Here is a 144,179-nt window from a genome sequence, read left to right as displayed (position 1 = left end):
GGGGGTTTGAGTGGGGTGGGTAGCCCCCCGCTACGGGGTCCAGGGCAGCACCCCAGGGAAATTTTTTTTGGACCCTATATTAGGTGGGGAAAATCTCCCTATGGTTTTGTGCATGGTTTTCGCACATGGTTTTTGGTGCAATGGTTTTTTGTCCATGGTATTGGATGCTTCAACATGTATAAATATGTATTGTAACATTGAAATGAATCTAATGAAAAATCAAACTGGTAGTCCTAGTTTTGGGATCCAGGGGAAAATCTCTGTGTATATGTGTTTTATGCGTTATGCTCTTTCTATTGTTTATTTTCTATTTTTCATAATTCATATGCAGGTAGTTTATGTACGGGGTTAAAACCTACAACTTTGACACTATACTATGCCAAAAATATATATATATTTATGTAGGAGTGCAATAAACCCTGAGTAAAATAATAATCCCCCAATCACACTCATAGGCCTATACAAAATCGACTTGAAGAGTTGGTCGCTCACATGGGCCTTTCCTACATGCAATTGTACTACTCCAGTCACTTTCATGAGCCTCCTTCCATACGACTAGGGAAGAGCATGGCTTAAAACAAGGATCCAACCCTCAAACTTTCCACAGAACTTGATGGGAATGAAATGACTTGTAGACCATCCTTCCAAAGTCATCTTGACATCAGCAACCCAGTTGCATAACTTCAACAAGACATCACACACATCATCAACTAGACCTCCAGTACAAGTCTAATGCAGCTTCATATGAGGCCTTGTTACCTCATGACACCTCTCCTACATACCTACTGAGACTTATTATAGCAAGATACATCAACATGGTAGCCTTCAATAAGTATACAACAAAATTGAGACTTGATATATGGACTCATGAGTACATCACAGAAATAGGTGGCATCAATGGAAACACAAATAGGCCAACAAACTCCCCCTTTTCCAATAATGTCAACTCATAGATTTTGAAAATAAATATTAGATTTACATACAAGAATATGAACCTAATTACATACACAATTCACTCTCTCTCCCCCTTTGACATTAATGGTTAGGGGTTTTACATGGAGAGAAAAATTACATAACAATAATGTGATACATGGCCAAAAATAAAGTACTCCTTCTGAAAAGGTGTAACCAATACTCTGCCTGAGCTGCTAAATATTCTCCCCTTGAATATATATGAGACCACACCATCTTGAAGAAGAAACATACATGAATAAGCAAACCATCTTGAAATGAAGAAAAAATAAGCAAAAAATAGTTCATAATGCCTTGAATATCACACAACCAATGAATCACCATCCATTCTCCAAATGTTGCAGTTCAAAGTGCTCTTAATGGCATCCATATGAAAACAACAAACTCCATGAAAAAAGCCTCATTACCTTCAAAAAGGAACAACACTCATCTTCTCTCTAACATATTCAAATTTCTCTCAATCATCTATTACATAGCCAAGATACTTCTATTTTCTCATGCAACAACTGATTCTAGTGTCATCAAAAACATACATGTTGTTGTCACTTCTAATGGCCTTTGCTACTATCATTCCTGATTTTTAATTTATGATCTCACATTGCATAGATTTGAAAATCACCACATGCCCAGCACATCTTACTCACACTAAGGAGATTGTGCTTCAAACCATCAATATAAAGCACATTTTTATCTTTGGTCTTCTTGTCCAATCTAATTGTCCCTTTCCCTTTGATGGGAAATGTTGCATCATTTACAAAACTAACATTGTCTTCTTTATACTCTTTTAGCTGCAAGATTTTTCTCTTATCACCGATCACGTGCTTGGAGAAACCACTATCAATCAACCATTGCTTATGATGATCATGAGCTATCAAACCAAACTCACAATTTTCATCCTTTTTCTTCTGTCTTTTCTTAACTTTCTGCTGATTAGATTTCTATTGAGAGTGTTACATGAAGGAATTGGGAAGGATATGCATTCACTAGATTTTTTATCAAATTTATTGCATTTGAAACACTCTATCTCATTCATTAGTGGAGAAAAAGAATTATTTCCATTTACATGAAAAATATTTGGATCTTAAGAAACTCTTGATTAATCAAAATTTCTTCTACGAAACACCTTCAACCTACAATTTATGGCTTTGTGTTCAAAATTATTACATGCAAAACAATAACCATAAAATTAAGTAGGATATCTAACTTTTTGTTGCCATGATGGAGGAGTGAAATTTGAGGATCTTGCTTGCTTCACTTGCTAATTTTTTGTTGATTTCCTTTCAACTTCATTACATTGCATATTTTCTCTAGTTGCAACAATATTTGATTGATATTGTTTTCCTTTCAGTGCATCTCCATAGATGTTACTTGGTTGATCTTTGATGTTTTATATAGGAGGCTTGAAACCCAAAAAAATTTGTCCTTCAATTACCTTTGCATGTTGAGAATATTTTGCAAGATTTCAGATCCCTTGATAAATTTTTGATTTATAAGTACTTTAGTTTTTTTCTTTTGATAGATTGGCCCTTAATGTAACAATTTCTTCCTCAAGTTTGTGAAAATTATTTTTAGTTTCTTCTAGCTAATTAGTGAGAACATTCTCCTTCATTTTAGTTTCTTCCAATTATCTCTTTAAGAAGATGATATATTCCTTGCTAGTGGATGGAATGGGAGCTCCACCAACATTCTACTTCAAATGTTCATTTCCTTTCTCCAAATAGATCAGATTATTTTGTTGAACCACAATTTGTTGCAGCAAACTTTCCTTGAATTTCTCAAGCTCATCCAAGTGGATCTTCAAAGAATCAACAACCAAAGAGGGTTTATTACCCTTTAGTTTGCGTATTTCCCTTTTCAAATGCTTGCTTTTGTTTCTAGGTTTGTACAAATCATCAAGTTTAGAAATGATCTCACCTTCATAATCAATATATCCATCTTCTAGATTTGATTCATGTTTGGACTCAAGAGCCATAAGAACACGTTGATTGTGCTCTTCCTCTACTTCTGATGATGATTTCTCACTGCTTTCATCTGAAATATCACTCTCTTCTTTGGAGTAATAACTCTATCTCTTTTGAATTTTAGCTTTTCGAAATTTACTTCTATCCCTGCTCTTCATATCCTTTTCACTTCTTTTATGTGTACATTTTGTAGACAAATTTCCAACTTCTCCACATTCAAAACACTTAAAGAGGAATACATTTATACTTTCCAATACCTCTCTTCAATTTATTGGAAAACTAAAAAAATTATTCATCTAATTCAGTACTAGAGTATTCTTCCTCTTACTTGATTTTCTTTGGGACTTTCTTGAGATTTTTGGTAATATCCTTAACCTTCTTGGAGGCTTTGAATGTAGCTTCTCCAGATTCAAATTTCTCTTCAACCATGCACATCTCATACGTTGTAAGTATTCAAATAAATTGCTCCATAGTAAGACTGCTCAAATGAGTTATCTCCTCAATAGCAGAAACTTTTGGATTAAATCATGTTGGCAAAGACCTCAATATTTTATCAATAATGGTTTCATCTTGAAATTTTTCATCTATGCTCTTGATCAAATTTTTTATTGATTCAACTCTTCAAAAATGTTCAACAATAGTTCCATCTTCCTTCATTTTCAAGCTCTCAAACCTCATCCTATGGGTTTGAAGCTTTTCTTTATTCACCTTCTTGTCACCTTCATATCTATTCTCAAGTTTGTCCCAAACTTATTTGGCCGATTTACAATGTATGAATTTTATCAACTAACTCTCACTAAGTGCTACAATAATGGCATTTCTTGCTTTTACATTGTTTTTAAAAATCTTCTTTCCATCAGGGTCTAAAGGAAGAACATCAGGAACAATATATCTAGACACCACAATAGAGAAAACATCAACACCTAAACTCATGAGGTACCCTTCCATTCTCATCTTCCATAAGTTGTAATTTTCACCCTCAAAAATTCATACTTTCACATCATGGCCAACCATTTCCCCTTCTTGATTCTCCTTCCAGCGGTCAAGTTCTAGCAAAGGAGTCAGATCTGATACCAATTGTTAGACAAAATTAACACTTATAGGGCGGGGTGATTTAGCATTACGAAAATATAAAAAATAACTTCTCCAAATAAAAATTCTTTAGAAATTAGCTTCATAAATATATAACATAATAAAGCACATGAAAAACACGAATAATCATCACATATAAAAACTTATAGTTTAGGTGGAAAACCCCCCCTCTGTGGAAAAAAACCACTCAAATATTTAATGTTTCTTCTTATTATCTATTGCTTCAAAAAAAAATATCATTACATTACGACAGCTAGCACCTACTACCAATGGAGAAGCCACCCCTTAATAGAATGAGAAATGTTGTCCACAACCAACTTGGAGCACCCAATCCTACAATAGAAAAATACCATGGACTGAGATTGAAGTCCCCACACCAAGTAAAAAAAATTCTTCTCTAAAATGATATGATTCAGAAATGAGAATATTTTTGCATAAATAGAACATGCAACAAAAAGACAAAATCATGCACCCACAATCCACACTCCAATTAGGAGAACAATTATATCTGTACACACTCTCCAAACTAATTTTCAATCACTGCAAACTACTCTCAAATTCCATTGAATATTATTCTCTAAAGAATATTGCAATTCTGAGATTATGAACTCACTGCAAGACTCATTTGTTTTGAAGTTGCAACTCAAACACACTTTCTCACACACCCTTCTTCCAAGACAACAAATGAGCTTATTTCCATCTCATATTTGTAGAATATGGAGATGGTTAAGCCAATTAATTTTTTAGATGATGGATCTCACATAAAACCTTTCGACACTCTTCAAAAATCATTAATATTCGCACCTTGACCATATCAAACCACTAATTCCACTAGCCCTTTGATGATTTCAACTTTAAAAACATTCTAGAGGCCCCATGACTTATTTTGACCTTTTTCTTGAAAATTCCAACACTAGACATCACCAAAACCAAATTAATTTTAAGATGAGCATAAGAAAATTGGAGATAGACTCATAATATCTTGGTCACACGCACATTCCTAGACGAAATTGACTAGATGAGTTTTTCGCTCGCATGGTCCTATCCTCCATGCGAATGAACTTTTCCAGTCGCTTTGATGAGCCTCCTTCCATCCGAATCAGGAAGAGTGTGGCTTAAAACAATGATCCAACCCTCAAACTTTCCACAGAAATTCAGGGGAGTGAAATGACCTGTAAACCATCCTTCCAAACTCTTCTTGACATCAGCAACCCAACTACATAACTTTAAAAAGGCATCACACACATTATCAACTAGACCTTTAGTAGAAGTGTAGCTCAGCTTCAGATGAGGCCATGTTACCTCATGACAGCTCTCATACAAACCTACTAAGACTTATCATAGCATGTTACATCATAATGACAACCTTCAATAAGTATACAATAGACTCAAGACTTGGCATATATACTCATGAGTATATCACACAAGCATGTGACATCAATGGCAACACAAATAGGTCAACACCTTGATCCTAGCTCCAAGCTCAATTTCTCCCTACATGTTTTATATTCATCATTTTGGAGTTGGTGGTGTGTAGATGTTGAGTTTATGTGTGTAAGAGAAGGTTGCAAAGATTAATTATGCTTCAGACCTATTGGAGAGCATATATTCTTCAGTGAGTGAGTGTTAATGAAAAAAAATGGAGCAGCACTGAAGCATACTAAAGAATACATCAAATTTGATGGTGTGGGAGTAGAGATTGTTTAGAGAGATTTTGTATGTTACTGGATAGTTTTTTGTTGGTGACTCGTACATTTTTTTTTGCAGGAGATGCTGATGCATTTTCCACATAGCCATAATGTCTTATGATTTGAATTGTATTATGTATAATTTTATTGATGTGGGGGTTTTATAGCATTCAAATTTTATGTGACCACTATTTTCTTGTGTGGAGAGCATATGTTTGTGGTGCTTTTTTATTTGATGAGATTGTCTTTCTTCTAGAGGTTGTATTACAGAGATGAATCGAGTTGAGCAGAAATTCTTGGGATCCACTTTCAAAATAGACCAAATGAGGTCCACATAAAGGAGAGGATTAGTGACTTCATGGATGTGGAGAAGTGATTGTGAAATTTCAGTGAAAGGAACAGTTTCTCAATCAAGTGGTAGTTGGATAGTCCAATCGGAGTTGGGTGAGGATCGATTGATCATCGTGGCTTTCAACGAATGGTAGTCCGTAGATGCATGGAGAACTTAGTATTTCAAGCTTATCATTAGAATTGAGTCTCTAGGTTGATCAGAGTTAGTTGATTGTATATGAGGTCAATTCTCCATGATGATGGGAGTCAACTAATCTATCTAAAATAAATTATTTTCTTAATATAAGATTCAAAGCAGCACAATAGCAAAAAGGGTGATTTTTTTCCTGGTGAAGGGTTTTCCACTAGATATATTGTGTCTCATGTGTGGATGTGTTTTTGATGTGTTTATTATTGTTTCTCTCATGGTTATCTTGTTTAAAATGCTTATATGGTTTACATGCAAGAGATAATATAATGTGTTGTTGGTTAATATATGTGATTCAGTAGAGAAGTAAATAAAAGGAAATATTTGGTAATAAGTCACACTATTGATTCACCCATGCACACCCCCCCCCACCACCAAGTATTTCTCAAATGTTTCCAATAATTGGGACCTTATGTGGTTGAAAAATGTCATGATAATGGCTTAGTTCAGATTCAGACAATTGATAAAGATTAGATCCCACTTCTAGTGAATGGGTATAAGTCAAATTTATATAGGAATCCCCTCTCAAGGGTTGAGTTTAATTATTTAATAAGAAAAGAGTCGAATGTGATTTATAACATCAGAGCTTGCAATCCATTCAGCCTCCAATCAATAGAGGAAAAAGAGAAAAAAGGAAAAAAAATCAAGTGAAAACCTCCCTTGAGACACTTGAGGCAAACTCATTTGTTGAAACCCTCCTTGAGGTAGTCTGAGAGTTTGAGAAAAGAAATAGAAGCAATAAAAGATCCCCAAGTGAAAACCTCCCTTGAAGCATGTGATATCCCCTGAATTAATGTTTTATGTTATTAATTGTGCATAATTGTCTTTCTGTAGTGTTGTTTTAATAAACCTTAATTAACTTAGACTGCAACATTAATTATCAACCCAGGGTAGGTCTTGCTATTTCAATGGAGTTCACACTGTCTATGTCGATACACTCTAGCCAAGTAGAAGAAAATGTAGAAAACTATAAAAGATGTTGTTGATCTAAATTTCTAAATCAAACCATGCGTCTAGATATAAAAACACACTACAAAATTAAATCATAGCTCACAACTATTAAAGTAAGGGCGCGTCACACAAGAACTAACATCTACTCCAGCTGGTTACTACCACTCTTTTGATTAACTTAGTGTAACAGCATAAGATAAATAGAAATAGCAATGAATGTATTCCATGATTTCTACAGCAATAGCGAGAAACCATAAATCAATGAACTAAACTAGAATGTACACTACCTATATCAATGCAATCCCTGCCAAAGAGGAGGAACCTTCCTCCTCAACAGGGCATTGGAAGAACACAAAAGTGATTAATGAGTCAGTTGGAAAGTAGTAACAACATCACCGTGCAAATTGATATTAAAAGAAATTTAGAATTACAGAAACAGAGTAATGATACTCTTCTATATGTTGTCCCTTGGTACCTAAAATGTCGAGTCTTTTATAACTATTACAACCCGAAAATTAGAAACAAATCGATCATGAGAATCTCCCAACTCTGATGCTAATCAAAAATAAATAAGCTACAACCTATTGCTAAACAAATATACATCAGTTGCAGCTGCTAGAGTTTTGTTGCTTCAAAAATAAACAATCCCTACTACCTACAGCTATTATGTGGAATAGTACCCACATTTCCAGCTTCGGTGCAACAACATTAAGCAAATGGTGGTTGGAGATGGCATGGCATAATTGACGACAACACTATTGGTGTGATGGAGGATCAGCGTGAGGTGTAACAACATATAATGTTTAACAACAATCTGTAACAACAACCAATGTGTAACAGCAATCTGTAACACCAGCAACCTGCTATAGCACCTAGTGTGTAGCATCAACCTATAATAGCACTTGGGGTGTAAAAGTGAATTGTTCTACCCTTTCCCACAGTTAATCCTTGCTACCTATCTACTTCATAGCTTCGTTCTCATGAGCCAACACCTGAAAAGATGAAATTCCCAAAATACTTCTTCAATGCTCTCCTAGTTAGCCAAAAAAAGAAATAAAGCCTCGTATTATTCGGTAAAATATAGAAAAGTAACATGACAATAAAATGGATTAAAAAGGTAACAAAACAGGGAGTTTGGTCATATAAGGGCATAGGTCTGGAGAACAAAAACGTCAAAACAGGGGAAAGAATGTGCAGAAAATAGGTAAAAAACCACACACAACATATCCCCTTGACTGAAGCAACTGCATGTCCCCATGCAGAATCTCAGTTCCTTCCACTGTGCCCCTGGTGGAAATCTTTGAAATTGTAGGCACCAGTAGTATCATCGCCTGGAGCTCTAAATCCTTGATCGGCCATTAACGCACGTGGCCAAGCTTCCTCTTCATAATCACATAACTGATAATCGAGCTGATACTCCCCCAATGGCAACCATATCAAAGGGAATTTGAACATGAGGCCAATCTAGTACGCCCCAAGTGTCAGCACAATCTTAGCATATTCCAGCACCCGTGTAACAATAGCCACAAATTTCTTGTACCTAAAGGGGTCCCCTTCCTCTAACTAATGCTTGGCTCCTCATATTTGCAAACAAGTTGAGGTAGATCCTCATGATTCTTCTTCTGTAAATGGTCGATTGATCTCTGATTTCCAGAGTTCTCATTAACTATCTGAACTCTCACCGAAGTTCGTAAGCCATTCCTGGTTCAACCCTAACCCACAATGCCATATTTTCCTCGTTGGCCTCTACTATTTTCTTGGCTAGTTTCCACTCAATATGATTCCTCATAAATGAGAGGAATGCTCACGACTGCAAGTCTCCCATAAAAGGGAGGACACTCACCACCATCTCCGTGCTCACATATTCGCACATAATATTGTGCAAGAATAGCTCGCACAACAAACTCTAATCATCAAAATCATAGGAATGGAAAATTTCCAAAAAGGTGCAGGTTGAAGAACCCATATAAGACCCATCCTCATAAAATTCCCTTAACTGAAATAAGTAGTAACATTCCCAGAGGAACATAGGGTATGATGGGGACGACCGCCTACATGCTAGTAGGTTTAGAGAAAGGTCATGGAGTTTGGTCTTATTAAACATCAGGTTGAAGAGCTCTCGATGCAGCTAATACAACTGTTCATCCTTTTTCTTCATAATTTCTTTATGCCTCTGTGCCTCCTCTTCTCTTTCCCATTCTTCTTTTAGCCATTTTTCTCTCAGGGAATCCATCATTCTTTTATGCATCTTGAGTGGAATCACTCCCTCCTGTAGAGAGAGCATAATCTACTTCCACTTTTGTAGCTCTTCCAATAACAACAATTTCTTAGAATGTCATCCTTCATTAGGACCCTGCATTCTTCCACATGCACTATTAGTTGAGGGTGTAGCAGCCTCCTAAGGGCGAAACTGTCCCACCTCGACTACTGGTTCTTATGTAACAACAACTTTGTCCTTGGGTTTTATCACAATTTCTTTACCTTGCTAGTCAGCTTCCATTTTCACTGGTGGTTCCTATGTGGCAGCAGTGATATCCATAAGCTTCTCTTCATCAATTTCCTCTAGACCAACTTTGGTCTCTGCTATTGGTTCTTGTGTAACAGTAGCATTGACCGTCAGCTCATGGATATTATATTTCTCTTCCTACTCTAGGCTAATTTCCTCCTCCACTATTGGTTCTCATGAAACTGCAGTGTTAGCCAAGGGTTCCTGTGTATCCATTGCTTGATCAGCCTTTGTGGATTGTGTAGTCTCAGTTGTTGGTTCTTTTGTAGCCACAACGTCCTCGACAGGCTCTGGCATAACAAGTTACGAGATTTTAGTTTGAGTCCCCCTCGAGGTAATGTCTATTGCACAGACTTTGAATCCTACTTCCACCAACTTTTGAGCACAGGCTACGCATAGAGCGCCCATGATTTCTCCCCTTTTGTCCCTATCCATGACCTCTGCCAAAGTATTGAGCCCTGGGGCTCTTGGCTCTACTTTCCTACTACTAGTTGTTCGCTCAATTCTTTAATTTCATTTTTCTAAAATTTTAATTTTCGACAGCAAAGATTGGGTTTTGCTCTTACCAGGTGAAGGAGGTTTTTTTGGCTGAGCTTGCTCCTCATCATTCTAATAGAATGCTTCTTTGTTCTTTCTCGACATGGATGGGGACTCTAGGTGCCCGCTAACCCTCATTCTCTGCTTCAGCCTTCTGTCACAAATCAGTTTATCAACCAAATTCTTGCTGACCCTCACTATGGAGGACTGCGATTTCTCCTTTGTCATCTCTGGAGTTTCCCCAGTCATCTATATTTGCCTTTTGCGAGTGGTCCTAGGCCTTTTCCGCATGAACTCTTCCAAATTCTTGCCCCATCAACTCGAGGCATCCAACACAATGAGTTTAATAATTCCATGGTTAGTAACACACATTTCTGGATGTGCAGCTATTTTCAAAGCTGCGGCCATGTGCCGAATATTTCCTAGCAAGAAATAAGGAAGGTTGATCAGTTGTTCATGCTAGAGATGGTTTAGCAATGGAAAATGATAATTAAACACAATTTTTTCCCTTCCCTCACAAGTAATGTACTTAATGAGGAAGAGAGAAATATCCGCCCATGGCTAGGGGAGTGAAATTCTATCAATTCGCCTGCATTTCTTAACCAGTGACTCACTTTCCTACAAAAAATCCCCTTTCAGTGAGGGGTCATGATCCAGGTGGATATTGGTGGCCACCTGCCAAGTCCACCTGGACCCCCACCATTGTCTTTCTCAGCATTTTCAGTTTCCTTAATTGTAGCACAACTTACTATTTTTAGCAGTTTTTCGGGTCCTGAACTTCCGGAGCCGTTTTGAGGCCCTAAACGACGTTTTTTGGGAAATCTGGGGGCAACATGGGTCCATGGACCGATGTTGCCCTTCCCAAAGTGGTAGTGCTCGGATAGATCTTTCTAACGAGCTATTGTACGCGTCAAACAGAGATCATATGCCAAAGTTACGACCCCGGGAAGTTGATGTACCAATTTACCCAAACGGGGCCCACAGTTTGGCGTTTCATCTCCTAGGGTTAGGTTTTGGAATGTTAAGGGTTGTCCATTGTTTCTCAACAATAAATAGGCCTTCGAGCCTCATTGTAACACAGTTCAGAGGCATGTAGCCATCACATCTCTTCTCAGAGATAAGCTACCATCGCCCTAGCTAGTTTATTGCCATTTCTGTTTGTAAGCATATTTCAGTATTTTCCATTAATGAAATGAAGTATTATTTCCGCTGCATCTTTGTGTATATGGTTATCTCTGTAATTTGTTGCGTTCCTGTTTAAATCCGGATCAGTGGTATCAGAGCGGTCTGCTTTTTCTCTGTTTTTCTTTGCATGTCCCCAACAAGGTCGGGATATAAGGAGTTAGGGCTTGAACTGGTTGAACCTTTGCAAGACCAGCCTCGCAAATCCCGACGGCCTCCCATGGCGGACGAGAAGAAAGACGAGGGGGCAGGAGATCCCATCAAAATCTTGCTCGAAGAAGCGCTCGAGCGACAACGGAACGCGATGATGGACAGCTTTGCGCAGATCCTTCAGCGGCTACCCAGAAGCGGCGCATCGGCTTCCAGTAGCTCCTCTGGAAACGCCACACCCTTTAAGGTACAAGTTAATTTTGAAATCCCCATATTCGAGGGTCAGATAGACGCCGATGCCGTAGATAAATGGTTAAATCTGCTAGAGGGTTATTTTTCTGTTCATGAATTTTCGAGTCGGGAAAAGATTGTTTTTGCTCTTCTCAAAGCAGCCCCCCACGTCAAGGACTGGTGGGAAACCTACTGCGAGCAGAAGGATGAAAGTACTGGCTCACTATTTTCAGCCGCACCCACCTGGGATTCGTTCCGGGATGCCATCAAGGAGCAGTACTACCCTGTCGGAAGCTATGAGGATGAATACATAAAGTGGACCACGCTGCGGCAGGGAAGGGACCAAGACGTGCCGGAGTTCACCAATCTTTTCCATACCCTTCGCACAAAGTTGGGTATCAAGGATTCGGAGCAACATTTGATACTCAAATACCGTGGCTGCCTGCACAAGTACATCCAGGAAGAAATACAGTTCCTAAACATCCCCTCGCTCGGCGCAGCATACCGGTATGCCGTCAAGGTCGAGCAGAAGTTTAAACAAAAGAAGCGAGACTTTGGATCTGCGAATCCAAAGCAGGGGAAAGGTGCCCCTAAACCACAGAACAAAGGACAAAGCCAAGGCGGGACAGCCCAAGACAACCAGCCGAAGCTGCAAGCAAAGAGCAACGCCGCGAAGCCGAGAAAGGACACTGGAAAATGGTGCGAGTTCCATAAGAGCTCCACTCACAACACAAGTGAGTGTCGGGCCAAGCAGTCACTGGTGGCTGAGCTAAAGGTTTCAGAATCAGATGCATGTTCCGACTCTGAGTCAGAACCCGATAAGGGGTATGAAAAAGGGAAGCAGATCATTGATGCGGATCCCAGCGCCACTGTTGCTACCGCAAAGATCCAGAAAAATGAACCCGAAGATCCAGAGGAGGAGGAGCGTCTCTTCCACTCCCAGATGTGGGTAAAGGGCTCCCCGATACAGTTCATTGTTGATAGCGGGAGTCAAAAGAACCTCATTTCGGCAGAGGTCGTGAAGCGGTTGGGCTTACCGACCACAGCACATCCACAACCATACACCATTGGGTGGCTTCACCAAGGGCGAGATCTTCGCGTGAGCCAGCAGTGTCGCCTTCCATACAACATCAAGCCCTTCACGGATGAGGTATTGTGTGACATTGCTCCCCTTGAAGTTTGTGATGTATTACTAGGACAACCATACTTGTGGAAGCGACATGCTGTGTATGAATCAAGGCCCCGTGCTGTTATTATTACATTGGGAAATAAGTTGTTCAGGATACCAGAGGTAGCACCACCTGCCGCCATCTCTTTGATTACTGCAAAACAATGCAGTAAGATCATTTCCAAAACCAGGAAATTTGTTTTCCTGATGATACGCCCTCAAGGGAAGAAGAAGACAGTGGCCGCGGCCTCCAAACGGGGTCCCTCTGCACGGCAGCTACAGATGGACAAGATTGTGGAGGAGTACGAAGACATCTTCACCTCCCCGGCAGGGGTTCCTCTGCACTGTCAAGTCAAGCACTCCATCGATCTGACCCCAGGTGCGCCGCTACCCAATGGACCAATTTATCGGCGCTCCGTTCTGGAGAACAATGAAATCAAGAGGCAGATTCAGGAGCTCCTGCAGAAAGGTCACATCCGTCCGAGTTCTTCGCCCTGTGGGAGCCCGATAGTGTTGGTACAGAAGAAGGATGGGACGTGGAGACTCTGTATTGACTATCGGGCGCTGAACAAGATCACTGTCCGTAATAGGTACCCGATCCCGCGGATTGATGACCTCCTAGACCAACTAAAGGGGGCGAAATATTTCAGCAAGATCGATCTGAAGTCAGGATATCACCAGGTACCAATTGAACCCTCAGATGTGTGGAAGACTGCCTTCAAATCCAAGGAGGGCCTCTTCGAATGGTTGGTCATGCCTTTCGGATTGACGAATGCTCCTGCAACCTTTATGAGGCTAATGGATGACATCTTGCGGCCATTCACCAACTCCTTTGTAGTAGTATACTTGGATGACATTCTGATCTTCAGCCAGAGTTGGGAAGAGCACCTCCACCACATCCGACAGGTTCTCCAAACACTGCGGCAACACAAGCTATGTGCCAATTTGGAGAAATGCACTTTTGGCATGACCGAGGTTCAGTATCTGGGATACATCATTGATGAACAGGGGGTGCATGTCGATCCAGCCAAGGTCCAAGTCATTCGGGATTGGCCCTCTCCAACCACTCTAACAGAGCTCCGCAGCTTTCTAGGTCTTGCCAACTTCTACCGCAGGTTTGTGTTGGGATTTTCTCATATTTCTTGGCCCTTGAGTCAAGTCACCAAGGGCGGGGCGAAAGCAAAATTCTTTTGGTCTGAATCTCAACAGAAGGCATTCAGGGAGTTGAAGGATCGCCTCTGCACGGCACCAGTGCTCGCGTTACCAGATTTACAACAACCATTTGAGGTCGAGACAGATGCCTCTGACTATGCTATTGGGGCAGTCCTTACTCAACATGGACATCCAGTGGCATATCACAGTGAAACACTTTCAGACACAGTCCGGAAGTACCCCACTTATGATAAAGAGATGTATTCCATTGTACAGGCCTGCCGACAATGGAAGCATTACATTTTGGGGAAGGAAACGGTCATCCACACAGACCACCGACCTCTGCAGTTCATACAGACCCAAGGGAAATTGCAGAATGATCGCCATCAGAAGTGGTCTACATACCTGCAACAGTTTCACTTGAATATCAAGTATAAAAAGGGCAGCACCAATAATGTTGCAGATTGCCTCAGTCGACCACCGATCATGGCGCTAACCACCGTGCTCAACTCTTGCGGGCACGAGACTTCTGATTGGCCACTTCTCTACAAAAGCGACCCAGAATTCGGCCACACATACCAGACACTCTTGGAGGGTCGGCAGGTTGCAGATTTTCACCTCCAGGATGCCCTATTATGCCACCTCGGTCACCTTTGTGTTCCTTCAAGCGAGCGTGCCAAGATGATTTGGGAAGCACACTACAGTCGGGCTGCTGGGCATTTCGGGGTCGAGAAAACAGTGGCAGTACTGCAAAACTATTTCTATTGGCCGAATCTTCGACAGGATGTTGGGAAGTACATCCGATCATGTACTGCCTGTGCCATTGCCAAACCGACCATTAAGAAGCAAGGCCTCTATACCCCGTTGCCTACCCCTAGTCGACCTTGGGAATCCATCTCCATGGATTACATGTCAGGCCTTCCTTCCACTAAGCATGGAAATGACTGTGTTTTTGTGGTCGTCGACAGGTTCTCAAAGATGGCCATTATGATGGCCTGCAAGAAGAATATCACAGCAGAAGCCACTGCTAAACTCTTCTTTGAACGAGTGTGGGTGCACTTTGGGATCCCACAGTCTATCATCTCAGATCGGGACAGTCGGTTTCTCAGCACCTTTTGGTCCAGTCTCTGGTCAATGCTGGACACCAAACTCACGAAGTCCACAGCCTTCCATCCTCAAACTGATGGCCAGACAGAGGTTGTCAATAGGATGATTGTGCACATTCTGCGCATGTATAACTCAAAGCATCCACGCACATGGGACGAGAGCCTCCCCTACGTTCAGCACAGCTACAACCGAGCTCTTCACAGCTCCACTGGCCATAGCCCTTTTCAGGTGGGTTTGGGATTCCAGCCACTATGCCCCATTGATGTGGCCATGCCACTTGCAGCTACTCACATGAATTCAGCTCATGTCCAGTCCGAAACAGATAAGGCCACCAGCTTCATTGAGCGCATCCAACATATTCGCCAGCAGGTCCATGACATTCTTGAGAAATCAAATGCCAAGTACAAGCAGCGACATGATCAACATCGGGTGCCACACAAGTTTCAGGTGGGCGACAAAGTCTGGTTGCATTTGCAAAAGGAACGCCTTACTGGAGCCTATCGAAAATTGAGACCACTCCGATATGGTCCTTACACCATTACTAAGGCTATGGGAGACAATGCATTTGAGCTCAGCATTCCCCCATTCCTTGGCCTGCACCCAGTATTTAATGTGGACCGCCTTCGGCCATACTTTCCACCATTGCTAGACACATCCGACATTGCAGAACAGCTCAAACCCACAGAATTAAATCCAGATTGCATGGAACAAGCTGCAACTGATCGGATCATGGACACACAGATCAAGAACACTCGCCAACAGAATATCCAACTGTATCGAGTTGTCAAAGCGGGCCAACTCCTTCAGCAGGGCAAGTGGCTCACCAGGGAACAAGTTCAGCAGAAGTTTCCTCATCTCATGGAGGAGCTCAACGCAATGGGGACCATTGCTTCCTAAGGGGGGAGGAATGATCCAGGTGGATATTGGTGGCCACCTGCCAAGTCCACCTGGACCCCCACCATTGTCTTTCTCAGCATTTTCAGTTTCCTTAATTGTAGCACAACTTACTATTTTTAGCAGTTTTTCGGGTCCTGAACTTCCGGAGCCGTTTTGAGGCCCTAAACGACGTTTTTTGGGAAATATGGGGGCAACATGGGTCCATGGACCGATGTTGCCCTTCCCAAAGTGGTAGTGCTCGGATAGATCTTTCTAACGAGCTATTGTACGCGTCAAACAGAGATCATATGCCAAAGTTACGACCCCGGGAAGTTGATGTACCAATTTACCCAAACGGGGCCCACAGTTTGGCGTTTCATCTCCTAGGGTTAGGTTTTGGAATGTTAAGGGTTGTCCATTGTTTCTCAACAATAAATAGGCCTTCGAGCCTCATTGTAACACAGTTCAGAGGCATGTAGCCATCACATCTCTTCTCAGAGATAAGCTACCATCGCCCTAGCTAGTTTATTGCCATTTCTGTTTGTAAGCATATTTCAGTATTTTCCATTAATGAAATGAAGTATTATTTCCGCTGCATCTTTGTGTATATGGTTATCTCTGTAATTTGTTGCGTTCCTGTTTAAATCCGGATCAGGTCATTAACCTTCCTAGTAAACCATCTCTTCCCTTCTACTATAAATCATGTTACTCTGGCAATAACTTCTTCCATGACCTTCAGTTTCAACCCTCTGACTTACGTCTGGTTTCTCTCCAGATCCTTTGCAAATTCCATGGCTATACCATTGTCTGATCCTTCCAATCTCTAGAACAATTCGAACCAAATTGCATATTTGAAACGCTGGCATGCTTCATGGAAATCTTCCAGGGCTTGTGTGGACCTTGGCTCGTGCCGTATTGCTGCTCCTCCCATTGATTATACAATTCAGTGTTATTTCACCTGCTTATCCTTCCCTTCAACACACACTCTAGTTGTTTCAGCATGCTCTGCTATCTTCCTCCTCTCTGAACACTCTGAATGGGGATTCAGTGCTTCCAACAGGCGTAAATGGTAGGGTGGCAGGGTGGAACAAGTGAAGATTTTGGATTAGGATTTGGCACACATGGTTCATACTACACAATGAATTTTTCCTTAATGGTGAGTCATGGGGAGGTCTCGTCGATGGTACACTTACCCTTTTTGGTATGATTCAACATTAAGTAACAATAACTACCGGGTCACATGCCTTAATTGCTGGATTTTTCAAATAATTACAAATCATACGATGGTCATGTCACAATATCATTCGTTCCCCCGGAGCTTAATTATAACAGTTCTCCTCAGTTGTCAATAGTCATGTTAAGTTTCCATAATTACAAAATAAAACGAATTCAATATTACCTTTTTGATGACATACCTGGGTGACATGGGGCGAAGTGATGGGCGGTGCAACGTTGAATCATACTTGGGCAGCAAGACGCATGAACTTAATTCTGATGACGAGGATCATAGTCATGTTCTTGCTATTTATTACAATAAAATATCTCATTTTATTCCTAAAAGGTCGTCAGTTGTTACAGATGTAACAACTAAGACGACTGATATATATTAATTTAATATCTACAAAAAGATAAAAAAGAAAAGATCGTGTAACAACACTTATCGCATGATATACTTTGGAATAACAAATGTTGTTACAGAGGGTGTAAAAGCTGCCACCAGGTGGTTTTCAACTGCTACAAAAGTCTTTTTCTGCACCTAAGAAAGGTTTTCACAACCAGATTATTATTATTCTTACATTTCTTTTTTATTTTTTTTTTTTGAAAGTTGGAAGGTGTAACAACCGCCACCATCTGGTTTTCAGTTGTTACACCTACTGGAAAAAATATTTTTTTTGCAGCACAGGGTGTTAGGTCCCTATAATACTAGTGTAACCCCTTATTATTATTAGTACAACCCCCTTATTATATTGTTGTGCCCATGTAGTCCCCATATTGTTATTATTGTGCCCTTACATTATTATTGTTATGTCAGATTTGATTATATTATGACCCCTTGGACTCCTATATATAGAAAGGAGGTCTTGTCATTTGTATCATCTAAGAACTGTTCATTTGTGTAATGTAAAGGAGGTTTCCACCTCGAAGAGGCTTATTTCTAAGGTGTTGATCTATATTTTCTATCTTTTTGTGAACTGGTTCCATAACATTTGTTATCAGAGTTTTGGATTCTAGGGTTTCGCTGCTCCAAATAGGCCATCGTGGTATTTTCGCTATAATTTTTTTCTATGATGTTTCAAAAGCTAAAAAAGACCCATTTGAGAAGAAATATTTCTGAACCGCATGTCTAAATTTCAAATCTTTCCTCGCTATAGTTTCAGAGATATGACATGAGGAAGTTAGGGTTTTTGCAAGCTCCAGAATTTCATCTAAAACAGTTCATCGTGGTATTTTCGCTATAACCTTTTTGCTACAAAGTTTCAGAAGATAAAGAAAAAATCATTTGAAAAGAAATCATTATGAATGTCGGATCCAAATTTTAGATCTTGCCTCACTATATTCTCGGATATATGATCTGATAAAGTTAGGGTTTTTGTAAACTCCCAAATTAAATCCTAAACAGGGGACCTTGGGAAAATCGTCATAACTTTCTCCCTGAGCAAAAAATTGAAATTTTGTCAGAAGTTGCAAAAAGAAGATAGACTGTCGTTTTCCGTGCGTAGTTTTCAGATCCGAAGGTCGAAACAATGACACGTGGCACTTCATGCAAGTTTTCCCTACTAAAACATTATATAGTTAGTTCATCTTAGGAGATTGGGCGTAACTCTTTCTTGGAGAATCAAATTCTGATCAAACTTGCGGGGTTAGAAAGAGAACTTAGAGGGCTACTACAGGAGACAATCTCAAAATTTTGAGATCTGAAATTAGAAAGTTACAATCATTTCAAGATCGAGCTCCTGAAATCAAGAAAAGGCAATATGAGGAATTTCGATGGAAAGGATCCAGTAAATTGGATACTATTGATGGAGCAATATTTTGATCTACATGGTGTACAACTGTTACAAAAGGTATGTATTGCATCTTCATATTTAGAACTGGATCAATTTTTATGGTATAAAGGGCTTTTTTCTCATAAAAAACTTGTAACGTGGTCAATTTTCACAGAGGAAATGATAGCACATTATGAGGATACAAAGAGAAACACCTTCTTTAGAGAAACACCACAACAATTGGAAGACAAAGGAGAAAAAGGGATTTGTTACAAAGTGCAAAGCAAAATTATGGCAACAAGGAAGCCTACCCCTCACAACTATAAAGACTGAAGTGTTGTTTCTCTTAGGCTTCCACAACCTACAAGGGTTATACCACAACAATTGGAAGAAAAAAGAGAAAATGGGATTTCTTACAATTGTGATAACAAATACATTAAAGGTCATAAGTGTGCTGAGAAGAAATTATTTTACATTTATTTTGGAGAGGAGGAAGAAAAGGATCAAGAAACATCAAAAGAAGAGTATATACACGAGGAACCAACCCCAAAGAAAGAAGAAATGAATCCGACCATATCTTGTAAAGAATTGGAAAGAATTACCACTCGTAAAACTCTCAAGGTAGAAGGACATATCAAGAAGAAAAAGGTTCAAGAAGTGAAAAATCACATTGAGAAAGAAGAAATGAATGCAACCATATCTTGTAATGCATTGGATGGAATTACCACTCCTCAAACTATCAATATAGAAGGACATATCAAGAAGAAAAATGTTCAAGAATTGAAAGATCACATCGAATATCAAGAAATCAATCCGACCATATCTTGAAATGCATTGGAACAAATTACCACTACTCAAACAATCAAGATAGAAGGACATATCAAGAAGAAAAAGGTAAGGGTCTTAACTGATTCGAGTAGTACCCATAATTTTATTGATTGTAAGTTAGCCAAGGAATTGAATTGCTTCCTATATCCAGCATCGGAGTGTAGGGTGATGGTTGCAAGTGGAGGAACCATAAATTGCTTTGGAAAGTGCCATAATATCAAGCTATCCATGGGAGAATATGTACTGACTAGCCCTATTCTTTCCATTCCAATGGGTGGTGCTGATGTTTCACTAGGAGTCTAATGGCTACAATCTTTGGGTATGATAGATTTTAATTTTCAAGAACTTTTCTTGAAATTTTTTTGGGAAGTAAAGGAAGTTGAATTGAAGGGTATCAAAGGAAAACCTAGAAATGTAATCAACTCTAACATCATGAAAAAGCTTCTAAATAAAGAACATCGGGGTGTAATTGCACAATTATGTTCACTAGAGGATGCCACATCGAAATAATGTATTTCTCTAGATCTCCAAAATGTTTTGGACAATCATTCCAAGGTATTTGAGACTCCCAAAGGCCTCCCACCTATTCGTGATCATGATCATGGTATTCATTTGATTCCACGAAGTGTCCCTCCAAACATCAGGCCTTACATATATCCATATGCCCAAAGGAGTGGGAACTCATTCAAAAGTTGCAGAAGATCCTAGTTCAAACTGTATTGCGAGAACATGAAAAGGAAGGAAAAATCATATTGGAACCTGAAGAAGTTACAGAACCGAGAAATTGAAAGCTACAAAATAGATCAATTTCAGAGTATCTCATCAAGTGGAAGAACTTACCTGTTGAAGATTCCACATGTAAGGACAAGAATTTATACAGAAGCATCCAGAAGTACTCAAGCATTGGGGACAACACTTTTTGAAGGAGAGGGGCATGCTAGGTCCCTATACTACTAGTGTAACCCCTTATTGTTATTAGTACAACCCCCTTATTATATTGTTGTGCCCATGTGTTATCGAGAAAACTAGTGTCCATTCAGAGCTGCTAATCCCACTAAGACAAGTAGCTATCTTAGAAACAAACAAACTAAAGTTACTTGGGTTTTCCTTTATGAGAGATAGATGACAGAGAAGCAGAGAGTACCAACCTCAGTCTTTCACTGGTCTCCTTGCTTGTTTCCTCTCTCCCTTGATAGAGCTTTCGCAACTCCTTTCTCACTTGTCCTACTTCAAAGAACACCTGTAGATTCAAAGAAGCAAAATACCATCTGTTGTAGGGAAAAGTATCCAACACGGAATGACCCTATCCCACTCTAAGGGTGATAGTTCCTTAGCAACAGTCAAAGCAAAGCTATCTAAGATTACTTCTTTATGACATGCAAAACAGGAAAGAAAGAGATCCACTCACCGATGTCTTTCGCGAATGGCTGATCCAATCTTCTCTCCTTGCTGCTTGCTCCCAGCTCTTTGTCTTCTCACGGGCCCAGCTACACAAGATCCTGCAAACAAGACGAGAAAGGGAAACTACAAGAAGCATGCATTCATAATTGATTCAAGGATTAGCATAAATCAAATACGCAAGTAAGACAATACATCATTGAAACACATGCGAATAGAAGAACCTCAAATGCTTTATTAATGGAAGAAAGTAAGGTTCAGGTGGTGATACAACCATAAGAGGCCCAATCCAGCATCACCTTCCCAACGGAAAGAAATCTCCTCTTCACCTCCTTCAAGCAATCACCCAATAATACCAACTGTAAACCAACAGCAATTCTTTGCACAAAATTCCGGCCTCCAGATCCCATGGGATGAGATCCTTATATAGAGTTTTGGAGTGAAGATGAGTCAGCTTGATGTGTGACTAGTGTCCTCTTCAACTCCAGTTGTTCTTCAGTTCTTGAGTCCACTTGGAGATTCTACCTTCCACTTGGAGTTTTAGAACCTCTTACTCATCACTTAGGTGAATCTTTTGATCCAAGTGTCATTTTGGAAGCTTCCTGGGCACTGACACATTGAGGAAAGATTCCTCCACATGTCCAAACTCGCTCAGCGCAGGTAGCCTTTGTTGAAGTTGACATTCAGCGCAAGTACACCATGGAGCAGTTGACATTCAGCGCAGATGCTCAGTGGAGCAGTTGACATGATCCAGAATTGACCTGTTTTTGAGTGTTTTTTAGTGGAGAACTGATTTGAAGTGCTGTGGTTTGCTGACCTTGTTCCTCTAGGGGTAGGAACATCATGTTTAGGGACTTTGGATCCCTCATATTATTGACATTTCATGCTTCATGCTGTAAGGCACAAAAATGTCTATAACAGTTGCCCCCTAAAGTATGAGGTCGTTTATCGGGTGAAATGCTTTATCAGGAGGATCCGAAGTTCATTCAATCGCCGGGAGGTGACCTGAAATAAGATACAAATACAATACATTATTTTTCATACTGCTTTCATGATCTAGCTGAGGCGGGTATTTCCCATGCTCAGCTTTATAAATACATTTCCTATACATAGAACAGACGATCGTCTGATGGTAGACTGATAATTCTCTGTTGAAATTATCATCCTTTGAGTAGGATGATCATCTGCTGCACATGTCAATGTTTTTATTTCCTGAATATATATCGCAGCCCGGATGGATGAAACTAGATCCGGGGTCTTCAAATTCGTCCGATCCTTACTCTAAGTACAAGTCGATCCATGTGAGAATTTCTTGGAGTCGAACATGGAAAGACATCGCTTTATTACCAGTCAATAATGTAAACTGTTAACAAGCGCGAGAGGAATCACCGATAATGATGATGACCCTCAAGGTACTGCAGTACAATTCACGTGGCATGAATATAGGACTTGGCGTCGAACACCACGTAAAATCTCCTGGTCGAAGGTCATTGATGTATACCTGTCGCCGGAAGTGAGAAACTTGCCATTGAGGCATGCAAGCTTCAAAGTACTGGGGGGGTGTTCCTAGATCAACTTCTTGGATAATGAGCTGATGTCGACAAGAAGCGATCCATCAAAGGAGGGCCTTAATGAATCCCACATCAATGACACGGAACGGAGCTAATGATTGTGATGAAGGAGAAAACGATCTGTGAAATATGATTCAGGGTGGCGGTCATGAAAGGATGAAAGATGATGTATGGCAGTGGATGGGACACGGTTGATTTTTTCCTGAACGACATCTCTTGAACATTTAACGACACTGATGTGATGGATTGGTAGCATTACCCCAAATGTGGATGGTATGGCGAGACCATGGTGAAGGGACCGGTGAATGAAAACAACCCAACGCGATGTGGTACGGAGGCAAAAGTGTCATGTTCAAGAGCGACTTGCTACCATTAAGCTTTGAGGTTCTCCCAATTTTTCCCCAGTCATTTCTGACCAGTACCTCTTTATTTTTGTCAAGCTTGAGGAGGATAACATATGCTTGTTCTATAACCTGCCCTTCGGGCAAGCCCATCGCTATGTTTTAACGAGCCTAGCGATAGGGAAACTCGTTCTCGTCTAAAGACAAGTTTGTCGCTATTTAATATATTTAACGAGTCTAGCGACAAAGACAACTCGGTCCTTTTCATTTTTAGAGAGTCTAAAAAGGTACATAAAGTCAACTCCAAAGGTCCTTTTTCGTCATCTAATCCCTTAAGTCCGAAAAAGTATAAAACAATACAGAAGGGATGAATGTTCGATAGTTTTATCGAGCCGAACTAGACAAGCGCTCGATCTTTTTGTGCAATAATCCCTCAGGTCCAAAAAGATTAAAATCTAGAGGAGGGATAGCTCTCCCGGTCCTTTTAACGAGCTAGAAGGCCAAAACTCGGCAAACTTTTCATATTTTACGAGTCAGTGAAAAGAGCTCAAAGAAGACTCGTATTTTGAGGAACGAGTGATAAACAGGGATAGCAGCAGATTCCAGGTACAGGTTGGAATTTTCCAATCACGGCAATGTTACAAGGATGGCTAGGTGAAATCACTCTTCGCAGCTGCCCCTCAAAATAGGCAAACAATCAAGTGGAGGTGAATGATCGGCCAAATGAAAAGTGGAGGTGATGGTGCAAACACGACCAAGGCTTTTATGGCTGATGGATTTACGGTCTCAAATGGTCATTTACCGGTTCATTTTTTCTGGATGAGCTTGAACTCTGGGGGAAGCTTGCTCACAGGTGCATTTATTTTTTAATGAGCATGAACTCGTGCTAAAACTGCTCGATTTTGCGTTTATTTTTTAACGAGCATGAACCTTGCCAAAACTGCTCGTTTTTACCAGTCATAAGATAAGAAATGTCTCCTATGAGATAGCTATTTTTTATGGAGCTTTATCTCACGAACCTATGCTCCACATCCTCTCTTTATGCAAGTTTGGTTGCGACCAATCCTACGAGTTTAAAGGGTTAGACCTACAGGTTTAAAGGGAGGACCTAAAAATTTAAAAAATCAATAGTCGCCCTTGCTTGCATTCCAAGAGGTTTGCATGCCCCCAGGTATAAAGTACAATTTCAAGGTTGCCCCTACTTCTTCGTCAAAACATTTGTTTCAACGGGTGAGGCTTACCTCTTTCAGGTTATCCAAGGATTGTTCTAATAGCAGTTTAAACAGATCATTCCTTGGCGGTGTCTACCGAAGTAGACAAAGGTGAGATAGGCAGTGCCCCAAACACATAACTTTGACAAAAGAATCTTATTCCAGAACAACCCCACTTCCAGCTACACCTTCTTCTTCATGGATCCTTGGCACTTTGCCGGCTCTATCTTTTGAAGAGAAAGTATGGGACGGGGTACGGACTAGTCATATTCTCCCGCGGAAATTCTACCTTATACCCAGGGTTTTCTCTGCCCAAAGCAGACCAGGATGCATGCCCCCTGGGTTCCAGCCCTATTTTCCCGAATCACTCGCACTCATCAGGAAGAAGAACCGGGGTGGAGACCTTTCTTGATTGAATAGACCATTCAGGGTTGGTATGTGACTATTTGTGATGCGTGATCCCGGAAATGAAAGTTGGTCTACGAGCTTGACCATTCTTCCTTCGTGTGGAAAACACATTATTCGAAAGAGTGAGGAGACTATTGCTCTCATGCAATATATATAGTCTCGTCCAAGGAGTAGGTTATAATCCAAGGGTCCTCGGACGACCATCAAGTTCATTTTGACAGCCTTCCCTTTCAATGTAATAGGCACATTAGGGAGGATCCCTAATGGTCGACTGGTTCCTTTATCAAAACCCGAGAGATTTCTCATCTCAGGCAAAAGCGCCGGGGAACCCAGTGCTTTCCAAGCAATAGAGGAAAGGATACTCACAGATGCCCCTTCATCAATGATAGTTCCAGCCATTACCATTCTGTATATTTGGACTATAATTCTGAATGGTATACTGGCTGGTAACCGGGGTCTGCCTAGTTGGTTCCAATCGAAGGACACAACCAGGTTGCTTGGTGGTGGGACTGAATATACGGCCGGATATGATCCTGACGACGCTCCTTCCTGCGATAAAGGAGTGGGCGCATTGCCCTAATGCTCATCAGAATCGGTGTTGATGAAAAGAATCTGGATGGTGTCATCCTTATTCTCTTCGGTGAGGGTGTCAGCTGAAGATGAATCTTCAGTGACGGTGTCATTTGAAGATGAAACTTCTGAAGGGAGAACCGGGTCAACTGTCGTTTCGACCTTTGGACATTCGTCCGATCCGGATTCAGTAGGTTCATTTTCAGTGACTGACGCTTCAGCTGACCACTTGAGCGGGACAGCTATATTTTCAACCAACGAAGGACTTGGCGCAAGTTTTTGGTATCGAGGGGGAAGTCGTAACGGTGAAACTGGTTGATCTTCCAAAACTCTCTTTGCTTCGTCTAAAAAGGGACAACAGCGGAGGGTGTGATTGCCTTCACACAGTCTGCAGGGGGATCTTGCTCCCCCTCTTTGTCTAGAACCTTCACTTTTGCTGGTTGACGGTAAGCATTCAACCCGGCTGTCAGAGGTCGATGCTTCCGAACTGTGCAAACGAGGGGACCAGTCCCTTAGTATCCTGGGAATACCGGGACAATCTCGGTGGAAGTGGTCTCCTCTACATATGACACATGGCGATTTGGGCCCGGTCTGTGCTGTGTGTGGATTTTTGTTAGATGTCTTTTGCTTGCCCCCAGTCGCCTTTGGCTCCTTCTGCTTCTTTTCTTTCTTCTTCTTCTCCTTCTTCTCCTTGGGAGCTTGGCTTTTGCCGGCTCTACCTTGCGAAGAGGAAGGATTGGAGGAAGAGTTATGGGAAGTAGATGGCTGGAGGGCAGCTCTAGACTGATCTAACTGTTGACTCAACTGTTCAGGAACCGTGGTGTTCTGAACTACAGTGGTTGAGAGAAGCCAAACTGGCAGGCCAATTTTCAGCCCTGGAAGCGACAACGTGGCCATGTGGGGCGCACCAACTTCTCCCCAAGAGGAGAAAGGGCTAGGATTTCCATCATGTGGAATCCCTTGGTTGGTGTGTTCCATGTTCTCAACCTAAAGATCAACGCAGGAATAAGAGGTGATTATGTTCCGTTTAAAATGAATTTTATATGACGACGCTTTAGACACAACTTGCTTTTTCACTTTTTAAGAGTCGAGAAAAAGCTAAAGATGACTCTAGTCTCCTTCGATGTATTAACGAGCCTGAAGTGACAAATGCTCGGATGGACTTTTTCAGTTATAGAGTTTGAAAAAGGCCAAAAGAAAATACTCTGGAGTTCTAGGCAGAGGGTGTGCCAAACCTTTCGCAAAACCACAGAATACGTTTTACGGTACGAGTGGTCGATCTTCGTGAATGCTGTGTTCACTGCATTGCGATCAGTAGGGCGGCCGACACGGTTTCCTATGGATAAAGGCTTTATTCCTATAGGGGTCTCCCAATATATACGCGACGGTACGTGGGAGCACAAGTCCGTATTGATACTTATCGCTTCACTGTGGAGGAATCACCCAACCACTCAACGCTAAGATATCACGTTTAACGACGCTGGAACACATCTCTAGCTTAGACCTCTATGTGTTTCGTTATGTTTCAAAGCGTTGTTATGTAAATTCAATTCATTTTAGGTTGATCTTGCTTAGCAGTTTTCCTTTATGGATCACCACGTGATGTATGATACAACTCCTAAATGCAGTCTAAGAATGATAAGCAAGCTTTTTCAATTCTTTCAACTTATGAAAATCTTAACTACTGAGGGAAAAGAAAGACATCAACTTTTCACACAGATCATAGATCACACACTGATGCACTTTTCCTAAATCGACATGCAAACTGTCAAAATGCACATGCACAATGCAGGTATTTCTTTTCTTCTTCCTTAATGTTGATGTATTACAAAAAGAAAGTTGTTGTATAATTTCGAATTCAATTTCAGGTGAAAGTAAACAAGCTTTTGTCCAAAATCAAAAGAACACCTTAAGATCTACTTGTTTCAACACTAGAAATATTTAAATTCGAACCATATGACGAAAACAAATGCTCAATCAGCTATGAACAGCAAATAAACTAACTCTTAGGATCAAAACGACACTTTATCACAGGTCTAGATCTAAGAGGCCACAGCAAGACTAGTTCACTTTCGTTATGGGAAACTGTAAATGAAGTAAGAAATACAACAAGAACAATCACAGTTTCTTCATACAACCGAGGCGGAATGATGGTAAAGAAAAGTAGTTTCAGATGGGTATACAGGTTGATAACAGGCTGCAAAAACAATACTGAAAACTGGGCAACAGAAGGCAGGGAACCCCAGTTGCACAATGCAAAACTGGTTCAACGCAGTCTCTGCACTGTCAGTTTGACATTCAACGCAGGTAGTCCCTTCGTGACCTGCGTTGAAACGCAGAGAGCCTTCACTACAGTGGCGCTGAAGAGAAAACTCTCGTTTCTCTTAGGTTCCGGGTCACAGATTGCTCAAAAATCAACTGTTTTAGGCCAAATCAGAGGCTATCAATCAAGTATACACTAGAGGATGATTAAAGGAAGATGAACACTATCACAAAGAGCTATTAAGATTCCTTGTGGATTAGCTCTTCAAATCATAAACATGCCCAGAACTGAGCTAGAGTAGCTGCCCTCTACTTTGCATTCGAAGGATTCGAATGCAGTTCGATTCGGTACTCCCTTTGTTTAGGAAATGAATAGCAAGAAACACAAGCTACCAACAAGATACGATCCCCAGTGGAGTCGCCAGTCTGTTGGGGGGAAAAGTATCCAACACGGAATGACCCTATCCCACTCTAAGGGTGATAGTTCCTTAGCAACAGTCAAAGCAAAGCTATCTAAGATTACTTCTTTATGACATGCAAAAGAGGAAAGAAAGAGATCCACTCACCGATGTCTTTCGCGAATGGCTGATCCAATCTTCTCTCCTTGCTGCTTGCTCCCAGCTCTTTGTCTTCTCACGGGCCCAGCTACACAAGATCCTGCAAACAAGACGAGAAAGGGAAACTACAAGAAGCATGCATTCATAATTGATTCAAGGATTAGCATAAATCAAATACGCAAGTAAGACAATACATCATTGAAACACATGCGAATAGAAGAACCTCAAATGCTTTATTAATGGAAGAAAGTAAGGTTCAGGTGGTGATACAACCATAAGAGGCCCAATCCAGCATCACCTTCCCGACGGAAAGAAATCTCCTCTTCACCTCCTTCAAGCAATCACCCAATAATACCAACTGTAAACCAACAGCAATTCTTTGCACAAAATTCCGGCCTCCAGATCCCATGGGATGAGATCCTTATATAGAGTTTTGGAGTGAAGATGAGTCAGCTTGATGTGTGACTAGTGTCCTCTTCAACTCCAGTTGTTCTTCAGTTCTTGAGTCCACTTGGAGATTCTACCTTCCACTTGGAGTTTTAGAACCTCTTACTCATCACTTAGGCAAATCTTTTGATCCAAGTGTCATTTTGGAAGCTTCCTGGGCACTGACACATTGAGGAAAGATTCCTCCACATGTCCAAACTCGCTCAGCGCAGGTAGCCTTTGTTGAAGTTGACATTCAGTGCACGTACACCATGGAGCAGTTGACATTCAGCGCAGATGCTCAGTGGAGCAGTTGACATGATCCAGAATTGACCTGTTTTTGAGTGTTTTTCAGTGGAGAACTGATTTGAAGTGCTGTGGTTTGCTGACCTTGTTCCTCTAGGGGTAGGAACAACATGTTTAGGGACTTTGGATCCCTCATATTATTGACATTTCATGCTTCATGCTGTAAGGCACAAAAATGTCTATAACACCATCAAAGCATAGAGATTTATAACCATAAACAATGTAGCATCAGATGTACATTAACCATATAAATGCATATACAAATACAAGATTTAGTGATATACAAGCATATGGAGGAAAACTAACATAGATTTATTGATAGAAGTAGTGGAAGAGAGGATCACAACCAAGCTGTCCAATCCAGCATCATCCTCCTAGCATGAAAGCCCTCTTCACCTCATACAAAGCAAGATCACCCAACAATGTCTTCAAAGAGAAACCAACAACACTTCCTTGCAAATTACAAAATTCCATCCTTTGGATCTATAGGATGAGGGATCCATATATAGATGTTTGCAGGAGAGTGAGCCAGCTTTTGGGATTTTGATTAGTGTAATTTCACTGATAGTTCTTGGTTCCACTTGGAGATTTCATGATCTCTTACTCATCCCTGGGTGAATTCAGAGAGGCAAGTGTCATATGAGCGGTTTCTAGAAGATTCTTTGAGTTTCCACCTAGCAAACTGCTTCTGCCATTTGTCTGCTCTCACTCATCACACCCTATAGAAGGGCTTTCCAGTATGCATCGCACCCCCCGTGTGTAATAGGTGAGATGCATCGCACCCTATGCATGGAGCAGTCTATATGGTCTAGATTTGACTAGTTCTCAGTAGTTTTTCAGGGAGAACTTCTGGGAGATGATGTAATCAACTGACCTTGTTCCTTTAGGGTATGAAACAACACTTTTATGGGTTTAGAAGCCCTTGGTTTATGGACATATGTGATTGGGGTTGCAGTTCCCAAATATGTCTATAACAGTTGCCCCCTAAAGCATGAGGTCGTAAATCTTTTGATGTCAGGTGAAATGCTTTATAATGAGGATCTGAGGTTTTTCGAACTGGAAGGTGACCTGTAATAAGATACAATAGAATACATTATCTTAATATTTTCATGATCTAGCCAAGGCGGGCATCCCCATGCTCAGCTTTATAAATTCATTTTCATTTACATAAGACAGACAATCGTCCTTGTGGTAGACTAATGATTCTAGTAGAGCCATCATCCTTAAGTTTGGATGATTATCTGTGCAGCTGTGATTTAGATTTGATGTCTTTATTTTCCTGAATATATCGCAACCCGAATGGATGAAACTAGATCTGAGGTCTTCAAACTCATTCAATCTTCGCCTGAAGTACAATTCGATCCATGTGAAAAGATATTCTGGTGTCGAACATGGAAAGACATAGCCTTATTACCAGCCAATGATGTAAGCTATTAACAGGTGTGAGAGGAATCATTGATGATGATGATGACCCTCAAGGTACTGCAATACAATTTACGTGGTGTGAATACATGAGTTGATGTCGAACACCACCTAAAATCTTTTAGTTGAAGGCCATTGATGTAAACTAGTCGCCAGAAGTGAGAAACTTGCCATTGAGGCATGCAAGCTTCAAAGCACTGAAAGGGTTGTTCCTAAGTCAACTTCTTGGATAATGAGTTGATTTCGACAAGAAGTGACCCGTCGTAAGAGGGCCTTAATGAATCCCACATCTACGACATGGAATGGAGCAAATGATTTTTTGGAGGTGAAAATGATCTGATGATATAAGGTTCAGGGTGGCAGTCATGAAAAATGGAAAGTGAAGGTATTGCAGCGGATGAGGCGTTAGCTAGGTTGGTGAATTCTCTGAGCGACTTTTCTTGAATATATCGGCGACACTGAAATGGATTGGTAGCGTTAACCCCAAAGTGGATGTTGTGGTGGACCAATGGTGATATGACCGGTGAATGGAATAACCCAACTAGACTCAATCATGGTGACGGAGTGAAAGTGTCATGTTCAAGAGTGACCTACTACCAATGAAGCTATTCAAGTTTTCTTCCCTTTTTCTCCATTCATTGCTGACCAGTACCTCTTTATTTTTGTCAAGCTTGAGGAGGATAACATATGATTGTTCTATAATTTTCCCTTCGGACAAACTTCTCGCTATGTTTTAACGAGCCTAGTGACAGTGAAGCTCACTCTTGTCTGCATGGACAAGTTTTTCGCTATTCTTTTAACGAGTTTAACGACAAAGATAACTCGGTCATTTTCAATTTTAGAGAGTCTAAAAAGAGACGTAAAGGTAACTTCAGTGGTCCTTTTCCGTAATGTGATCCCTTAAGTCTAAAAAAGTGTACAATAATATGAAAGGGATGACTTTTCGATTCTTTTAACAAGCTGAACAAGACAAGCGCTTGATCTTTTTGTGTAATGATCCCTCAGGTCCAAAAAGATTAAAATCTAGAGGAGGGATGGCACTTCCGATCATTTTAACGAGCTGGAGAGGCCAATCGCTCGGCAATATTTTCATTTTTTAGGAGTCAGATGAAAAGAGCTTAAAGGAGACTTGTTTTTTGAGGAATGAGTGATATTTTCGGATAGCAGCTAGTTCCAGGTAAGGTTTGGAACTTTTCAATCACAGCAGTGTAAAGAAGGTGGCTAATAGAATCACTCGTTGTAGTTATTCCTCAAAAGGGTAAACAATCAAATGGAGGCGTATGATTGGCTAAAAAAGAGTGGAGGTGATGGTAAGAACACAACCAAGGTTCAAAAGCTGATAATTATGTGATCGCAATGGTTATTTACCAAAGGTGGGGTTCATTTTTTAATGAGCTTGAACTCTGGGGGAACATTTGCTCATTGCTAAGTTTATTTTTTAATGAGCTTGAACTTCACGTAAAACTACTCGTTGCTAGATTTATTTTTTTTAATGAGCTTGAACTTTGCATAAAACTGCTCGTTCCAGTCATATAATAAGGATGTCTCATCGGTAGGTTCATTTTTTAGGGAGCTTGCCCCCTTCAAAACTTTGGTCCGAAGCCTTTCGTTATGTAAGCTAGGAATGACCAACCTATGAATTTAAAGGTTTAAGAGCCTACAAACTAAGAAAATAAATGGTTGCTTTTCACTTGCATGCAAAAACGTTTTTATGCCCCCAAGTATAAAGTAGAATTTGTAGGTCACCATATGGAAGTTCTTGCATTAGCAAGATTGTTCCATCCACGTCGCAGAGCAGAATAGAGCAAAGCAAATCAGAGCAGAGTGGGGTCAAGCTGTACAGGATAGTGCATTTAATGGATGCATAGCAGCAACGGTCCGACGGATTGTAGATGAAGTTCTCCCTAGTTGAGAGGGAGTGTTAAAATTAGCAACTAGGGCCAAACTCCATGTGGATCACCTTATTTATGGCTTTTGATATTTTTCCTAGATTCCTCTCATCAAGAGGTGTAGGATTTATCTATAGATCATTTGATTCTAATATATATTTATGGAGATATGAATTTATTTTGATTATGGTCAAATTGTCAAGGTTGGACAGCAAACTTATGTAGGCTTAGAAGCCCAACAATCACGTCTATTCACACTCAATGTTTTCATATAAATACAAGGAGACTCCTCCTCATTTGGATAATTCATTCACTCATCTTCTCTCTCTCTCTCTCACGCATAAAAGGAGCCTTTCTCTCTCACACATGTGGCTGAAAGGAAGATGTCCTAGGGCAAGGAAGACACAAAAAGGACTCTAGGATAGAAGGTCATATCTTTGACCAACTTTGACCAAGCATTGACCATCCAGAAGTGTGGATTGGTGTGGTTGCCTCTCCTAGGAAGGCCACAATTTTTGGCACGAAAATTGAGGTGATATGACCTCTAGTTTAACCAATGTTGACTGCCCTAGTTTAGGGCTACAAATTTACTTCAGAAATCTACAAATGGACTGAACTTCTGGGGCTGTTTAAGGGTTGTTTCTTCAGGCTGTTCGAGGACAAGTTGACTGGAAATTGACCAAGTATTTTAGAGGTCAATTTCAACTAGTTTGACCAAGTTTGACTTTGTTGATCTAGGGTTTGCTGCTGCTGATATAAAATTACAGAATTTAGATCTTGTATTACTTATCTCTACTAAATTATTGAAGATAAAAGAAGATTTGATCAAAAGGTTTCCTCGTGTTGGGGTTTTTCCCTGGCTAGCCGCCTCATCTTGTGTATCTTGTCTTGGCTTGTTTTCTATTGATCATTTAATGTTCTATCTGCACTTTACTTAATGTATATGTGATTGCTAATCTGTGGATTATAAGAAGAAAAATAAGTGAACTGCTCTAGGCATAGAACATACCATAATTTAACACAAGTGGTGACAGCCACTCACTGTCAGATATTGGATAAATAAAATTAGCATTGAGGAGTTTTGTAGTTCTTGTTTCACCACTTCCTTTAGTGCAGGGTTCATGCAGTTTTGTGGCTGTCTGACTAGTTTGCAACCATCCTTTAAATAAATACGGTGAGTTAGGGTGGATCCCTTTCATATCCATATAATCCCATACAAATTCCTTTTTATACTTCTAGAACAGTTGTTGGCCCAGTTCAATAGTAAAATTGGGATAAACATTCAAAAACTTTCCAGATTCAATCTCAATTGGACTGCTAGCAATATTCGGATTGGTTCTTATTTTTTCAAAATCTATATCTTCCACCTCTTCCACCTCATTTGTATTTTTAACAAAAGCAACAGAAAGTGAATTACTAATCAAACCATCAATAACATCATCTTCTGTCTCATCTTTGAAATACTAGGCTTTCCCCAGAGTGACAAGTGGCAGGGAAAGATCTGACTCAGGCTCGAACTCATTCCACCAAGGATTGTACACATCCATATTTGGTTTTTTGGGATAAAGATTAAGGTTTTGTGTTTCCTGGACATCCGAGATCACCATGGATCCTCTCCTTTAGCCTATAAATGCATCTTCAATTGCCATCCAAGGTCTCCCTAGGATCAAAGGATGCCCCCCCCCAAATTGGATTTGGGCTGTAGGATAACGAAATCAGCCGGATATTTCTTAGAAGCTATCATAATCACTATATCTTCTAACATCCCCTCAGGTTTAACATGGGACCTGTCTACCAATTCCATCATAGTAGGAGCGTGTTTGAGTCCCTGTAGCTTGAGAGCGATAAAGAGATCTTTCCTCATTACATTAATGGCAGCCCCAAGATCAATCAATATATTGACTATGGGATGATCATTAATGTAGACAATGCCTGTAGGATTTCCTGGATCATTGTACTTAGTAAGTAGAGTCTGAGCATATATTAATTCAAATAAAATTCCCATCACATGTACGGTGGTAGGGTCTTTAGGCTTCCTCCCAAGCTTCTTGATGCACAATTCTCTCACTGTCTTGGCGTAGATGGGTAGTTCTTTAAGGGCTTGCAGCAGAGTAATTTGTACATACAAATTTTGCAACTCCTTAAGAAAATCAAATTCAGGTTGTGAAGCCATCCTAGGTTCGGCCAGTGTCTGAGGTTGTGGGGGGTCCTGCATTACAATAGTCAAATTTGATGTTACACATGTATGAGCCTTCCCCGAATTAGTTGTTACATATGTAACAGTTCTTCACGGGTCAGCTGTTATAGATGTAACAAATTCCTCTATATCAATTTTTGTAGGAATAGTAGCCACCTTAGAGCCTCCGACTTCTCCTCTGGATAGTTCACAGTCTTCCTCTGTAATGATAGGGGAGTGACTAGGGTTAATTATCGTGCCTGATCACAATTGTATTTCATTAATAAGGTAGGTCTCGAAGGTCATAGGAGCCTCTGTGCCTTGAGCTGCTTTATTTTTTAGGTTTGGGTTAGGTTTCATAGGTAGTTAGGGTTGTATAGGTGGTGGACGAGTAGGAGATTGGAAAGGAGGTAACTACAGCTATTGCTGCATGGGTGGTGCAGGTAGAGATGAATTCTAGACATTTCCTCTCCAGTTCTGGTTCCACAGATATGATTGGGATTGATATTGAATAGGAGGATATTGAGAGCGTTGGTTACAAGGTGAAGGAAACTGTGTTGAACGAGGGGCAGAATATTGCTAGGGATATTGTTGGTTATTATATGCATTGTTCCACGAATTGAAAGAGGAAACATCTTGAGACATACCTGGAGGTAGCGGTTACCATGGTTTCCTTGGTATAATGAAGTAAGAGGACTGCACCACTTTGCTTCATTCTCTGAGTACTACCTTTAGTCTAGGAAGCTCTAGACACTTCTTTGTCGAATGCTCCAGCTCGCAGATATTGCACAAGATGATGTTGTTCAATTCACATTCCATGTAAGGATGCTTCTTCTGACAAGTTGAACAGAACACGACTAGGGGTGTATCGGCTTCTGCTTATGTATTTTTGATCTGTGATGTTTTTATCTAGGCCAAGAGAGTACTGAGGATATCGGTCTTAAAATTTTTGAACAAATTTCCGATCTTTGCTCTAGTCACTCCTCTACCTGCAGATCTTTGTATGCGATTAGAGGCATCCTGAATTGTACTTCTTCCTTTAGACGATCCTCGAGAGCATTGTAGGCAGAGCTTTACAATTTCAGCGAATGGATCTTGTGATATATCCCCTTTTACTAATAGGTTCAGGGTGTCAAGGTAGTCATCCCTCATTCCTTTGATGAATATAATATTCAAGATTTCTGGATCTAAATCATTGTGTTTCGACCTCTGCAGATGTAGTGGAACCATTCCACATAATCTTCCAGGCTTTCTTCCTCCTTCTGTATCATTCTAAATATCTCTTCCCTTAAGTCCCTGGTCCTATAATAGTCCTAGTAATTTGACAAGAACATCTCCTTTATAGCATTCCATGTTGAAATGGAATCGGGACCTAATCCCATGAAGCATCTCAAGGCTTCTTCTTTTAAGGTAGCAGGAAATAACTTTAACTTCTAAGAATTTGTTGTATAATCATAACTTATGCATAGGACATCAAACTCAAATAGAAATCTATATGGATCTTCCACAGTCATCCCCTCGAAGGATGGTAAGGATGATAGAGGAATATTTTTCATGAGAGCTTCACCTCCAATATTACTGATTGGGAACTCAAAGATAGTGGTGGTGGTGTTTGTTTTAGCATTTTTATCATTGTTGTCTCCCATGATTGATTCCTCTAACCTTTTTTGTAGCAGACATTCTCTGGGCTGCATTTGTGATGGCCCTACAAACATGATTAGTGCCTCAAATACCCCTAGGGATAGCTGTTTCACCACACTACCGATAAATCAATAGTTGCTTTTCGGTCTCAGGTGTCCAATGTTCCCCCTCAATTTCCCCTTGCCCCGTGGTCCTCAAATTCTAGCTACTAACTTCCCTTTCTTGCTCATTAATCAAATCCTGGATCTTTTGGGTATGAGTGCTAGCCTTAGAATAATATGGTCCTGAGATGGAGGGATTGGAGGTTTCTTCTTTCGCTATGGGAGTAACATCCTTCTACACCCTTGCTTTCCTTGCATTCCTTTGAGAGCTCGACTGTTCATTTTCGGCCTTGGATATTTCTTGGATAAATGACTTCCTTCCCAAATCTTCACCCTTTGTTTCCTTTTTACGACCCATCATTCCTATGACTTATTAGAGTGGGGGTGATTTCAATATCACTGTAAGTCCTACAAGTGCACACATGGACCCTATGTGTATTAAATCACACTCTAAGTGTCTCAGTTTTTGACAGTGGTGAGCTTTCCCATGTATGTTAGAGCGAAGCGAAGGTTCTTACCTCTTGTCGTACGACTAAAGAGCTGAAGACACACTAAAAAAGGATCAAAATGTCCTAAGTATCCTAGTAGTCATAATGGTGAGCTCGCCCAGGTATGTTAGAGAGATGTGCAGCTTGTTACCTCTCATCTTATTGGCCATCAACTATGGACTAAGAGCACTCTATATCAAACAAACTACTTAGCTCACTGTATCGTCAACTTGCCATCCCTGAGAATGGCGTCAAAATTTAGTGTTGTTTTAATCAACCTTAATTGACTCAAAATGAAACATTAATTATCAACCCAGGGTAGGTCTTTCTATTTCAATGGAGTTCACACTCTCTATGTCGATGCAGTCCAGCCAAGAAGAAGAAAATGCAGAAAACTGTAAAAGATGTTGTTGATCTAAATTGTTGAATCAAACCATGTGTGTAGATATAAAAACACTCTATAGAATTAAATAACAACTCACAGCTATTAAAGTAAGGGTGCGCCACATAAGAACTAACATCTACTCCATCTGGTTACTACTACTCTGTTGATTAACTCAGTGTAACAGCATAAGATAAATAAAAACAACAGAAAATGTGATCCACGATTTGTATAGCAACAACGAGAAACCATAAATCAATGAACTAAACTAGAATGTACACTACCTATATCACTGCAATCCCTACCAAAGAGGAAGGCCCTTCCTCCTCAGCAGGGCGCAGGAAGAACATGAAAGTGATTAATGAATCAATCGGAAAGTAGTAACAACATCACCATGCTAATAAATATAAGAAATTCAAAATTACAGAAATAGAGTAACGATACTCTTCTATATGCTGCCGCTTGATATATAAAAAGTAGAGTATTTTATAATTATTACAACCCGAAAATTAGAAACAGACCAGTCATGAGAATCTCCTGATTCTCATGTTGATCAAAAATAAAGAAGTTACAACCTATTGCTGAATAAATAAACATTATTTTCTACTATTGTATTCTTGTTGCTTCAAAAATAAACAATCCCTACTGTCGACAGCTGTTATGCGGAATAATAGCCACATTTCAAGCTTCGATGCAACAACATTGAGCGAATGGTGGTTCGAGATGACACGGCATAATTAATGACAACACTGTTGCTGTGATGGTGGATCAACGAGAGGTGTAGCAGCATCCAATGTGTAACAACAATCTGTAGTAGCATCCAATGTATAACAACAAACTATAACAACAACAACATGTAACAACACCTAGTGTGTAACAACAACCTATAACAGCACTTAGGGTGTAACAACGAACCATTCTATCCTTTCTTGCAGTTAATCTTTGTTGCTTGTCTCATTCATAACTTCCCAAAATACTTCTTCAATGCTCTCCCAATTAGCCACAAAAAATGAATAAAGCCTCGTATTATTTGGTAAAATACAACAAAGTAACATAACAGTAAAATGGTTTAAAAAGGCAGGAAAACAGGGAGTTTGGTCATATAAGGGCACAAGCCTCGAGGACAGAAAGGTCAAAATAGGGGAAATAATGTGCATAAAATAGGTAAAAAACTACACCCAACACTTTCCTTTTTGGAATATTTTATGATTCAAAGATATTTGAAGAATTTAATTATCAGTATTATATTACTAATAGTGATTGATAGTAAATTTGTAATTATGATGTTATGTTTTATAAACAAATAAATCTAGAAAAAATAATTTCTGAGTGAATATGATTGAAAGAGATGAGGCTCAAATTTTTGGTGAAATTAATTACCCATCAATAAGTCCTATGCATCTAATCTAGATGATTAGATTTATTGAGGAAAATATGAAATTGGCCCATTAATTGTTTCCCTAAAAGACAAGAGGTTGTTTTTGTGAGTGGGAAATGGAAGCTCATTAATGAGATGATAACTAATTACAACTCAATGGTGAGGTGGAGGTAGTTCTAACCACCAAAAGAGTGGTAGATGGGTAATTCATAAAAATATTTCTATCTACTTCCTTTTGTCTCATTATGGAGAAAATAATAAAAAGAGACTAAAGAGAAGAAAATGTGAACGAAATGAGAGAGAAAATTTTTAGACCTGATATGCTCCGGGTGATACTAGATGGATGCAGTATTAAGGTTGGGAGGAGCCAAGTACTCATTTACTAAGTTTTCCAACCACTGGTTTTTTAAGTTAGTGTTCTTACCTATTGTGTTTGTTTCTTTGCAAAAGAAAATGGTTATATTTTCATTTGCAATTATTGTGAAGAAAAAGTGAAAGAAATAGTTAATTTCTATTTATAAATTAAGTGTTATAGAAAATATAATAAAATGTCTATGTTTTCCATTTACAATTTTTGTACATTGAAAAGGAAGAACATATTAGAGTTTTCGATTATAAATGATTTTTATGAGAAGGAAAAAGGACTGCTAATATTGGTATGTACAAATCTGTACCATGTAATGTAGCAAAGAGAAACTAAACAAAAAGTTGGAAGGAAATAATACCTTAGATAGTAGAATTATTTTCTTTAAGTGTTAGTTAAGAGTGAATTTACTGAAGTTAAATGGTATTTAAATAGTATTTTTGGTTATCTCTCTCTCTCTCCTCTCTCTATATATATATAAAATCAAAATGCAATAGATACTTACTTATAAGTTAATCATATAAACAATATAACAACCAGAAAAAACTAAAAAGTGTGAACAACCATCTACTTATAGTTAATTTGCAAAAACTACAATAATCAAAAGATTCTTCTAGAAGAAGATATTTGAGTTATATGCAAAGAAAAATATAATATTTATAAATATTTAAAGTACTTCAAAAAAAGTACATAGCAGAAGACTCATAGCTTGTACAAAACATAACAATAAAGGCTGTAAATAACCCTTAAGAAAGTTATAGATAAATGAACAAGAAAACTTTATTAGAATAAAAGCTTTAAGCCTTTGAATTTCTTCCAGCTTAGGAAGAATATATATAACATAACTAGAAAATACTATATAAGTATTAATCACTATATGTTTTAGAGTCAAATAACTTGGATATTCGATTTCAAACACATTAGTCGCGTCCTGGAGCAACAAGAGACTAAGGGATAAAAAACCTCTAACCTGCGAAAAATTGCAATCGAAAGTTCAGAAATGTTCATAGTAGAAGTCCAAGGATATGGAAACATGGAAGGAAAAATGGGAAACTTATCTCTATCAGATGTCAAAAATATACCTATGAAAAATCAAAGGTTAAATTCAGAGTGCTATACACAAAAGTATATGTAAAAGTAAGAGAAAAGATGGAGAAAACTATAGAAATTTGAACCATGTATAAGACTTTAAGTTTTCAGCGTATGAGGTAAGGAAAATATTAATCAATATAAATAAATCTTTGAAATATATATATATATATATATATATATATATATGTGTGTGTGTGTGTGTGTAAATATAAAAAACATTCGTCTTAAAATAATGTGAGGTATTCTACTCTCTCCAAAAGAAATAAAAGATGTTGTATTCACTGCAAAGGAACAAAAATCAAAGAAGAAATTTAATCGAGAAAAGTGTATTAAAAGAGAAGTATTTTAATACATCAATTCGACATTGAATCTGATCTGGAAATGAGATCTTAAATAATTATTAAGGTATTATAGACTCATGTGCATGGATTTGTCCTATGTTACTTTGTGCAATGGATCGATAAGATTGTGAAATACATAGAAAATGAAGCAATTAAAGAAACATAATAGACAACACAACAAGTTTAATATGAAGTTCATCCAAAACTCCCGGACTACGTCTCCTGGTCCAGCCTTCAGGGGTGGCCTCTCTATTATGTCTTCAGAAGCATAGTTTTAACAAAAGTGAGCTCAAATTGAGTCTCACACAACAGATACAAAATAGCAAGGCTTCACTTGGATCCCTCAAGTCTTTCTGAGTACACAGACTCTCCTCACTGACTCTCTATCTCTATTTGCTCTCTGTCTCAGCACTTCTTGCCTCTGTCTTTATCAGTTTGTGGCTTTAAAGCCAATCGGCATTGTCTGTTCGTTTCTCCTTCTCGAGCTCTCTGGCTTCCCGGCCTCTGTCCGCTCAGATCCCCCTCTGAGTGTTAGCAATCATTGCCAAATTCTTTCAGGGATGGTGGCCACCTATTCTGTAACGGAATGGGTCATTAGGCCTTTGAAATCCCCAGAAATAGCGTTCTTTGTGTTCACAGAGAAATACGCTAAAAACATAAGAAATTTGCCAAACTTTTGTTTATCGGATTTGAAATACTATAGATTCCACCTTATAACTCTTATCAGATCTGCCTTTATGACGCTTATCACATCTCCATTGTTGATCTGGAAGATCTAGATCCAACGGCTGTGGTTCATTTCAGGCGGACCATGCGTACGGGAGTTAACCACCCGAAAAGAGTGGTTTTCTCTCTCCATGGCTTGGACACGTGGGAGTCAATGTATGGGCTCGGGTGGAGCCCACCCAAAACCTCTTACTGCCTTCGGTCCTATTGAAATCTCGCTTGTATCATGATTTCCCTTTGTATTTAAAAATACACTAAAACTTTGAAAAATCCCGTAAAACAGCCCATATCAGACTTGAAATAATATATATTTTATTTCACAAACCCCTTTTGGGTCTCGTTTTCATCACCTCCATGCTTCCCTTCATATTTCATTTAATAAACAAAATACGTGAAATACATAGAAATCTGTGATTTGACGAATCTCAAATTTTATGGAATATTGTTTTATAGCTCAATTGGTTCCGGCTTTCGCATCACGTATATACATATATATATAGCCTCGCTCCTATGTGTAGCTCTGATGTGACATTGTGATGCGATTGATTGTAATCACATATCACACATACCTTCAGGAAGTTAGGTAAGCACTCCACTGTGGTTTGCCGATGCAATATTGCGATGCAACGTGGGCCATCGATCTGTGCACTTGATCAATGGTCCTCATTGACCCCGCTGATCACTGTCACATTTCCCATGTAGTAACCTTCGATAGCCTCTGCCTACCACCACCTATTGAAATTTTTTTATCGCATCTAGACCGTTGATCAGCCAGATCCGACGGCTCCTGTGCATCACTGTCCAAGCTGCCGATAGCTCTATTTTTGGTCATTTCTTCATGTTTTTGCCTCCTGATAGTGTAATCCGATATTTCTAAAACTTCTTCTTTTGCGATTGTTTTGATTTATGAAGACTTAGAGGGTTTCTTGGATCCCTTTTGGATCGTGCCTTCCCACTGAAAAATATTTTGGACCACCAAAAGTTGGTTTTCAAGCATCAATCAAGTGAGGATACAACTTCCTCACTTGTCCAATTTCCATCCATCGTGCACTGCTTGGTTTTGAACCTTTGAGTCCAATGCTGAGGTACTCAATATCCCCTCTGTGTGTAGTTCTTACCTTACTATCAAGAATTGTATCTTCTTGCAACTCATTGAGATATTCAAGCAACATATCATTAATAGAAAGCAACTAACTTTGCTCTTCGAGACCTTCAATCAATGAAGCTTCAAACAATCTCAAATTATCTACATTAACCACTGAATAGGTGTGGATGTAAGCTAGCAAATCAAGATGAAACGCTTTCTCACCAATTTTCTCAAGTATCTTGAAAGGCCCATACCTTATTGGCTTCAGCTTCATTCCTTCACCTTGCATTTTGTCTTTACTAATGTACAGCCAAACTTGATCACCAACTTGGAAGCTATGTTCAATTTGATGCTTATCATGCCTTGCCTTGTACTTGGCATGGCTTCTCTCCAGTTATTCCTACACTGCCTAGTGAATTTCTTAGATCTGTTCAATGAACTTAGTTTCTTTGTCCACATCATTGTTTCCATCAACTGTTATGTCTTTACTAAACACAAAATCCAAGGGAGACCTTGGTGTAAAACCAAAACAAGTCTCAAAAAGAGAACTTTGTGTATAAAATTGTTTAGCACGGATGTAAGCATGTTGCACATAACATAAATGTTCATCCCAAAGCGTGGGATGCTTGCTGCAATAGCCCCTGAGCAACTAGATCACTGTCCTATTGACCGCCTCTATGTGGCCATCTATTTGTGGATGAAAGGTTGTGCTCTTCTTTAGTATGGCGTCCATCAATTCCCACAGACTTGGCCAAAACTTCCCAACAAATCAGGAATCTCAGTCAGATATAATGGAAGTGGGTAACCCAAAATGAACCCATACATGCTGAAAGAACAACTTTTCTGTTTGTTCAACTCTAATCTGCTTACTACAAGGTATTAAAATACACATTTTCCTGAACCTGTCCACAATAACATATAAATAATCATGACCTTTTCTAGATTTTGGTAGTCCCCCAATAAAGTCCATGGAAAGACTTTCCCAGGGATGAGAAGGAACTAGAAGTGGAGTGTACAAGCCTAGTTTTCTATTGCTACGCTTGCTTTTAGCACACATGGTACACCCTTTAATATATCTAGAAACTATTTCATGCATTTCTTGGACAACAGATCCCCCGCGTAATGGTTTTGCAGCTTAAAGCCCACAATTTTGGGTACTTGTATTATAAAGGCTCCGCAAAGTGTGCAAAGTGTGAGTTGTAATGAGTAAAGTCAAAGGGTAGTCTACCCTAAGATATTGTAAATAAACCTAGAATTTGTCAGCCTACCCATCATGCGTGGACCATAGGAATGTATAAATAGAGCAAGGCTCTAGGTGTAGAAGGAAATTAAGTTAATATTAGATCTGAAGCGTATAGGTATCTGAAAGTAATATTGATCGAAGTCTGTAAGTCTAAGTCAATGGTCATAGTAGTAGAAGAGGCTCTACGGCTGAGTGCGCAGAGATCTAGTAGAGTTCGTAGCTATGTGCGCGGACCCCTGTAGCTGGGTGCGTAGGGTAGGAAGTGGATTGTAATCGGGAAAACCTTTAAAAAGATAAGTTGATTTCGGAATCTTGTGTATCTGTTTCTATATTCTGGTTTATGCATTTGTTATGGTTTATGATTGCATGTGTATATGTTTATGTTAATTGATAACTGAATGTATTGAACCTATTTAACTTAATTCAAGATCTATAACAATACTAAGCACAGAAAGTGGTAAAGAGAATTTGTGCTCGTCCTTCAAGCCACGCGAAGGTAGTTGCTTTGAATAGAAGGCTGGGCAATAATATCGCAGCGTGAGAGATCGATCCATAAACCTCCTAGACCTCATCAAGACATCCCTAGGGTGTGGAAACTTGGTTCGAGCACCCTCCCCTACTAACTCAGGTGAGACCTCAGTCCGCGCTCCGCAGACTGTTGCCGAAAGGGCCAGTAGTTCAATATTTGTTTGGCTAAAACATTTCTGAACCTAGGTTAGGCCCCATCAAACCAACAAATTGTTCCACTGCCGGGACCAGGATCTTCCTAAGGGATGTCTCATGTCAGAACACTTGAACCCTATGAAGAAGGAAATTGGAGATTGGTTGGATCAGAAGTTTCACGAGCTTGTGGTACAAGAAAACAAAACCCCGCAGATATCTGAAAAGAGGTGGCTGGATCGCTATGTATATACGGAAATCCACGAGATATTCTTTGCGTATTTCTCTTCAAAGTTATATGAGTCGATCGTGAGGCTAGAAAACAGCCAAGGAAGGTGCAAAATTGATCAACCCATAGTTTAGACTCCAGAGTTGGTGCACAGACTAGAAGCATCTGAAGATAAGATCGTGCAGGCTGTATACCATTGGCTGGATCGGGTCATAGGAGGGTTTATCACTGAATTTGCAATAGACAAAACTATCACCTATAGCGAAGCAGATAGATATTTTCTCAAGGGACAACGAGGTAAATACATCAAGTCTTTAAATACCTGGATTAAGATGTTGTTATGTGAAAAACAGCGATGTGAATACATTAATGAGTGGAACAACGTGGAGCGGAAAAGCCTACAAAGGGATCGAAGGGTCAAGAAACAGTCCTTTAATTTCACCTCCACGAGCAAGTGATGAAGAGCACACTTGGGTTTCTTCGAGGAGTGCGGTCAGTTCAATTAGGCAGCACATTCCACAGTTATAATCCCTACTAATGCCACCACTCTCGTCACCTTCTTCGCCTCTGACTTCGCCCACACCACCTCCACCAAACCAGCAATTTAGCATGGCAAGTGTGATCAAGTTACATGTATTCAGAGCAATAGGAAACAAAGACCCAGATCAATTTTGGTTCGTAGTAAGAGCAGTATGGGAAGCGAACGGGGGTATGGATGATAACATCGAGAAGGCCACATTGGTAAGTGCACTGCAGGATTGCGTGTTGACATGGTATATCAAACACTCAAATGATCACCCAAATGCCAGAATAGCAGAGATCTAGACTGCATTGAATAGAGTATTTAGCTGGGAAAAATTGGAAACACAATGGATCATCAGATTCAAGGAGATCGTGATGCTTCTAGGCAAAACCCCTTGGGATCTAGATCGGAGGTTGAAAAGTACAATCCGTGAGGCTAATATGACACTGACAGATGCGCAGCACCACACGTGGTTTGTGGCATCTTTGACACTACACCTGAGGATGAAACTATCACAACAGAAGCTCTCAACCCAGACAGAATCATTGGAAATGGTGATGACATTGCATGAGACGCCGATACATGACCCAGGGTTGGGAGTCCAACAAATCCACGCGCAGCTACAAAACCTATGCTTCGAAATGTAGAGTTTGAAACAGTATAGGGCACCCTAGCCGAAAGTGCGCGAAGAAGTGTGGTGCATAAAATGTAAAGGCCAGGGCCACGATAAGGATCACTGCCCCATATTTGCAAACTATTTGGCAGGAGGAGGACCGATGCCATTGAGGCGAGAGGCACAGGTGAGCCCAAGTGCAACACTAGCCTTCTGGTGTGTGATCTACCAGGTTGGAGGAAATCATGCTAGGGACAACTGTCACCTATTGCAAAAGTATAAGTAGACTCCACAACAACTATTATATAATTTATGTAGATTTGTAGGCCACGATGAGCGAAACTATCGGAGCTATGAATTACTGATGGATTGAATGCCTGCCTATAGGATGAAGATCGAAGAACAAGGTAAAGATCTAGCCGCATCCGTAGCACGCGTGGATTCCAAGGGCGCAGACAAGGACGAGGAGGAATGGGACCCGGACGAGGGCGTGGTCAGTTAATCTGCTACAATTATGTAGGGCCAGGGCACTACACGCGTGACTGTACAAATTTGACCGGAACATGTTGTATGTATTTCTATCATTTTGACCATGAAGCAGTAGATTTCCAAACGTTGATCACACAAATACGCGAGAAAGGGGTACTACAGCTTCCTCTGACACAAAATATCCAAATCATGAGGTTAGAACCATGCGAAGAAGACTCTAATGTGAACATGGCACTCATAAGTGGCACGACTACAAGGGACGATAAGGGAAAGCAACCCGCGGGCGACACTTGGGTTCGCAAGACTCCTACAAAGAACCTGAGTGTGACATGGAGTGCGCAAAGGATGCATTTATGGAAGCTAAGAAGAGATTCATGGAGGTCTCTACCTCAAGTAGTAAGGATCAACCAGAACCGGGAATAGATCCATCTATGCTTACTACCTTTTTAGAGACATGCATGAAGTTGCTACGAGACAATAAGGCAGTTAAAGGACTCCAAGAGTTGATCACTAGGTGCACAGGATCAGGGGAACCGCGCGTAGTTCGAAAGATGGGGAAGCATGCTTTACGTACTGGGAGGGAAATGTGGTTGACAACGCAAATTGGCGAATATGAGATGGATCAGGTAGTCCTTGACCTGGGTTTGGATGCAAACGTGTTACCAAAGCAGACTTGGGAACGCATGGGCAGGCCCGCGTTATAGTGGTCTCCTATTCAATTACAGATGACAAACTAATAAAAGATCATGCCCATGGGAAGATTGCAAGGGGTAGCAGTGGATATAGAAGGAGTGAGCACGCAAAATGACTTTGAGGTAATAGAGATTGTGGATGATAGTAACCCTTACCCTGCATTGTTAGGGATAGACTGGGCCATGAATATGAATGGAGTCATCAACCTGAAGAAGTGAAAAACGATTTTTGAGAAAAAGTCCTTACAGGTAGTAGTTCCGTTCGATCCGGCTGAAGGGGTGCGCTACACAGAACCTGTGCACGAAGATGACAGCGACGATGAGCTAGATTGCATCTATCAGATAACAGTGCAAGACCAAGATCGCGTGAGCCCGACTAAAGATGGAAGAATCTCATGGGAGCATGACAGTTCATGTACTTCAGATTCAGACGAAGAAATAGAATGCTGGCAAAATTGGTTGCACAAAGTAACAACACTAAGTTGCAACATGATGCTTAGGTCGCTACGATGTGTAAGGTCCGAAGCAAGGTAAATGCCAACATATAAGCAGGAAACAGGGGTGGATGAATTCTTAGACAAATTTGAATGGTCGGTACCAAAACAGCAGAGGTGCGGTGCGATGGAATGGGCGTTGAGCGCAACACCCGCACAATGGTGGCAGGCACACTAGAAAAATATTTGGAACTAGCATGAATGCAGAAGACAGATGCATGCATGGTTTGGACATCCCCAGCATCAGCTAGGGAAAAATAGCTTGCACGCCCACCTGCGTCGATGGGTACAAACGAGTGCTAGGCAAGCACAGCATAGGCTAAGGATAAAAAATCAGAACCTAATGCAGCAGTAGGAAAAGCAACGCACTCTGCAAATACCCCGCGACAAAGCATTCAGAAAAATATGTGGAATAATGGATAATGTTTACTAGGCGGGACGAGTGGACTGGGACCTGTGCGTACCAATAGTTCGATGGGCCGATAGGACCATAAGCAAAAACCGGATCACAACAGTAGCCAGAAGAAAGGAAACCATGGAGGCAAACGAGAGGCCCTAGACTACAGTAGGGACAGAACAAGAAAGGAAACCAGGGAGGCAGAGGAGAGGCCCCAGGCTGTAGTAGGGACAGAATGTGTGGACCTGGGTAGAGGAATTGGGTAGTTGCAAGAAGACCTTAGGCAAGGGAGCATAAGACTTCATGAACTTGATGACGAGTGGGCACGGATAAGGAAGAGAAGTACGATACTGGAGGAAGAAATTAGCGAACTGAAAAACAAAGTTGTGCAAACAAGACGCACGAAACTAAGCATGCTAGGATTAAGGCTAGCCAACCCTACTACTACATTAGAAGGAGTTGCGACCCTACTATCATGGCTGCAACTGCATCTTACTACACGAGGGAGCATACCACGCAAAGAAAAATGCGACACACTACTGATGTAGGGATAGTTGAAGGGTGCCCGCAGTCCGGGCTAGCAAGGAAATCGAAGCCTCACACCAGGAGTGCGACCACCTGACTATTTGTAGTAAACACAGTCTCAACACTTAAAGCAGTTGAAAGAAGGCATGGGACTCTAAACAAGTCTGTAGAAGAGCTACACAGAAAAGAGGTTTCGCGCAGGGCCAGTCTATCACAGGGATCGCGGTCACGCATAAGGAGCTGTGCTGATGCATAGCTAGGATGGGAGGTGACCATTGACGACACTGTTCATGACAAGAACTCTAATTTAAGGCAGAAAGGAGTAGGCAACGGGCCATTAAGACATGAGTTAACACCTAGATTCAGGACAATCTGCCGCCAAAATGGTACTACTGACTTAGATATGGAGGGAATGGCTGAGTTTAAATTCGAAAATTACCATAAAAGTTTGAGGGGTAGCTGTGAAGCAACACTTAGTTGTTTAAGATTTCAGCCAATACAGAGCAGTAAGAACCAAACCACCTTATTGCCTGTAAGTACACAACCAAGTGAACCCAGTATCCACACAATGTCAAGAACCAAAGTGTGATTTATGGAAGTACCCCCAAAACCCCAAGTGACCCAGGAGGAGCCTGGAGAAGTAGCAAATGCACCAGAGGTATCAAAGTCCCCACATACGCCACACCCATAAGAAAACAAACAGCCAATGGGGCCAGTCCAGATATCACCACGACACCCAAGAGTTAGTAAAGTATCAATGATAGAGAATGGAAAAGTTGTCACCGTTGAAATAGAGGAAGAGGAAGAATATCTGTAGGCCTTGATCACCCAAATTGAGGCACAGGACGAGGAGGTGGAAAATATCCCCCAAGCACCTTCAACGATAAAGTTACCCCCTTACATTTCCCCATGGAAAGGGATAACCAAGATATCGAAGGACCTAGAGGCCATGAACAGTGTGCTCGAGACCCCGCTTCTTCTAGATGAAATAATGTTTGACGGTTTGCCGCTGGGACGGGTACTGAATATAAAATTCAAAGACTAGGACCTCATGGATAGTGAGAAGTTCCCACAACTGGCCCAAGAAAAACTACTGCAGTAGAAATGGTTGCGTGGTGTGGAGAAGGCAGGGTTACTTCATCTGCGGTGGATACCCCACTACCACCGTGCGCCTATCACAATCTTTGTCATCCGGCAGCTACTATGTCTAGTACATGATGGGTATATGTGGCTGGAGGAGCCGATTCCCATCACGCCTGACTTAATTCACCGAATTTCGTGGCTTCCAATTAAAGGAAGCAATCCTGTAGACATTCCCAGAAAAAGTAACAACTTGGGCCTCACAGAAGCTATGAAGGCCAAATATAAGCTAGAGAAAAGGAAATAAGGGTATGTAATAGCAAGTATCAAGGACCAAGGGGTGTGTAATTCCACCCAGATGCTAGCTAGTAAGCACATGAGTAAATGCCATGCAGACGAAGTGCCAACATCTATAATTGTGTTGGCGGAGCAGTGTGCAGAAGGAGTCCAGTTCAATTGGGCGCAATTTCTCTGTGATGAATTTTTGATGAATTGTAGGGAAGCCCAGGACTAGGGTAAGACCTTCCACTACACGTGGGTGCTCTTATCCATCTTATTGTTTGTTGGGGAACTACCAGCAAACAACTAGTTTCCCGCAATGGAGCATACCATACCTGAGGCTGTGAGCTATACCTCACTCTGGGAAACAAAAGACTTGGTGAGGATCCATGAGATAAAGGTATTTTGGACATTTGTAGAATTTATTTTACTAACGTGGATCAACCATAGGCCACACTTGTCCCTGACGATATATAACATGTTATAGAGCGTGGTAGAATTCAAAGTGGATATGCATAACTTGTATATTTGGGCATGAAAGGATCCAGTCTGAGCATGGGAAAATTTGTCGTTCATTGCCACAGATGATGCAATCTTTGAAGTAATGGCGTCATGGTCTTCGGAGTGGCACACCCCAAACTTGGCGAAATTGGAAAAGATCGCGACACAGTAGAAGAAGAAGGAGACCAAGCTACGCATCGCGAAGCTAGCAGAAAGAAAGCGTTAGGAATAGGAAGCGGCCACACAGTAGACGGCGGATGAGGCAACAGCACTAGAAAAAATGACACGAACCATAACCACGCCCATTGAGGAGGCCGAGGAAGGCCAAGAAATGTCTATGGAATAGGATATACAGGGGGAGGTGGAGACACAGGAATGCACAGACCTTACAACAAACGTGACGCAACACAAGAGGCCATGCGTCCAGGAGCAGCCTTCCGCGCACAAAAGGACAAAGACAACAAAGACCATGGGAGGAACCCTTATTAACAAGGATGCTCTAGCAGAATTAATGATGGAATAGACAACTGTGTTGGGGATGCTCAGAGCGCAGTTATAGGCCTTACAAGTGCAACCCCCAGGAGTGATGACACCGCACCTTGCGGAACATATAGACGAAGCTAAGCATGGTGTACGCACATAAAATGAACACTTTGGTGTTACCAGAAGGCATCGTCCTAGCAAAAGCTAAAGGGGATAGGAGGGGCTGGGGATTGAATTTGGTCGCCCTTCCTAGAGAAACCCTATACCAGCTGCAGGATGGGGTAAGTATAGAGCTTCGCGCTCAGGAAGGCCGTGCTCTCCAAATATTGAGTGAGTAGAAGGATAAGTTAAAACAGCTCAACCTGCAATACGATAGCATGGTTGCTCAAAAGCAGGGATTAGAGCAAGCAGTGGAAGAGGCCTGTAGCATCATTCTAGAGTTGGTTGTGCCAGTGGGACTCCCCACCATGGAAAAAATTCATCAACTATCAACTGGAGTCTGCAAGACCCAGGAGGAGGCCACGAAGGTCCAGTTGGAGCTGAACCTGCAGATCGTGGAGCTGAGAATGAAGGTATTGTCCTCTACACCCCTAGAAGTTAGAAAGCAGTGCCACAGTGCCATTCAATCGAGGTTAAGGGAAATAGAGCATGCTTTCCAGGACTGCACAAGATTGTTGGATTAGTCACTCATCACCCTCACTTCATTACAGGAGAATCCAATTCTACAACAGTTAGAAGCCGAAGCACGAGAATTACAACAGGCCTATGACAATGTTCGGGGGACCAGCAGACGGTCGTCCTTACTCAACAACCGTCGAAGATGAGGGAGGCCCAAGCTCTGAAAGAACAGGTGGATGTCGCATGCTAGAAAGAAGTAGGGCTTAAAGCATGCATCCAACCTTGGCTTGAAGAAGCATTTATGGTCAGTGCCATGATCGAGGAGAAAATGGCCCAGATGCAGGACGCATATGTGAAAAGGCAAGAGGGGGCCTCTGACAATGATGCATCAAAGAGTCACACATAGTTGATACAAAAGACAACAAAGGAATGTGTGACAGATTTCCGCGAGGTGCAAAGATTGTTAAATGAACTACGCGCAAAGATCACCGCACCGGCCAAGTGACTCAGGACGAGTCATGATTATTGTGTTGGGGGTCTGTTGGACAGCAAATCCCCACGTAATGGTTTTGGGGCTTAAAGACCACAATTTCAAGTATTGGTATTATAAAGGCTCCGCGAAGTGCGTGGAATGTGATTTGTAATGAGTCAAGTCAAAGCATAGTCCGCCCTAAAATATTGTAAATTAACCTAGAATGTGTTGGCCTACCCATGGTCCGCGGACCATACGAATGTATAATTAGAGCAAGGCTCTAGGTGTAGAAAGCAGTTAAGTTAAGATTGGATCTAAACTGTATGGGTAGCTGAAAGTAATATTGATCGAAGTCTGTAAGTCTAAGTCGAGGGTCGTATTAGTAGAAGAGTCTCTGCAGCTCAGTGTGCAGAGGCCTAGTAGAGTCCACAACTTTGTGCACGGACCCCTGCAGCTGGGTGCACAGGGTAGGAAGTGGATTGTAATCAGGAAAATAGTAATAAAGATAAGTTGGTTTCATAATATTGCGTATCTATTTCTATATTCTGGTTTATGCATCTGTTATGGTTTATGATTGTGAGCATATCTATTTATGTTAATTGATAACTAAAAGTAATGAACCTATTTAACTTAATTCAAGATCTATAATAATATTAAGCACAAAAAGTGGTAAAGAGTATTCGTGCTCGTCCTTCAAGCCGCATGATGGTAGTTGCTTTGAACAGATGGCTGGGCGGTAGTATTGCAATGTGAGAGATCAATCCACGAACCTCTCAGACCTCATCAGGACATCCCTAGGGTTCAGAAACCTAGTTCTAGTACCCTCCCCAACTACCTTGGGTGATACCTCAGTCTGCACTCCGCGGACTGTTGCCGAAAGGACTGGTAGTTGGGGATTTTTTTGGCTAAAACATTTATGAACCTGGGTCATGCCCCATCAAGCCAACAACATTCTTGGCCAATAGCAGAATCTTTGCAGTTGTGCAACTGTTTTATTTAAACCAAAATGACCTGATATTAGAGAAGTGTGTGCTTCTTGGATTATGTTAACTCTTTCAGTTTGAGGAATGCATAAATTTCCCAAATGATACAATATTTGGTCCTTAACATGATAATCCATTTCTTCTACTTGTTTGCCCTGACTTAAATTTGCATATACATCTTCAAAATCTACATCTTGAGCATATTGTTCAATGTAGCTTTCATGCAATACTGAATTATGCTTAAGTATAGTAGATGCATTTATGGTTGGTCTTGATAACATATCTGCAACTTTATTGTGTATGCCCTTCTTACATTTGATGACTAGATGAAACTGTTATAGAAAACCCATCCACCTATAGTGTCTTGATTGTTGCAACTTAGTTTGTGAGTGTAAATATTGAAGTGGTTAATGGTCAGTATGTATAACAGTTTCTTTTCCCATTAAGTAATGTTTCCACTTTTTCACACTCTATACTAATGCATACAATTCTTAATCATATGTGGGATAATTAATTACTTCATAGTTAAATGTCTCAGAATGATAACATATGGGTTTACCATGTTGCATCAACACTGCTCCCATGGCATAGTCACTGGCATCTGTTTCAATCTCAAATGGTCTTTGAAGATTTAGCAATGCTAGTACTGGTGCTGCACTAATTTTTTCCTTCAAGGAATTGAAGGATTTCTATTGTTTGCCTCCCCACTGAAACACCTTGTTCAATCCTGTTAAAGCATGTAAGGAAGCTGCAATCAAAGAAAAGTTAGCAATAAACTTTCTCCAATATTGTGCTGCTCCTAGGAAGCTCCTAACTTCTGTAGCAGATTTGGGTTTAGGCAAGTTCACAATGACTTCAACCTTAGAGGGTGTTAGGATATTCCGACACATAGGATATAGTTAAGTTCAACTTGGTCTAGTATAGAGTTAGGTTAGAGTTAGGTAAAGTGTGTTTCTTTACCATTGTACATTTTGTAACTTACAATCCGACGGTCACGATATGTAGTGATCCGACGGTTCACTCTCACCTCGGTATTACCGACACTTGATCCGTGGCTTGACACCCGATTGGTCCATGAGTTCTATTTAAAGCGCATGGAGGGTCATTGTTCGGGTAATCCGTGCATGAGAGAAGCTTATGTAAATTTTCATTCTTTGATTAATAAATTGCCTGTAGTACCCACGTTGGCACAGGCCGTGGACTGTTTCCCTCCTTGCACTTTGAGGGTTTTAACCACGTCAAAAATACTGGTGTATTGATTTGAGATCTGGTTGTGAGCGGTGTCCTTTTGGTATTCTTTCTGAGGAACTTACCCTGTAAATTCCTACATGGTATCAGAGCTATTTGAGGGCCGCGTTCGTTCGTGATCCAAATCTGAAGCCGGTAGAACTGCATGCGGCTGTCGTTTCCTAGATCTGTTGTTTCTGACTGCTTTCGGGCCAAGAGGACTGCTTTGTTGCGTTCGGAGCATCTGTTCCAGTGAGGAACCCCTTTCGTTTCACGCGAAAAGGTTTCCGGTAGCCCTAGCTGTGTCATTTTTCAGATCGGGAGGTATACAGTGTTTTTTTGCAGTTTACTGTTATTTTCTCTCTGCTTATTTCGGTCTCAGTTTATTTAGCCTTTTTTTCTTAACCGGATCTATACCTTTCATTTCTGCGTATGCTCTTTGCCCTGCGACTCTGTGCGATCTGGGCAAATCAGAAACAGAAAGGAAGGATTTTTCTCATGCGTATGCTCTTTTCCCTGCACCTTAGTGTGATCTCGGAAAATCAGAAACATTGAGAAAAATATTTAGTTTTTCGGCTAAAGCTAACCTTGAGATTTTTTTTTAAAATTTCTAGTTTTTTGGCTAAAGCTAACTTCGAGCCGCAAGGTTCGTTTTTCTTTGCATATTCGTGTTGGGTTTTGTGTTTTGTGTTTTGCAGGGAAAAAGAGCTTTCTCAAGGCAAGCACGCAAACCAAGCCCCCCCCCCCCCCCTCTCTCTCTCTCTCTCTCAAATTCTTTGTATAGATCAATTGGTTCAAAGCTATTTTAAGAGAGTAGAGGTCTTGGGTTCAAGTCTCCATTTTGTGGGGGCGGATTTTTTCATTCCCGCACATTCGCGCACTTTGCCGGCAACGTCAACAATTTTTTTTCAAAAAGCCATAACTTCTTCATCCGGAAGCCTTTTTCAGAGCCGTTTTTTTTAAAACCGCCTATTTTTTCGAGATCTATCCATTGGAACACTTACTTTCAGCATCTTCAGCTTCAGTTTTTCTTAAAAATGGAAAGTCCATGCCAAGTCATTCTTGACAGCACTAACTACTTCCAATGGGTAGCCTACATGGAAGATTTACTTAGAAGTAAAGGTCTCTTCAGAATAGCCACAGACCAAGAGAAGAAACCAAAAGATGAAGACAAGGCGGCAAAATGGGAAAATAAACAAGATCAAGCACGTGGTTTGATAGGGATGTCTATTTCTCCTGATCTTAGATTCCACATTGCAGAACTTGAGACTCCTCATGAAGCATTAGGAAAACTTGCTAAAGTTTTTGGGATTAACAATGAAATTAGAGCCCATCAACTTGAAAATGAGCTGCTTACTTTGGATCCTAATAATTTTTCTTGCATTGAAGATTTCTTGTCCAAATTCAAGACCCTTAGATATCTCTTGGAAGGTGTTAAAGTTAACAAAGAAGATGGTAACCTTATTTATTCCATCCTTACTAAGTTGGGACCAGCCTACTCTGTATTTGTTTCCACTTTCCATTCTACAAGGGAAGCTTTCATTTGTCAAGGACATAACTACAAGGCCCCTTCCTTTGACTCCTTTTGTGATTCCTTAATAAGAGAACAAGAAAAACTCTTACACCTTGGTCTTCTTAATCTTGGAAACTCTTCCACGAAAGCGTTAGCCGCCCAGCAGCAACCAAATTCAAAGAATCCTAAGAAGTCATATCCTCAAAAGAATGGTCCTAAACCATCTCAGCCTCAAAATGAAAGATCATTTCAGCAAAATGATAAGACCAATAAAAACAAATGGAAGAAGACTGATAGACATTGTAACTTTTGTAATCGAGATGGCCACTTAGAATCTAAATGCTTTAAGAAGATGGAAGCCTTGGAAGCCGCAATGAAGAAACATAACATCCATGTGGAGCCTACTTCAACTTCAACTTCCAGAATGGCACTTTCTGCATGTCATTATCAATCATCTCAGTCTGGTTATGCATTAAATGTATCTTCTTCTTCTTCTCATTCTCAAGAGTGGCTCATTGATTCTGGAGCCTCTTGTCACATGGCCAAAAACCAAGCCATGTTTTCTTCTTTAAATGATTGTAACACCAAAAATATATATATTGGTGATGATAGATCTCTTAATGTTGTAGGGACTGGAACTATTCATCTAGACAATGGTCAGTTTAATGATGTATTATGTGTTCCAACCTTATCCTGCAACCTTCTATCTGTCTATCAGATAACTCATTCAGGTGAAGGTAAAATTGTTGAATTTTCACCTCATGATGTTGTAATCAAGGATCTAAAAGATCCTAAACAGATTCTGGCTACTGGTCTTGCTGATGATTCCAAAAGGTTGTATAAGTTTCACAACTTTGGGTCATCCAATCTTCCCTCAGTATTTGTTGCTCATAATGATGAAGTGAGCAAACTTTGGCATGAGCGATTTGGTCACTTAAACTATCGCTCCCTTCAGCATCTATGTAAAGAAAACATGGTGACAGGTCTTCCTATGGTATCTTGCAGAGATGGTGTTTGTTCCGGATGTGTACTCGGAAAACATCATCGGGACAGTTTTGACAAACGTGCCTCTTGGCACGCCTCAGCCCCTTTACAGCTTGTGCACAGTGATTTATGTGGTCCTCTTCCTGTTGCTTCATTCTCTGGCTGCAAGTACTTCTTAACTTTCATTGATGATTTCTCCAGACGCACTTGGGTATACTTCTTAAAACTCAAGAGCGAAGTATTTAACACTTTTTTGGCCTTCAAAGCCTTTGTTGAAAAACAATCTGGACATCAAATTCTTAAGCTAAGAACTGATAATGGTGGAGAATATGTTAAAAACACATTCATCAACTTTTGCACCGAAAATGGAATTCAAATGCAACATACTGTTCCATACACTCCACAACAAAATGGTGTAACCGAAAGGAAAAATCGCACCTTAAAGGAAATGGCTAATTGTATGCTGCAATCTAAAGGACTCAGTCTTAGTTTTTGGGCCGAAGCAATTAATTGTGCAAATTATATAATCAATCGCACTCCTACTAAGGTTCTAGAGAATATCACTCCAGAAGAAGCTTGGAGTTCCATTAAACCAGATGTAAGTCACTTTCATGTGTTTGGAAGTGAAGCATGGGCCCATATTCCAGATGAAAAGCATAAAGCTTTAGAACCTAAGAGTGAGAAATGTACTTTTGTTGGATATTCTGAAGATGTAAAAGGTTATCGACTTATTCCATTTAAGTCCAAAAATGTTATCATTAGAAGAGATGTAAAATTTGATGAATATAAATCGGCCTGCGAGCCTAGTTCGGCGGATGTGCCACCTCTTCCTATCTCTTAAGTCCATCAGATGGATGTTAAATCTGCCTTCTTGCATGGGGACTTGCAGGAAGAAATCTATATGGAACAACCCATTGGCTTCATACAAACAGACTCCAGCCTTGTTTGTCGACTTAAGAAATCCCTTTATGGCCTCAAGCAAGCTCCTCGGGCTTGGTATGCCAAAATGGATAGCTTTCTTTCAGAATCTGGCTTTTCTAGGTGTCATTCTGACAATACTGTCTACACCAAGAAAGTGGGCAACTCTCTTATCATCCTTGTTCTTTATGTTGATGATCTTATTCTTACTGGTAGTGATCCCAACCTTATAAACCATGTGAAGTCCAGCCTTAAAAAGAAATTTGAAATGAAAGACTTAGGACACTTACACTATTTTCTCGGTCTTCAAGTCTTGCAATCCCAGGAGGGTATTTTCCTTTCCCAGTCCAAGTATGCTTGTGATATTCTTCGTCATTTTCACATGGAAGACTGTAAGCCAGCCCCTTCTCCCTTTCAGTCTGGAGTCAAACTTTCAGTCTCTTGTACTTCTCCTGAAGTTGATGCTACCTTATACCGTCAACTTGTCGGAAAACTCTTGTATTTAACCCATACTCGTCCTGATCTTTCCTTTGCTATTGGCCTTGTTGCTCGTTTTATGCAAAACCCCCGTGAAAGTCATTGGAAAGAAGCTAAAAGAATACTTCGTTATGTTCGAGGTATAGTACAGTTTGGGATTCATTACAGTGCCAAAGCAGCTCCTCTGTTAGTTGGTTTCACTGATTCTGATTGGGCTGGTGACCATGATGATCGGAAGTCTACTGCCAGTTATGTCTTCACTCTTGGTTCAGGACCTATTACATGGGCTTGTAAGAAACAGGCTGCCATTTCTCTTTCGTCAGCAGAAGCAGAGTATCGTGGTGCCGTGGAAGCTAGTAAGGAAGCCTTGTGGCTTCGTCAGATCCTATCAGAATTTGGCTTTGAGCAGCAGCATCCCACCACACTTTGGTGTGATAATCAAAGTGCCATTCAGCTATGCAAAGATCCAGTCCAGCATCAGCGCAGCAAACACATTGAACTACACATGCACTTCATCAGAAAGCTCATTCATGACCATGTTCTTGAAGTGCAATATTGTCCAACAGATGATCAGGTTGCAGACATCTTCACAAAGGCTCTCACAGAGGCGAAGTTCACTAAACTTCGATATATGCTTGGAGTTCAGGAAGTTGTCACTAAGGGGGGATAGGCTCTAGTGCCTCCTTCCTTCTCCTATTGTGTCATATTTGTAAATCCTTCAATCCTATCCCAAGTTGTTCTTAAGGGGGGATGTTAGGATATTCCGACACATAGGATATAGTTAAGTTCAACTTGGTCTAGTATAGAGTTAGGTTAGAGTTAGGTAAAGTGTGTTTCTTTACCGTTGTACATTTTGTAACTTACAATCCGACGGTCATGATATGTAGTGATCTGACGGTTCACTCTCACCTCGGTATTACCGACACTTGATCCGTGGCTTGACACCCGATTGGTCCATGAGTTCTATTTAAAGCGCATGGAGGGTCATTGTTCGGGTAATCCGTGCATGAGAGAAGCTTATGTAAATTTTCATTCTTTGATTAATAAATTGCCTGTAGTACCCACGTTGGGACAGGCCGTGGACTGTTTCCCTCCTTGCACTTTGAGGGTTTTAACCACGTCAAAAATACTGGTGTATTGATTTGAGATCTGGTTGTGAGCGGTGTCCTTTTGGTATTCTTTCTGAGGAACTTACCCTGTAAATTCCTACAGAGGGATCTATCTTCAATTCACCACCCCCAACAATATGACCCAAATAATATAAATATGTTTTACCAAATTCACATTTTGATAATTTAACATAGAGATTTTCTCTTTTCAAAACATCTAAAGTCTGCTTTACGTGCTTCAAATGTTCTTCCCCTGTTTTATTGAAAACAAGAATGTCATCTAAATATACAATTACAAAATCATCAATAAAATCTCAAAGTACATCATTCATAATTCTCATGAAAGTGGAAGGAGCATTAGTTAAGCCAAAAGGCATAACCAGCCATTCATACAGCCCTTGCTTTGTTTTGAAAGCAGTCTTCCATGCATCTTCTTCTGCAACTCTGACCTGATGGTATCCACTACGCAAGTCCAACTTGGAAAAGTAAACGGCTTCTTTCAACTGATCTAATAGATCATCTATGTGAAGGAGAGGATAACGATTCTTGATCGTTATTTTATTCAGTGCTCTGTAATCAATGCAGATCCTCCATGAACCATCTTTCTTTCTCACCAACATGATTGGAGATCCACATGGTGATTTGCTTGGTCTTATGAACCGTTTCTCGAGCATCTCCTATACTTGCTTCTTGATCTCTGCATTCTCTAAAGCGGATAACATGTACATTGCGATGTTAGGCAATGGAGCATCTTGCTGCAAATGAATATCATGTACAATTTCCCTTTTGGGCGGAAAACCTTTAGGTTCTTGAAATAGGATATCATATTCTGAAACAACTTTTTCTAAATCAGCTTTCTGTTTAGCATCACAGCCCTCAAATATATATTTTTTTTAAGGGTTATTTTCTGTTACAACCATTATTAAAAATTGTTTGCATTAATTTACAATTCTTTTCATCTGCCCTGAGTTTATGACAGTATAATTATTTTTGAGTTGATGAGCTCTTACATTATATTCTATTCCATATTTTGTGAGTTGATACTTATTTTCAGCTCTATAGAAAATGGCTTTTCTATCATACAAGTAAGGACTTCCTAAAATAATACCACATATAGCCAAGGGAACTACATCTAACTCAACCTCATCTACAAAAGTTTACCCAAAAGCAAACCTATGTTTACATTGTCTAGTCACTTGTAGCTTTACTTTATCACATACCCAACCTAATGGATATGGCTTCTTGTGAGGTTTGGTTAGTAGTCCCAACTTCTTTACAATTGCTTCAGAAATCAAGTTTACTTGTGAACCACTATCAAATAAAGTATAAATATTTTGATGCTTGGAAATAACTCTAATATGAAAAAGCTCATGCATTTTCCTCCCATTTTCTTCATTATCAATAGTTTGTGCAAAATTACTAGTAGATGCTTCAGAATTTTTACCTTTCATACCTGTAGTTGTGACTATTGCTTCATCACTTGAGTTTGACCCCAAATCTTTCTGAATAGCAGTAGTAGTCTTCCTCTTCTTTCCATCGAAATTCTTGGGTGTCAACTCCAGATGCAAAGGCCAGCAATGTTCATTATCATGTCCATCCTACTTGCAGTGAGTGCATGAAGGTTTGTCTTTCTGTACAGCGTTTTCCTTTCTCTCTTTCCATTTTTGCTTCCTCTTTTTCTTGTTCTTGCTTGCAGTGGGTTTTGATGATCCCCGAATCTCTGGATTCACATTCTTGCCTCTAGCCTCCATATGTGTAGCCTGAACTGATACCTCATCTATGCTAGTAAGGTTAAACATGAGAATGGTGTGCATCAAATAACTGTGTAGACCACCTATATACTTCAGCAAAGTTTCAGGTAAGTCTAGATAAATGCCTAGAATTAAATCTCTTTTTCTAAATTCTTGGGTATAGCTTTGTAAACTTTGCCCCTTTAATTGGCGAAGAGTTTGCCAACTCATCATTGCTTGTTGCATATAAGCTAGTGGATAGAATTTTTTTTCAATGGAAGAAACAAATTCACTCCAAGAAGAAAGAATTTTACCATGCTTCTTCAAATGAGCTTGGGTCCTACCTTCCCACAACCCTAGAGAAGTTCCTCCAAGGTGAAGGCTGGCCAGCTGAATCTTTCTCCTTTCTGAATCAATGTTCTACACCTTGCAATATACATCAATTTGTCTAATCCAGTTATCTAGCTTTTCTGCATTTAATTCTCCATCATATATTGGTGAATCAAATTTTACATCTAATTTAATCAAAGGGCTAGAAGGAAGTGTTGATAGAGGAGGCTCTTTCCCTTTCCCTTTGCCTTCTAAGTGGCCATCTAGAAGAGGTTCCTCTGTTCATTTGTCTTGTTTGGAGGTTGAAGTATCTTCACCTCGACCTTTCTTAAATTCTCGATACATCTCTTCAACCATGGCTCTCATGATCATGAAACTGTCCATGAACTGAGGGTTTAATTCTAAGGGAATTTCTTCTGCCATTTTCCTCCTAGGATAGAATCTTCCAATTTCTAGGTTAGCCTCAACCAGTTCTCCTTCTCCTAATTTGAGCTTTGACCTAGTTAGCATTTAACAATCCAGCACAAGCTTGTCTATTCTTAGCAAACCTACAACTTTGATACCACTTGATCTAGAAATGAGATCTTAAACAATTATTAAGGTATTACAGACTCATGTGCATTGATTTTGCCTATGTCACTTTATGCAATGGATCAATAAGATTGCATAATACATAGACAATGAAGCAGTTAAAAAAATAATAGACAACACACATAAACACAACAATTTTAATATGGAGTTCACCCAAAAATCTTGGGCTACATCTCCTAGTACAGCCTTCAATGGTGGCCTCTATATTATGTCTTCAGCAGCAGAGAACTCAATTTGAGTCTCACAGAACAGATATAAAACAACAAGGATTCACTTGGATCCCCCAAGTCTTTCTGAGTACACAGACTCTCCTCACTGACTCTCTATCTTTGTTTGCTCTCTGTCTCAGCATTGCTTGCCTCTGTCTCTGTCAGTGTGTGGCTTTAAAGCAAATCAGCCTTGTTTGTTTGTTTCTCCCTCTCAAGCTCTCTAGCTTCCCGGCCTCTGTCTGCTCAAATCCCCCTCTGAGCATTAGCAATCATTGCTAAATGCTTTCACGGATGGTGGCCACCTGTTCTGTAATGGAATGGGTCATCGGCTTTTGAAATCCCCAAAAATAGCGTTCTATGTGTTCATAGAGAAATACACTAAAAACACAAGAAATTTCCCAAATGGCCATTTATCGGATTTGAAATACTATAGATTCTGCCTTATAACTCCTATCGGATCCGCCTTTATGTCACTTATTGCATCTCGACCGTTGATGTGGAAGATCTAGATCCAATAGTTGTGGTTCATTTCAGGCGGCCCATGCGTACGGGAGTTAACCGCTCGAAAAGAGTGGTTTTCTCTCTCCAGGGCCTAGACACATGGCAGCCAATGTATGGGCTCACGAGGAGCCCGACCAAAACTTCTTACCATCTTCAGTCCTCTCGAAATCCCGCTTCTATCGTTTTTTCCCTTTGTATTTAAAAATACATTAAAACTTTGCAAAATCCCACAAAACGACCCATATCTCACTTGAAACAAGATATATTTTCGTTCACAAACCACTTTCAATTCTGGTTTTCATCGCATCGGCGCTTCCCTTCGTATTCCGTTTAATAAACGAAATATGCAAAATACATAGAAATCTGTCTTTTGACGGATCTCAAATTTTATGGAATATCATTTAATAGCTCTATTAGGTCCGGCTATCGCATCGCGCATATATATATATATATATATAGCCCCGCTCCTCTGTGTAGCTTTGATGCAACATTGCGAAGCAATTGATCACAATCGCATATCACACATACCCTCGAGCCGTTTGGTAAGTGCTCCATTGTGGTTTGTCGACACGATATTACGATGCAACGTGGGCCATCGATCTATGCGTTTAATCGACTGGGGGTATGGCTTAAAAAGGTTTTCTGAACCAAAACCCCAAACATTATAAATATAATGTTTTACTAGAATAAATAATGAAGAGCTTTCAGTTTAACTAAGATGAAAAGCGAAACTAATTAAATGAACTATGGTAATTATTGAAAACTACAATGAAGAAAGAGTATGTTTCCTTAAACAGGGAATTAAAACAATAATGTCTACGTGGTTTTGCAAAACACAATCAACATAATAATCATGGAGTAACAATGAGTTGCAGAGCCATAAAGAAACCTCTCGGCGAACAAAAGAAATGAGAAAAATGATAGTGGAAATGTGAGAGGGAAATAAGTAAACATTGATCAACTCAACAACCCTAAACATTCATAAACCATTGATCTAATACGACCAAATCTCCACTGTTGGCATTAGGTTTGGCACTAGGCTCCTCATCTCGAGGAACATGTGGAGTAAGGTTAGTCTAGAGGGTGTATGAAGTTTCTCGAAGAACCATTAAAAATAATAACACACATTGTTGTGGACGACTATAATTCAAAGAAATATATAACGCATGCAAGCGTAGTTTAATACAAATGTTTAATAGCATAAAGGACGTATGTGTGGATTATATAATCTCACACATAAGGAAGGTTGTTTAAACCATAGCTAGAAAATGAGGTGATTACAGTGATATGATATATAAGGTTGAAATACATATTTTATTGTGGCATAAAGGAGGAACTCAAAAAGAACAGCTATAGTTATAAAAATAAAAGTTCTGAAAAAATATGTTAGGTCCATGACCATTGTATGATTCAATCACGAATATAACCATGTGAAAGAAACAACCTATTTAGTGAGCGAAATAATAAAGTTTGTAAAACAAAGGAATTTGTTAATACGTTGTAAGGAAATGAGAAAGGTGGAAATCATAGTAATTTACATTTTAATCTAGTTATAGTTACATTCATGAGTAGACATATGTAGTAAAGAGTCTCCACAAGATGGAGAATTTTATAAGATAAAATAATTTAGATTGAGAAACAAATTAGGGAAACAAATTATAGAGATGAAGATAATAATATTTGATATCTAATTTAGTAAAATAGATTATACCGATAAGAGATATATAATGATTTATTTAGGTTGAAAAGGAAAAATTGTTTGCATAAGGTAAATAAAAGTGCTATGAGAGTTGTAAGTTACATCTTCGTGCTTTGTATGGGTCTTTGAAGACTAAAACAATTACCTTATTTCTGTCATGTTATGAATTTTAAAGTACCATTAAAAATACTTGAAGTATGGCTAAAGAATTTAATGGACAAAATTGCATAGGATCACCTAGGGGTGGTGAAGAACCTCACACTAAATTAGGAATGATGGGTGGAGGAACTAGTAATGCAGAAAATCAAGAATGAGAGTTATTGCAAGTACTTCATAGCTTAAAGGTAGACTTAGATGACATAAGGAAAATCAAGAAAGGTTGTCCAAAGCTAAAGAAGAACGGGAAGAAATTAATGGTTATTTGTTGATGAAATTGGAAGAAGACAAAGCCAATAGGAAAGTAAGATAAACTCATAAGAAAAGAGCTAGGAGCTAATCAACAGATACTACGGATTCCATAACTTCAAGTGGATATGAGTATCATGATTTTGGTGAGAAAAGAGAACATAAATATAAAAGTAGCACCTCCACATCTAGGAAGAAGAGGACTACATCTCAGCCACAAGGAGAATTTACAAATATTAGGCCTCATAATTTTAATGGTGAATATGAGGAGGAGTAGAGGCATGGCTTCTCAATATGTCCAATAATTTTCAAGGCTAGAATTATCTAAATCATTTGAAGGAAAGATTGGAAACTTACCAATTGGCTAGTAAGGCAGCCTTATGGTGGGACGAGAAAAAAGTTATTAAAAGAATCAAAAGTAAAAATATAACTTCAAAAAATTTTAGGAAAGTATTCAAAAATAAATATCTAATTGAAAGGTATTTCGATGAAAAGGCTAGAGAATTTCATGAGTTAATATTGGGACAATATACTATGGATGAGTTTGTTAAGAGATTTATGAGCTTGTTGAGGTATGTCCCATACTTAAAGGAAGAAAAATCCAAAATAAAAATATTTTTTAGCTATTTACCTTTGTCATATGAAGATATAATTAAGTTCAATAACCCAAAAACCATGGATGAAACCATAAGAAATGAAAATTTGTGTTTTGATAAAAATCATAAGAAAGGTCACAACTCAAAAACTTGGATGGCCAAAAAGCATGAGAAGTTGAGAACTAAAAAAAAGGATTCAAGAAGCTAATTTTTCCAAATGCTTTCAAGAGTAACCAAGGAGGAATTTATAGCAATAATGTGAAGAATCCAAGGAATTTTTAACAGAAAAATGGAGGAGTTGGATCTCGGGATTAAAATTTTGCATAAGAAACGAGACCTCCAATCAAATTTTATTGTTGTAGTGAAAATAACTTGTGGAGAGACTATAGACACAATATAGCAAACAAAAGGGGCATAGTGAATAACCTACAAGAATATTCAATCGTTAATGACATTGCATGTAATATTCTACGAATCAGTGCAACACTATATGAAATATAGGCAGACCATCAATCTACAATGGTATAAGTTTAAGGTAAAATTTCTAAACAAAATGTTTTAGTATTAAGAAACCCTAGATCTACCTTAAATTACATTTCCCCTACTACAATTAAAAAGTGTGAAGTTAGGAAGGAGAAACAGAGAAAACGTTTGTTAGTATAGCTAGCCACAAGAATAAAAAGGAAAGTAACTAAAATCATCAAATATGGTTTATTGAATTTCAATGGAATGAACACTCAACTGAATTTAAGTTTTTTACCTGCGGGGTCATATAATGTGTTAATTGGGATGGATTGGCTAGAGTCTCATAAAGTAATTTTGAATTGCTAAGAGAAATATTTCACCTATGTTAATGATGATGGAGAAGACTGCACGATTAAAGGGTGCCAAGAGTTATTTTAGTTAGGCAAATTTATGCCTTATAGCTGAAGAAATGTACATGCAAACGTTGTCAAACTTTTTTTTGTTGATATTGAAGACTTAGCTTAAAATAAAAAAAAAAAACTATCTTTAAAATATTACCCTATTTTACAAAAATACAAAGATGTCTTTCCTAAGGAGATAACAGGATTGTCTCCAAGGAGAGATATAGATTTCACTATTTCTCTCATTCTTGGAGTTGTTATGGTGTCTAAACCTCCATATAAGATGAGTATGCCTGAGTTAATGGAGTTAAATATTTAATTATAAGATTTGTTGGATAAAAAGTACATAAGGGCTAGTGTGTCTCCTTGGGGTGCACAAGTTTTATTTTTCAAAAATAAGGATGGGACAATGAGGCTTTGTATTGACTACAGGAAGTTCAACAAAATGATCATTAAAAACAAATACCCTTTTCCGAGAATTGATGACTTGTTTGATCAAGTCTAAGGAGCATCAGCTTTTTGGAAAATTTATCTAAGGTCAGGATGTCATCAAATAAAGATCAAGGATGAAGATATACATAAGAAAAAATTTAGAACAAGATACAGACACTATGAGTTTGTAGTCTTACCATTTGGACTCACTAACGCACCAGAAAATTTCATGTGCTTGATGAATAGTGTGTTGAGTCCTCTTCTTGATAAATTTGTCATAGTATTTATAGATGATATTTTAATTTAATCCAAGAGTAAGGAAGAACACAATGGCTACTTACTTATATATTTTTTTCAAACAGAGAATCAGATATATGCTAATTTTAGAAATTGTTGATTCTATCAAGAACAAATTCAATATTTTGGGCATGTAGTATCTAAATAATGGCCAGTGCCTAAAAGATAAAATTCATTATTGAGTGGCCAATGCCTAAAGATGTATCTGATGTCAAGTCATTTATTGGAATTACAGGTTACTACTAAATATTTATAAAGGATTTCCTAAATTGGCTTATCATATTGCTTCTTTGAAAAAGAAGGGGACAAAATTTGAATGATATCAAAAGTGTGAGGATAGTTTTGAGAAGTTAAAGCATTTGTTAACCATTTCTCCTATCTTAAAACTAGTTGGCCCCAATAAATAATTTGTTGTGTGCACAGATACTTGTAAAGAGGGATTGGGAGGAGTTTTGATGCAAAAGGGACATGTGATCTCAATCCAGAAATCTAAAGGGACATGAAAATAATTATGCTACGCATGATTTGCAACTAGAGACCATAATACATGCTTTAAAAATGTGGCAACATTACCTAATTGGGAGGAAATTTCAACTAAGGACCAAGAAAGTTAGCCTTAAATATACTTTTGACCAGCCAAGCCATATGGTTATCATTTTTTAGTGAGCATTATTTTGAATTGTACATATTAAAGGAAAAGTCAATAAAAGTGTTCATTCTTTGATTAGAAAATTACATCAAATATGCACACTTTCAACAATGAATTGGAAAACATATTTGATTAAAAGAATAAAAACATAAGCATAATTTGATGAAGAATACTAGTAGATCAAAATTAAGTTATACACAAACAAATAATTAAGTGAGAATGAAACTATATTTTCAATTAATAATGTAGATTTATTGCTATTTAGAGGCATAATTTACCTACCTAATGAACTAGAATTGAAAATCTTTGTGTTAGATGAATTACATAAAAAATCAACAGTTGGTCATCTTAGGTATCAAAGGTTCATAACAATATTAACGAAGGGTTATTATTGGCCTAATAATAAATCAAATATAGCGAGTATGTGGCTAGATGTTTAGAATGCCAACAAGTGAAGGCTTGTCATCAACATCCATCAGGATTTTTTCAACCTTTGCCAATTCTAGAAGGGAAATGGGAAACCATATCCATGGTTTCATCACTGAATTTCCTAGGGCCAGGAAAAAACATGATTCAATAATGATAGTGGTATATAATCTTAGTAAAGTCGCATTATTTATCCCTATTTAGTCTACTTTAAAATATATAAACATACCAAACAAATTTATGAAGGAAATATTTAGGCTTCATAGTATACCCAAAATAATAATTTCAAACTGTGATGCCAAATCCACTTCAAAATTTTGGAAGGGGCTATTTGAAGGAATGGGGACAAAAAAAAAATTCAGTCTAGTTTATCACCCTCAAAATATGGACAATAGAAAGAATTATCCAGATGTTAGAGGATATGTTAAGAATGTGTGTTATGGATAAACCAACCAAGTCGAAGGATTATTTTCACTTGGTTGAGTTTGCTTATAACAGTAGATACCAAACATATTTAAATATGCAACCCTTCGAAGAACTATATGGAAGAAAATGAAAAGTACCTCTAAGTTGGGGCCATCCTAAAGATTGGTTAGTGTTGGAATCAGATATATTAAAGGAGATGGAAGAAGTGGTTAAACATGTCAGAAAAAATTTAAAAATAATGCAAGATTGCCGAAAGAGATGCATATTTAAAAAGGCTACAAAAAAAATTCAATGTGGGAGATCATGTGTACTTGAAAGTGAAACCCAAGGAAAGCACACTTATGCTTAGAAGTTGTGCCAAGTTGTCACATCTTCACTAGAATTGGACCAATTTCTTGCCAACTTGCCCTTTTAGCAAATATAAAAATTCACATTGTGTTTCATGTGTCTTTACTAAAGAAGTATGTGAATGATCCAACTCATTTCATTGACTCGAATGTTGAATAGTTGGAACTAAAGGGAGAATTTCTAGAAAAACTACTATGTATTCTAGACCTAAGAGTAGTCACAATGTAGAATAAAGACATATCACAGTTGAAGATTCAATGGAAACGTTTCAACCTAGAAGAGGCAATGTGGGAGTTGGAGAATTCCTTGACAAAATCATATCCTTCCCTGTTTTAACAAGCTTGAAGTGTTTCAGTAAAATTGTGATCAGACACGAGGAAAGTGTCAAATTTAAGTGGGGAAGGATTTGATATCCCCTACTTAATGTTATATGTAATTAATTGTGAAGATGTGTGTTTCCTTTTTTGAATATTTTAAGACTGAAAGATAATTAAGTAATTTAATTATGAGTTATTTATTATTAATAATTAGTGGTTATAAATTTGTAATTATGATGTTGTGTTTTATAAATAAGAAATCTGGAAAGAAAAAATTAGTACTTATAGATGAAAGAGATGTGGCTATAAAATTATTGGTTAAATTAATTACCCATCAATAAGTCCTAGGCATTTAATTTGGATGATTAAATTTATTGAGGAAATTATGAAACTAGCCAATTAATTGTTTCCCTAAAAGATAGGAGGGTATTTTTTGGTGTGGGAAATGGAAGTTTAGTAATGAGATGATAACTACCGGCCACTTGTTGGTGAGGTGGAGGTAGTTACTAACCACCAAAAGAGTAGTATATGGTAATTCATAAAAATATTTTTTGGTGAAAGCATGGAGCTCGGTTACACTTTTTGGCGAAACAAGGTCACATTTTAGTGAAAAGGATGTTGGATTGAACAATTTTAAGCACTCGATCGAGCCATTTTTATCCGCTCGGTCAAGCCATTTTTAAGCACTCGATTGAGCTCCTCGAGCGCTAAAAATTAGCTTGATTGAGCTCTTGTGTAACCCCATGTTAGGAGTTCCATAGAGCCCCAAAGCTTGAGCAAGCCTCAAAACTAGAAATTTTAAAATTTATGTAAATATCAGTAATGATATACAAACTTTAAAATTGTAAGTATTTGATAGTTAAAAAAACAAATTTAATTACTAATTACAGATGAATAGGTAATTAACAATAGTGTGGATTAATTTCTCATTACATTTCTAGCACTTTGGTGTATAGATTTGAAAAAGATTCTACCGCACATGCAATTGAAATTGTAATATTTTTATCTTTATAATTTGGTAAAGTTTTAAAAAATAACTTTTAATATGATTTAAATTTTCAATGTTATAATTTAAATAATAAATTTACTATAAATATAAATTAAATAACAAATTAACTAAACATAAGAATATTTATCAATTTGATTTTAAGAAATATTATAATTTTTTATATAAATAAGTGTAACTCAAAAATGTGATTTTCAAGATGCTCGAAATGCATATTTTATAAAATTCACTCAAGATTTAATAAGCATGATTCCTTAGTCATAATCATATCTATTAAAATGACACATGCACACATACATATAATGCAGTGATATCCACTTGTTCAAGAAAAGAAATGAGTGGAGTAATAATTAACATAGTTGTAATAGTTTTAAGTTATAATTAATATAGTTGTAATGGATGCCTGGTATTTGCTATTATAAATCTTTCTCAACCTGTAAAATATGATTACACTCAATTTTGTCCTCAGTCTACACAAGTGCTAAGTATATATAGAAATGTTTACTCCTCACTTAGGTTTGCAATATATTTTTTTAAAATAATAAAAACATAAGGAAATCATAAATTTTAAAACATGATTTGACTAATTTGAATTTGTGTAATCTAAATATAAACGTGTGTGAAATTAGTTTTAAAATAATAATATTATAAAATTTAGTTTAGTTTAGTTTAGTTTGTTGATTTTTTAATTCTATTTATTATAATTTCATTTATTTTTATTTAATAATTCTATATTAAAAACCTATAAAATGATTAAGTATAAAAATATATTGTTTAAAATGAAAACAATAAACAAATTATCATTTTTAAGAATTTTAACATTGAAAAAAGAAAGTTAAAATCTTTTATAGAAAGATATCTATATATTATTATAATTATTTTATTTTTTTTGGTAAAATAAAATAAAATTTGGATTTATAATTAAGGAAATTTACAGTTCATAATATATTTGAATATTTATAAAAAATGTTTTTGTGGAAAAAATAAATTTTATAATTAGTATTGAGAAGTTTTTTTTTTAGATAATTATGATAGCTAGATCAAATTATAGGCTCGATCAAGCATTTATTTAACCACCATCAAGGGTTTCTTAAACCTTCAATCCAGTTTTTGAGGATCTAAAAAACAGAGTTTAGCTCCTCTTCTATAGACTTCTTTGCAACACCATTTTGTACCCTAGGAGACTCCAAGTAGGATGTGTCCTTAAGTGGCTGAGTTAATCATGTTGGATTTGGGAAGAAACCCTCTATCCAATGGGGTATGATCTTGACATTTTCAAATTCATATGACATTTTTTATCTAATTTTTTTAAACACAATGCATGAAATTTTTTTGGACAATTTCAAATAGGTTGAAGAACAAATCAAATATATAAAATATACACATTGAAAAAATATCAAGAAATGAAAAAAACAAAAAAATACCACTATATTCTTTATGAGTCCTATTCAAAAGGGTACTCTTGGTTTTTTTATTTATTTAAAGAGTTGAAAAAATTCCTAGGTGAACACGTGTTTCCAAAATGTAATTGAAATATTGCTTGGCCAACTTTGAAAAATAATAAATAATACAATTTTGCATTAAAAAAAAAAAATTTAATAGGAAAAACTTGCATCTCCCATTGTAGATCATGCTCATATATATATATAACAAATTTTAAACTAAGTTATGCTACATGAACACACACATACTTCTTATGTTTTAGCAAAAAAAATCCAAGGACATATATTGGGCTTAATGGAAAATTGAGAGATTATAAGACACTATTTTTTTTTGCAAAAAAATATCACTAGGACAACAATACAATTATTCACATATGATATTTTTAATCTACATAAAAATTCACAATGATTATATGAATTTGGAGCACTGCAATTCGATAAAAGAGGAAAATTTTGAAATTTCATCGCCACATTTGGACCAAAAGTGTAACCCATCTTCATGCTTTCACCCTTTTGTCTACTTTTTTTTGTCTCATTCTGGAGAAAATCATAAAGAGAGATTGAAGAGAAGCAAGTGCTAAGGACACAAAAAAGAAAAATTGTAGACCCAATATGATCTAGGGATACTAGTTGGATGTAGTATCAAGGTTTAGAGGAGCCAAGTACTCATTTACTAAGTTTTACCTACTGATTTTTCAAATTAAGGGTTTTTACCTATCGTGTTTGTTTCTTTGGAAAAGAAAATGGTCCTATTTACATTCGAAATTACTGTGTAGAAGAAGAAAAAGAAATAGCTAAATTTCTATTTATAAATTAAGTGCCATAGAAAAAAAAAACAAATGTCTATGTTTTCCATTTACAATTTTTGTACATTGAAGGAAAAAGGACTTCTAAGATTTTTGTGTACACCTCTACTCCAAATAATGTAATAGTAAACAAAAACTCCGACCAAAATAATATCCTACATATAAAAATTTTCTTTAATGGTGAATTTACTAAAGTTAAGTGGTGTTTAAAAGTATTGAAATAGTATATATATATAATCAAAATGTGATGGAACTAAATAAATGTATATATGTATACAACATGCATAGAGACTTAGTTGTAAGCTAATTACAAAGAGAATATAACAACTAGAAAAATAAACTGTCTGAACAGTCATCGACTCATAGTTAATTATAGTTAATTTAGAAAAACTACAATAATCAAAAGAGTCTTCAAGAAAAACATATTTGAGTTATATGCAGAGAAAAATATAATTCTTATAAATCTTTAAAGTAATTCAGAAACGTTCTAAGTCGAAGACTCAAAGATTGTACAAAATAGAACAACAAGGGTGGTAAATAATCCTTAAGAAATTTATAACACAGCCTTCGAATTTATTAAAACACAGCCTTCGAATTTCTTCCAACTTAGGAAGAAAATATATAACATAGCAAAAAAATATTGTATAAGTCTTGGACACTTGATTTCGAACACAACAGCCAGATCTTGGAAAAAATTGCAGTCGAAAGTTTAGAAAAGGTCGCAGCAGTAGTCCAAGTATATGGAAACATCAGAGGAAAAATATACCTGCAAAAAAATAAGTGGTTAAATTCATAATGTTATATACAAAAGTATAAGTAAAAATGAGAGAAAATTGTTACAAAGTCACCTTTAGAAATTTAAACCCTATATAAGACTCCAATGTTTTTTACATGAGACCAGAAAAATATTAATAAATATAAAGAGTATATATATATATATATAAAATTAAAACCTTCTCTTTGAATATTCATGTATAGGTATAGGTTATATGTGTAAATATAAAATGCATTCATCGTAAACTAATGAGGTATTCTACTCTCTTGAAAAGAAATAATAGAAGGCTAATCGAGAAAAGATTGTTAAAATAAAATTATTTTAATACATTAATTCGACATCGAACGCTCATAGGAAATACAATTTCAAACTAAGCGGTGTAATATGTGAAATGGGTTTAACAATTAAGAGAAAATTTTACTAGTTCTTTTAAATTTTTAATTTAAACACAAATTTGGGAATGAACATAACTAAAAGGATCGTAATGGCTAAAGGAAAATCCTAACATTTAACACCGAGTAATAAACACTTTAAAACCACCAATAGTTTCGCATGATAGGGTTATTATGCAAAATGCAAACCCGGTTTCTCTTATGAGTTGATAACAGTCATATTTAAAACTTGTATACGATGTTAATAACATGAATTAAGTATACGATGTTAATAACATGAATTAAGTGATAATAGCAATACAAATCGAAAACACTCTTAAATTTCACCCTTAACCATTGTTACAAGGTAGGGTTTTTAGCTATAGGAAATCAACAAACAAGAAATAAAATATGACATTGTTTTTTTTTGAATCTAGGATAATTGGTAACTGGTGAGAGTTATCCTGAACAGACCCAGGATCAAATCTGACTGGATGCCACTATAAACCTAGGCTACGTGCAACAAACTGCAAGCCGCACAATAGCAGGTAACTTATGCCTCAACAAGAGACGAGACGTCCTCTATGGGGCCGCCTACTCTTCTAGCCAAGACACAACAGGTCAATATATACTCAATGGGATTTGAACCCTCATCTCGTGGGTATCACCCAGCGAAACTCACCGCTAAACCCCATATCACTGTATAATAAAATATGACATTGTTACCGTGAAGAAGAATTTGGGAGCAAAGAATCCCTCTATATATATATGGGGTAATATAAATATATATGCAAAAAAATGTTCTATCAAGTTAGTGGAAGGCTCTTGAAGGGAATAAAGGAGTTTTTAGTTTTTCATACATTTAAAAGAAACCATATAACACAAGAAGATTTTGATTGCATTAGAGAAATTTAGAGGTAAAAAATGTGCCTCAAAGCAAAAATGCACAGCTAAATTCAATTTTGGAAGAACCAATAGGATTTAAGATGATCATGTCAACCATGGGGATGATTCACCATTTTTGGAGTAAAATGGTAAAAAGATAAAATAATAAAAACTATTTTTTCAACTAGTATTTTCAACTTATCTCCCCACAATTTTACTCAAATTTCAAGCAATAGCACTTCCTGGATGTGGAATTGAATTCATACCCATGTTGCATACTTTCCATGGATCATGGTACAATAAAAATGAGAAATACATGAAAACATGTGATTGCAATTACATTTTTTCATGTATTTCTAATTTTTCGTGTAGCTTGGTCCTTCAAAAGTATGCAACATGGTTACTCCATGGATGATGAATTAAATTTCGCATTCAAAGAGTTCTCCCACTAGAAATTTGATTAAAATTGTGGGGAGATAAGTTGAAAATACATGTTGAAAAAATAATTTTTCTTTTTTCCCTCCAAAATTTGATGAGGTAATTCAATCTTATTTTATTGTTCTCATTATTATTTTATAATATTCTTTAAGAGACCATTTTAGACATCAAAAATTCTCTAATAGATAATTACCTTAATATAGCTGCACAGTCCATCAATCCACTGCTTATCTCTTGTTGGTGCATTAAACCAAGCCTCCATTCTTAGGATTACGGCTTCAAAAGGATTTCTAAACAAAAACCCCAAATATTATAAATATAATGTTATACAAGAGTAAATAATGAAGATTTTTCAATTTAACTAAGATGAACAATGAACGTAATTAAATGAACTATGGTAAATACTAAAAACCACAATGAAGATTGAGTTTTTACGGGAGAAAAGAATTGAATGATCGGAAAATGGTATACTTCCCTAACTAGAGAATTCAAAAAGAAAAAAATACATTAAAATAATAATGTCTATGATGTATTACAAAACATAGTGAACATAATAATCATCAAGTAACAATTAGTTTCATAAAGGGAAAAGAGTAAACATTAATAAACTCAATAACCCTAAACATTGAAAAGATTTTCAGGATTTTGTGATTCATAATGATGAATAATAACTCTTCTGAATTAATCACAATATTGTTTTAGGGGTCAACATTTCGTACTTTCAACTATGGTTTATAGTGAGAACATGGATAGAGTTCTGATCTAACACAGAATAAATAATGTGGAGATGATTTAGAGAATAATGAAGATGGATTTTAGAAATTCACTATCATTTTAATTAAAAACAATAAAATAATAATTTAATGAATTCTAGACAGTGAACTTCTAGTCAAAAAAACGTAAAAATGATAAGAAAAAATATATAAATATAACACTAAAGAATTTTAAAATAGAAATAATTTTTGAATAGGAAAAAATAAAAAATAAAAATCCATGAAATTTGTCATAATTATAGGGGAAAGAAAACACCTAAAAAGGAAATTAATTAAAATAGAGTTAAACAAATAATAATCAAACAAATAATTTAACGAAAATAATGAAAAGAATTCGTTAACCCAATTTCATTAACTAAATTTAAAATAAGAAAAGAATTAAAAATATATTAGATATCATTTTGGGATTCAACTGCGTTAAGTAAGTCATTCATGTATGACCATTTCCATGAGAGGTAGTCGTAACTGACTAATTTCTCATGATTTTTTGAATAGTTCACTTAGCACTCATTGCATCAGGTGATGCTCACAGGGGTGAAGAAGTGGGATTGAAACTAGTGAAATGAATCACATAGCATCAATCATCACTTCTGGGGCTTGCACCCGGTAACCAGGACTTCCCAGGAGGTCACCCATCCCAGAACTCCTCTGGCTCAAGCGTGCTTAACTGTGGAGTTTTCCCCACAATCAAGCCCACTTAGCTTGCTACCCCATTTGCAAAACCTTAGCAAGTATTGTGCCTCATGAACCATTCAAGTAGAGATCCCTTGACTCTTTTTTGAATTTAAGTATGGGGGTTTACGCAGTGCATTATATTAGATATCATTTTGGGATTCAAATGCGTTAAGTAAGTCATTCATGTATGACCATTTCCATGAGAGGTAGTCGTAACTGACTAATTTCTCATGATTTTTTGAATAGTTCACTTAGCACTCATTGCATCGGGTGATGCTCACAGGGGTGAAGAAGTGGGATTGAAACTAGTGAAATGAATCACATAGCATCAATCATCACTTCCGGGGCTTGCACCCGGTAACCAGGACTTCCCAGGAGGTCACCCATCCCAGAACTCCTCTAGCTCAAGCGTGCTTAACTGTGGATTTTTCCCCACAATCAAGCCCACTTAGCTTGCTACCCCATTTGCAAAACCTTAGCAAGTATTGTGCCTCATGAACCATTCAAGTAGAGATCCCTTGACTCTTTTTTGAATTTAAGTATGGGGGTTTACGCAGTGCATTATATTAGATATCATTTTGGGATTCAACTGCATTAAGTAAGTCATTCATGTATGACCATTTCCATGAGAGGTAGTCGTAACTGACTAATTTCTCATGATTTTTTGAATAGTTCACTTAGCACTCATTGCATCGGGTGATGCTCATAGAAGGATAAAAGTTGAGAGAAGAAGAAGAATTTAGTTAATAAAAATATATATATATAATATCATTAGAACCAATGATAATAAATTATTATAAAAAGGAAAAAAAGGCATAAAAAGGATAAAAAAGAAGAAGAATTTAGTTAATAAAAATATATATATAAATAATATCATTAGAACAAATGATAATAAATTATTATACAAAGGAAAAAAAAGGCATAAAAAGGATAAAGGAGGAAGAATGGAAAATAATAATAAGTTGTTAGTTTAATTAAACGGTTTAAAATAAAGTAAAATTAAAGTAATAAGAAAATTGAATAATATATATATAGGGTAGGAAGAAATGGAAGGAATCGAGCTACTACTAATCTTCCACCCCTCGTCTCTATTCAAATTGCTAGAATGCTTCTCAATTTATATAGCTTCCATAACTTCCTATGATGGAATTGATCAATCATGGCAATGATTTGGGACTTATCAATACAGATGTGATACTTGGACTTTTCACCATGCTCAACTAAGGCAGAAGAGCAGGTTCTACTATGCTTGATGTTTTTTGCATGTTCTTGGATTCTCTGCTTGAGAGAGTATTCAGTCTCTCCAATGTAGGGTGTTCTGCATGAAATGAGGATTAAATAAACACCCTTCATATCCTTAGGGTCCACTTCATCCTTCGCTAATATGAGGGAGCTACTGAGGGTGAAAAGGGGCTTAAAGGTAGTATGAACATTATTCTTTCTAAGAATATGTGTGGTGCCTACAATGAATAGGAGATGCACATAGCAAACTAAATCAACATGATCCTTCCTTTTCCCATGTCCTATATTTACTTTATGGAAAGATTTGAGACCTAGGCATCTGTTATAGATATTATATGAAAAAACTTCCAGGAAATGAGAATTTTCTTTTTCAAAGTGACTCTTATCAGAAATCCTTAGAGCTCGGGTAGCTAGAGTGTTAAGAAAACCAAACTTTTGAGCTAGATAACGATGAGAACTTGTGTGAAGGTATTGCTCAATATGAGTTTCTTTACGAAAAACTTGGAAATCAAATGAACCATCTCCTTTATTTAAAATAAGATTGTTAAGGAAAGGAAGGTTATCATTGACTTCTTTCTCCATGGTGAACTTAATGTAGCGAGATTGACTATTACGATGTAAAATGAAAGAATCCAACCGGTCACAACCATGAGGCAAATTGACAAAAGTATCATCAACAAACCTCCTCCAAATCTTCAGGAAAAGAGGGGTTGAATAGAACCCTCTAGATTCAAAATCTTCCATGAATATGTTTGCGATGACTAGGGAGAGTGGAGCACCCATGTCTACTCCACAAGTCTACTCATATAATTCACCTTGGAAACTGAAAAAGTGGAGGTGAGGCAAAGACCAACCAGCATGATAGTATTAGGATGTACTATGCAACTAATAACCTTCATCACTTCATTAATAGGGATATTAGTAAAGAGAGAGACGATGTCAAACCTCACGAGAAGATCCCTAAGATCAAGGTTAATATCCTTAAGCTCGTTAACAAAAGAGGAAAATTCCTTAACAAAATATTATTTAAAGAAAACAAGGGGCTTGAGCTTCTAGGATAAAAACTTCGCAACAGGATGAGTGGGCCTATTAATCGTGTTGACAATGGGTTTGATGGGGACCCCATGCTTATGGATTTTGGGGAGCCCATAGATCATAGGGGTGATGGGGTTGTTAATGATAAGCCTCTTTTTAATAAGACTAGGGATGATACTAGAATTAATAGATGATATAACCTCTTTGGAATTTTTCTTAATATGGTTCTTATTTAATGTTTTGTAGCTACCACTACTAAGAAGACAATTCATCATTTTTCTATGGTAATTGTTGGGACAGTGTCCCCTAGGTCAGATTTTGTTTTTAAGTTTTGTTAAGTTTGTAAAGATATTGTAAAGTCTCCACATTTTGAGGAGCGGATCACAAGTAGTGTAGGTCAATAGGAACCAAAGGGGCTTTAGGAAGGTCAAAGACCCTTAGTTTGTTAAATTCAAGTTGTTTTGAGACCTGCCCATGGTTCGTGGACCATGGTATTGTAATGAAGTAAGAATATAAAAGGAAGTCATAGAAGAGTCATAAAAAATCTAAGTAAGAAGTACATGAGTTGATTTTGAATTTGACCGTTTTGTACTTGGGTGAAGTGGAAGGTTCCTATAACTATGTGCATGGAGACCTTGGTAAGTCCACAGCTGAATTTATAGGCCCCTACAGCTGTGTGAGCAGGGTTCGAAAGAGTTGTATCTGAGAATGTGAAGCATAATAAAGACATATTTTGAAGTGATATATGTGTATCTGTGTATTACTATTTATTTCTAAAGTTGTTGTATTTATGAACTATTGAATGCATTTAATCCAGAAAAGTACTCGATAGACTCACGAAGACGTAGATCTACTTATTTGTATGATGTTATGCATGTTTAGTGCAATGAGTGAAGGAAAGAAATATGTTAATTATAATTTACTGTAAGTTTTGGGTTTCAAGGGTTAGGGTTCGCGAAGGTCAAGATAAAGACCTAGATCTACAGAAAACACATCACACAGCTCTATGGATGTAAAAACCTAGTTATAGCATCCCCAATACTGGCTTGGGTGAGACTGCAGCTTGCACTACGTGGGTTGTTACCGAAGGGGCCAATAGTGTAGGGTTTTATTGGTTAGCGCAGCTCCTTTCGAACTAGGGTCCAAGCCCCATCAAAGAAAAAATTGGTTCCATTACCGAGACTAGGATCTATCTGAGGGGCATGTGATGTGGGATCTATGGAGAGCAACAAAGAAGGAGATTGAGAAGTGGATAGATCAGAAGCTACATGAGTTTGTAGCTCAAGAAAACAAGAATCTGCATCTGTTGAAAGAAGAGTGGTCGCAAAGATATTTGTATACAGATGAACAGGAATTTTTATTTTCCTCTTTTCCATGTGCATTATATGAATGGTTGGCTAAATTGGCGGATGGTCAACCTACCTAGAAGTTGGATGACCCTATTCTATGGACTCCAAAGTTAGTGAAGTGCCTAGAAGGATCAGAATACAAGGTTTTGAAGGTTGTCGATTACAAGAAATATAGTATTTTGGGTGGATTTATCATAGAGTTCATAATTGATATGTCTGCTAGTTATAGCAAAGCTGAATGACTGTTTTTCAAAGGACCAAGAGGTAAGTATATGAAGTCTCTGAAAGCCTAGATTAAAATTATATTGTTATGAAACCAGCTCACAAAAAGATAGAAAAGAGAGATCCACGCCTTAGAATTCAGCCTCTTCGAGGGGGCAACCTCCTTTACATTACATAAATGAACAATTCTTGGATGATACAAATGACAAAACCTCCTTTCTATATATAGGAGTCTAAGGAGTCACAATATAATCCAGCCGACCTAACAATAATAATATAAAGCCACAAAAATAACAATATAGGGATTCTATGGGGCACAGAAATAACAATATGGGGGTAATAGGGGCACAACAATATAAATAAGGGGTATAACTACAATAGTAATGGGGTAATCACTAGTATTATAGGGACCCAACATGCCCCTCTCCTTCAAAAAAGTGTTGTCCTCAATGCTTGAGTAGTTCTGGATACTTCTGCATAAAATGCTCATCCTCCCATGTGGAATATTCAGCGGATAAGTTCTTCCACTTGATAAGATACTCTGAAATTGATCGATTTCGTAGCTGTCGAGTTCTTGTTTCTGTGACTGCGTCTGGTTCCAATATAATTTTTCCTTCCTCGTCAAGTTTTGGCAATATTGTTTGAATTGGGAGCTTGTCACCTATAACCTTCTTTAAACATGAAACATGGAAAACTGGGTGCAATCGAGAAGTTGCAGGAAGCTCCAATTTGTATGCCATAGTACCAATCTTTTGCAACACCTTGTACGGACCATAATACTTTGGTGATAATTTATTATCCTTCTTAGCTTGCTTTAGGGACATTTGCTTATATGGTTGTAACCGTAGGAATACCCAATCACCTACATCAAAACTTCTTTCACTGCGATGTTGATCTGCCTGTTGTTTCATTCTATTTTGTGCCAGCACGAGGTTATCCTTTAAGAGTTGGAGGACTTGTTGTTGATGTTCGATGTGATGTTCCACTGCCTGAACCTTAGAATTTTCTCTTAAATATGATGTGATGGATGGTGGTTGATACCCATAAAGTGCCATAAATGGGGTCATTTTTGTTGCTGTATGGAAGGAAGTGTTATACCACCATTCAGCCAGAGGCAACCATTTGACCCATTGTGTCTGTTTATCAGATACAAAGCAACGAAGATATCCTTCCAAACATTTGTTTACTATCTCAGTTTGCCCATCAGATTGAGGATGATAAGATGAGCTATGAGCTAACTGAGTACCAAGACAAGAAAATAATTCTGTCCAAAAATTTCTAGTGAAAATGGGATCTCTATCACTTACAATAATCTTTGGGTTTCCATGTAGCTTTTGAACTATTTCCATAAATGCAGTAGAAACTGTACTGGCTTTAAATGGATGTGATAATGCACAAAAGTGTGCATACTTGGTAAGTCTATCAACTACCACCATGATGACACTCTTTCCCTCAGACTTGGGTAAACCTATGATAAAATCCATTGAAACCTCCTTCCAACGTTGGCTTGGAATGGAAAAAGGTTGTAATAGACCCGGTGTCTTAATTGTTTCAACTTTATTTTGCTAGCAAACCAAACATTCTGCCACAAACTTTTGAATATCTGATTTAAGGCCATCCCAAAAAATTTCCTTCTTAACCCTGTGGTAAGTTTTTAAAAATCCTGAGTGCCCTCCTAAGGGAGAAGTGTGCAATTCCATAAGAATCTTTTGTTTTAGCTGGGAATTCTTACAGAGGTATAAGCGATCTTTGTACCATAACGAATCATTTTGCCAGCTAAATGTATCAGAAGTACTGGAATCTTGTTGTAGCTTTCGAATAAGTGCCCACACTTCTTCGTCATTCTTCCATTCCTCCCTTGCTTCGTTTATCCAATCTGGTTGGATAATAGAAATGGCACACAAAAATGCTTCCACATCCTCATCCTTTCTTGAGAGTGCATCTGCCACCACATTTTGCTTCCCTTTTTTGTAGATGATTTCAAAGTCATAACCCAACATCTTTGTGACCCACTTTTGTTGCTCTTTAGAGGATAATCTTTGTTCTAAAAAGTATTTAAGGCTATCATGATCCGTTTTTACCTTGAAGTGTCTTCCCATTAGGTAGGGTCGCCATTTCTTAAGTGCATGGAGTATTGCCAACATTTCCTTCTCATAAATAGCTTTGCTTAAAAACTTTCCCTTCATTGGACGACTTTCAAAAGCAATGGGTCTTTCATCTTGCATTAGAACAGCACCAATTCCATTTCCTGAAGCATCACATTCCACAATAAAGGTTTTTGTGAAGTCCAGTGTAGCTAAGACCGGTGCTTGGCACATTGCCTCTTTAAGATGTTCAAAGGCCTTTGTTGCTTCCGGAGTCCATGAAAATGAATCTTTCTTCAATAATGTTGTTAGAGGTGCTGCTATTCTCCCATAATTCTTAACAAACTTGCGATAATACCCTGTCAACCCAACAAATCCTCGCAGATGCTTTATGGATGTGGGGATTTTCCATTCCTTAATGGCTTTAATTTTGCTAGGGTCTACCTTAACTCCTTCATGAGATACAATATGACCCAAATATTCCACCTCCTGGACTCCAAAGAAACATTTGGATCTTTTTGCATATAATTGTTTCTCCTCCAATAGTTGTAGCACCATGTCAACATGTTCAACATGATCCTTCCAAGACTTGCTTTAGATTAGTATATCATCAAAAAATACTAACACAAATTTTCTAAGGAATGGTTTGAAAATTGAATTCATCAAACCTTGAAATGTTGAAGGTGCATTGATAAGGCCAAAAGGCATGACCAAAAATTCATAATGACCCTCATGAGTTCTAAATGCCGTTTTCGGAATGTCTTCAATCTTCATTCTGATTTGATGATATCCCGAATGAAGATCCAACTTGGTGAAGTAAATTGATCCATGCAATTCATCTAGTAATTCATCAATAACAGGAATGGGGAACTTATCTTTAATAGTGAGCTTGTTGAGCTCCCTATAATCCGGACACATGCGCGATGATCCATCCTTCTTGTGCACCAATACTACTGGAGCTGAGAAAGAACTTTGACTCGGTTGAATTATACCAGCCTCTAGCATTTCTGCAACCATACGTTCAATTTCACTTTTTTGGACATAGGGATATCTGTACGGCCTGATGTTTGGAGGAACACTTCCTGGAATCAGATGAATAGCATGATCATGATCACGCATAGGTGGGAGACCTTTTGGAGTCTCAAATACCTTGGAATGATTGTCCAGGACTTTTTGGAGATCTGGAGAAATAGATGATTCCAATGTGGAAACATCTAGCGAACATAATTGTGCAATTACACCTCTTTTATCCTTTTTTAGAAGCTTTGTCATGCCATTAGAGCTGATTATCTTTCCTGGTTTCCCTGCAATACCCCTTAATTCAACTTCCTTTCCTTCTGTAGAAAATTTGATGAAAAGTTCTTGAAAATTAAAAGCTATTGTACCAAAGGATTGTAGCCATTGGACTCCTAGTACAACATCAGCACCTCCCATTGGAATGGAAAGCATTGGGCTAGTCAATACATATTCTCCCATGGATAGCTTGATATTATGGCACTTTCCAGAGCAATTTATTGTTCCTCCATTTGCAATCATCACTTGAAACTCTGGTGCTGGATATAGGAAGCAATTCAATTTTTTTGCTACCCTACAATGAATAAAATTGTGGGTGCTTCCTGAATCAATCAACACTATTACCTTTTTCTTCTTGATTTGTCCTTCTATCTTGATGGTTTGAGGAGTGGTAATTCCCGCCAATGCATTACAAGATATGGTCGGATTTATTTGTTCTTCATCTAGGCTTTGTTCCTGAAGTATATCTTCTTCTTTTGACCTTTCTTGCTCCTTTTCTTCTTCCTCTTCACAATCTATTAGAATAATTTCTTCTCAGCACACTTATGACCTTTAGTGTATTTGCTATCGCAACTGTAACAAAGCCCTTTTGCTCTTTTTTCTTCCAATTGTTGTGGTGTCAACCTTATAGGTTGTGGAAGACTAGGGGCAACAACACTTCCGTCTTTATAGTTGTGAGTGGTATGCTTCCTGGTTTCCATAATTTTGCTTTCCATTTTTCTTGCTAACCTGAATGCCTTCTCTAATAAATCAGGTTCCCAAAGGCGAACATCATGTTGGATATTATCCTTTAAAGACCCTATGAACACATCAATCCTATGCTCCTCTGGAATATCTTTTACCCTTATGTTCAATTTTTGGAACTCCTCAATGTGCTCCATTATTGAACCCTTTTGTTTGAGACTTATTAATTGGCTAAAAAAAGTGTTGCTTTTTGTATCTTCATAATGTGCTATCAATTCTTCCGTAAAAATTGCCCAAGTGATAAATTGTTTATGAGAGCAAAGCCATTGATACCATACAAACTGATTTGGTTCCAAATATACAGTTGCCATACGTACCTTTTGTGCGTTTTGCACATTATTGAGATCGAATAATTGCTCCATCTGTAATATCCATGTGGCGGGATCCTTGCCATCAAACTTCCTCATATCGATTTTTGGAATATGGTGATTCTTCGATCCAACATTAGCGTCTATGGAATCATGATTAACATTTCTTTTGTTCTCATCATGAGTTTCCTTTACTACCTTTTCACCATTAGTGACCCTTTCTTGTAGCAACTTCTTCAATTCTTCCATGTCTGTCTTCAAATCTATCTTCAAATCGTCCATATTAGCTTCCACGCCATTTATCTTAGATCCCACCCCACTTATCTTAGCTTCTGTTAGCTTTTGTGAGTGTGACATGTGTTGCACTTGTTCTTGTAATTTTGATATATCATGTAGCATTTCTTCCTCTTCTTCATGAGTCATGCTAGAGATTTCAGGTTCCTTACTAGGTGTTTGCACTTTCTTTCATCGGGGCATCAGTTGCCGGTAATAATGCTTTACTATGCCCTTTGAATTCCGTTAAACCAAGCTTACACAAAAATTAAAAAAAAAAACTACACACCTTTTTTTCACTTTATAGAAGCTTGATATTGAATCTGATGTATATCTGTAATTTCGGATCATCCAGTTCTGAAATTGCGACTTGTAGTAGCCTTCTGTGTCCTCTTTCCAATGCCACAAGTCTGACCCAAATTGGATTCTCCAAGGAATATTTATGTGAAATCTCCCACAGTGACTTGCTTTTAGACTAGTTCAGTAGAGCGAACTTGTACGACGTGCCACGAGTCACTGGTTCAACCTTTGAATCTGAAACACACATACAAGAAACTACAGTCCGTCCTCTTTCTATAACTTCTTACGAAATTTCAATCTGATCCCCAGAGAGAAAGTTATGATAATTTTCCCCAGGTCACCTGTTTTGAATGTAATTCAGGAGTCTGCAAAAAGACAAACTTCCTCAGATCATATCTCCGCAAATATCGTGCAAAAAGCTCTGAAATTTAGATCCAAGGTTCAGCACAATTTCTTCTCAAATGGGTTTTTTTTGCGACTTCTGAAACGTTACAGAAAAAAAGTTATAGCAAAAATGCCACGATGACCTGTTTGGAGCAGTGAAACCCTAGAATCCAAAGCTCTGATACCAAATGTTATGAAACCAGCTCACAAAAAGATAGAAAAGAGAGATCCACGCCCTAGAATTTAGCCTCTTCGAGGGGGCAACCTCCTTTACATTACATAAATGAACAATTCTTGGATGATACAAATGACAAAACCTCCATTCTATATATAGGAGTCTAAGGAGTCACAATATAATCCAGCCGACCTAACAATAATAATATAAAGCCACAAAAATAACAATAGAGGGATTCTATGGGGCACAGAAATAACAATATGGGGGTAATAGGGGCACAACAATATAAATAAGGGGTATAACTACAATATTAATGGGGTAATCACTAGTATTATAGGAACCCAACATATATTGTGCGAGAAACGGGTAATGCCACTAAATTTATGTTTATGAGAGGTTAACGGGAGCTACGTTAATGTGGGAAATAGTTCAGAAAAGATCTAGATACAATTGTTGAGTACAGACCTCTGTTGTGAGAATCTGATAGTGAATAAGAAAGTAATAGTCTGATGATGCCCATAGGTGCACTGTAGTTAGTAGATCAGGGTAATGTGGAAATACCACATCCATCCACTCCACCTCCGCTATATTCTCCACCTCACACCCCTATGCCTCTACCTCCACCTCCGCTATTTAGTACGGCGAACCCTATGAAGATGCCTATATTCATAGGACTTGGGACTAAATACCCTGATCAATTGTGATTTGTAGCAGATGTTGTGTGGAAGTCATAGCAGATAACGAATGACGATCTAAAGAAAGGGTAGTTGGTCACATCATTGCAAGATAGGGCATTGACTTGGTATATTAAGTACCAGTATGACTAATCCAAATGCATCATTGAAAGACACAAAGGATGTGCTGAATAATGAATTTAGAAATTCAAAGTCTCAAGCCTAGTATGTGACTGAGGTCAAAAAAATTAAGCAGAAGGTGATTGAATCTGCATGGGATATCGATCAAAGGCTAAAATGTCTGCTGCAACAGGCTAATCTACATATTTCAGATGAGAAACATAAGGACTAGTATATTGCTACGATGTTGCCTCATTTGAGATTACCATTGTCACAACAGAAGATTGGATCGCAGGTTGAAGCACTAGAAATTTATATGAAGTTGGAGGCTTCGCCTATTCAAGATACGAATTTGGGAGCATAGCAAAGTGAGACGCAGCTAGCTAGCCACCATATGGAGTTGTAGGATCTCAAAAATGGAAAAGAGGTCAAAAATGAGACACATTCTGAAGTATGGTGCTTAAAGTGAAAAGGAAATGGTCATGACAAGGATCATTATTATCATATCAGAACTATCTAATTGGGGAAGGTCCTAACCCCCTGAAGCGAGAAACTTCCACTAGATTAAGTAATGGTGTAGTATCCTGGTGCGCTATCTACCAAATAACAAGAAAACACTCAACTAACAATTTCCATTTGTTGCAGAATTTCATACAGACTCACCAAAAAATATTCTACAATTCTATAAGTCTGTAGGCCATGATGAGCACAATTGCCGAAGTTATGAGTTAATGATGGACAAAAATTCGACATATAGAGTACAGGTGAGACACGTCAATAGCAGGATCAAGACACACATACATCGCATGGAGGATTCCAGCAACGAGAAAGAGGATGACGGTGAGGAGCTGGAAGAGATCGCAGACAGATTATTTGTTACAGTTGTGGGGAACCAAACCACTATGTGCGATATTTTCAAAACCTGACATAGCCCCCTTGTCAATATTAATGACAGTTTGACCATGTAATAGAAGATTGTCCTATACTCATCACAAAGATGCAAGAGAAAAAAAACCAAAAGACCACTCAAAACATCTAGATGGTAAGGTCAGAACCACATGAGGATGGCCCAACCATTAATATAGTTATGCGAAGCGGTGTAGCTACCGAGGAAGATAAAACTGCAGTGAAGTAACCATAAGAGAATCTATGGATGCGTAGGGTTGCTGACAAAAGATACTGAATTATATTTTCATAAGGAAAAGGAAACATTTATGGAGGTGAAGAAGAGTTTTGTGGATCCAGGAGCTTCCACATCAAAGAATCCGCGTGCGTGAACAGAGAAGCCTGAAGAGGTCATTGTTGCACAGGAGATAGATCCCTCAGTATTAAAATCCTTCTAGAAAACGTCCATGAAGATCTTACGGGAATAGAAAGCAATGGAGGGACTACAATAATTAATAGAAAACTAGGTTGGCAAGGGTAAGTCACTACCTAAATAGCGCGCAGTGCATAAAGTAGACAAAAGTAAGAAAAGGATTGGTCGGGAGATGAGATTGAATGCACAAGTCGGAGAATTTGAAATGGACTGGGTGATCTTATATTTGGTATCTGATGCGAAGTTTTTTCCTAAACATGCCTAGGAAATAATGGGAAATTCGATGCTATAGTGGTCCCCAATTCAGCTATGAATGACAAACCAACAAAATATTATTCCTATGGGACACATAGATGGAGTGTTGGCTTATGGGGGCTTGACCAAGGTTCAGACTTATTTAGCCAAACAAATCCCTACACTAATGGCCCTTTTGGCATCATCCCGTGGAGAACGGACTGAAGTCTCACCCAAATTAGTATGGGGGGATGCTGGAACCATGTTTTTGCAGCCTTGAGATGTTTGTGATGTCAGTTTTGTCCAACTATGCTTGTCTACGAACAGGTCGCTTCATTCACCTTTCCAACCTTCAGTACCTTTGCGATCTGTTACAATCGTCTTTCGCACAGCCCTAACCAATGGCTGAGATGCTTTCGCACTGCTTATGGCAGAAAACTACACTATTTCCCCAAATTACACTTGTTGGGTTGTGTTATATTCCATCCATGGCTAGGCCACGTAGTTAACCGGGGAGGTTAGAAGGGGGGCGGAGCCCCCCCTTCGTTGATTCGATTGCGTAGTGGGGGGGGGGGATCACAGGGCATTTGAGGGGTGAAGGTAACCCCATTCTATGGGGTCTGGGGCAGCACCCCGAAATTTTTCATTTTTGGACCCTATATTAGGTTGGGCAAACCTACCTATGGTTTTGTGCATGATTTTTCGCACATGGTTTTGGACGTGATGGTTTTTGGTCCATGGTTTTGGATGCGATGGTTTTTGGTCTGTGGTATTAGATTCTTTGGCATGTATAAATATGTATTGTAACATTGAAAGGAACATAATGAAAAATCAAGTTGTTAGTCCCGGTTTTGGGATCCAAGGGAAAATCTCTGTGTATATGTGTTTTATGTGTTATGCTCTTGCATTGTTTATTTTCTGTGTTTTGGAATTTGTATGCAGGTAATTTTTGTACGAGGTTAAAACCTACAACACCACGTATATTACTTATCTTCTTAACAGATCTTAGTTAACTTCGCGTAAATAGATATTCTATCTTGCATTTACTTAATCAATACAATTATACACATTCGCGCATCATATAAGTATTAGAAGTGAATTTCATACCCAAGATAACATATGCATAAAACAGTAAATAAATACACAGAAATGATAGGAAACTTCTCTTTATTATTACTTCCAATTGTTACAGACTCGACTTGCCCTGCACACTCAGCTGCAGGGGTTCGCGCACTCAGCTGCAGAGCCTTCTACTACTCTACGACCAAAAAATATACTTTACACTTCAGATCTATCGTGCACACATCATATGTTCTTCATTTTCCATTATCCTCTTGCCATCAAACTACATAGAGCCTCACTCTATTTATACAATCACATGGTCCGTGGACCATGGGTAGATCTCTACAGCCAACACTATAATAACAATATTAAGGGATGATAGCCCTATGACTCTTTAACAAACTACGCACGCCACACCCACAAAATGCAAAGTTTTTACATTGGAATTATAATTTTTGACCAAAATCTGGGCTCTAAGCACCAAAAATTCCCTTGGGGGATCCCTCACCCAATAGGCCCGCAACACAAACATTGTGACTCACCCTCGAGTCACTCTATCGGTGTGAAGATCTTTGTGTGAAGACCTCCTAGCTCTGACTAAATCGTTGCATGTTTGGTAACGCACTAAGCGGTTGCCTGTTGTACTCCCTCTACACGTTGTTAAGTGACTGTTGTGGCTAAACTACTGCCTTGAATCCTCTCCCATGTTGCTTGCAACTGCGTGATCTTTGCTTCAATGGACTCTATTATGGTATAAGCCTCATCGATCCACCGTTGTAGGTGCGCCTTCAAAACTGCTTCATTATGCCAAGTAGCATCCTCCTTCTCCTTGAGCTCTTTAGCCTACTGCATCCTCACGAGCCTTTGTGTAAAGGCAACTGTCTGTGCAGTCCCTTTTACCTTGTCATATCTTGGGCGTAGATGTTTTAGCTAGGTAGTCGTTGTCTGCGGGTCCACGCCACCTTGTTCTGTATCGGTCTCTGGCTTGAGCGAAGGTGACTTCTGTCCTTTGTGCTCTTCTTCTACTGCCTTTTGCTACTCCTCTACCAACTTCGTAGCATCACGCGCCGCCTAGGCCTTAGCCATTTCTTCCTCCTTTCTACATTTTTCCACTAGCTGTGCCATCCGTAGTTTCGCCTCTTCCTTATTCCATTGTGCAGTAGACTTCTCTGCTTCCATTGTGGAGCCAGCTAGGGTGTGCCACTCTGAATGCCAATACTCGAGGACTGCAAAAATTACATCATCAGTCACCAAATAGGGTAGCTCATGCCACATCCTCGTAGGGTCCTTCCATGCCCTGATGAAGACATGGTGGAAGTCTACTTTGAACTCTGCAAAGCTCTACAGACTGTTGTAGACTGTGGGTGATAACTGCAGCTTGTGATTAATCCCCATCCTGATGTTCATCTCCATGAGCACCCAAAATATTTGTCTTTCCCTTATCCTTTGTGCATCCCTAGTTTCCCGCAGCGAAGTGTACTTCGCTGCCTTTGGAAGGTCTTACGCAATCATTGGGAACTAGCTATCTTCGAGCAATTCCCATGCCACTAGTACTATTGATAATAGAAGCCATGCATAGTGAAAGGTTTTTCCCTGCTCCTGTGCCTCGTGGCAGTTCTCAAGGAACTCACCGCATAGATAGTTTGCTAGTGTAACCACTGTTGTGGGCACCTCATCTACGCAACATTTCCGCATCACCTTCCCTGCCAATATCTGTGTCACGACCTTGAGCACAGGTTTCTTGATGTTGGAAATGGAATACCCTCCCTTCTTCTTCTCCAGTTTAAATGTTTTCTTCATGGCCTCTACGATGGCTAAATCATCACTCTTTTCCTCTGAGATGTTTGTTGGGCCCTCCCCAGCACAAGGGAACTGGGTAATCTTGTGAATCAAATGGTATGTGATGGGGATGGGCTCCTCCAGCCACAAGCACCCATCTTCACCAAGTAGAGTAGCTACCTGATGACAAAAATGGTCACTAGGGCACGATGGTAATGCATCACCCAAAGCTGATTAGTAACCCTACTTTCTCTACACCTCTCAGCCATTTGCGTGACTCCAACTCTATCATTCCAGCTGATGTGTCTATCTTCTGGCATATTAGCTACATGGTCACAAGATGCTAGAACTTCTCATGATTTGAAAGGTCCCAATCCTCAAATTTTAGGACGAGCACTCGTCCTAGGTGTGCTCCTTCGAAAATAATGTCGTCTAGGAGCAGCAAAGTTTGCAGAGAACTCTTTCTTTGAATATATCTTTGGGCACCTTTGCTTTACCCTTCCAGGGAGGAACATATGCAGGTAACCTGGTGGGAGGGTCTTTTCCTTGGGTTTCGACCTCCATCTCTACATCCTCCTCCTCAACTAAGATTTCCTCAAACTATTCTTCCTCAGCAACCTCCAAATCGATATCCTTCCCCTTTTCTTCCATGATGAGCTTAGTCCTCAGTGGATTTCTAGGTGATACGTGCACCGGCACCATGGCTTGCTTGTCTTTCTTGGGTCTCGGTGTGCGTGGTGATTTAGGAATTTCACCGACTATCCCAACACTTTCTGGGGCTTCCACTTCCATAATTTCCTGCGCGGCTTTGTCATCGGTCATTGCTCTAGTATCCATGGCTTCTTCGGGTGCTTCCATATTGCGATTCCAAAATTCTCTCAATGTCTTGGGTAATTGCTCAAGAAACGAATTCTCCTTTAGAAGATCGAACAAGTCTCGGTTCATGAATGTCTATGCGCACAACAACTCAGTCCTCAAATTGCCAAGTGTTGTTTGTTGGACAATCCTTTGTAATTAATAACACCTTTTGAATTTGAATTCAAACATTCCCCCCATATTTGGTCCATTAATGCTCGATTGGCAGCAGATTTTCAAGAATCTAGCCCATGAAGTTCACCTTAAATGCCTGTTTCCTACTCCATTTAGTCTCAAACCAAGCATCACATCATGAATAGTGACTGTAACTATCACTTTCCAGCCAACCCATGTGGCAATGCAGCTACCCTCGTGTTGTCGCGGACGCTGTGACACTTCACTACTGCATGCAGTTCTAACATCGCGCAGTCTCGGGGTAGAGTATTTTATAGTCCCGTGCCTCCTTTCAGCTACCTGGAGTGCTAAGACTATGTTTCTGTCGACTAGTTAGGTGGTCAGGCCACTTGTGTATGGCTTCAAATGACTGCCATTCACTTTTCCTGGGAATGGCTCTCCATTTAACTTGACCAACTATACCTCACCTCCATCTGCAATCTCCTTAATAACATACGGCCCTAACTAATTGTTACGAATAAAATATATATAAATAATATAAATATAAGTAATGAGGATAATTGTAATAATGATTAGTTAATAATAATTAGTAATTAGGTTGAAGAGGCATGTCTAAATAGGACATGACTCTCCATGAAGACACACCTACTTGGTATATAAGCAAGCCCCTTGTTCTCATTGTATAATCATTCTTATTCATATATTTAATATAATATTTATATCCTCAATGGATAACTTCATATTCCAAGTTTTCTGGAGTAATTAATTTATAGAAGGAACTTTGTTCGCTCCATTTGGTATCAGAGTAGTCGATCCTTTGGCTACTTCACTACCGCACAAAGCTTATTCTCTAGTCACTAGCCCTTGGTCCTCAATCCTCATCAATCTTGTTGCTATCATAATTGAAGTGTTTCACTACACATTAGGAGATTCTCCATTTTTCAGGTCTTTGGCCATTTGTTAAAAAAAAATAATAATAAATAAATAAATATTATATCAAAAAATATATATATATTAAAAAAAGGACAAAAAAAATTCCTTTTGTTCCATTCGTCACTGCACTTGTTTCACACCACCGTCCTCAATCCGACACTACCAAAACTCCCACGTCCGTCTCCTTCGTCTTCACTATCCCCACAGCTGTCGCCGCCCTAGCAGAAACCACCACCACCAGCTACCACTGATAGCCGTTTTCTTTTCTTTCTAGTGCATGCTGCCACCACCTCTAACAACCGCAATCCATTGCCTTTCATTCTGCCTATCACGCTGCTTGTCATCGTCGGCCGAGTTTTGCCACTACAGTGAAAAATTAAAAACCATAGTGAAAAATTACTGATGCAAATTAAGAAACTTAAGAAAGATAAGAAGTCATTAGAAAACAAGGTACAATAACTTATCAAGAATGAAGCATAAAATGTAGGAATTCAAGTTGACGACAAAACAAAATATACCGATCCAGTGAAAGTCACAGCTCAAGAAAAAGAAGAGAAAGTTGAAGAAAAAACACGCTTGGATGTTGTAGTTCAAATGATAAACACCCCAAGTGAAGGTTTGGTAATGAACTCAATAACATCATCCCTTGAAGTAAATCAAAAAAATTCCACACACTTAATAAGGGAATGTCAAACCAAAAAAGTTCCCTATCGGCATCCGAATCACGAGAGTAGACAAATCAACCAAGCTATGTATCAAGACCATTCAGACAAGAAACAACAAACTGATGTTCTAGAGAATAATGACGTAACATCAATCTAGTCTTATGCTAACATGTCGTTACAAAATTCTAGTGATCATAATACTACACAAAAGATTAATTTAGGATGGTCTGATCCCTTCTCAACGTGACAATTTTGTTTGTCATTTAGAAGATCATATAAGTTTGTATCAAAGAAGATGATTGTTCCGAGAGAGAAGACATTCGAAGACGAAAAAGAGATCAAGCCTTTTTCATCGACAAGCTTTGAGGACAAAGCTTTTTGAGGAGGAAGGCAATGTTACGAATAAAATATATATAAATAATATAACTATAAGTAATGAGGATAATTGTAATAATGATTAGATAATAATAATTAGTAATTAGGTTGAAGAGGCATGTCTAAATAGGACATGAATCTCCATGAAGAGACACCTACTTGGTATATAAGCAAGCTTCTTGTTCTCATTGTATAATCATTCTTATTCATATATTTAATATAATATTTATATCCTCAATGGATAACTTCATATTCCAAGTTTTCTGGAGTAATTAATTTATAGAAGGAACTTTGTTCGCTTCACCAATACATTCTGAATTTCCTTGGGAATTTATCAGACTTACTATCATACAACAACGCCATATTGTTTAACTTGAATCTACGCAGCCTAATATGTCGATCGTGCCAAGCCTTTTTGCGCTGCTTTTGGACCTGCTGGTGGAATCCAGCTAAAAATCGTTCTTCTTCGAGCTCTTCCAGTTGTGTGAACCTCTCCTCCAAGGCTCCTCGATCCATCATACCTGTGAACACTGCTATGCACAGACTAGTCATGACGTATTCCATCGACATTACAGCTTCCACTCCATAGACAAGCCTGAAAGGTCTTTGTCTCGTCAATTTCTTGCATGTCATCCAATAAGCCCATAACACTACTGGTATGCATAGGTCCCAATCACTTCGTTGCACTTGAAAACCTTAGTCAACACATTTTCCAGTACTTTGTTGAATGCTTCTACTGTCCTGTTAGCCTGTGGGTGATACAGTGTACTCTTCTGATGATACACCTGAAACTCTTTCATCAACACGTTGATAATTTCGTTTAAGAAGTGTGTAGTGCGATTGCTCATCAAGATCTCTGGACATCCAAATTGTGTTAGTACATGTTCAAATAAAAACTTCTCGGTAGTCATGCTCATGTAATCCTTCACTGGCTACACTTCTGCCCAATGAGTCAGATATTCTATCGCAGTGATAATATACCTCGTGTCTATCTTTCCTTAAGGTTTAATAGGTCCTACAAAATATATTGCCCACTTTTCGAAAGGTTGCAACGTCATTTGTGGATTCAAAGGCATTTCATACCTTCGCGATGGCCTTCCTGTCCACTGACATACATCACATGCCTTGCAATATACTTTTGAATCCTGACGAAGGGTTGGCCACCACAACCGGACGCGTAGAATCTTCTGTGCGGTTTCTCTCCCTGCATAGTGTCCTCCCGCGGTGCCCCCATGAGCATCCACAAGAATGCTGCTTCATTCAAATTCATGTACATACCTTCACAATATTTCGTCATTCCCTATCTTGCATAGATGCCCAACAATGACAAATAAATCTGGCAGGTGAACCATTAATTCCTTCTTCTACTAGACAAATTATTCTTTCAGCGCAGTTCCAGTTGTTAGAGAGTGAATTATATCTTCAAAATGTCCATACGCTACATGCAAAACAAAGAGCTATGTGTCAGGTAATCTTTCCTCCAAATTAGTAGGTTCCTCCATAGTGTCAATGGGCGATAGGTGATCTGGTCCCACGTTCAATCATCCAGGCTTCACAACAACCTTGAAATCATATTCTTGGAATAATAAAAGCCATCTGCAAATGCACCCCCCCAACACAAGCTTATTGACCAGGTACTTTAGCGTGGAGTGATATGTATACATCTTAAAGTGACCTGCTAGCAAGGAGTGTCGATACTTCTAGAGCGCATATACCATAGCTATTCCCTCGCGCTCAGTGGCGGAACAGTTCTTCTCAGCTTTCGATAATCTGCGACTTGCGAATGTGATAGGGTGATCCAAGTCTTCTCCACCACCTGCATCAGTATTTCCCCCAACGGTATACACAGCGCATTGAAATGTACATGGTACTCTTTCTTTTAGTTCAGGAAGACTAGAATCGGTGTAGTAACCATATTTTCTTGCAATATATCCCAGTTTTTCTTACAGTCATCGTTCCAGCAGAACGTAACAATCTTCTTTAACAATTTTTCCATCGATGCAGTGATCTGAGCATAGCTTTTGATAAAATTTCTATAATATCCTGTATGTCCCAAAGTGGCATGCAGTTGTTTCACACTTCTTGGCACTTCCAAGTTCAGAATCACCGCGATATTCATGGGGTCTACCATCAACCCTTGTTTACAAACCACATGCCCCAACAAGTTCCCAAAAGGAACGAGGAATAGAGACTTCTTGAGGTTGAGCACAATTTCGTATCTTCAGTAGGTATCCAGTATCAAGCAAAAGTTCGCTACATGGCACCTAACCAACCCAAATATAGTCCAGTCATCAAAGTAGACCTCCAAGAACTTATGAATATATTCCCTGAATGCCACAACAATCACGCGCGAAAAGATAGTAGGGGAATTCTTCAATCCAAATGGCATGACATTATATTGAAAGCAATCCCACTCAGTCACGAAGGTTGTCTTGCTCCTATCCTCTGGCGCGAGTTTGATCTGGTGGTACCTCAAGAACCCATCAGTGAAATAATATGCTTCCTGACATCCTACATTGTCCAACGCTTCATCCATAAAAGGATTTGGGAATGGATCATGCACACAAGCGTCATTCAATTTCCTGAGATCCATGCATATCCTTATCTCATCCTTCTGCTTCTTCTCTTGTACTACCATTGGGCTTACCCAATCAGATTCTTCCATAGGCTCAATGATGCTTGCTATGAGCATTTTGTCTAGTTCTACATGGACCTTCTCCTTGTATTTCGGATTTAAGCAGTAAGGCCTCTGCTTAACTAGCTTCACTTCAGGCTTTAATGTGATCTTCATTACTCTTAAATCTCCGACTATTCCTTTCAAATCCATAAACTTGGTCGGGAATAGGTCTTGATACATGTGGAGTAATTCAATGACCTTATCCACCGTCACATCATTCCAGTAGCCTTTGATCTTCGTGAATTTAGGTTCTGCCTCAGTACCAATGTTTACCTGCTTAGTTTTCACCAGTGCGATTATATCAGGGTTCTCAATCTGTGGTTTGTGAACCTCGCAGTGTCCTTCTGTTTTTGGAATGTTAATATTTTGCAAACCCTCATCCTCCTCTTCGGCGGTTACATTATAACATTCCAACGTATGACTCAGCTGAGTAGCCCATTCAAGCTAAATCATTTCTATCAACTCATGTGGTATCCTAAAGATAGCTTCTTTTACCTCTTGTAGTGCTTCATCAATACTGTCCCACCCATCCTCAAAACTGAAGGTCATCATGAACCCTTTGTGCAAGATATCCCATTCACCTATCCCATGGCGAAGCTTTGTTTCTATATACCAATTCATTGGTATAACATCTAGGGTATGGCAGAACGGGTGCACCCACTCAGGTTGTGGCTTTTCTCCATAGGCTTGCATCCACTTGGCCAAATGCGTGTGCGGATCATCTTTCCCATCATACTTGCTTGCCAGTCATACACTAGGCTTCCTAAGTCATGTGCGCATCATTCTCCTACATTTGCGCCAATCATCAAAGCTTCCTTTGTGCATACCCCACCATATCGTGGGTGTAGCGTACATTACCCAGTCCCAGACCTCGAAGTGTCTCTTTTCCAACACCTCCCTTTCAAATGCATCCAAGAAGGTATCTACCTCATTTGGACCATCATAAATACGTAGATCTCTTACCTCTATCGACACACAGCACAGTGACCTTGTCATCGTATTGAATTTTAGCATAGTTACTTCGTGTAACTGATTATGCCATCGTTCTACTTCTTCGTCGGACTCTGAAATGTAGGAGCTTTCACGCTCCCATGCAATCCGCCCATCCGCAGTGGGATTCACTCAGCCTTGGTCTGGCGTTGATATCTTATAGATGCATCCCAAATAATCATCACTTTCATAGTTGCACATTGGATCCATATAGCGTTATCCTTCAGCAAGGTCCAGGGGTACAACTACGCATAGTGACTTCTTCTCAAAAATGATCTTTCGCTTCTTCAGACTGATTACCCGTTGATGTCAGTGGACCAGTCAATTCCTAGGAGCATAGGGTAAGGATTTCTTTCATCAACAATATCTATCACTTAGAAATCATCTAGCATGCTTTCTCCTTCAATATCCACAGTTATTCCCTGCAGTCACCTCATGGGTATTATTTTCTGCTTGTTCACCATCCTTAGCTGAATTGGAGACCACTGCAGCATAGGTCTTCCCATTCGCTCCCATGTCTATTTCGGTAGGACATTCACATCCAATCCTAAATCCAGGATGGCTTGATCCATCTCATATTTTCTGATCTACACGGCTAGCCCCATTTCTTGTCCTGTCCTTGTCCTGTCCTATCCTTGTCTTATGCAGTTCTCCTAGCGCGGTCCCAGCACATCTGTTGATGAGTTCTTATAACCCTTTCACAGCCTTACTGTCACGCAATAACTTCATACATTTTCGGGAAACATTGTGAGCATATATGGGTCCATTTCTGGCTCTAATTTATCTTTGATTCCTGAGGTGGAGGCATCAGTGAAGCTCTTCTTAACTTCCATGAAGGTTTCCTGAGTGTGTTCCAAATCAAACTCTGCTTCTTTGATCAGAGCTTTACGAACCCAAGTATTATCCTCTGGATGTTTTCCCTTGTTATCTCCCATCAAGATTCCACTTCAAAGCACAATGTTCACATTCAGATATTCCTCGCGTGGCTCAGACCTCATCAACTGCAGGTACTAAGTCGGGGGAGGTGGTAGTGCTCCTTTTTCACATATCCTAACTATCAGCATAGGACAATCTTTCATCTCATGATCAAACAACGTGCAATACAAACATGATAGGCACATTGGATTCATGCAATCATGGGCATAATGTCTTGGCCCTCCGCAATTGTAGCAAATCAACTGTCCGTGAACTCTACCAGGTCCTCCTTCACCTCGGCCTTGTTTGCACCCCTGAAATCTTGTTCGCACCATTTCCTCATTCTGGTCAAGGGGTCGTGTTTCAGCTTGAACTCAGTAGGTATGAGTTCTATCCATCATCAACTCATAGCTTCTGCAAGTGCGCTCGTCATGTCCCACCGACCTACAAAAGTTGCAGAACAACTGTTGCAAATTTTGTGTATGCTTCTGTAACAAGTGACAATTGTTTGTGGCATGTAACTATTTGACAGATCGCACATCACAAAGAAGGCACCATGCTAGGTCCTACTTGAGTTTCCAGACCTAAATGCATCGGTCACCTTCCTGCGAGGTAATTTGTGAAAACCTAGCAGTGGTCCTTGTCCTGGCCCTGACCCTTGCATTTCACGTACCATACCTCTTCGCACGTGACTTCTTTTCGAACCGTCCTATCCTATTTCAGACTCTACATCTCAAGGCATGGATTTTTCAGCTCCGCGTGGATCTACTGAACTCCTAGGTTAGGATCGTACATCGAGGCCTCAGGTAGCCTCATAGAAATCTCTAAGGCCTCTTTCTGAGTCGTTATCTTCTACTGTGATAGCGCATTCCTTAAATGTGGTAGTAGCAAAGCCACAAAACACTCGCAATGTTGTCCATTCGTCAGATTCATATTGGCTTCACAAATCATACATTTTAGCCTCTAATCCAGCTCCCAAGGAGTCTCGCCTGGTAGCATCAATATTTCATTAAATCCAATGATCGACTGTGCTTTAGATTTAGGCCTGCTAAATTCTCTATTTAACATTGCTTGGATATCCGCAACTCTCACTTTCGGTTTATCGTTCAAGTACTTAATATACCAGTTCAGTGCACGATTTTGCAGGGCAATTACCAGCGTCGCCTTCTTTATATGGTCATCTATAATAGCTTGTGCTTCACATACATCCCTTACAATGAACCAGAATTGGTCTAGATCCTAATTTCCCAAACCTTTCAACACAGGCAACTTCATTGTGCTTGCCATATTGAATCATGGTGATGGTGGAGTTGGTATGGGTGAAGATGGAGGTGATGCCGGTGAAACCAGTGGTGGTGTGGGTGGAGGTGGTATTTGCTGAATTCTTTACCTTATCAGATGAATGGCACTTTGCAAAGAGACCTTCGCGAGCTCTTCCTCATCTCCTCGCAGAGGTGAAATCAAGGGGCTATTTTCTGGACCCTTATTTCCTTCATTCCTGTAAACCTTTACACTTTGCATAGCTCTGAACATCAAGATAATTGCATAACCCTATTTTTGAAAATAGCATTTTAATCTAAGTATTCAAAGACTTTACATACTTACCTCGTCATCCTTTGAGAAAGTGTCGCTTATCCTCATTGTAGTTGACTGAGGTGTCCACCGCAAACTCAGTAATAAATCCTCCTATAATTCGATCGAGCCAATGATCAATGGCACGTGCGATCTTGTCCTCCGATGCTTCCAATCTTCGCGCTATCTCTCAGGTCCACACAATATGACCATCAAGTTTCCACCTTCCCTCATTGTCTACTAGCTTTGTGATCCACTCATATAGCTCAGTAGGGAAGGACGTGAAAAAATATTTAGTGGATCTCTGTATACAGGTAGTTGTCTAGCCACTCTTCTTTTGATAGTCGCAGGTTTTTGTTCTCCTGCACCGTGAATTCGTGAATTCTTTTGTCCAACCAGCCTTCAATTTCTTTCTTAGTTGGATTCCAATAATATGACATCAGACATCTCTATGCATATTCTGGTCCCAACAACGGAACCATTTTTTGGCTTATGGGGGCCTGAGCCAGGTTCGGAGTTATTTAGCCAAACAAATCCCTACACTACTGGCCCTTTCGGCATCAGCCTGCAGAGCGTGGACTAAAGTCTCACCCGAAGCAGTATGGGGGGATGCTGGAACCAAGTTTCCACACCCTTGAGATGTCTGTGATGTCGGTTTAGTCCAACTATACCTGTCTTCATGCAGGTCACTTCGCACACTGTTCCAACCTTCAGTACCTTCACGATCTGTTACAATCGTCTTTCACACAGCCCTAACCAAGGGCTGAGATGCTTTCGTGCTGCTTATGGCGGAAAACTACAATATTTCGCCAAACTACATCGCATATCTTACTTATCTTCTTAACAAATCTTAGTTAACTTCACGTAAATAGATATCCTATCTTGTATTCACTTAATCAATACAATTACACCCATTCACGCATCATATAAGTATTAGAAGTGAATTTCATACCCAAGATAATAGATGCATAAAATAGTAAATAAATACACAAAATGATAGGAAACTTCTCTTTATTAATACTTCCAACTATTACAGACTCGACTCGCCCTCCGCACTCAACTGCAGGGGTCTGCAGAATCAGTTACAGACTACTAGGCCTCTGCGCACTTAGCTGCAAATCCTTCTCCTACTTTACGACCCAAAACTACAGTTTACACTTCAAACCTATCGTGCACACATCATATGCTCTTCATTTTCCATTATCCTCTTGCGATCAAACTACTTAGAGCCTCGCTCTATTTATACAATCACATGGTCTGCGGACCATGGGTAGATCTCTACAGCTGACATTACAATAACAAAATTAAGGGCAGACAACCCTATTACCTTTTAACAAACTATGCGCTCCACACCCACAAAATGCGAAGTATTTACATTGGAATTAAAATTTTTGACCAAAATCTAGGCTCTAAACCCCGAAACTTCCCTGGGGGGATCCCGTGTGCAACATGGAGTAACTGTAGATATTGAAGGGGCACACGCTATAGCTGATTTTGAGGTAATTGAAATAGTGGATGATAGTAATCCCTATCCAGCACTGTTTTGAATCGATTGATCATTTCATATCAATGTGGTCATCAACATGAAGAAGCGTAGGATGACATTTTAGAAGAAGGAACTGAGACTGATTGTTCCACTAGATCCAGCCAAAGGTGTGTGGTATACTGAACCAGTCTAAGATTACTATAAGGAGGATGATATCAAACAGATCTATAAGCTTACTGCACGGAACAAGGATTGGATCAATCCTATGACGAATGGAAGAATTACTTGGGAAAAGGATAGGTCCTAAAACTTGAATTTAGATGAGGAGCTCGAGCATTGGCATAATAGATTGCATGAAGTATCAACAATGTGATGCAACAAACTTACTAAATCACTCTAATGTATATCCAATGAGGTATGCAATTTACCATATTATGATGGTTTAGAAGATATAAATTTGTTTCTTGATAAATATGAAAGGGATGTATTAGAGGAGCATTGGTTCCAGGCTTTGGACATTGCATTGGGAGCTACACCTGCCAGATGGTGGCATATACATAAGGACAAATTTTCAAATTGGAAGGAGTACCCAAGGATGATGAAGTTGCGATTTTTCTATGCAAGTACCTACATTACTGAAAATATATACAGGGAAGAATGATCTGCGCAAGCATCTAGCTCATTGGACAAAAGCATGGGGAGAGGAATCACAACCTGAATGGGTACATATATTCTTCCACACCTTGGATATTATTCTGAATAATTAGTACTTAGAAACAGAGTTGCGACATGGAACCTCAGAGTAGGACATTTTGAAGGAGAGATTTTTTCTTACATTAATTTTTGAGGACGGATTTGAACATATTGATGAAGCATTACAGGAAATAAAGGTTTTGATATTTAGAAAACCTGTAGAGCCTATCATGTGGGTACAACCTGATTGGAGCACGCAATTGCGCCATGCTCTAGAGTGCTACAATGTTACCACAGAAGAAGGTGAGGAAGATCCTAGGAATATTAGTATCCCTGCGTCAAAAGGATAACACAAAGTCATTGGGCATAAGGTAGAGATTCCTAACATTTCAAAACCATTGAAGACCAAGCAAGTGAACATTGGGTTGGAAGCACAGCCAAAGTTTGCGAATATAGTAAATTACTAGGATGAGGACATAGTTAACAAGGTCGCGAAGTTGTTACATGAATATCAGGACTTGTTTCCAACAAAGTTCTATGATCTAAAGGGGATAGTAGGTGATCTAGGTGTTATGAAGATCAATCTAAAGCCAAATGTGAAGTCGGTAAAGCAGTGCCCATACCTATTGAATCCTAAATACAAAGAAAAGTTGCCCGAAGAGTTGGATGAGATGCTTGAAGAAGGAATTATTGAGCCTATAGAATAATCGGACTCGGTTGGTCCTATGGTGGTTCAAGAGAAAAAGACAAAGGGTGAAATCTGGACCTACGTAGATCTAAGGAAGTTGAACAATGCTTTTGTACATGCTCTATTCCCTATGCCATTTAGAGATGAAGTCTTGGAGAATGTTGGTGGTCAAGAAGCATATACTTTTATAGATGGATTCTCAAGATATCATGAGATCAAGATCACACCAGAAGATCGAGGTAAGACTACCTTTTCCACAGAATGGGGCTCCTTTTCATATACAATTATGCCCTTTATACTTAACAATGCCCCTGTGATCTTTTCTAGGGTGGTAGTCACAGCCTTTAAGGAATTTATTCACAAATTTTTGGAGGTACACTTTGATGATTGGATGGTGTTTGGGTTAGTTAAAAAGAATATTTCAAGTCTTTTCCTAATGCTGGATACTTGTAGGAAGTATCATATCTCCTTAAATTTGAAGAAGTGTATATTTTACATACCATATGGGATACTTTTGGGCCACGTTGTTTGTAAGCAAGGTTTGATGGTGGACCCTACTAAAATTGTGGTGATTATCAATTTGGATCCCCCGAGGAATGTAAAATACTTACACACAACATTAGGACATACAGGATACTATAGCATGTTCATTGCGGCATACATGCAGATCATTGTGCACATGGAGAAATTATTGAAGAAAGATGCGACATTTTGTTGGGATGGTGATTGCCAAAAAATCTTAGATGTTTTGAAGGAAAAGATAGTTACAAGACCTATTCTATTGTTCCCTGATTGGAAGAAAGAATTTCATGTACATGTGGATGCATCCTGCATAGCATTATGAGTAGTTTTAACCCAACCAGGTTTAGGATATATCGTCCATCTGATTTCATTTGAGAATAAAAACTGTCTACGGTGGAGAATAATTATTCAACCACTGAGCACAAAGGGTTGGTGATGGTATATGCACCCCAGAAGTTCAAGAATTATCTATTGGGTGCACACTTCAAAATGTATACAGACCATTCAACTTTGAAGTACCTGGTCAACAAGCCTGTGTTGTGGGGGTGGGGGGGGAGGGGGGGGATTTGTAGGTGGTTACTACTATTTCAGGAGTATTACTTCGAAGTAATTGTGAAGCTAGCAATATTAAATGTTGGACCCGATCACCTTTCATGGATTGAGAATGGAAAGGAACCTACAAGTCTTGATGAAGGATTGTCTGATGTGCAACTCTTTTTTGTTCACGTTCCCAATTAATATTTTGCAGATATAATCCAAATCTTGTCTATGGGTGTAGCTCCTGAAGGATATACGATGCAGCAAAAGAAGGAATTGGTGATCAAGGCTACAGATTTCTCCAACATTGCAGGGCACTTGTACAAAATGGGGATGGATGAAGTTCTGTGCAGGTATGTGCCAGATGTTGGGCTGCGTTATACTCTTTCCGTGACTAGCCCACCTAGTTAACCGGGGGGTTAGAGGGGGGGCAGAGCGCCCCCTTCGTTGCACCGATTGTGCAGCAGGGGGGTCACAGGGGGGAGGTAGCCCCCCTATCCAAGGGGTTTGAGGGGGGTGGGTAGCCCCCCTCTACGAGGTCTTGGGTAGCACCCTGGGAAAAACTTTTTTTGGGCCCTATATTAGGTGGGCAAACCTACCTATGGTTTTGTGCATGGTTTTCGCACATGGTTTTGGGCGCAATGGCTTTTGGTCCATGGTATTGGATGCTTCGGTGTTGTAACATATGAAAGGAACATAATGAAAAATCAAGCTGGTGGTCTTGGTTTTTGGATCTAGGGGAAAATCTCTATGTATATTTGTTTTATGTGTTATGCTCTCGCCTTTGTTTATTTTATGTTTTTTTAGAATTCATATGGTGTTAATTTCTATATGGGGCTAAAACCTACATTTGGTATCAGAGCTGTTTTGGATTCAAGGGGACGCCTTTGCTACTGAGGGGTTTTGCTCGGGCCTGTGGTAGACTCTGTTCAATGGGAGATCTGTGGGATCGATTTTGGTGGTGAAAGAAGATGTCGTGTAGTGGAAAGAAAGAGATCAAGAAATTTAATGGTCAAAGTTTTGAATTGTGGAAACTCAATATGGAGGATCCACTGGTGGACAAAGATCATGGGATCGCGATTGATCGGGGTACTAAACCAACGGGAGTGTCTGATGAAGAATGGAAGAAGTTGGATTGAAAGGCAAAGAGCACAATACAATTTTGTGTCTCAGATTCAGTATTACTGAATGTTTGAGGGGAAGCTATGGCAAAGGCTTTGTGGGACAAGTAAGGGACTTTGTACCAATCTAAGTCTCTGGTGAATAAATTGTTCCTATGAAAAAAGTTGTATAACTTGAGGATGAAACATGGAGACTCGGTGACAGAGCATCTAAACACATTTAATACTGTGGTAAGTCAGTTATTATCTGTTGATATTAAAATTTCAAATGAAGATAAGTGCATCAGTTTGTTGTGTTCTCTACTAGATTCGTTGGAGCGTCTGGATATTAAAATAGGTATCAATGCAACTGCCTTGCAATTTGATGAAATAGTCTCATCCTTGATGAAGGAGGATATGATACGGAAAAATATGTAGAGCAAGAACGGTGATGCCTTGTCTGTACTAGGACAGTCCCATAACAGAAACAAAAATAAGTCATCTAGTGGGAGATCTAAGTCTCCAGGAAAACCTAGAAGGGTGTGCTGGAAATGCGGAAAGGAAGGGCACTACAAAAGGGACTGTAAATCTAAAGCTCCTAACAAAGGAAAGGGATCTGATGATGCTCCTTTTGTAGAGGAAAAAACTACCTCAGATGAAGGTGGGGATGTGTACTTGGCTTCTTCAAGTACACATGTAGATCATGAGGCATGGTTGATTGACTTAGGTGCATCCTTTCACTTCACTCCCCATAGAGAGTGGTTCTGTGAGTATAAGAAATATGATGGTGGTGATGTTTACATGGGGGATGACAAGAAGGCTACAATCGTTGGTCACAGAAAATTTAAGTTGAAGTCACAAGGTGGAACGATTAGAACATTTTTGGGTGTTCTGCATATTCCTGCATTAGCGATAAATCTGATTTCTGTAAGAAAGCTCGATGATGCAGGTGTAAAAACAGTGTTCAAGAAAGATACATGCAAGATGGTTCGTGGAGCACTATTATTGATGCGGGGAGTTCAAATTGGAACTTTGTATAAGCTGCAAGGTAGTAATGTTATTGATGGGTGCAACAATTTTGTTGTTCTTGAAAGTGGAGCAGAAAATCTAGTGGTCTTTGGAGAAAAGACCATGCTATGGCAACAAAGGCTTCGACATATTGGAGAGAAGGGCCTTCGAATAGTTCATGGTAAAGGTATGGTAGAAGTTATTACTAATAGCTCTATGGATTTTGATTTCTGTAAAAATTGTGTATTTGGGAAGCAAAATTGGGTGAGTTTCCCCTCTGGTGGTAAGAGGGAAAAACAGATATTAGAGCTTGTGCATAGTGATTTGTTTGGACCTGTGAAGGTTCCATCACAGGGTAAGTCTGTGTACTATGTATCATTTATAGATGACTTCTCAAGGAATACATGGATATATTTCCTCAAGAAGAAATATGAAGTCTTTCACAGGTTTAAAGAATTTAAGGCTCTAGTGGAAAAACAGACTCAGAAGAAGATAAAGGTGTTGAGGACAGATAACGATGGATAGTTTGCAGCAAGGAATTTGAAGAATTCTGTAAGAAGTCTGGTATAGCACAACAGAAGACTACTCCATACACACTTGAGAAAAATGGAGTTGCAGAAAGAATGAACAAGACGTTGATGGAAAGGGCAAGAAGCATGTTGAGCAATGTTGGGTTAGGATAGAAATTCTGGGCAGAGGTGATGGAGACAACATGTTACCTGGTCAACAGATCACCTTCATTAGTGTTGGAGGAGAAGACTCCACAAGAGGTATGGACTGGTAAGAAATGCTCTCTTTCACATCTGAGGGTATTTGGATGTGATGCATATGTACATGTTCCAAAGGAGAAAAGAACAAATTTGGATAGTAAATCTGAAATGTGCATCTTTATTGGGTATAAGGATGGTTTAAAGGGTTGTAAGCTTTGGAACCCAGTAAAAAGGAAGGTTGTGTACAGCCGAGATGTGGTGTTCAAAGAGGTGAAAAATGTTATTAAACACGAAGTCCCATCAAAGGACCCTGAGAAGATAGAGTTTGGGCTAAAGGAGGAAGAATCAGACTCTACAGAAGAAGAGGAATCAGAAGATGAAGAGCCACAAACTTTGGTTGTGAGAAGATCGGTACGAGAAAGAAGGCAGCCAGAAAGGTATAGTCCATCTGCTTTCTTTTCAAATTTTTCTTCATCTATTACTGATGATAATCCCAAAATTGTGAAGGAAGCAGTAGATTCAAAGGATGGAAAACTCGGGAAAGAGGCCATGGTTGATGAAATGGAATCTTTGCACAAAAATGAGACTTGGGATTTGGTGGAGTTGTTGGTTAGAAGGAAACCCATTGGCAGCAAATGGGTGTTCAAGAAGAGGACAAATGTAGAAGGAAAGGTGGAGAAATACAAAGCTCGGTTGGTAGAAAAAGGTTATTCCCAGGTGTCAGGAATTGATTTTGGTGATATTTCTTCTCCTGTTTCCAAGGTAGCTTCTATTAGATTAATTTTATCTGTTCCTGCTGGTTTTGATTTTGAGGTAGAACAGATGGATGTGAAGATAGTATTCCTTCACTGGGATATGGAAGAGGAGATCTACATGAAGCAACCTGAAGGCTTTGCAGTGAAGGGTAAGAAATAACTGGTATGCAAGTTAAATAAGTCTCTCTATGGGCTAAAACAGTCACCAAGGATGTGGTATCAGAAATTTGATACATTTATACGGGGACTTGGCGTCACCAGAACCAAAGGAAATCACTGTGTGTATTTTAAATTAATTTTTGACCATGTTATTTATATGGTCTTGTATGTGGTTGACAATTTGTTAGTTGGAAATGACAAAGAAATTATCTAGGATTTGAAGACCCAATTGTCCTCGAAATTTGACATGAAAGATCTTTGCGATGCAAACTATATTTTGGGCATGGAAATTAAAAGAGATCGGGAAAAGAGGAAGATCTAGTTAAACTAGAGGAAGTATGTCGAGACAATATTGCAGAGGTTTAATAATCAGGATAGTAAACCGGTGAGGGTTCCTATTCCTGTAGGTGTAAATTTATCTATTGAACAGTGTCCCAAGACACAAGAAGAGGAAGAGGACATGTCTTGTGTTCCATATGCAAGTGCAGCTGGTAGCATGATGTATGCAATGGTATGTACTAGACCAGACGTTGCACATGTAATGGGAGTATTGAGCAATTTTATGTCAAAACCAGGGAAGGAGCATTGGATAGTAGTGAAGCAGATTTTTAGGTAGTTGCATGGCACTAGTGATTATGGTTTGTGCTACCAAGGAAGACTAGGATTGGATAGAGTTTTGGATATTCATGGCTTTGTTGATGCACACTGGGCTAGAGATCTGGATCGGAGAAGATCTACAAGTGGGTATGTGTTTAACCTATTTGGAGGTGCAGTCATTTGGATGAGTAAGAAACAATCTGTAGTGGCATTATCAACTACAAAGGGAAAATACATGGCAGCCACTCATGCAAGCAAGGAAGCAGTTTGGTTGCAAATATTGTGTTCAAGTATGGGTTTAGTACAGGGAACTATAAGGAAAGACCGTGACAATCAAACTGTAATTTTCTTGGCAAAGAACCCTGCTTACCATTCAGAAACAAAGAACATTGATGTTCAGTATCAGTTTCTGAGGGATATGATAGAACACAAAAACATATTGTTGGTAAAGGTGGACACTTTGAAGAATACTACATATGCATTGGCAATATCTGTGAGTTCTGAGAAGTTCTCTTGTTGTAGAGAAACAATGGGCATCGTAGGGCTAGATAAATGACTAAGCGTTTATGTGGCCCCCTGTGGAAAGAAAACAACAAGTGGTAGGATTTTGGGTTGTGTTATATTATTTCCACGACTGGCCTGCCTAGTAAACTGGGGGGTTGGAGAGGGGGTGAAGGCCCCCCTTCATTGCACCGATTGCCCAGCGGGAGAGTCACAGGGGGGGTAGAATCCCCCCCTATCTAGGGGGTTTTAGGGGGGCAGGTAGCTCCCTCTACAGGGTCTTGGGCAGCACCCTGCAGAAATTTTTTTTTGGACCCTATATTAGGTGGGCGAACCTGCCTATGGTTTTGAGCATGGTTTTTGCACATGGTTTTGGGCGCAATAGTTTTCAATCCATGGTATTGGATGCTTTGGCATGTATATATATGTATTGTAACATATGAAAGGAACATAATGAAAAATCAAGCTGGTTGTCCCAGTTTTAGGATCGAGGGGAAAATCTTTGTGTATATTTGTTTTATGTGTTATGCTCTCACCTTTGTTTATTTTACGTTTTTTTAGAATTCGTATGCAGGTAATTTCTGTACGGGGTTAAAACCTAGACCAGATTATGAAAGGCAAAGTATCCTCATCGAATCACATGGAGGATTTGCTGGAGTACATTATTTTGGAAAAGCAGCTGCACAGACAATCCTACGAGCTAGGTTGTGGTGGCAAGTTGTGTGCAAAGATTCAAAGGAGTATTGTAGGGCATTCTATGTTTGTCAAAGGACCAAGAAGTCATCGCGAAGGGATGAATTTCCTCTGAACCCGCATGTCAGGCATTCAAAAATGGGAAATTGATTTTTTTGGACCTATTCAACCACTAGGAAGGAAGACAGGAGCACTCTACATCACCACGATGAAAGAATACTTGACCAGGTGTGCTGAGGCATAGATTGTTAAGGATTGTAGCACAACTACAGTTCTGAAGTTTATATTTGAGTACATTCTGTCTAGGTTTGGTTGTCCTAATATTTTTATGAGCGACAGGGGTTCGCATTTTCATAATGAAATGATTGTTGCTTTTCTAGAATAATTTTAGATGTATCATCAGAAAAGCATGCCATACCATCCTCAAGCAAATAGAATAGTTGAATCTTTCAATAATATCTTGGAGAATTCTTTGATGAAGATGTGTAATTTGAATAGGAACAATTTGGATGTGCGCATACCAACTATTCTTTGGGCATATAAAACTACATGTAATAAGTTGACTTGACATACACCATTTTTATTGGTTTATGGATAAGAAGTGGTGATGCCAATGGAATACATAGTGCCTAGTTTGAGGATTGTTGTAGTCACAGAGATGGAAGATTGGGATATAATGAAATAATTCCTCCCATAGATACTTGAGTTAGATGAAGATTGATTCTCTGCAGGTTTTCATAAACAGGTGCAGAAGGCTAGAGAAAAGGCGTGGCATGATCGCCACATTAAGTAGTGCACCTTTAAAAATGGAGATTTAGTGCTATTGTATGATAGCAAGTTTACTAAGTTCCCGGGAAATTTTCAAATGCATTAGCTAGGACCATACATTGTCAATGAGATTACAGATGGAGGTGTAGTTTATCTTGTGAAGCTGAATGGGGAGCTATTTCCAGGAAGAATCAATGGGAGCTAGTTGAAGTTGTACCAGGGAGATCCTGCCCCTATGCGATGACTATATGGATGCATGACAAACTTAGTACTTTAGATAGTTGGAAGGAAGTGTGGGACTATAAACTACTCTACCAGAAGAAAATTTTGGCAAAGAGATTGGGCTATGCAGTGGTTAGGAGAAAGGAATACGTTGGGGCTGCGATAAAGGAGTTGTTCTAGCGAGGTGGGTCCTGTATAGCCTGGCCAAAAAGTGACCATTGGAAGCACTATAGATGATTGGATGGACAGTTTTCTATTAAAGGGAGAAGGAGAAAAAGAATTTAAGAAGAATATATTTTGAAATATGCCACCAAATTAGCATTCATGAGGGCGATCTGGAGGGAATCGATAGATTTTAATTTTAAAATGGTTATAAATACAACATCCCACTCCACATTTGGACACTTTTCTTCCATAGAGATTGTCTTGAGATTTTGAACCTAAGCTTTAGCATAGAAGGTTGTTGTATGTTTGGATGAGATTGGGAAGAGGTAGAGCAGGAGTTTTCGCAGTGGGGGCTTGGATTTGAGGGAGATTTGATCGAGTTGCAGAAGAAACTCTTATAGGAGATCATTGCCAAGATGATTTCAACACCACCAGTCCCTACCACAAAACCCAGGTCGTTGAGGCCAGAACCTACTGCCTCTGTGGCAGGGGAGAAAAAATAGAAAAAGCCACATCAAGCCCCGGTTCAGTAATCGTCATGCAAATTCCCAACTGAGATCAGATAGAAGGGTCGTATGGATAAAAAAAAGTATCCTACAGATTCTTATGATTTGGATGAAGAAGAGCTAACTATGGGGATCGAAAATATCCATGCAGGGGAAGCAGAGCCAATTTCTTGGCTACCACCATATATACCCTCTAGGAAATCAACCACCAAAGTAACTAAGGACCTTGACCCATTGAAATTAAAGGTATTCACACCATTTCTATCGGAGGAAGTACCTATTGAGGGAAACTTGTTAGCCTGGGTACCATTTCTAAAGATGGAGGATTGGTATTTAGGCGATCATGCCAAAATTTCCACACTTAGAACCCAGTAAATTCTTGAAATCTGTTTACTATGAGGAGGTGGGCGTCACAAGGTTTGAACCATTGAAGTGGGAGACCGATATTGAGCACGCAAGGTTTATCAACATGTTTTATGTTCCACATTTTAGATAAAACATTATTAATGCCATTTGTGTCAATTGTTGGCATTGGTTCCTGATGGCTGCCTTTGGGTGGGAGGGCCCATCCCAATTGATGATATGCTAGTCCAAAGAATTACAATGCTACCTTATTAGGGCATGAACCCCGTGGACATTTTTGTGGGAAATTCATAGGAGAAAAATTTAACAGATCAGACGAAGAGCGACTTTGGGTTGGTGAAGAAGTCGTGAGGCTATGCAATTAGCTCTATATCAGATGAAGCTATGCGGTTTGCTGCACAGATCTTTGTTGGAAAAATATTTTGGAAGTGTCGTGTCGACAAAGTGTCTACACCAGTTGTATCCTTAGCTGTGTAGTGCAGCCAAGGGGTCCAATTCAATTGGGAAAAGTACCTCTGCCAAGAATTCTTGGGTGATTGTCATGAAGCCCGAGACAATGGAAATGAGTTCCACTAAGAATGGTTATTGTTATTGATCACGCTGGTATCTTTGAGGACGCCTGAGGATTCCTTGTTCCCAGCAACCTATCCAGACTTGTGCGAGGCTGCAAAATTTTCCTCCCTATGGGAAATGAAGGACCCTGACTGTATCATTAAAGACAATATGTTCTAGGTACTATTTGAATAAGAGTTGTGTATGGTGATCAACCAACAACCACGGTTTTCACCCATTCTATATGCGTAGTATAAATATGTAGCAGACTTCAAAGTATATTTTCACAATCTTTCCATGCACACGAAGAAGGATGCCATAGGCACATGGCACAAGTTGCCTTATTTAGTTGTGGAGGATGATATTATAGGGATCATTAAAAAATGGTTGAGTGATTGGCATACCTCAGTACCTTGGAGGAGAAAGACCTCAAGATGTGCATAGAGATGGGTGACGATGAAAGGTATAGTGTTTCAGGAGTGAGCACAGTTGTTTTTTAGAGGGAGAATGGAGCTCCTATCACCTTAAGAGATGTGAAGAATGTGCCTAGACTGAAGAAGAACTTGGTATCGGTCGCGATGTTGGAGGACAAAGGCTACGATGTTGTCTTCAATAAAGGAAAGGCATTCCTTAGACACATCATCACGAGAGAGGTAAAACAGATCGGTTCACGAGTTCAAAACCTGTATGCTCTTGAGGTTCAAGATGCATGCAAGGCCTTGAGGAGCAAGGAAAATGTTAGAGCCTTGGTAGTTGGGAGGGAGAGTAAATTACCTCTTAACATGCGGTCCCAGAAGAAGTCTCAGATAATTGTGGAGGAGCCACAATTGGAAAAGTGAGCAGAGGGATCGCATGCAGCCATACCTCCAAGTGTGAGGTGGGGTGATGTGAGGTGATAGTCTGAAGAAGGCTAAAATTGGGTAGGGTCCATTCAGAGGATTTATCTCATGGATCGTACCTTGCTACGGGAGCCCAAAGTACATAGTAGCAGGAGGAATCAGTGGTATTGATGCAGTCAGAGATCAAAGTGACAAAGGCTAGAGAAGTCAAATACTGAAGAGTGCAGAGAAGGATTGACAACAGTGCAGAAAGGTAGAGTCATCCGAAGCTCAAAGTTTTCAGTTAATAGATGATATAGAATTCAGAGACTTTAATGATAGATGCGTCATACTGATTCAGGTTAGATGTTATTTTTGTTTCTGGAATTGATGGAGCAACAACACTAGAGAGAAGTGTTACATGCATAACATTCCAAAGGTTCACGATCGGGATCGAATTGAATTCCTTTCTTGTTGAGAGGGAGTGTTGAAAATAGCAACAAGAAATGATAAAAATAGAATCCAAAAATTCCAATTTTAATTTGTCCTTGAATTAAAATTGTGAATTAAAATTGAATTTATTCTCACCAGCTGCTTGGAAATAATTAATTAATTCATTATGGATTAATTAGTTGGAGAAATTCAAGTTAGAAGTCTTTCTGAAGTCATGCAAGAGTTATCCCTTAAATTAAGGAGATAAGATTGAGTTATATTTGAGTTGTAATTAGTTAGCTCAGTTTACTTAGTTAAGTCCCATTAAATTAGTTCCAAACTGTTTGAGGAACTAATTGTGATATATCAATCAGTTGATGCATGCATGCACTCAACTAGTGTACTCCAGATAATTGAGGATTCACTCATCAGAAACTCATGCATGTCTATTTTGAGAAAGACCCAGTTGAGCTAAATGTCATGGACAGTATACTATAAATTGCATGTGTTTTCCTATAAAGGAAACTCATGCATGCAGTCAAGGCAAGGTTCCTTGAGGATTGCTCAGTTCTAACAGTGTGTTAGAGTAGTGTGTGAGAGCAATGTTCCACTAGGTGAAGGAGATCATCCCAGAGGAACTGTGCAAGGAAATAGGAGCTTGGAGGGCATAGGAGAAGGCTTGTGAGAAACCAGGTTTTCCTGTGAGAATCCACAAGGATTGTACTGAGAGATGGCTAGCTGTGAGAGCTAAGGCTTTGTATAATTCTGATGTATTTCCACCTTGTATGATAATACAGATAGTGGGGTTTTTAGATGAGGCTTTCCCCTGAGTATTTTATGTGTTTCATGTGCATTGATTCTTCTTCTTCTGGTTATATGTGTTCAGCTCGATCTTGCTCAATTTTAAGCTTCCTCAAATTGATAGTAGAAGTAGATTATAGTATCTTGCTTTGGTATATTGCATTATCGGGTTAATCTACAGTCATATTTTATACATAGTCTGAAAGTGAGATTTGTAGATAATTTGTACAATTTCTACATGGTATCAAAGCTAGCTGATCTATAGAGAAATTTCTACAAAAGTAACCCTCGATCGAGTTGTACGAGATTAACTAGTGGCTCACGCCTGGTGTTTTTTAATCTGAATTAATGCTCGATCAATTTATATTTTTCAATCGAGCCATAAGCACGATTTAAAAATATAGCTCTATCGATCCATAACTCTCGATTGATTTAGTAACTCAGATTAGAAAATGGCTTGATTGAGGTTTTGTTCAAACACTCAATCGAGATATTTTTAAGCACCTCAACAGCTCGATCAAGCATATCTTTTTTAGCAAAACATGCCCTCATTTTGCCAAAAAGTGTAACCTAACTCCATGCTTTGACCCTGTGTCTCCTCTGATATTTACTTCTATAATGGTTCTCAATTCCATCTCTACTTCTTTGTCCATGTCCATCATCACATCATTGACGAGTTCAGAATCTAATATCTTTTTGTTGTTCACAAATACTACACTCAAATCACTGCTTAAAAAAACATTGTAAGTGATACTAAGTAAGAATTTGGTCATGAAGACATAACTAAATATCACATATAGGTAAAATAATAAATAGATTCTAGTCTCAAAGTTCCTTGTTACATATATTAAACTGAAAAATTAACAAATGTACAAATGCACAAGTGTTTTATAGAAATATTCAAAGTGCATTTTTGCTTGTAGTTGTTGTGCTTGATCTAAATAACTAAGCATTACATGTTCCCTGAAAATTGAAAAAGCATCGTTTTTAGTTACAGTAAATAAAAAATATAGCGAAAAAATAGAGAGATATATAATGTAATAATCAAATGACAATAAATAAAATAGAAATGCACCTTTTAGCAAAGTTATCATTGTCTTTAGCCCACGGGGATTTGGATTGACGATGAATGGGTGCGCTGTTAAGGCACTCCTTGCGATAGGTCACTGGTTCAATTCCCCGTGGGTACTTAGTTTAGTCTTAACCTAGAAAAAAAAAAAAAAATATATCATTGTCTTTAACCGTATTTTTTCTACTTGTGTTCATTGTCCCTGTTCCGAAGATACAAATCAGATCAAATATATAAAAATAAGAAAACAAAGGAGATTCTGATTTCAAATCATGAAAAAAAAATATTTCTAACAGCTACACGACACTAATGAATATTGTATAAACATTTTTAGCACTTTCATATTATCCACTTTTGGAATTGTGTACCCAATTTCTACAGGGTTGTAACGTACTTTCATACATAACAAATGATGCATAGCTTACCTATAAAAAATGCTACATGTTTTTCACCTACATTCAAAATGTTCTTGCACAGAAAATCCTTTACATTACGCAATTACCATCGTATAGCCTAGGTAACAAATCATTTTGTAACCAGCTCCCTCGAAAAGTAATTGAACATGTGTTGGAAACATTTGTGCTAAAAACTACACGATAAACACCTGGCCAATACTTCTATAGAAAGCATAACTAGAACTAGAAGTTACAACTATCACAGTACTTTTTAAATTTTCAACATACATATTAGATAATAACTAAAGGTGACATGTTATTCATGATATCTTATTTTGAACATCTTATCAATGCACTTGCAAAGAGAATAAATGCATTTGTTATTTGACATTTTTCAATCAAATAGTTATCATCCAATATTAAACGAAGTTCCTTTGTAATGCATATCAGCAACGAGGAGTGTTTTTCAGGAGAAAGGGTGTGTGGAGAAAGTAACGAAAACTTTTTCCCCTTCGCACACTTATAGAAATGGTCTCTCACACTTAGTATAATTTGGAATCTACAAAACATAAGGTAATATATAAAAATATTTTCAGAATTGGTAAATAGACTCAGAATTGGAATGAGAATTAAATACAGAGTCACGGTCCAAATAAAAATATTTGTTATGTAAAGAACTTATAAAAATCCTTATACTTAATTGTAAGAGTAAATGCATTCACCCCAACAGGAACCCAAATTGAGCTCCCATAAACTGTAATGTCAAAAAGGTTCCTGCAACAAAAAACCAAAAAAAAATTATATCCATGAATAAGATTAGTTCATGACAATGTATCCAACATGATAGTCTCTTAAATAAGAGTAGGTGATCTATGTTGAAGTGGGCATGTTTTATTTGATACTGAAATGCAAACAAACTCTACCAAAATTTCTTTAGGAGTAGTCCAATGTCTAGTTCTCAAAATTATTTTATGTGTCTTTGAGTGTGGAGGTGCAGGGATCTAGAGGTACGAAAGAAACACAACGAAAGCTTATTTCACATCTCTACATTAATTTTTCTTTTTTTAAATGTAGTTTGGCTTAATTTTATAGTATTTTATTAAAATTTTAAAATATACAATGCGTCAAGTGCAAAGGAAAAAAACATGACTCAATATAGTCCTTGTTCTTTAACAAACTCCCCCAAATAATTTCTCTGCACAATTGTTCTCCTGCACTCTCTGGGAATTATATTAAATCACGATAACATATCCAACATGTTAGTCTCTAAATAATAATGGGTGATATATGTCGACGTGGACATGTTTTATTTGATATTGAAATGACAAAAAACTTTGCAAAAATTGCTTTATGGGTAGTTTGATGTCCAGTTCTCATAACTATGTTATGTGTCTCTAAGTGTGGAGATGAGGTAATGTAGAGATACAAAGGGAGCACAATGAAAGCTTCTTCCAACCCTTCACATTAATAATTTAAAGAAAAATGATAATCAGCTAAATTTGATGGTAATTTATTACAGTTTTAAAATATACAATGTACCAAGTGCGAAGGAAAACAACTTGAATCAATATAGTCCTTTTTCTTCCAAAAACTCCCCCACACATAATTCCTCCATCCTGATGAGCAAAAATCTTCTCAATAAACTCACTTATGTATTGATAGCCATAGTCAGCACCTATCCACACACCCCATAATTTCTCCTTCCTCCACATAAGAGCTCTGACGAAGTTATTTTGCATAGTGTACCCTTATATTGCTAATTTTTAACTTTACCATCGTTTGTAATTCCACACTACATAATAAAAGAAAATAAATTTTAAATGAAACTAATTATCATTTGTTATAGAAAACTCTTTAACAAACTCCCTCGCAGACAATTTCTCCACATGCACTTTCTCCTGCACAACTTGCACACTCTTTCTCTGCATAGCAAAAAAGTAGCAGATTCATATTAAATTAATATATTTTAGCTTTGTTTGCATATTTTTTCAAAACACCCGCACCCCCACCCATGGTTACGTAAAAGCCCTGCAACCTCGTCAATTCTGGCATCATTTGGAAAAGCACTCAATAATGAAATTAGCCTTTTTTGTCCATGTCTTAACTCTGCATATTAAAATAGCCTTTTGTGGAGGAAGAAAGCTTCACTCAATATAATCCCTGCTCTTTAAAAAACTCCCTCACACATAATTTCTTCGCACACCCTTTCTCCTTCACATAACTGTTTAGCCCCACCACCCCCCCTTACTTACATAAGCGACTAGGAAGGGATCCATCCAACCTATTAGATATTAGTCATGATATCTAGTCATATATGATATAATTGTATTAAACTCATATCTTATAGTTATTCATGTATTAGTGCCACATTGAAAGTTATTAATCTGACTAAGCTATTTAGTTCAATAGTTTTCTCAATCACCACTATCATATTTGTGTTTTTGAATTATTTCAAAATTTGTAATAGAAACACCCACATTTGTAGTAAGTTTAGCCTCATGTTTTTCGATAAAATGTGTTGAAACGAGCAATGTTATTGTCATTTTGGATTTCTTATCTATCAAATTTGTGTGTATTGTTCCCTCACAATGTTAATTATTAATTAATTATTAACTTTACCATCACTTGCACTTCCGCACTCTGCAGAATAAATGAAAAGCATTTGTAAATGAAACTAACTATCATTTGTTATGAACAACTCTTTAACAAACTCCCTCACATATAATTTCTCCTCACACCCTTTCTCCTACAACAAAACAGTAGCAGTTTCATATTACACCCCCCAACTCCCCTCCCCACCCCCACCCGCTTACGCAAGTGACATGCAACCCCGTCAGTTTTGTCGTCATTGGGAAGAGCACTCACTAACAAAGTTAGTCTTTTTGTACATGCCTCAACTTTGCATATTAAATTAGCCTTATGCGGTGATCCGTTAATGAAAAAGGTATTATAGACTATGTGTGAATTCACTTATGTTACTTAGTGCAACGGATTGAAAAGATTATGAATAACATAAACACATAAACAATTTGAAAACACATTCAAACACATCAACATAGCCAAATTTAATAAAGGAGTTCACCAAACTTTCTAGCTACGTCTCCTAATCGTTTTGCTTCTAATGCTGACCACTTTATTTTGTCTTCAAAATGTTGTTACAGGTATGAGCTTGAAAATAGACTCTCAAATAAGAAAATGGGCATCACCACTATTTTCAGTTCAAAATTTTGAGACAAACGAGTATAAACTCGACCATATCTGGCCACTGTGCCCTCTAGACCCCTTGGAATGGTCCAAAACCACCTCTATCCCTGCAAAACCACCCTCTGTTTGGAAAATACCACCTCAGCCTGCATAAAACCACCTTGGATTGCGAGCTGGTGGTAGGGCGGGTTCGACACCTGCAATGGTTTATTAAAAAATTTGTGGCTTGGTTAACCAAGTCCCACCCTTCAGCATGTTGGTTAGCAGAGTTATGCGAAGTCATTTGTATATAAGGTTTTGGAAGGTCGAGGGTTCGAAACCCCCGCCGACCATTCTGTCGTTATACATTGGATATGCGATATGATTTGTGTTAACTCTGCTGTTTCGTTGGTTATGTTTCGGTGATATGGTATTGATATACCATATGTGGTTGCAATCTACGGTGAATGTGGGATAATGCAATAACATAAAATCAAAGGACCGGCGATCATGGGGTTGACCCCGACCGTCTAGCCTTTTTCCAATGTAGAACGCAACACATCATAAATATAGTCTCATCTCATCCATTACCAAGTCTAATGGTAGCCCAACCAGTGAGCTAATTCCAGCAAAGTCGTTGCCACTCTGGGAGGTCAGGGGTTCGATCCTCCCTGACCCCAAAATTTTGGGATTTCATGCCAACATTGGGCAAATCTGGGCTACCACGTGTCAGCACCAGATTGGCCTATGTGAACCAATCACAAATTTCCATGTCACCTTCTCTGTTGACATCATCTAGGACCTGTGGATCATTCGCTGGTTGACACATGTCCTGCTGACGTAGGCATTGACCATTGACCATTGACCTGGTTGACCATTGACTTTTGACTTTTGACTTTTTTGCCCTAGTTTTCCACAAACTTTGATTGCCTCTAACTTCTCCATCAGGACTCAGATTTATGCGTCATTCACACCATTGGAATCATATCGAAGAGCACTACGACTTGATCACACTTTCATCTACATTTGAATATTTTGATTCAAAGGAAAAACTGAATCCATTTTGGATCACTCCTCCCCACTAGAAGCCTTTGGTCCACCAAAAGTTGGTTTTAGTTGTCGAGTAAGTGAGGATAAAGTTTCCTCACTTTTCCAATCTCTATCCATCGTGCTTTACTTGGATTTGTACCTTTGAGTCCAGCTCGAAGATACTCAACATTTCCCCATCGCGAAGTCCTTATCCTCCTGTTAAGAACTGTGTCCTCCTATAGCTCATTGAGATACTTGGGCAAAAGATCTTCAATGGAAGGTAGTTGACCTTGCTCTTCAAGATCTTCAATCAATGAAGTCTCATACAATCTCAAGTTTTCAACATTTACGACAAAATAGATTTTCATGTAAGCTGGTAGATCTAGGCGGAAAACATTTTCACCAATTTTGTCAAGTATTTTGAAAGGGCCATATCTAATTGGTTTCAAATTTTCACCTTCCCCTTGCAGTCTTTCTTTACTGATGTACAACCAGACTTGATCACCAACTTGAAAACTATTCTCAACTCGATGCTTGTCATGTCGCACCTTATACTTTGCTTGGCTTCTTTTCATGTTTTCCTATACTGCCTAGCGAATTTCCTGGATTTGTTCAATGAACTTGGTTGCTTTATCCACATCACTGTGTCCATCAACTATTATGTCTTTACCAAAGACAAAATCTAAGGGATACTTTGTTATAAAACCGAAACAAGTATCAAAAGGAGATCTCTGAGTAGAAGAATGTTTTGCATGGTTGTAAGCATGTTGCACATAACAGAAATGCTCATCCCAAAGTTTGGGATGCTTGCTGCAATATCCTCGAAGAAACTGTATCGTTTTCCTATTGAGCACTTATGTCTGACCATCTTTAACTTTGTGTCCATTAACTCCCATAGACTTGACCAAAATTTCTTGACAAATCGAGAATCTCAATCGGATATAATAGAAGTGGGTAACCCAAAATGAACCCATACATTTTGAAAGAACAAATTTGCAGTTTGTTCAGTTGTGACCTATTTATTACATGGTGTCAAAATACACATCTTACTGAACCTATCAACAACTACATAAAATAATCATGACTTTTTCTAGACTTTGGCAATCCCCCAGCAAAATCCATGGAAACACTTTCCCAAGGACGAGAAGGAATTAGAAGTGGAGTATACAAGCATAGTTTTCTATTACTTGGCTTGCTTGTAGCACACATAGTACATCCTTTAATATATCTAGAAATTGTCTCATTCATTCGTGGCCAATAGCAGAATCTTTATAATTGTGCAACACACCAAAATTACCTGATATGAGAGAAGTATGTGCTTCTCGAATTATATTAACTCTTTCAGTTTGTGGAATGCATAAATTTCCCAAATGATATAAGAGTTTGTCCTTTATGTAATAATCCAATTCTTCTACCTGCTTGCCATGACTTAAAGTTGCATATACATCCTTAAAATCTGTGTCTTGAGCATATTGTTCCATATAACTTTCATGAATTACTAAATTATGCTTAAGTACTATGCATGCATTTATAATTGGTCTTGATAACATGTCTACAACCTTATTAAGTATGCCCTTATTATATCTGATAACAAGATGAAATTGTTGTAGAAAACCCATCCACCTGTAATGCCGTGATTGTTTCAATTTAGTTTGTGAGTGTAAGTATTGTAGTGGTTGATGATCTATATGTATGATTGTTTCTTTACCCATTATGTAATGTTTCCACTTTTTAACACTCTGAACTAATGCATATAATTCTTTATCATATGTAGCACAATTAACTACGGCTGATGTGAATGTCTCAGAATGAAAGCATATAGGCTTTCTTTGCTGCATCAACACTGCCCCCATAGCATATTCACTTGCATCTTTCTCGATCTCAAATGGATGTTGAAGATCTGGCAATGCTAGTACTGGTGTTGTACTAATCCTTTCTTTCAATGTGTCAAAGGCTTTCTGTTGTTTTCCTCCCCACTGAAACACATGTTTCACACTTGTCAAAGCATGTAAAGGAGCTGCAATCAAATAAAAGTTAGCAATAGACTTTCTCCAATATTGTGTTGCCCTTAAGAAACTTCTAGCTATTGTAGCAGTATTGGGCTTAGGCCAATTTACAATGACTTCGACCTTATAAGGTTCTACCTTTAATTCACCACCCCCTACAATATAACCCAAATAATCAAGGATGTTTTGCCAAATTTACATTTTGACAATTTTACATAGAGATTTTCTCTCTTCAAAACATCTCAAATCTGCTTTACATGCTTTACATGTTCATTGCATGTTCTATTGAAAACAAGAATATCATCTAAATAGAATATTACAAAATCATCAATGAATGGCCTAAATACATCATTCATGACTCACATGAATGTAGTTGGAGCGTTAGTTGAGCCAAAAGGCATAACCATCCATTCATGGAGTCCTTGCTTCATTTTGAAAGCAGTCTTCCATACATCCTGTTCTGCAACTCTGATCTCATGGTAGCCGCTTCACAAGTCCAATTTAGAGAAGTCAACTTCATCTTTTATCTGATCTAACAAATCATCAATACGAGGAAGAGGATAACAATTATTTATTGTGATTTTATTTAATGCTCTAAAATCAATTCACATTCTCCATGAACCGTCTTTCTCTCACACTAACACAATAGCTGATCCGCACGGTGATGTGCTTGGTCAAATAAACCATTGATCGAGAAACTCATGTACCTGCTTCTTTATCTCTACATTCTCTAGATCTGATAACCTGTACATTCCAATGTTAGGTAGTGGAGCATCTTGCTGCAAATAAATCTCATGTTCTATCTCTCGCTTGGGTGGAAGCCCTTTAGGCTCTTGAAACATAATATCATAATCGGAAACAACTTTAACTAGATCTACTTTCTATTTAGGATTACAACCTTGGAATGCATCGGATTTATCAATATCCTTTGCTTTTACAATCATAAGTAAAAATTATTTACTTGAATTTACAATTCTTTTCATATGTCCTAAATTTATGAGAGAGAAATTATGTTTGAGTTTATAAGCATTTACAGTATATTCAGTTCCATCCTTAGTGAGTTGATACTTATTTTCAGTTTGACAGAAGATAGCATTTCTATCGTACAATTATGGACTTCCTAACACAATTCCACATATGTCCAATGGGACTATGTCTAACTCAACCTCATCTACAAACTTTGACCTAATAGCAAAACGAAGTTTACATTGTTTCGTAACTTGTAGCTTAGTTTTATCACACACCCAACCTAATGGATATGGATTTTTACAAGGTTTTGTTTCTAGACCCAAATTCTTTACAATTGCTTCAGAAATCAAATTAACTTGTGACCTATTAGCCCCTGAGGTGCAGTGCTGCTATTTTTAGCGGAAATGTCCCCTATTTTAGCTCCGACGGCCATGTCTCCTTTTGCTGCGCTTTGGCCATAAGCCGGACTTCAAAAATATTACTCTCGCATCTATAATCGAATCGGGTCCTAATCCAAATGGATCCAAATATTCTCTCTAAGTCTTAAAAATCTCGTAAAATCATGCCAAAGATCAAAACAATCGCATGAGAAGAACCCTTAGAATGGCAGAAAAACACTATTGGGAAATGAAAACATAGAGAAAACAGTGAAAAACAGAGCAGTGGAAGCTTGAAAAATGAATGCACGGCAACCGTCAGATCTAACCGATCAACGGTCCAGATCTGATCGGTAGAATCGCAATCAGCCAACACAACAAAGCGCTCACCAAATGGCCCGGGGTTATCGCGATATGCGATTGCGATTAATCGCATTGCGATATCGCATCGGAGCTTCACAGAGGAGCGGGATATATATATATATATATATATATATATATATATATATATATATATATATATATATATAGATATATATATATATATATATATATATATATATATATATATATATATGATGCGATTAGCCAGACCCGATGGCTATATAACCATTATTGTATAAGATTTGAGATCCATCAAAAGGCATTTTCCTATGTATTTTACATATTTTCGTTATTTAACGAAATAAAATGAAACATCGCCGATGCGATCAAACCCAGACCGAAAGGGGTCCTGGAATGAAAATACATAATATTTAAAGTCTGTCATGAGCCATTTTTTAATGTATTTCCAATGTTTTAATGTATTTCTAAAAAATAATGGGACAAGACATTTGCGACATGCGACAATGATTGGGAACAAACCCAATAGCTCTGTTTTGGCTCTGTTCGTATTTTTAACATTCAATAAATGAATTGAATTAACAGAATATATGGCCATAAGGGGAAAAAAAAAATGCATCACAACTGAACCAACAGAAATGGTCATGGAGCATCGCTGGCATGAGCGAGCTACCTGACAGCGTGGCAAAATTACCAGAATGTGGTTACCCTGCTATTAGAAAAAGAGACCTCCAAGCTCATGTGTGTCTAGTCATGGCATCAAGTCGTTAAAATGACAGAGAGGATATATTAAGACCTCTCGAGCCTCAAAGGGTTCGAGAGCATTGTAAAAAGCTTATAAATGGAGAAAAATTAGAAGTATCAGGAGTTCAACTTTTGGAGACTGTGGAGACTCTGCTCCTCTCAACGTCTCATCTTCATCCCAGTAATACAAGCTTCTTTTGTTGTTATATGTTCAATCACCATCTTTTCCTATATTCTAAGCTTACACTTGAATGGGATATTCATGTTTTCTTCTCTATCGAATGCCAGATAATTGTCATCTTACCTTTGCGTTGATAAATTAGATTTGTAAGCTTCATTTACTTTCTATAGCTAGCCATTCATATGTGTTTATGTATGTATCCGCTGGTACAGTCAGGTTTCTCCATCTATTCATTAAATCATAAACTATTGAGCATTAGTGGTTGAAAGCCTTGTCAAGTTGAGGGTGTTCATGCATGTTTTGAGTGAAATAGAGTTGAAACGATCATCTGACTTAATCCAAACCAAAATCCATTCCAATAGTTCAAAGAACGATATTGAAGATTTATATGTTTCCATGCATCTTCGAGCTACAACCTAGGAGAGCTTCCTGGAGTGCTAACATAATTGGTGTCGTTGCCGGGGAGAGGAGACTAAAGCTCAGCTTCCCTGGGGGACAACACAGATCTAGCTTTGATGATAGACAAAGTCTAGACACTTTCTTGGTTGTAATCATCTATCTGGCGACTCTACAGGAGGATGAACCTCTTGGCGACTCCACTTCATAGTTCTGGCTTAGTTTGTGAGGCATACTCAGAGAAATCCTTAGAAGCCACAAGCTGACCCATTATCTAACCCTGAAAAAATCATCAAAGAAAGAAAGGTATTACAGAAAGGAGAATTAGGTTCAGGTAGATTTAAACAATATTCTATATCTCTTAAAGAAAATCCTTTAATAGAACAAATACATATTGAGAGTATAGCGTCTAATACTAGAAGTGAAGAAAAAATCTCAGAGATTCATAGAACTCCTTATTCTTTAGTTTCTCCTTCTGTTCTAAGCTTGAAGGAAGCCTCCCCTCCTATCCATCATACTCCTTTAGTCCTATCAGTCACTCCTCAACCCTCTGTCATTTAGACTTCCAGTCTCCTCATAGCCACCACAGTTATGACAAGTCCACAAGCACCTACCAAAATGGAAAGAATAATAGCTGCTAGGTATGGACCTCTAGTGCTGCCTAAGTTCACTAGGACTGAAGGTGTTTCAACTAAGGAACATCTTGAATCATTCTATAGCTATGTTGATAACCTGAACATTAGTGAAGATGATGTATGGATGAGAGTATTTGTCCAAAGTCTAAATGGAGAGGCTAGAAAATGGTTTAGAGAACTGGCCCCAATTTCGATAGCAGATATTGAGGCTTTAGATGATGCATTTCTAAAGCATTGGGGGGATAAGAAGGATCTACTCTACTACCACACTCAGTTTGGGAACTTAAAAAGTGAAAATGGTGAGTTGTTGTCTTATTTTAATAAGAGGTTTAACCGTATGTACAACAAGATACCAACTGAAGTAAAACCCACCACTACCTCTGCTAAACTCACCTATGCCAACGCCTTTGATTCTGACTTATGTCTACTGTTGAGGGAGAGACGATGTGCTACCTTGGCTGATATGCAGGACGCAGCCTTGGAAGTAGAATCAAACATCATGGCTGTAGAGAAGCTCAAGGGAAATGTTGATAGAAGGAGACAGAGGGGCGAGTCTTCATCATCTTCAGATCCCAAGATAGATAAAATGACCAAGATGATAGATTCATTACCCTCTGAAATCTCCAAATTAAAGGTTGAGCAGCACCCTGGGAAAGGAAGAGTTCCTAATACCTTTGCTCCTAGAAATCCAAATCCATATAGAAGTGCTAATGAGCAGTTGCAGATTCTGCAAAGAAGCAAAGATGCCAATGAAGACTAAAGGGTAAAGACCCCTTTCCAGAATGTAGTCATGGAAGAAGAGCAGTTTGAAGAAGATGAAAAGATCCATTGCCTAAAATACAAAGGCAATGCCTCCTTTTTGACCTCAGAGCCTATGAAAAGTCATTATTTAATGACCAGATTAGCCAAGAGTGGGATGGTGGAGCTGTTCTGCAAACTGCTGATCAACATAGATATAATCTAAGGTCGAAGATGAATAATGCCAAGGAAACTTTGATTCAAAGAGTTTTTGTCCCTACAATACAGCAAGCTAAAAATTAGAAACGACAAGAAGTTGACCCTATCATCCTCAAAGCTCCAGCTCACGAGGTAAGAGGCCTCGACAAGTCTCCTTCTCCTTTCATTTTTGAATCAGAAATTCAGAAGCTAAGCATACCTATACCTCTTATTGAACTAGTGAAGAATGAGTCCTTCAAGAGATATATCCTCGAGGCCCTTGAGCCTAAAGCCATCCAATCCTCCACTGACTATGTAAATCTGCAAGACGATAAACTAGTTGTTGTTCTCAGCCCGATGATTGAAAATTGTGAAGACAGCTCCTGTTAAGCCCCTATACTACTAGTGTAACCCCTTATTGTTATTAGTACAACCCCCTTATTATATTGATGTACCCATGTAGTGCCCATATTGTTACTATTGTGCCCCATAGAAGACCACTATTGTTATTATTGTGCCCTTACATTATTACTGTTATGTCGGCTTTGATTATGTTATGACCCCTTAGACTCCTATATATAGAAAGGAGGTCTTTTCATTTCTATCATCGAAGAATTGTTCATTTATGTAATGTAAAGGAGGTTTCCCCCTCGAAGAGGCTGAATTCTAAGGCGTTGATCTATCTTTTCTATCCTTTCTTGAGCTGGTTTCATAACATTTGGTATCAAAGCTTTGGATTCTAGGGTTTCGCTGCTCCAAACAGGTCATCGTGGAATTTTTTCTATAACTTTTTTTCTGCGACGTTCCAGAAATTGAAAAAAAAACCCATTTGATAAGAAATCACGGCAAATCACGCGTCCAAATTTTAGAGATTTTTTCGCTATATTCGCGGAGATATGATCTGAGGAATTAGGTCTTTTTATAGACTCCTCAATTACATTCCAAACAGGTGACCTGGGGAAAATCGTCATAACTTTCTCTCTGAGCATCGGATTAAAATTTCGTAAGAAGGTATAGAAAGAGGACGGACTGTAGTTTCTTGTATATCTTTTTCAAAGCCAAAGGTTGAAAAATTGACACGTGGCACTTCAAACAAGTTCGCTGTTTTGGAAAGGTCTATAATAAGGTCATCTTGGGAGATTGTGCATAACTCTTCCTTGGAGAATCCAATTTGGATAAGACTGGTGGAATTGGAAAGAGGACACAGATGGCTACTACAGGTAGCAATTTTAGAACTTAAATATCCAAAGGTACAGCGTTATAGTCGTTTCAAGATCGAGGTCCTAAGATCAAGAAAAAGCAAGATGAGGCAGTTTGATGGCAAGGATCCGGTAAATTGGATACTTCAGATAGAGGAATATTTTGATCTACATGGTGTACCACTGTTACAAAAGGTATGTATTGCATCTTCTTATTTAGAACTAGATCAATTTTTATGGTATAAAGGGCTTTGTTCTCGTAAACAACTTGTTACGTGGTCAATTCTCACGGAGGAAATGATAGCACATTATGAGGATACAAAGAGCAACACCTTCTTTACAGCAACACCACAACAATTGGAAAGAGTAAAAGGGCTTTGTGACATATTGGAAAGTAAAATTATGGCAACAAGGAAGTCTACCCCTCACAACTATAAAGATGGAAGTGTTGTTTCTCCTAGCCTTCTACAACCTACAAGGATTACACCACAACAATTGGAAGGAAAAAGAGAAAAAGGGATTTGTTACAATAGTGATAGCAAATGCACTAAAGGTCATAAGTGTGCTGAGAAGAAATTATTTTACATAGAGTATAAAGAGGAGGAAGAAAAGGATCAAGAAACATCAAAAGAAGAGGATATATGCCAGGACCCAACCCCAGAGAAAGAAGAAATGAATCAGACCATATCTTGTAAACTATTGGCAAGAATGACCACTTCTCAAACTCTTAATATAGAAGGACATATCAAGAAGAAAAAGGTGCAAGAAGTGAAAGATCACATCAAGAAAGAAGAAATGAATCCAACCATATCTTGTAATTCATTGGTCGGAATTACCACTTCTCAAACTATCAATATAGAAGGACATATCAAGAAGAAAAATGTTCAAGAAGTGAAAGATCACATCGAGCGTCAAGAAATGAATCTGACCATATCTTGTAAAGGATAGGAAGAAATTGCCACTCCTCAAAATCTAAAGATAGAAGGACATATCAAGAAGAAAAAGGTTCAAGCAGTGAAATATCACATTAAGCATCAACAACAAGTTCTCCAACTTTTAAAGGATAACGCCACTTTGGTGCAAAATCCAATGAAACAACAGGTAGATCAACATCATATTGAAAAATGTTTTAATGTAGGTGATTGGGTATTTTTACTACTACATCTAAAGCAAGCTATTTATGACAAGGAAATGTTGGCAATACTACATGCACTTAAAAAATGGCGACCTTACCGAATGGGAAGACTCTTCAAGGATGAGCATGTGGAAGCATTGTTTTGTGCTATTTCTATTATCCAACCAGATTGGATAAACAAAGCAAGGGATAAATGGAAGAAGGACAAAGAAGTGTGGCCACTTATTCAAAAGTTGCAAAAGATCCCAATTCAAACAATATTGCCAGAAATTGAAGAGGAAGGAAAAATCATATTGAAACCTGGAGTAGTCACAGAAACAAGAATCCGACATCTACGAAATCGATCAATTTCAGAGTATCTCATCAAGTGGAAGAGCTTACCTACTGAAGATTCCACATGGGAGGACAAGAATTTTATACAGAAGCATCAAGAACTACTCAAGCGTTGAGGACTACGCTTTTTGAAGGAGAGGAGCATGTTAGGCCCCTATACTACTAGTGTAACCCCTTATTGTTATTAGTACAACCCCCTTATTATATTGATGTACCCATGTAGTGCCCATATTGTTACTATTGTGCCCCATAGAAGACCACTATTGTTATTACTGTGCCCTTACATTATTATTGTTATGTCGGCTCTGATTATGTTATGTCCCCTTAGACTCCTATATATAGAAAGGAGGTCTTTTCATTTGTATCATCGAAGAATTGTTCATTTATGTAATGTAAAGGAGGTTGCCCCCTCGAAGAGGCTGAATTCTAAGGCATTGATCTATCTTTTATATATTTTCTTGAGCTGGTTTCATAACAGCTCCCCATCATTCTATGTATCTTTGATTATTCATGACAGAATCCTTCACAACTGCCTTCTGCACATAGGAGCCATCCATAATCTAATGCCAAGGCTGTCATGGATGAGTTGGGTCTTGATATTACCAAGTCCTATGATGACCTATTTTCTTTTGACTCTAAAAAAGGGAAATGTTTGGGATTAATCAAAGACCTAGCCATCACCTTGTCTCAGCTGCCCATCAAGAGCATGGTGATGGATATTGTGGTAGTAGATGTACCCCCCAAGTTTGGCATTTTTCTCTCCAGAGGTTGGATCAAGAGATTAGGCGGAACATTGCAAAATGATCTGTCCTATGCTACTATCCTAGTTTTTGGAGGTGAGAGTAGGAGATTATACAGGGAAGCTCAGTTGGCTTATATAGTCAGTGATGAAAGGAATCCCACTAATCATCCCATCTATGATGTTGACACTGATTTTGGAGCCTATATTCTTCAAATTGAAAAATCCCAGTTGGCCTCCATGCAGGTTAAGAAACCAGTTTACCAGATCACAGAGCAATAGGGCCCACAAATTTGGGACATGTTCTTTGATGGAGCTTGCTCTAAGGAAGCTGCGGGGGCAGGTGTATTCCTTGTGTCCCCCACACAAGAATGCATTTATTTATCTTTCAAGTTAACTTTTTAGGTCACAAATAACATAGCAGAATATGAAGCCTTGATATTGGTCTTAAACGCTGCTAAAGAAATGGGCATCAAATGTATGAAGGTGTTTGGAGATGCAGACCTTATCATTCAGTAGGTCAACAAAACTTTCTGAGGAAAGCATCCAAGGCTGAAAGCATACAGAGATAAGGTATGGAAGCTCAAGGACTCTTTTAATATTTCAGCGTTTCTTACATCCCGAGAATAAAGAACCAACTTGTTGATTCCCTTGTTGTGTCTATTAGCACATTTATTCCTTCTTTGCCTCCTAAATTGACTTATGAAGTTCACGCGAAATATAGACCATCTCTTCCTAACAATGTCAAATACTAGAAAGTTTTTGAAGATGATGATGAAATTAATAAGTTTTTACAAGTCATTGATGAATTTTTTGAAATGCACATCAACCAAGAAAATGAAACCTTTGAAGAATGCAACCAGTCCAAGCTAAGGGACGAGATTGGTCAGGACAGCATTGTTCGGCTGCCTAGTAACCATATACCCAAAGGATTGGTGCCCCTAAAGAAGCTGTTTGATCATAATGATGTACCTTATAAGCCTGCCAAAAAAGAAAATGAGTATGTTGTTCATAAACATAATGTAGGGAGTCCAGCCCATCCAAAGTACATAAATCTATCCACTCACTTGTCTTCTGCCTAGAGTTCTGAGTATTGCAACCTAATGAAATAATTTGCTGATATTTTTGCTTGGGAGTACAGTAAGCTTAAGACCTATGACACCAACATCATTCAGCATAAGATTCCACTGGAGAAAAACACCATCCCTTTTAAGCAGAAATTAAGACCTATCTGCCCTCTCTTATTACCTTTGATCGAAAAGGAAATCAAGAAGCTGTTGGATGCCAAGATCATTGTTCCCCTAAGGTATTCAAAGTGGATAGCTAACCTTGTGGTAGTAAGAAAGAAGAATGGAGAAATCGGACTTTGTGTTAACTTCAGGAATCTGAACAAATTCTCTAAAAAAGACAACTACCCCCTGCCTAAGCTGGAACACTTGCTGCAAAAAGTTTTAGGGGCTAGAGTCATGTCTTTCCTAGATGGATTTTCAGGTTAAAACTAGATTGATGTACATCCAGAAGATTAGGAAAAGACAACCTTCACTACGCCTTGGGGCACTTTCATGTACTCCAAGATGCCTTCAAGACCGATGAATGTTGGGGCTACTTTTCAGAGGGCCATGGACATAGACTTTGTGGGAGAGAAGGATAAGTTTGTCCTTATTTACCTTGACGACATAACAGTCTTTTCCAGCAGTCACAAGGACCATTTTTAGCATTTGAAGAAGGTGTTTCTAAAGTGCAGACGTTTTGGAATTTCTATAAACCCAAAGAAGTCACAGTTTTCCCTAGAAGAAGGCAAACTACTAGGACATATTGTTTCTGTTGAAGGTGTGAAGATCAATCCAGCAACGGTTCAAGGAATCCATACATTGTCCATCCCAAGGTCAAAAATGGATATCCAATCTTTCCTGGGTAAGATTAACTTTTTCGGGAGGTTGTTTCCAAACTTTGCAGAGCTAGTGAAGCACATCACTTCCATGCTGAAGAAAGGATCAAAAATAAAATGGACAGATGGTGCAAGAAGCTCTTTTGAAGCCATCAAACAAGCTATCATGGAATCTCCCACTCTAATTAGCCCAGATTATACCAGGGAGTTTTATATCTTCTCTTTTGCCTCTTATGATACATTTGCAACAGTTCTCTTGTGGAAAAATGATGAAGGCGTAGAACACCCTGTGGCCTTTTTCAGCAAAACTCTGAGGGACATTGAACTAAGGTATGACCTTATTGAAAAACAAGCTTATGCTCTCATAAAATATTTAAAGGCATTCAGAATTTATATTCTGCATTCCAAAGTGGTTGCATATGTACCTTCAGCCTCAGTAAAAGATGTCCTAACTCAGCGAAATATTGATGGAAAGAGAGCTAAATGGATTGAAAAATTTATAGAGTTCAACATAGAGGTGAAGCCCACCAAGCTTGTCAAAGGCCAGGGCTTGGCTAATCTTATGGCTAAGGAAAATTGCAGTTTGTTAGACATCAATTGCATGGGTTAAAATTTAGGTGGTGAGCGGACAGAGGAAGCAGCAGAAGAGCAAGAGCAAAATTAGTCTTTGGCTGAAAATATAGCCACCTGTGAATGGTATTCTAGTGTAGTTCATTTTTTGCAGAAGCTAGAAGTCCCTCCAGGGCTTAGCTTGAGTCCAGCTCGGGCCATTAAGCTCAGATTAGCCAAATTCTGCATTAATGAAAGCATGCTCTATTGGAAAGACCCATCAAGGATCCTCTTGAGATGTATAGAAAAAGGACAATCTGTGGAAGTCACGCACCAGTTCCATTCTAGCAACTGCAGAGGGCATCAATATTGGAAAAATAGGGCCCACAAGATTCTGAGATCTGGGTATTATTGGCCTACTCTGTTCTCTGGTGTGTTTTCTTTTATGAAGTCTTGTGACAAATGTCAGAGGTTTGTAGGAAGACAACAGCTAAAATCTCTACCCTTGAATCCAGTACACGTCAACGGTCCCTTCCAGTAATGGGGCTTGGACTTCATAGGTGAGATCAATCCGCATTCCAGTGGCCATCACAAATGGATCTTGGTAGCCACTGATTATTTCACCAAATGGATTGAGGCCGTACCCACTAAAAATCCTAATCATCAGGTTATCATGAAGTTCTTGAATGAGAATATTTTCACTAGATTTGGTTATCCAACCAAACTAGTCACTGATAATGCAGCAGCTTTCAAAGGAAGAATAATTAATGGGCATGTGTGAATCCATGGGCATTCAATTGGTGCATTCTACCTCATATTATCCTCAAGGCAATGGCCTCGCAGAATCATCTAACAAGAGTCTTGTAAGGATAATCAAAAAACTATTGGAGGACAACAAAAAGAATTGGGATTCCAAGTTTAAGTTTGCACTATGGGCTGACAGAGTTACCAACAAGAAGTACATAGGAAATTCTCCATTTAAGTTGGTTTATGGCACTGATGTTGTTTTTCCTATCCAGCTAATTCTCCCTGTGGCCAAATTTGCAAGAAGAATAGGATGAGGAGAATGAAATAGCAAGGAGAATGAGTAACTTGGTTGAATTACAGCAGATCAGAGAACAACTGGTTGAGAAGTCAAGAATTCATCAGAAGAAGAACAAAGAAACCTTTGATAGAAAGGCAAAGGTGGACACTTTTTAGGTTGGTGAATGGGTTCTCAAATGGCATGCATTGAAGGAAAAGAAGGGAAACCATGGTAAATTTGATGCCTTATGGACAGGACCGTTTGTCATTACTCAAGATCAGATGAATAATACTTTCATTCTGCATAATTTGGAGGGGGGAGGTGTCTTTGATGGCCTAGTCAATGGGCGGTTTTTGAAATTTTACTTCATATGAGGCTTTAAGGCCTTAATATTGTAATAGGTTTTTCAGTTTTTGTTTTTATGCAAATAAACTCCATGCCTAATGGAACACTAAGAGATAAGTTTGTTTTGGTTATTACTAGAAAGGTAGTGGTCTACAGTTCTTGAAACCTCACAGGGAGGCTTTCATCCCCAAAAGGAGCCAGTGTTAGCCCCTGAGGTATAGTGCTGCTATTTTTAGTGGAAATGTCCCATGTTTTAGCTCCGACAGCCATGTCTCCTCTTGCTCCACTTTGGCCATAATCTGGACTTCAAAAATATTACTCTCGCATCTATAATCGCATTTGTTCATGTTCCAAATGGATCCAAATATGCTCTCTAAGTCTTCAAAATCTCATAAAATCATGCCAAATATCAAAACAATCGCATGAGAAGAGCCCTTAGAATGGCAGAAAAACACTATTGGGAAATGAAAACATAGAGAAAATAGTGAAAAATGGAGCAGTGGAGGCTTGAAAAATGACTGCACAGCAGCCGTCAGATCTGTCCGATCAACGGTCCAGATCTAATCGGCAGAATCACAATTGGCCAAGACAATAGAGCGCTCACCAAATGGCCCTGGGTTATCGCTATATACAATTGCGATTAATCACATCGCGATATCACATCGGAACTTCACAGAGGAGCGGGATATATATCTGTGTGTGTGTGTGTGTGTGTGTGTGTGTGTGTGTGTGTGTGTGTGTGTGTGTGTGTGTCTGATGTGATTAGCTAGACCCGATGGCTATGTAACCATTATTCTATAAGATCAGAGGTCCGCCGAAAGGAATTTTCTTATGTACTTTGCATATTTTTGTTATTTAACGAAATACAATGAAACAGCGCCGATGCGATCAAACCCGAACCCAAAGGGGTTTGGGAATGAAAATACATAATATTTGAAGTATGTCATGAGCCAATTTTTAATGTATTTCCAATGTTTTAATGTATTTCTAAAAAACAAAGGGACAGACCATTTGTGACATGCGACAGCGATTGGGAACGGACCCGATAGCTCTATTTTGGCTCTATTCATATTTTTAACAGTCAACAGGTGAACTGAAATAATAGAATATATGGCCGTAAGGGGAAAAACAATAGCACAACACAACCAAACCAACAGAAATGGTCATGGAGCATCGCTGGCACGAGCGAGCTACCTGACAACGTGGAAAAATTACCAAAATGTGGTTACCCTGCTGTTAGAAAAAGAGACCTCCGAGCTCATGTGTGTCTAGTCATGGTATCAAGTCATTAAAAAGACAAAGAGGATAGATTAAGGCCTCTCGAGCCTCAAAGAGTTCGAGAGCATTGTAAAAATCCTATAAATGCCCTAAAGTTAGAATTATCAGGGGTTCAACTTTTGGAGACTGTGGAGACTATGCTCCTCTCCGCGTCTTATCTTCATCCTAGTAATACAAGCTTATTTTGCTGTTATATGTTAAATCACCATCTTTTCGTCTATTTTAAGCTTACACTTGAATGGGTTATTCATGTTTTCTTCTCTATCGAATGCCAAATAACTATCATCTTATCTTTGCGTTGATAAATTAGATTTGTAAGCTTCATTTATTTTCTATAGTTGGCCATTCATATGTGTTTATGTATGTATCCACTGGTACAGTTGGGTTTCTCCATCTATTCATTGAATCTACAAACTATTGAGCATTAGTGTTTGAAAGCCTTGTCAAGTTGACGGTGTTCATGCATGTTTTGAGTGAAATAGAGTTGAAACGGTCATCTGACTTGATCCAAACCCCAATCCATTCCAATAGTTCAAAGAACGATATTGAAGATTTATATGTTTCCAGGCATCCCCGAGTTACAACCTAGGAGAGCTTCCTAGAGTGCTAACATGACCCACTATCAAATAAAGTATCGATTTTGTTATGCTTGGAAATGACTCTATTAGGAAATAGCTCATTTCTTTTCCTCTCATCATTATCATTATCAACAAAATGCGAAGAAGTACTTGTATATTCTTTAGAATCTTTACCTTTTATACCTGTAGTTGTAATCATTGTTTTATCACCTGAATTTGATCCCATGTCCTTTTGAATAGCAGCAACATTCTTTCGCTCTCTACTCCCAAACTTCTTAGGCTTCAATTCATAATGCAGTGAACAGCAGTGTGCCTCATCATGTCCTTCCTTCTTACAATGAGTGCATGAAGGTTTATCTTTCTTCATAGTGTTTGTTTCCTTCTCCTTCCATTTAAGTTTCTTCTTGCCTTTATTCTTTCTTTCAATAGGTTTGGATGATTTCCCAACATCTTGGGTTACATTTTTGCCTCTAGATTCTAGATGTGTTGCTTGAACCGATACATCATCTAAGCTAGTTGGATTAAACATAAGTATGGTATGCCTCAAATAATTATGAAGACCACCTATGTATTTCAACAATGTCTCTAGTGAATCCAATGATATGTCTAATGTTAAAGCTCTCTTACGGAATTCCTGAGTATAACTTTGAACACTTTGACCTTTTAATTGATGTAGTGTTTGCCAACTCATCATTGCTTGTTGCATATAAGCCAAAGGATAAAATTTCTTTTTAATAGCAAAAACAAATTCATTCCAAGTTGAAATGATTTTACCATGTTTTTGGAGATCTGCTTATGTCTTGCCTTCCCACCATACAAGTGTGGTTCCTCCAAGTCGAAGGCTAGCAAGCTGGATCTTCTTCCTTTCTGAAACAACTTTCTGCACCCTGCAATATACTTCAATTTGTCTTATCCAATTATCAATCTTTTCAGCGTTAAGTTCTCCATCATAAATTGGCAAATCAAATTTTACATCTAATTTGATCAAAGAGGATTTCTTCCCTTTCTTCTTAGGACTAGATTTATGAGAAGAAGAGGATGATGATGACGATGATGGTGATGATGGAGGAGAGGGTGGAGGAATCATTCCTCCCTTTCCCTTATCTTCTTGATCTTTAGGTGATGAAGTGCCTTCATCTTTGTTCTTCTTAAACTCATGATACATCTCTTCCACCATTGCACGTATCGTCATGAAACTATCCAAGAATTGAGATTCTGACCCAAGTGGAGTTTCATCTGCCATCCTTCTTTGTGAAAAGACCCTTCCAATCTCTGGATTCGCCTCAACAAGTTCACCTTCACCTCGTCCGAGCCTCAACCTAGTAAGCATTCAAATCTTCACACAAACTTGTCAAACCTTAAAAACCTTGCTGCTCTGATACCACTTGATCCATTAATGAAAAAGGTATTATAGACTATGTGTGAATTCTCTTATGTTACTTAGTGAAATGGATCGAAAATATTGTGAATAACATAAACACATAAACAATTTGAAAACACATTCAAACACATCAACACAACCAAATTTAATAAAGGAGTTCACCAGACTTTCTGGCTACGTCTCCTGGTCCTTTTGCTTCCAGTGTTGACCTCTTTATTTTGTCTTCAAAATTTTGTTACAGGTATGAGCTTGAAAACAGAGTCTCAAATAAGAAAATGGACATCACCACTACATTCAATTCGAAATTTCAAGTCAAACGAGTATAAATTTGACCATATTTGGCCACTGTGACCTCCAGACCCCCTGGAATGGTCCAAAACCACCTCTGTCCCTGCAAAACCACCCTTTGTTTGGAAAAAACTGCCTCAGCCTGCATAAAACCACCTCAGACTGCGTGTTGGTTGTAGGGCAGGTTCAGCACCTACAATGGTTTATTAAAAAATTAGTGGCTTGGTAAACCAATTCCCACCCTTCAACATATTGGTTAGCGAAGTTATGCGAAGACATTTGTACATAAGGTTTTGGAAGGTTGAGGGTTCGAAACTCCCACCGACCATTCCATCATTATAGATTGGATATGAGATATGATTTGTGTTAACTCTGTTGTTTCGTTGGTTATGTTTCAGTGATATCGTATTGATATACCATATGTTGTTGCAATCTGCAGTGAATGTGGGATAATGCGATAACATAAAATCAAAGGACCGACAGTCGTGGGGTTGACCCCGACCGTCTGGCCTTTTTCTGGTGTAGTCCCCAACACATGATAAATATAGTCTCAGCATATCCGTTACCAAGTCTGACGGTAGCCCAACCGGTGAGATAATTCTGGCGAAGTCATTGTCATTTTGGGAGGTTAGGGGTTTGATCCTCCCTAACCCCAAAATTTTGGGATTTCATGCCAACATTGAGTAAATTTGGGTTGTCACGTGTCAACACCGAATTGGCTTGTGTGAACCAATCATAAATTGCCATGTCACCTTCTCTGCTGACATCATCCAGGACCCATGGCTCATTCCCGAGTTGACATGTGTCCTGCTGACGTAGGCGTTAACCGCTGACTTTTAACTTTTGACTTTTTTGCCCTAGTTTTCCACAAACTTTGACTCACTCTAACTTCTCCATCCAGACTCAGATTTACGCGTCATTCACACCATTGGAATCATATCGATGAGCACTTAGACTTGATCCCACTTTCATCTGCATTTGAAGACTTTGATCTGGAGGAAAAATTGAATCCATTTTGGATCCTGTGGAGGAAGAACACTTCACTCGATATATTCCTCGCTCTTTAACAAACTCCCCCATGCATATTTTCTCTACACACCCTTTCTCCTTCCTTCGCATATGTATTCTGCCCCCCTTGCTTACATAAGAAACCTAGAAGGGATTCATCCAACTAATTAGACACTACTCATGACGTCTAGTCCTATATGTTATAACTGTATTTAACTCAGATCCTATAGTTATTCATGTATTAGTGCTACATTGATAGCTATCAATTTAACTAAGATATTTACTGCAATAGTTTTCTCTGAGTCAACACTATCATTTATGCTTTGGAATTATTTCAAAAATCCTAATAGCGACACGAGTGTTTGCAATAATTTTTTCCTCATTCTATTCAATAAGTTGTGTTTCCACAAGCAATGTTATTTTCATATCAGCCTTCTTATTTGTCAAATTTTTGTGCAGTGTACCCTTATTTTGCTAACTTTTAATTAATTCTTAACTTTACCATCGCTTGCACTTCTTCACTCCACATAATCAAAGAAAATCATTTATAAATGAAATTAACTATCAGTTGTTATGAATAACTCTTTAAAAAACTCCCTCGCATATAAGCTAAAGGATAAAATTTATTTTTAATAGCAAGAACAAATTCATTCCAAGTTGAAATGATTTTACCATGTTTTTGGGGATCTGCTTGTGTCTTGCCTTCCCACCATACAAGTGCGGTTCCTCCAAGTCGAAGGCTAGCAAGCTGGATCTTCTTCCTTTCTGGAACAACTTTCTGCACCCCGCAATATACTTCAATTTGTCTTATCCAATTATCAAGCTTTTCAGCGTTAAGTTCTCCATCATAAATTTGCAAATCAAATTTTACATCTAATTTGATCAAAGAGGATTTCTTCCTTTTCTTCTTAGGACTAGATTTATGAGAAGAAGGGGATGATGATGACGATGATGGTGATGATGGAGGAGAGATCGAGGAATCATTCCTCCCTTTCCCTTATCTTCTTGATCTTTAGGTGATGAAGTGCCTTCATCTTTTTTCTTTTTAAACTCACAATACATCTCTTCCACCATTGCACGTATCGTCATGAAACTATCTAAGAATTGAGATTCTGACCCAAGTGCAGTTTCATCTGCCATCCTTCTTTGTGAAAAGATCCTTCCAATCTCTGGATTCGTCTCAACAATTTCACCTTCACCTCATCCGATCCTCAACCTAGTTAGCATTCAAATCTTCACACAAACTTTTCAAACCTTAAAAACCTTGCTGCTCTGATACCACTTGATCCATTAATGAAAAAGGTATTATAGACTATGTGTGAATTCACTTATGTTACTTAGTGAAATGGATCGAAAATATTGTGAATAACATAAACACATAAACAATTTGAAAACACATTCAGACACATCAACACAGCCAAATTTAATAAAGGAGTTCACCAGACTTTCTGGCTACGTCTCCTGGTCCTTTTGCTTCCAGTGCTGACCTCTTTATTTTGTCTTCAAAATGTTGTTACAGGTATGAGCTTGAAAATAGAGTCTCAAATAAGAAAATGGACATCACCACTGCATTCAATTCGAAATTTCAAGTCAAACGAGTATAAACTTGACCATATTTGGCCACTGTGACCTCCAGACCCTCTGGAATGGTCCAAAACCACCTCTGTCCCTGCAAAACCACCCTTTGTTTGGAAAAAACCGCCTCAACCTGAATAAAACCACCTCAAACTGCATGTTGGTCGTAGGGCAGGTTCAGCACCTGCAATGGTTTATTAAAAAATTAGTGGCTTGGTAAACCAATTCCCACCCTTCGACATGTTGGTTAGCGGAGTTATGCGAAGACATTCGTACATAAGATTTTGGAAGGTTGAGGGTTCGAAACTCCCACCAACCATTCTGTTATTATAGATTGGATATGCGATATGATTTGTGTTAACTCCATTGTTTCATTGGTTATGTTTCGGTGATATGGTATTGATATACCATATGTGGTTGCAATCTGCAGTGAATGTGGGATAATGCAATAACATAAAATCAAAGGACCGACGGTCGTGGGGTTGACCCCGACCGTCTGGCCTTTTTCTGGTGTAGTCCCCAACACATGATAAATATAGTCTCATCATATCCGTTACCAAGTCCGACGGTAGCCCAACCGGTGAGATAATTCTGGCGAAGTCATTGCCACTCTGGGAGGTTAGGGGTTTGATCCTCCCTAACCCCAAAATTTTGGGATTTCATGCCAACATTGAGTAAATTTAGGCTGCCATGTGTCAGCACCGGATTGGCTTATGTGAACCAATCATAAATTGCCACGTAACCTTCTCTGCTGATATCATCCAGGACCCATGGCTCATTCCCAAGTTGACATGTGTCCTGCTAACGTAGGCGTTAACCGCTGACTTTTAACTTTTGACTTTTTTGCCCTAGTTTTCCACAAACTTTGACCCACTCTAACTTCTCCATCTGAACTCAGATTTACGCGTCCTTCACACCATTGGAATCGTATCGATGAGCACTTAGAATTGATCCCACTTTCATTTGCATTTGAAGACTTTGATCTAGAGGAAAAATTGAATCCATTTTGGATCCTGTGGAGGAAGAACACTTCACTCGATATATTCCTCGCTCTTTAACAAACTCCCCCATGCATATTTTCTCTACACACCCTTTCTCCTTCCTTCGCATATGTATTCTGCCCCCCTTGCTTACATAAGAAACCTAGAAGGGATCCATCCAACTAATTAGACACTACTCATGACGTCTAGTCTTATATGTTATAACTGTATTTAACTCAGATCCTATAGTTATTCATGTATTAGTGCTACATTGATAGCTATTACTTTAACTAAGATATTTACTGCAATAGTTTTCTCTGAGTCAACACTATCATTTATGCTTTGGAATTATTTCAAAAATTCTAATAGCGACACGAGTGTTTGCAATAATTTTTTCTCATGCTATTCAATAAGTTATGTTTCCACAATAAATGTTATTTTCATATCGGCCTTCTTATTTGCCAAATTTATGTGCAGTGTACCCTTATTCTGCTAACTTTTAATTAATTCTTAACTTTACCATCGCTTGCACTTCTGCAATCCACATAATCAAAGAAAATCATTTATAAATGAAATTAACTATCAGTTGTTATGAATAACTCTTTAAAAAACTCCCTCGCACACAATTTATTCGCACACCCTTTCTCCACACAAAAAAATAGTAGGAATTTCATATTAAATTAATATACAAAAGCTTTGTTCGCATATTTGTTTATAACACCCACCTCTCCGTCCCCTCCCCTCATGCTTATGTAAGAGACCTGCAACCTCATCAGTTCTGCATCATTTGGGAAAGCACTCACTAATAAAATTAACCTCTTTTCTCCATGTCTCAGCTCCACGTATTAAATTAGCCTTGTGTAGAGAAAGAAAGGTTTACTCGATATATTATCTACTCTTTAACAAACTCCCCCGCACACAATTTCTTTGCACACCCTTACTCCTTTCTCCACATATTTGTTTAGCCCCTCCCCCAATGTAAGCAACCTATAAGGTCACCATTTCTGGCATCATTAAGCACAACAATAGTAGTGTCAGGCATAACAGTGTCAGAGCACTCACTGATAGAATAACCACTCACAAAATTAGCACATTTTTTATTTTAAAATGATTTGTCATACATTGATAAATACCAAAAATAAATTTCCCTCCACCAAGGGAATTATGTCCCATCACAGCTTGCTTAGGCAATCAAAAATTAGATAAGATGTTCATAAATTAGAAAAATATTTTTGAATTTATAGGAAAATAGAAATATTGAACATTTTCTCGAAATTTTGGTTAAAACTTCAAGAATGCAACAAAATAATCAAGAGTTAATGCACCTTGACTGTGTAGGGAGTGTAATAGTCCATGGCAAACCAAGGACTAATAAGAGTAAATGATCAAACACATTAAGGAAATGGTTTTTAGCTTTTGGCCTTGTAGTGAATGAGAATGATTTTTTTTTCAAAAATGAAGTGAAGTAGGATATACACTATGTTTTGGTAAAAATTTATAGTTGATACATAATAACCATATTTTAATCATAGACATATAGGCTAATTATGATTTTCCAATCAGCGAAGCATGTTCAACACCTAATTTATGAAGCAAAATGATGTTTTGCTTCATTTAGATGGATGAGTTATTGTTAAAGTTACATGAGTGATTTGTTTATCTTGCTATTGACTTAATAGCACATAGACACAGCATTGGAGTCGCATTATTGCTACACTTGAGATTAGGTTATGAACTTATACAAGGATTGGACACCTAAGGTTTTGTTGTGGTGAGTTGTTTTTTTAAATGTTGTTTTAATGTGTGAAGTATTGAAGAGGAATTGGTATGTATTTTGTTATGTTGATAGTCGTCTTTATTTTGGAATAGGGTTTTTGAATTTTAATTTAATTATTAATACTTATCAAGTAGATGGTAGGGATTTAACTTCCACTAAATATTCTAGAATATTCTTAGTAGTATACATAAGTCAAAGGTTGAGTTTTATCTCCAAAGTAGTTATACTCTTTTCGTCCTTTTAATTAATTTGATAGCATTTTTTTGGGTATGTTGTATTGATAAGCCATGGTATTGTAACAAAGCCTATTTACAAATTAAAAAACTCCATGATAAAGTTGGAATAAATTTCCATGGATAAAAATCCTGTTCCATTTTTTTCAAATTTATAATTTTATATATATTTAACTTATATATTAGTTTTTTTTTATATAATTAATGATAATAATATAAAACAACGTTATAATTTAGTTAATTTTTTAATTTTTTAAAATTTTAATAGTGTGAGATATATAATGAAATAATTGTTTGAATACTTATTACAAAGTGATACTTAAAGGCATTTACCAATCATTTAATTTAAATGACTAAACTAATAAATATTAATATATGAATCTGATTTATTGATATTTTAGTGTTACCAATAATTATTAATTTTGATAAAAAAAATATTTTATAAAATAAATTAACTAAAATTTTTATAAGTAATAAGTTTTCAATAAATAAATAAATTCTATCAAAATAAAAATATAATATTAACTGACTTATATAATTTGTTCAATTACTCATTCATAATATTTTAATAATTTTCCAAATTAAAATAAACCACACAATAGGAAGGTTGATAAAAAACTTCCATATACATCACATAGGCCATTTCATGGCCAAATATCAGTTGGAGCCATTGGTGTGTTTCCATGAAAAAACAAAAGCACATGTGACACCCACATCACCTTGCCTAGCAAGGGCCAAACCATTCCAAACAATTGCCTTGGAATTATCCCGGTGATAAACAACGATTAAATATATATTATATGATTCCCCTTACATGCAAAGATTTTTCTGTCACCCACCGCCACAAGAATGAAAGGTGGAAATTATTAGAATTGGAGGTCCACGTGATGGAGGTACACATCTTGTCAGATCCATGCTAAAATAAAACCTACGTGCCATTTTGCTACAGCATCAAAGCCAAAAATATGCAGACAAATTCTGACTATTACACAGAAAAATGTTTGGTAAGAACTTGAAGAGACAGCTCATCGGTGTATAATTTGACTGCACTCATTGGGGCTAGGATTAAAGTCAAATCAATGTTGAGATATTATTTAAATTTTGGAATATTTTAAAATTTAATATTTAGGTGTGGCTGTTTATTTTAGAATAGGTTTTATATTATTTTAAATTAATTATCAATAATTATTACTTGGAAAATAGAGATTTAATTTTTATGAAATATCTTGGAATATTTAAAAGTTAATATTTATCTTTAAGTTATATTTTTTAATTATTTTTTCTCAAATTAATTAATTAAAAAAATGTCATATTAACGCATGTGTTATTAGGTATGTGATATTGGTAAGTCATAATATTAGCTCAGGGTATTAGAACAAGAGCTATTTCCATAATAAAGTGGGAGTAAATCTCCATAACTAAAAATATTTTAATTAAATTTTATAGTTTTATTTAATCTAGATAATATATAATATATCATGAAAATAACTATTTTAATATTTAACTTAAATTTATACTTATCTTTATTTACTAACTATTTAATTTATATAATTATATTAATATTTTATTATTTAATCTAGATAATATAAGATATATCATGAAAATAACAATTTTGATATTTAACTTAAATTTATACTTATCTTTATTTACTAACTATTTAATTTATATAATTATATTAATATTTTAAAATGAATCAAAATATCCCTAACTTTCTCAAACATATAAAAACTAATCACCCATCTATAATATTTATAGAAGTAAGCACAAGAACTCCACAATCAACAAACATCCATAAACTTTCTGAAACATATAAAAAAACTAATCACCAATCTATAATATTTATAGAAGCACAAGAACTCCAATCCCAAGTTCATGTATTAAAATATGGGGAACATTGTGGTTCATAGAATGAGTCCAAAGAACAAGTGATGGTCTAACAAAAAAGGAGTCAAAAGAATAGTAGACTCACCAATCATATCGTTGATAGAGCAGATTGTCGAGATCGTCGACAAAGCATCAGTGAATCTCTCGTCCACGTCATCAAGTACACTTTCTGCGAACCTTACATCGACAATAATATTCTTTTGTCATGAGTGAATCTCGCATCCACGAGGTGGATTTTAATTGTTTATTGACCAGCAGACCGACATGATGAAACACGGAAGTGAATGAGACAAATATTAAAAAGTGAATGAGACCAATATTAAATTATTTTTTTAAGTCGGTGATAGAATGAGAATAATATGATATTAA

Source organism: Pinus tabuliformis, chromosome 3_1, assembly GCF_031772625.1.
Source record: "Pinus tabuliformis cultivar Carrire ecotype Pingquan chromosome 3_1, CPIR1, whole genome shotgun sequence".
Classification (NCBI taxonomy): Eukaryota; Viridiplantae; Streptophyta; class Pinopsida; order Pinales; family Pinaceae; genus Pinus; species Pinus tabuliformis.
The sequence above is the reverse complement of the archived record's forward strand: the minus strand, read 5'-3'. Positions refer to the sequence as shown.